Source organism: Apodemus sylvaticus, chromosome X, assembly GCF_947179515.1.
Source record: "Apodemus sylvaticus chromosome X, mApoSyl1.1, whole genome shotgun sequence".
Lineage (NCBI taxonomy): Eukaryota > Metazoa > Chordata > Mammalia > Rodentia > Muridae > Apodemus > Apodemus sylvaticus.
In genome coordinates, this window is record NC_067495.1 from 4,443,940 (window position 1) to 4,588,118 (window position 144,179).

General features: G+C 38.9%; 1 protein-coding gene across 1 annotated transcript; it reads left to right on the top strand.

Moving 5' to 3' along the window:
- The first annotated feature begins 18,101 nt into the window (after window positions 1-18,101).
- Maob (monoamine oxidase B) lies at window positions 18,102-120,929 on the top strand. Its single transcript, XM_052171269.1, has 15 exons — window positions 18,102-18,294; window positions 61,867-61,961; window positions 63,206-63,343; window positions 91,311-91,415; window positions 92,306-92,397; window positions 96,057-96,198; window positions 98,949-99,098; window positions 100,066-100,225; window positions 106,657-106,753; window positions 107,669-107,722; window positions 110,980-111,037; window positions 112,882-112,979; window positions 117,759-117,870; window positions 118,936-118,998; window positions 119,999-120,929. Exons 1-15 carry the CDS (start codon window positions 18,249-18,251, stop codon window positions 120,149-120,151), a joined length of 1,563 nt encoding a protein of 520 aa, XP_052027229.1. The 5' UTR covers window positions 18,102-18,248; the 3' UTR covers window positions 120,152-120,929.
- Window positions 120,930-144,179: the final 23,250 nt, after the last annotated feature.

A 144,179-nucleotide genomic window follows, 5' to 3' on the forward strand; every position in this document is an offset into this window, starting at 1 on the left:
ATTTCACCTCTATTTTTCTGTTAGAATACATGAATTGTGTCTTACTCAAGGCAAGATCATTAGAGTGCTAGGAAGCAGATCAGATGTCAGTGCACCTTTACTGCATAATCATATATGTAAATGAAGAGCTGCATGAATAGCCATGTACCACTTGCTTCTGTACTGCATAAGGAACATACAGGAGTAGTACCCAGAGCAGGGCTGTTTATATATGTTTTCTTAATTGCTTCTGCAAGTTGAATGTATCAGGTCAGATATTAATCACAAGGTGGACAGTTTTTTCATTTTGATTGTCCAGGATATAAATGCCATCTTCCATTGGGTGGGTCTGCCAAAGGATTTTCATGATAACACAATTTAAGGTAAGACCTGACTGTTTGGGTATATTCATGTGACCTAAAGTTCAGACAACGATTATGCATGAGTTTAAATTCATGAATTTGACTGTGTAACAAGTGAAGTTCACGCTTATTTTGGCAATGCAAGAGGTGATTGATAATGCTCAGAGGTGACACCCTAAGAGAAATTTCCTTCTGCATGATTGTAGTCATCTTGTTTTGATACAGGGTTTTATCCTGTAATCCAGGTTAGCCTCCATCTTGTGACAGTTCTACTGCTTTAGCCTCCAAATGCTGGGATTACAGGCATGAAGCATCATGCTTGGTTTTGACTGTGGTAGTCCTTAGTGCTGTGAAATTTTATTTCCTTCCTAGCAGCACTGTGGTTGTGTAGGGTCCCATGAACAGTTATGGCTAATAAGTCAAGTTGGAAGTAAGGCATCTACTTCATTCATAAGAATCAAATTGACTGGAAGATACCTTTCTGAGCTTTCTTTTTCCTCTAGCAATGTGTGAGACAGCGCGTTCACTATCAGCCAAGAGTCCTGCATTACTTCATAGGGCAGAGTCCTCTCCTCCTCCAGGGCAGACATGCAGCTTAAGCAAGACATCAGATTTTATTGATTTAAATGACTTGCAGATAGCTTGTTTAGCGCTGTGACTTTGCTTCTTGTGTGCTCACTAGCCTAGAAGACTAAAGCCTTCTCCTGACAACTCACATCTTTGACATGTGATCTTGCACCAACAGACATGATGTTATTCTTTCATCCCCTGAGTATTACATACTCCACCAGTGGCGGAAGGTGCTCACAATGCTTGGCCTAGCTTCATCTGTAGGAGAGTCATTTTGATCTCAAAGGTGTTTTCAGATATTTAATTCATGAGGAGAGATCCCAATGCCCTGTCTTGGTCACTAAGTGACCTCAGGAATCTGGCTGTCAGTTTCAGCACTGGAAGCCTGTCCCTCTAAAGTTAATGTTAGGGTTAAGTGAGAAATGTCATGTGGACATGTTCTGAAACTTTAATAAATCTGGGCAAATGAGGTGCTTCAGACCTGTCCTGGGCTGGAGCTGAGCCAATCAAGATTGTGGGGAATTGAAGGACGAACATTACAATAGCTTGTGAGACCAAACTAAGTGATTAGGCAGAGCAAGTCACGGCAGCCACTAAGTAAATGTAAGAGGCCATTAGTCAGCTTGGAAACTGAGAAGCCCTGAATTCAGCTATACAGTCAGTGACATTTAGGCCTGTAGCACATGAGAAGATTACCTGCTTATCCTAGATTTCACTGGCATATGGCCAGGATTTATAGCAATACCCGACTATACCACATAGCAATACCACAGATACCACACACATACATGGCCTCATATCTTCTTGTCCCAGCTCTCATCACTGAAGTATCAACCAATAACCTGATGGCCCTTTGTACTGCATCTGAACTTTCCACACTTTGCCCCAGAGTTCCCTGATACCTCTGCTTAGGACCCAAGGAAACTCTCTTGCCAGTCATAGATGTGTCAGCTAGACATGTAGGGCAGTGGGCAAACATGTAGCAACTGGAATTTGGAGTCAGGGGATGAGTGGCTCTCTCTCTGCACCAGGCTATGTAATGGTAAGATGTGTGCCACACAGTTTCCCCAGAAGACTCCAGTGCTATTTAGCTTTCTCCATGGTTTCCTGTTCCCTGTTTCCACTACTGTTCCCTTGAAGCATGTCCTAAAATAATGCAGTTCCATTAACAACCTCATCCAAGGCTTTGCTATTTCACAGCAACCTAAGGGTAACCACATATTGTAATATACAGAGAATCCTTTGTAATACAAAGTAACACTTTGCCTTGATGTTTCCCAGTCTCATCCTTTTCATGCTATTCCCCACTCATCTCCCTGCCTTATTCCTATAATGCTTCTTTAATACTCATACATTTTGCACTGGCCTTTCTGTTTATCTTTTTTTCCTTGTATGTTTCTGTGTTTTTCTCTTATGCACAATTTTACACACACACATATGCACACACTCACACATAAACACACACAAGGAGGCCAATGCTCTCCCATTGGGCATTGCTTTCTTTGCACCATAAACAATTGCAGACACTTCAGACTTAGCCAGTTTGTAGGCTGAGAGCATTTCCCTAGAAATAGCAACAGCAATCAATTGACTAATTTAAGGTGGTCAAAGATCATCTACTTTTGCCACTGCTTTATAAAATAAAGGACAAATTAAGCCCTCCCTCCGTCCCTAACCACCAAAATAAATAAATAAAAAAAAATAAAAAGAGGCTATAATACAATCCCAGGGAATGGTTTCCAAACTATGGCAATAGCGTTGTGATTCTTCAAAGGCATGTATTTGTCTTCATCCCAACACCTGGAGGATTGGATAACCTAGATGAACCAAGGGGCCTTTCCTGTGAGGACTGCATTCAACCCTGCTTCCTTTAGTAGCAGCAATAGGGTTTGCATCTGTCTTACCCCATTTTTTTTCCTAACAAGACATAACATTTCTGAGATTACAAAGCAGAGAAAACAAATGGCTTTTCAACTGTTTTGTTCAATATGTTCATTCAAAGGAAAGACACAAATTCCTTTTCTTGGAGCCAGAATAACGGAGGTGAAGCAATAGCTCTGTCATTTATTAGTCAAATGGAATCAGAGAAACTTCCAGCACTAAATTCCAGTATGTCTACCTGTATGTTTGCATTGGGAGAAGTGGTGAGGAGAGGCTGGCCTTCAGGTAATCTGCTAAATAAGCAAAGGGTAGGATTTTTTTCCCTCTGGAATTTGGACTGTCCTCTAGGTCCCAATAGGTGTTTATCACATTGTCTGTCACCATGAGTTAAAAATTCTCTCTCTGCTGTTAGCCTTGAGTTGCTTTTACCTGCTTTGTGTAGTTATAAATGTATCTGTTTGAAAATTATTTGTATCTTGGGAACTCTGTGTTGGTTATGTATGCTTTTAAACACCTTTCAGTTTAACTTATTTCTTCTATGAATCAGAGCCTTATATTCTATTGTATTATTACTTAAATTTTATTTTTGATTGATGTAGAGTAATTACACACATGAATGGGCTGCAATGTGATACATTTCACTTGGGAATACAATCTGCTTTGATCCAACTCAGCCTTTCTCATTTACTCGCCCCCAATTTTTCTGTTCTTCAATTCCTGCCTTTTACTTAACCACTTAAGATAAACTGTAGCTTTTAAAATCATGTATAAAGATTTTACTTCTTTTCTTTTAACTTCCAAATCAAAAACCTTTGGATCTCCATTGTTTCTTTTTTTTACTATTGATTTGATTATACTTAATAGGAAGTACAATGGGGAAATATTGATCCTTTCAACTGTTGCCATTTTTCTTCATCCCTGTCCTTCATTTCAACCTCCTCTCTCTCTCTCTCTCTCTCTCTCTCTCTCTCTCTCTCTCTCTCTCTCTCTCTCTCACACACACACACACACACACACCTATTTGCTTGATTCCTTTCAAATCCAAATCCCTGAACAACAGATGTTTCTTTGCTCATAACTTCAGGACGGTGGTCTGTGTCCAGTGATCACTTTTCTCCCTGAGCGCTTTTTTTTTTTCAAAGTTTTTATTTTGAGACAAAGTTACCCAGGCTGGTCTTGAATTCACTCTGTATTCCAGGAAGGCCTTCTGCTTGCTATTCTCTCGCTTCAGCTGCCCAAGAAGTTGGAAGACAGTTGTGTGCTATGCATGGCTATACATATATAAGTAAAGATTATGTAAAGTAGAGACATTTCACATATGATAAAATATTAACTTCTGGGGGTATGCAATTGCATGGTATTTTGTTCATTACACTAAAGGGAAACCCATATCCATTGAAAGATGAAATTTCCATCCTGCCCACTTTCTGGGCTTCTGTAAAACCCACTTTAAATTCTGGTTTCATGGATTCACCTATTTTTGGATATTATAATTATTACAGAAGCCATATGCTTTTGTATCTCTTAATAGCTAGTTGTTTTCACATAATATAATGTGATGTTTCTCACATTTTTTCTAAATTTTGATTGCAAGGGTAATATTGTATTGGGAGAAGATTCAAGACTTGCTTTGGTAGTATGTGATGCCCCTAAGAATAGAAATCTATATCTGATGATCATTTACCACTATCTTGAGAAGAAAATTATGATATTTTACTGAAAATCTCTTTTGACTGATACTCATCATTTAGACTATTGAAAATTTCAACCTTCATTTGGAGCTTTAATTTTTTAATGTAAGCATTACACAGTTTCATCTAATAGTTGTTCAGTGATTCCCATAATACATAACATTCAGAATATTTATGCTGAGAGTATAGCTCAGTGGTAGAATGCTTGCCTAGAATACATGGGGCCTTGAGTTCAGTCTCTAGTACTACAAATAAAACATCTCTCTCTCTCTCTCTCTGGCATCTATCTCTATATCAATATGACAATGAATCCTATTTATATTTTAACTCTATAGCTAATTTCACTCAACAAACTGTCATAATAGATACCTTTCTAATTTTTTAAGATCAATTAATTTCTTTTATGAGTGTGAGGGCATCAGATCCCATTCAGATGGTTGTGAGCCACCATGTAGTGGCTGGGAATTGAACACAGGACCTCTGGAACTGAACTGCTGAGACATCTCTTCAATTCCCATGGGATAAGTTTTATAAAAGTTCTTTAACTTTGCCATAGGAAAAATCAGTTGCTTGAAGAAGGAAATACACAGAATGATTGTTGCATGAAAACTATATCGCTTATCTTTATCAGGGGTATTAATTCTTCAAAACTTGTGTGTATTGGTTGGAAGTGGCAAGTGTTCTTTGGAAAGATGAGATGACGTCTTTAAGTAAAAGCCAAACAGGCAAACAATGTTTGTTAAAAATGATGTGCAAATTTTCCAGATGGCGTTTGAGCTCCTAATACATAATATTCATGTGTTGAAGAGAATCACGTCTTGCTAGGGTCCTCAGATTTCCAAATGTTTTTGTCTTTTTTTTTTTATCATGGAGTGATTTTTCTTTGGCCCAACAATGTAGATGTAGAAGTATGTATTAAAAGTAATCATATCTTCAATTATCTAGTAACTGTGTGCCTTTTATAGCTATGTGCACTTACTTCAATAAGCTTGACCCAGAACCAGCGAAGTCTGGACATTTGATGTAAATGTATTTGATCTTAATGGACCATCATTTGCTTTTTCATCATCTAGGATTCACCTCTGGCAACATTTTCATTCATCTATGAGACTTTCTTACTTTCAAATGTAGAGGCTTTATTTGCTCAAATTGCCCCTTATTTGCCTGAGCCAGATAGGGAAAAATTATAGTAGAGACTCAGACATGTAATTGAACCTTTGCAGAATGCTTTCATCTATATCAGTGATTCCAAACATGGGAAGATTTTCCTTCCAACAGACACTTCCCAATATTTAAGAGCATTTTTGCTCATTGCAAACACATGAGGGGCTTTTGCTGGCACATACTAGTGTTCATTGTACCACCAGAGCAAATTACCCCAAATGGGTTGTTTACTTATTATTTCCTTTTATTATTTATGTTGGCAGTCAGTCAGTGCTCTACCACTAAATTTTACTCCAAGTCCTAGCAAGTGGGCAATCTATAAAGAACTGAAGTCAGTTTATCTCATTCTAGAGGTTGCAAAGTCAAGAAGCAAGCAAAGCACTGGCAGTTCAATGTTTGCTAAGGACCTGTTTGCAGTATTGTTCTGTGGCAAGAGGGGGAAAAGCTGTGCTCTCACTTGGTGGAAGGCAACACACAAAAAGGATCTAAGTCTGAGAAATTTTTTTACAAGGCTTTAAGTTGATTCATATGTAGAAATTTCTTATGTCTCAATCATATTATTTTTTTAAAAAAATATTTATTTATTAGATGTAAGTACACTGTAGCTGTCTTCAGACAGCTCCAGAAGAGGGAGTCAGATCTTGTTATGGATGGTTGTGAGCCACCATGTGGTTGCTGGGATTTGAACTCAGGACCTTCAGAAGAGCAGTCAGTGCTCTTAGCCACTGAGCCATCTCTCCAGCCCTTCAATCATATTCATGATACCCTAATGTATTAGAGATTACATTGCAAGCTGAATTTAAGGAATGCAACATGCAAGGGTAGATGCCCAAGATAGTGATGAATTACCATGCCCAAATGTCAGTTGTACCTAGGTTATGAAATCCCAACTTACCCTGTAGCAATTTATAATTTATGTCTCAGTCTTTCTTAGTCCCAGATGGCATCGAATGACTTAAACACTCTTTGAAGGCTTTTCAAGTCAGTTATGCTCTTGATATTAATACTTCCATTTCAAAATGTCTAATGCCTAGCCTTTGAACTCTTTCTTTTTCTACCTCAGGAAATTAACAGCTGTATAATAGCTGAATGTTTCTCAAAATGCTACTTTGGCTCTCTGACTGTTACACCTGAGTTCTTCTTCAGAGATCTCCAATGAGGTACAGCTGAGATTCTTGACTGCAGTGTTGAAAAGAATCTCAGGATAAGTCAGAATGAAGCAGCACTGAAGTTTACCAAGAAGAGATTCCAACCGAGATTTAAGCACAAGAGGGTATGAGAGAAGTACTCCAAGTAAGGAGAGTAGACACCCACGTTTGCACTTCTTAAGAGCAGAAGTTAAGTGTCTTAACAATAATGCTATGTGCCATCTTGGTTGTCTCCGAAGCTACCTCTCAAATGAACTTTGAGGACATCAACTGAATCATGGGTCATCTCTAGGTGCACCAGATAGAATTACAACTGATAAGGTTAAAACTTCTGTGCACATAGATTGCACAAGGGATTTAAGGCTTGTTTTTGCTTTAAAGTTTAGAGTCTTGTTTGTGGAATTCCCAGAAAACTGCATATTTTCTGGAAGAAGAGCAAGGCCACTCTCAAAGGTCGTATGCATTAGGCTTAAGTATTCTCTAACATTTTAACAGCCTCTGTGAACAGGGTCAGCAGTCTCTCTCTGGGTCAGCAAACGTTGGTAATGCTGACTCAAGTGGTGAGAGACTTCGACCCGATTCTGGAGTTATAGGTTATTTTCTCTTTCATATTTCTTTAGTTATTCCCCCTTAATACCCTGCTTTGAGGCTACTAATAGTTGCAAGGACTCCCCTAAAGAGATATCAATGGACCCGAAAGTGTGAATCTTCTTATCAGTTTTCTAGGAGTGTCACATTGACTTCAATTCAATTAGTTCCTCTAGACAACTGCATCTGTACTGAAGAATATGTAGACTGGTTGATTAGAACTTCAGAATTTCTGGAGAGTTGGAATGTAGCAGACCAAGACCCAAAATTACCTTGGGCTTTTTTTTTAGTCGTCTTAATAACCATTTATCACCCACCTCTGTATCTGGCTCAACATCTTGCTATCAGGTAATATGTTAATTTAGCACAGCACTTAGTTCCACCAATCTAAAAAGGCATCTGATAGCATCTGAAACTCAGAGTAGAGCTTTCCCAGAGTTGTAATCTGCCCACCTGATGTCTCTACCAATGTATTTAATAAACACACTGAATCCTGTCTGTCTTTTATTCCATGACTATAGTATGGCACATAATCACTTTCACAGCAGATCATTTCATTCAGGGCAACCTGAGTCTCTGTTTTCAGGCCCCAGGCACTCACATTTGACTCAGAATGAAGAATCTCTTATTTCCTTTGAAATTAGGGATGTCCTTTGCACCAACACTTCTCTTTTTCTGTTGAAGTGCAAGACTAGAGTCAGTTGTTGTTGAATCTTTGGCTAGGCCCTGTCCATGTCAGTCTGAAGGAATGGTCCTTTGTAAAGATTCCTTCTGTCCAGCTTCCTGTCCAAATCAGTGCATCTGTGCTTCTGTGCTGTGCTCTCTCCCTGCAGAGCTTCATCTTCCTTCTATCCTGTGATGGTTTATGTTCATTGTCAACTTGGCAGGATCTGAGATCACCACAACACAAGCATCCATTGCCAACTTGTGTATGATTATTTAGTCCCTGAGCGTGCCTGTGAGGGACTGTATTGACTAGGTTATGAGAGGTAGAAAAACTCACCCTAAAACTGGGCAGCTCCACTGCCTGAGTTTGAGGTCTAGAGTGCCTAAAAAGGAACAAGGCAGCAGCATCTCTGACTCTGTTTTGTGCCTGTGGGTGCAATGTGACTGTTTCAAGCTTCTGCTACCAGGACTTCCCTGTCATAATGAACTGCTTCTTTCAACTAGGAGCCAAAATGTAACCCCCATTATTTAAGGTGCTGTAGTCGTGGTGTTTTATCACAGCAATAGTAAAATAAATTATGCCAAAGACCCACCACAATTTCTACTACACTGATTTATGTTATTCATTCACTTGCATTTGTTCAGAGCATTTAAAAACTACCAAACACTCCTACCCCTACAAAGAGAGAGTTCTCTGTGTGTGTGTGTGTGTGTGTATGTATGTATGTATATATATGTGTGTATATATATGTATATATATGTATATATATGTATATATATGTATATATATACATATATATATATATATATATATATATATATATATATATATATATATATATATATATATATATATCTTACATTTATATATTTATTGTAGAGGTCAGAGGAGGACAGCTTGCAGCAATTAGTTTTCTCATTCCACCCTGTGAGTTCCGGTGAATGAACTGAAGGCATCAGGCTGGGTAGCAAAACCTTTTGTGTGCTGAACCATTTTACTAACTCTAGTAAAGGGATTCTGACTTTAGCTAACACTTCTCTTTTTCTGTATCTTATGATGTAGTACCTGAACATATTCTGTTATTTATTACTGTCAGTTTGATTTCTATGTGTTGATTTCTTCCATTAAACCATGGCAAATATCTTTTCAGGCTAGAGTAACCAGATCAAACACAGAACATGAGGTTAAATTTGCATTTGAGATCAATGACAATCTGTTTTAATATAACATTGGACACATTCATACTGAGATTATCATTTCTCATTTGCAATTCAAATTTAAGTGAATAGCTTGTTTTTTAAATAAATTTTACAACCATTTCCAAGACAAACATTTTTAATATTTTTCTTGTATCTTTGGGGACACATAACACAAAGTTGGGTATGCTGCCATTATCTAAAACAGGCATCAGTTGTCTTATTCCTTTGAGATAGTTGGAAATTGAAAATATTCTCCTTCAAAGACAGGGACAGTGAGTAATTGGTTCTAGTTCATGCTGACATTATAGTTAAATCAACTTTAAGTTGAAGGAAGGAACAGGCTTTTAGGGAATATCATTTCAAACATGACTTACATAGTGTGACATTAGGAGAGAAGAGAATGCAGATTCTATGAGTTGTTTTTTTTTTTTTTAATTGTTGTTCCTAGAACATCCTTAGCTGTCAGGTAAATGTAAATCAAAACTACTTTGAGAATCTATCTTATACCTGTCAGAATAGCTAATGTCAATAACACAAGAGACAGCTCATTTGGGTGAGGATGTAGAATGGGGAGAACACTCATCCATTGCTGGTGGGAGTGCAAACTAATACAGCCACTGTAGAAATGATAGAACTGATCTATCTCAAGACCCACCTACACCACTCTTGGACATATACCCAAAGGACACTTCATTCCTCCACATGGACACTTGCTCAACCATGTTCATTGCTGCTCTATTTATGATATCCAGAAATTGGAATGTCCCTCAAAATAGTCCCTCACAAATAAACAAACAAGCAAACAAACAAGAAACTAAATGTCCTTCAAAAATGGATAAAGAAAATGTGATATTTTTTACATAATAAATTACTCAGGTGTTAAAAATGAATAGAATTAGAAAAATCCTGATGGAGGTAACCCTATCTCAGAAAAATGAATGTTATGTATTTGCTTATATGTGATATTATTCACTAAGTAAATGATAACCAAGCTACAATTACAAGATCCAGAAAGGTTAGGTATATAAGAAGGGATTAGTGGGAACACACATCTCCCAGGGAGGAGGAAATAGAATAGTCTTTAGTGATGGATTGGGAGTGGGCATAAATGGAAGGATAGGGTTGGGAAATGGAATGGAGATAGGATTAAAGTAGGGAATGAAGGAAGAGACAGCTAGAATTAAGGATGATTTGAAGTGTAGTGTGCAAACCTATTGCAGCGGAAACCTTCTAAAATATATAGAGGCAATCCTAAAGAAGTCTCAAAGTAATGGTGGAGATGGGGTCTCAATTGGCCATCTCTTGTCACCAGACACAGTTTCTGGGATTGGGATAGTTACAATGTCTGTCCAAATGAGTCATTGGACAGACAGCCATCTGATATGTTTTTTTTTGTTTGGTCTTGGTTTTGAATTTTTTAGAGACAACATCTCTCTATGCAACCAGAGCTGATTGCAAATTATTCTCCTGCTTGTTTCTCAAGTGCTGGGGTCACAGGTGTGCAGCACCATGCCCAGTTTAATGGGATGTTTGGAGGAAGTACCTTCTTTTAATTAACATGATCATTATCTCATTAACTTCTCTATTTTGTGATGAGAATGTTAAAAATACAGTATTTTAGCAATTTTCACAGTGATATGAAGCAAACTATGGGTGAATCCTATTTGACAGTATTTGATAAGGAGATAACAACCAAAATGTGTAAGGAACTCACATAGCTCAATAGAAAAACAGGCAAAAACCTGAATGTACATTTTTTTCTAAAGAGAATATACAAGAGAGCAATAAACACATAAAACTTTGCACAATATCACTAATTATCAGAGAAATGCACATCAAGCCTAAAATGATATATCATTTTATATGTCTGGCCATTAATTAAAAGTGAATGAAATGAGTATGTCAAAGTGATGTCAGCACTTGTGTATTGCTTGCAGCCTCTTTACAGTACCAGTTATGGACTATCCATCAGTTGATGAATGAAAGGAGAAAATGTGGCATTATATATATATAATGGAATACTATTCAGCCATACACACACATGTACACACACAAATCCTGTCATTTGTGAAAATGGGAATGAAACTGTTGGGCATTATGCTACATATACAGAAGAAGCTGGACAGAAAAAAACAGTGTATGATCTCATTTGTATATGGATCCTAAAAACAATGGATATCTAGAAGCAGAGAATGGAATGGCAATTGATAAGAATGAAGATTACTGGGCTGGAGAGATGGCTCAGCGGGTTAAGAGCACTGACTGCTCTTCCAAAGGTCATGAGTTCGAATCCCAGCATCCACATGGTGGCTCACAACCATCCATAAAGAGATCTGACACCTACAGTGTACTTACATATAATAAATAAATAAATATAAAAAAGAATGAAGATTACTGATGCAGGAAATGATGAGCAAATGATAGACTTTTATAAGATGAACAGTTTTAAGGTAATGTTAAAAAAATCTTTCGGGGAGTGGGGGGGCTAGAAAAGGGGAAGTCATTTGAAATGTAAATAAATTATATCGAATAAAAAAAAAAGAAAGAAAAAAATCATAGCAAGAGTAACTTCTGGGCCTCAAAGGCACAATATGGTGAACATGACTAATACTGTATTAAGCCTGAGTGTCCTTAACAGATATGGGTGTGCACGCATGTGCTCACGCACACACACATACACACACACACTCACAAATATGGTAACTTCATGATGTATAGTGTATTAATTAAATTGTGGTGATTATATCACAATATATACATCAATCCTCATCACATTTTGAATATATACAATTTAATTTGTCAATTATATTTCAATAAAGATGCATATATATGCACACACACACACACACACACACAATGTCTTAGATAGGTTTCTGTTGCTGTGATGAAGCACAATGACCAAAAAGCAAGTTGGGGAGAAATATTTGACTTACACTCCCACATCTCAATTTATCATTGAAGGAAGTTAGGATTGGAACTTAAACAGGACAGGTAGAAATCTGGAGTCAGGAGTTGATGCCAGGTATATTTTTTAGAGGTGTGTGTGTGTGTGTGTGTGTGTGTGTGTAGGTAAGGGAGGGGTTCTAGGTTGATAAACCTTTGGTTACCTGCTTCAAAATGAGCTTCAAAAGCTCATCCAATGCTGTATTCTGAACATAATGTGGCTGTTGCACTCATGAACTCTGTGCAGCTATAATTCCCCGTACAAGATCAAGCCAGTCAATATTCCAGCATGGATGGGTGAGGACATTATAAAGCCCTAATCCTAGCTAAGGTGTTATTGAAGTTGAGGTGTGGCTACTGGTAGATGTGGCAATGCTCTAGTGGATTGCCCTACACTCATGCACAAAAAGAAGGCACTATTTGGACTCAAGTGTATAAGAACAAAGATGTGAAGTTGGAAGAAGGATGTTTGGGGGGCTCTGGATGGAACTGAAGGAGGGAGTGGGAGATGAATCTGATCAAAATGCATTGTATATATGTATAGAATTCTCAAATAATAAACAATCAAGCAAAAAGAGTAAGTTAATAGGTGGATAAATAACCAAATGCCATGCTCACTCTAGATTGTTTAATGATGTGCCCTTCTTCTCTGTGCTCTATACAGTTTTTGCCATGTCATGTGTTCTGAGATTTCACATTGTTTACAGTCCTATTTTTGATCTGTATAAACATTTTCATTCACATAAAAAGGCAAACATTCACTTGGATAATGATCAGCTGGCACGTAAAAAGCACGCGAGGTCTTGGTCTTCCTTATTCTCTGTAACACATCAGAGGTCACCCTCTGTTTTGCTGAAGCCTTGCTTGCAGCTTGGTGTCTCTGTCCAACTCCATACATTCTGAGATTGGACTGTCTGTGATGTGTCCCAGAGTTCACATATCTTACCTGTGTTATAACAATGAGGTTGGAGGGGAAAGCTATCCTTGAGCTTTTCCTATAGAAAAGTCATTTCCTATCCATTCCTAACATATCTCAGTAGGCCTGCTTAATGAATCCACAAAGCTTTTGGGCAGTTACATTAAGTCACTTGTTCCCTGATGACATGACTTTCACGCAGTTCTTGACAAGTCTTCTGGCCCTGTTAGGAGTCTTGCTTTTGGTAATTTGTTGTGTGTTTGCCTTCTGTTCTCTTTGCCCCTGCCTCCCAAATGCTGGGATTGTAGGCATATTCCACTGTGCCTAAAACTTCTTTGTTAAATCAGCCTATGAGCATTTGAGTAAGGTCTAGATTCTTGAGCCCTTCCAGTTCATGGGCTGTGTGAATACATCACCCCACTCCATAAACAACCCTTGGATTCCAAGCAATACTCAGATTAGCATTCAAGATGAGGACAGATACTCCACTGCATGCACCACAGGTCTCACACTTTCATCTGAACATTATTAAAGGAAGCTCTGTCCTGGCTGCAAGGTCTGGCACCTTTCATCATTTTACCCTCCAACACAAGTTTGAAAAAAAACATTAACATAGTTGTTTGCAGGAAAAACTGCTAAGCTCTAAAGAATCTAATCTTAAAATGAAATTTCTATCCCCTGTCAAGTTTCAAGCATTGAAAAGACGAAAGGCAAAATGTACTACTTAGATAGTATCTGGTGCACTGTGTTCTACACAGCCTGCCTCTTTATTGAAACCTCCTGTGGCATAAGAGCCTCACAGAAATATCCCTTAATGAAAAGCTAGCCAGCAAGAAAAAAGTAATAACGACATTTTATCTCTTTGGCAGTCTTCTAATGAAAAAGAAATGAAAGCAAACCGTACTCATTTTAATTGATGAAAGAAACATGGATTTCATAAAGTTGAAAAGGCAAATAAATCCTGCTAGAGGCGAACAGCACCCCTCTGCATGGCTTTTGTGAGAGGTGTTGAGCATTGCTTCGATTGAACATAAATTAGCTTTCTGGTAATTATCCGATTTTATATTTAGCCTTCCTAGGATTAGCATCATTTTTAATTTATGATACCATATTCCTAATGATGGACACAATGTCTGATATCAAGTTGGTGTTCAATAAATTATTCTTTAATGGATGAATAAAAGATAACACGTCCTCTTCAGCAGTGATTTATTGTCTAGCTGGGGACAGAAGACAGGAGTACACACAGAAACAAAGGATGCTCCTATCATTTATTCACTGTTAAGTCACTCACTGCTATGTTATTAATGTTAGGCTGTTTGTGGGTAATCTTAAAGATGGTGAGGATGGGCTGTGCATCAGCCTGTGTCCATTTCTTCCAATGTGCCAGCTTTGCCTTGCCTTCTGTTTTAGGTTCAGTCTGCTGGGCATGCTCATCATTCTCACTAGTTGAATATTCATCGCAATGGAAATGTCATTTCCTCCTGGAGGGCCTCCATGATTGTCTAACTAGGTTTTCTTTCCCTGATACATGTCCTAGAGTGACATTTTTGATCTCTCTTCCTGACTGTCTTTTCATGATGTAATGGGAGCCCCATGAAGAAGGTAAGGGAAAACTATCTTCTTCTCTTCTCTAGGGCTCAGCATAGCGGGTATGCAATAAATGCTAATATAATAAGTAGATACTCTATCTGATTTACATCATTATAACAAAATAAGTGAGGATGAGACAATCAGAAAGGAAAAGATACTAATTTTGGCTTACAATTCTGGAAGGCCAAGAACATGGAATTAGTATATAGCTGGTTTCTGATGGGGGCCCTGTGCTACTCCATGTATAGCAGGAAATAGATAGAGACACATGAAGAATAGAGAAATGAAATAGATGAAGAGGAGGTGGCAGGCTCCTTTTATAACTACCTGTTTTTTTTAAATACTTTTTTCTTTATAACCATATTATTTTCTTGATAAGGGGGAGCTCCCATGGCCAGAGGTTTATATGTCAAACCGTTTCTCAGTACCATTACTTCGAAGAATTAAGCTTCAACATGTAGTCTATTATAAAGAAACCACGCTTGAACCATATCAGATATCTTCCATATGAGTATTCAAGAGGCTTCTAGAGGTTAGTAGGGGGCTCCAGAGTCTGAGCTTCGTATAAAATTCATAGGGAAGCAGAAGCCTGCATTTATGCTAAGTTAGTATAGATGAAGGACCAGCAACACTATCATCTAGAGCTTGTTAGAAATGTATTTCCTCTGATTTTCTCCACAAGCTATGATGTTGTGTATGCTTGTTCAAGTCTAGAAAGCCCTATATTCATCCTGTCAATGAAACACAGAGAGAAGACAGACTACAACTGTTATCTCACCTAGGGGATTGAGGGCTCTAAATAGGCCTGGATGACTGCCCATGTGGAGTCAAAAAGAAGCCTTAGAGACCCTTCAAGAATCTGTTATCAAGGTATGAGTTCTGATTCGATCCATTTTTATCTCATAAACTACAAGAAATGCTTTGTTCAAAGGGAACAGTGAGTTTCCTCCAGATGCCATGGGATTTCTCTGGTTTTTCTTTTGGCCTCATTGTCAGGTGGACATAGAGAAGGCAGGCTGTCTTGGACTCAAAGTCTTATTATATATTCAAGCCTTTAGCTGAAGCACTGTTGGAATGAAGCAAAGGGGATTTCAGGCATATCTTATGAAGATCCTCTCCAATTATCTCTCCCCATCTGACATGTGATTCACCTTCAAGCAGAAAAGGAGTACAGGTTGTAAAAGACCACTGATTCAGGGAGCTAAGGGCAGACATGAATCCAGAATGGAGCACTAAAGAACAGGTCAATGCAGGTTGGCTGCAGGTTGAGACAGATTGTCATTTTCTGGAGTGGGGTTGTAGGTGGAGGTTCAGGGTTCGTGTGTCTGGAAATTTTTAGAATCTATGTATATTTTTTAATTTTCTCCTTCCTGTAAAATGAAGTACCTGACGGGAAACAATGGAAGAGAGGGAGTGTTTATTTGGACTCACTGAAGGAATACAACCCATTGTGATAGAGAAGGCACAGTGGCAGGGCATGGTCATATCCTGCATCTCAACTATAGTCAGAAAGCAGAGATGAATGCTGATTCATGATCATCTGCTTTCTCTTATTTCCCTTTTTATTCAATCTGTCATAAGACAGTGCCACTCAAATTTAGGGTGGATCTTCCAGTTAAATATCTCAGGAAACACCCTCACAGATACACCTGGAGATGTGTTTCCTGTATTATTCTAAATCATGTCAAGTTGATTAAGAATGAGACTTTATCTGCCTGCAGTGACACTCAACAACAGGTGTGTTAATCTCTTTTCCTAGTCTAAGAGTCTATAAGATCACAAACTATCTTAGTGACAAGTGACTTTGGGAATGAAAGAAGAGGAGGCAGAGGTTTACCTTTGGTTCTTTTCAACTTGGAAGTTCTCTAGGGGCAGCTCCTTTGAGGGTGGCAGTTCTAATATCTTGAACAAAAGCATATCACCAAAAAAGTTACTTCTTGCTTTTATTTCTCAAAGGTGGCTTTTCTCATTTTTCTTTTTCCTTTTCCCTCTCTCCCTTCCCTTCCCTTCCCTACCCTTCCCTTCTCCTTCCTTCTTTCCTTCCTTTCTTTCTTTCTTTCTTTCTTTCTTTCTTTCTTTCTTTCTTTCTTTCTTTCTTTCTTTCTTTTGTTCTTTTCTGATTAGACAAAAAATATGTCCCTGTTTTGCCTGGGTCATCTCAGCTTAAGGATTTATGACCTTCTTGAATGAGTCCTGCATATGCAGATACTCATCTCAAGACCACAAAAAAGTAACACACCATTCCCAGTGGGGAGTCCTGGGTCCCATTCACCTATCCAAAGCCTCTTCACTGCCATTACCAACATTCTGGGTGCCAGCTTCCATGGCAAGCAAGGGCTCTACCACTGAGCTACCCTTCCCCCTGGCTCCTGAAGATGACTTTTCCTATCCTTGAAGGAGTGGGGAAAGTTGGATGTCTTTAGGCTAGGTACTTCATCACAATGCTCAAGCAACATTTTGCAGTTAACTAAACAATGGCATGGTGTGTGTGTGTGTGTGTGTGTGTGTGTGTGTGTGACAGAGAGAGAGAGAGAGAGAGAGAGAGAGAGAGAGAGTAGGAGCAGATGATTGAAATGGGGATGAGTAAGGCTGGGAATGTAAATCCTGTTTGGTCGATCAAGGCGAGCCTTGGACTCTTCCTTGTTTTATTATTAATGTAAGTAGGTATATATTGATCACACATAGCTATGCAGTATGATGAGACTTTATTTTTTTATGTATGGGTGTTTTACCTGCATGAATGAATACAATATACATGCCAGGTACCCACAGGAGGCCAGAAGAGAGTGTGGGATTCCCTGGGACTGGGATTACAGATAGATCTGTAGGGTATGATGTGGTTTTAAATGCATATATAGGTGTTTTTGCCTGCATGTGTGAATATAACTTGCATGCCTGATGCCCACAAAGGACAGAAGAGGGTGTAGAATCCCCTAGGATTGGTATTACAGATGTTTGTGAGTGTTGGGTATTGACCACAGCTCCTCTGTTCGAGCCATCTTTTGAGCCCCTGAGGTAACATTTTAATACAGATTTTTTTCTTTCTACCACATTGCTTAGTACTTTGTCTGCTTTCCTCTTGTGTGTCAACTGGGTTGTTGTGAAACTGAGCAGGAATCTTGCACAATACGTTTAACACAGTGCCTGGCACTTGAAAGGCTCTTAATCTTTGGTCTGATCTGAAGAACTTCCAGCTCCTCAGCTGCACAGAGTGATCACGAGGCAGATTGGAAAATAATTTGTAGAGGGCAACAGGGTCTTGAACCCTGGGGACGGATTTTAAGGTTCCAGGTCTCCCTTTCAGCTGAGGTGTCCGCCCTCTTCGTGCCTGGGCTGTCAGGCTGAGGGCGGGGGCGAGGGTTGAGTGCTCCTCGTGGCTTGCGCGCCTGCGGGCGGACAGGCGGGCGGGGCTCAGAGTCCAGGCGGCCCGCCAGCTTAAAGCCGCGCAAGAGTGAGGGGGCAGTGAACAGCGAGGGCGCAGGCAGAGGTCCAGAAGGTCCAGACGCAGTAGCAGCCGGCGCGAGAAGCCTGGAACCTAGCAAGCACCATGAGCAACAAATCCGATGTGATCGTGGTGGGGGGCGGCATCTCAGGTCAGTTGCCTCTGCGAGCCAGCTAGAGCTATTTCCGTTCTCAGAAAAGTGGCTGGCTCAAGAGAGGCCGGCAAGGCAAAGGGGCGGGGGCTGACCCTAGAATCTTGACTGTAGGTGTACCGGAGGCCAGCTCTTTGGGTCAGAACTGAACTACAGTCTAGCTGTGTTCTTCTTGGGAAAAGGATTTAGTGAGTCCCTGGGCCACAAGTGGGAGACTGGAAGCATATTGAGGGTTTGGAGTCAGACTTTGGACTTTTCCTCCAAGAATGCTGCTAAGCTTGCTGGAAATTTCCAGCTGAGGAGAAAGGGGACTGGAAAGGCTGGAAACAATTGCTGGGGTTGGGGGACCTGCAAAGACCAGTAATTGGTTCTAGAATGACTTAGACACTGCACTCACTCAAAACAGGCAAGCAACAGGTTATTATCTTGGCACTGAGCAAGTGACCTTGAGCAAGAAAAGGGGGGAGAGTCTGACCAATCAATCGCCCAGGATCCTTGAGACTTTGGTAATTCTCTGTGGTCCCTTGATGGTCGTGGGTCTGACGGAGCCAACATGCTGTGTCTTTTTGGTGAATGCTTCCTCTACTTCACCATGCCATTCCTCCTTGAGTATCCTAGGGTGACTGAACTGCACTAGGTTCTCAGATCCAGTCCATATAGGGACAAAGACTGCCCATCCCTAGAGAAACTGTGGACACAGCAAGGGCAAGAAGCACAGAAGCCAGAAGTGGGAAGTGGGGAATCCCTGTGAGGAATGGGACTCCAAGGAAGGCCAGGTCGACTCCATGGCATAGGGCTGGGGAGAATAAGCAATGCTTTCAGCATGGCCAGCTTAACTGAGACACCTAGACTCCAAGAGAATTCTATTATTGGAACATTAGTGAACATCAAAATCTGTAACTGTTCAAAGACTTGGCTTCACTTGATCTTAAATGGCCATATGGAGCAAGAGCCGTCCTTTCTTCCTGTCATGAGCACAGGACAGGGTGATTAAACTCTCCAGGAACAATAGAACACAAACAAGCATTGAATGGGTGCTGACCTTAGTTCAGTGTTTTCACGGTAGCTCTCCCCACCTTTGGGCCAGATCTTGGGCTAATACCTCTGTCTAGCCAGTCATGGTGAGCTTACCCACAGTAGCCAAGCAGCCTGGTATTGCAGATGCATTGATGGGTGAGGGCAGTGTCCTAAAATGGCAAGGCTGGATAGAAATTCAGCTTTCATATCAATCCTTTTGGAATCTTCTATCCAAGAGAAGCTTGGACTTAAAAGCATCCCTATCTAGGCGCCATAGAAAATATTAATGCTCCAGAAGTTGTCTTGCTCAACACTCTATCTTGCAGGAAACTGTACCTTCCCTTTCCAGGTCACTATCAAAAGTTCTTCACTTTCCCAAAATGCATTAGTGGGTTTTCTACTTCTTCCCCATTATTCTGGCTTTTCTCATTTACGCTTCAAAGCTTCAACTGTACGCTTAGATTTTTAGTGCAGGGAACAGAATCTATACCAGGCACCAGGCCACTGAGCTATATCTCTAGTCTCTGTGCTCTAAACCTTCAAACTCACTGAAATTATTCATGTGAGACACACATAGGAGAGGTGTATAAAGGTTTAACATTTTTTATAAACCACAATGAAACTCTGCATTAACTGATCAAAACAAGGGGAGGAGGCAGAGACTGCCCTTTGTCCAGAATTTTGCATGGGGTTGTCATTGTTCTAATGAAAGCAAGGGGTCCAAGGCTCAGATTTACTCAATTGCTATATCTGCTATCTGTAGAAAACACCTGCTAATTCTAGTCAGATTGCAAGATCATTGTGGAGGAGAATTGAAAAATTGTGAGCTCTGATTTTGAAAAGTCCAAAATATGGCACCCAGGGCATTGAAGGTGTCCAAATGAATGAGCATTGCATATTTCCGCACATATTCAGATTCCCAGTGTTGGGAAGGATGAAGAAGGAGGATAAGAGGACTAAAAGTTCCAGGTGAGCCTCTGGAATATGGCCCTATTTTAAACAACAAGAAAAGCTATATCACTCTAATAAGGGACTTGAGATATCTAAAAGACAATCTCAGGACATTATTTCTTGTGGTCTGTTTTTCAGTAGAGTAACTATAGTTAGCAAAAATGCACAGTATGTTAAGGCAAGAACTAGAGTATTATTAATATTTTCATCACAAGATAACACATGTTTGAGCAGTTAGAAATGCTATTCTTGCTTAAATATTATACTGTGCATACCTGTATCAAAGCATCACATACTACCCTAGAAATATATAGCTTTGCTGTGCTCAAAATGGAACACAGGCCTCAAGAATTTTAGTTAAGTGCTCTACCCATGAACTGCATCCCCAGTTCTGTATCATTTGATTTTTAGCCTATTTAAAAGACTGGGAAGATAGTTCAGTCAGTAAAACATTTGCTGCACAAGCATGGCAAGTGAGGTCAATTCCCAGAACCTGTGTAAAGATACAGCTGAAAAGGATGCAAGAGCTTGAAGATAGGAAGTAGATCTGTGGGAAGTTATCGACTGTTACAGACTCTGCAGTTGCAATCCTGAACTCACAGCAGCTGCAGATGTACATACTGGCTCTGAATGGGCCCATCAGCAGCCAGATATGGATGAAGGAGAGGCTCCAGGGGCCTACCAGCCTGGACTATTGGCTATTGATAGATTGAGGGGGCGGGGTAAAACCATTACCTTCAGCAGAGTGCTCACTGCTGATCCCACTGGGCTCCAATAGGGAGTTCAAAGCCATTGGCCATGCATATGACCCAGGTTAAAACAAATACATCACAAAAGAAAACCAAAAGTCCTGAAAGGGACTGGAGTCTATGAGGTGGGGAATGATAAAGAAAAGAGGGAGATAAGAGAGGATGGTGAGAGAATTATACATGATAGAATTTATCAATTTTAAAAAATAGTAGGTGCAGCTGGAGAGATAATCTTTGCAGAGGACCTGGGTTCTATTCCTAGTACCCATATAGCACATTAAAACAGTCTATTACTTTGGTTTTAAGGAATCTAACAACTTCGGGCATCTGTGGGCTTCAGGTATGCACACAGTGTATATACATACATGCAAGCAAGTGCCCATGAAGTAAAAATAAATCTTAAACTTATATAAAAATCTAAACAAAACAGTTGCGTATGAAGGCACAGGCCAATGAGAAACACTATCTTCAAAAAAGATACACAGCACCTAAATGTTAATCTCTAGCTTAAACATAGTAGCATGTTCAGGAAACAGTACAAATTTCAGAGGGTCAGGATTACACACACACACACATACAAGCACACGCACACACATGCACACACAGCAATACACACAGAGATATATGCACACCATACATACACAGGTACACACACACATACACATGTATACTCAGGGGAGATTGTGTGTGTGAAAGCAGAGATCTATTCTTTTATTTAATGAACATTTCCTCCTATCCCACATATTGACACAAAGGAAATTGAACATGAACACAGGGCTGTTGATCCTAGAGCCCTCTTAAGTATACACAAAAGGCAGAGTCAGGAACAATTAAAATAATGATCCGTGGCAGGTGATTTAGTAGCACAGATACAAAATTTTAACTAAGTTGTTTGTAGAAAACATCAGAATCTGAGAAAAATCTGTGAACACTTCACAAACAAGAGGAGTGGACTGGGCTTTAAAGAATGAAAGTGAATACGTCAGTAGGCTAAATGACAGAAGTGTTTTAAACTAAAGAATAACTTGTATATAATCACACACGGGAAAGGACATAGTAGCATGTTCAGGAAACAGTTCAAATTTCATAGGGTCAGGATTACAAGAGCCAAAGAACCAGGAGATCCACTGTAAGGTTATGTCTCCTGGAAAGGACAGGGAAACTTCCTCCATGATTCCTCACCAATATGGCTGCTTAAGCAAGACAACACCAATTGATATGCTAACAGAGAAGGATGATCTGACAAGTCCCTAACCCTTGAAATAAACTGCAAGCAACTAAGGACTGGTAGTGGGAGGAAATAGCCTTCCCCAGAAAGAGCCTCCAAATACCTTATCTAAGACCAGCTGGCCAGCCCTGAAATCATATACAATGCAAGAAAGACTAAACAAACTGAGAAGGCTGTGTCTATATATTTAATGCATTTGGATGTATACATATATACATATATTTGTGTGTGTATTATATATGCATATGTAAAACAATATAAAAAGAGCTCATGAATTTGAAAAGGGATCAAGAAGGGGTATGGGAGGAGTTGGAGGGAGGAAAGGGAACAGGGAAATGTTATAATTATATTTTAATTTCAAAAATTAAGATGAAAACCTCTTAAAAAGAATTTCAGTATGAAGAATGGGAGAAGGTCTGACAGAAACAAAACAAATGGTCAGGAGGGATCTTAGCCAAGTAGCTCAAGCCTATATTTCCAGCATTTGAGAAGCTGTGGCAGAAAGACTATGAGGGAAATCTAGTTACACTGCACAATTTTTTTTTTTATCTCCAAGTTTATTTTCTTTTGGGTTTTTTGAGACCTGGAACTCAACCTGTAGACTAAGGTTGGCCTTGAACTCAGAGATCAGCCATTTTTTTTTATTACCAGAGATGAATTGGGGAGAGACTTTTATGTTTTTAACATCTTCTATAGTTCAAAATATAATTTTTAATTCAGAAAAAATATGTGTGAGATGACTGGGAATATGGAGAAAGTGCTGCCATGAGAAGGAACTGAGAAGTCAGACAGCTGGAATGGGACATGCTGGGAAGACCCTCTGGAACAGAAATCCATCTTGCAGGCAACAGCTGCGAATTCGGAGAAAAAAAAATGGTGCCACAGATGTGCATGGTAGAGGACTTAAAGTCACTGTCATAGAAGAAATGGCCTGAGCCAAGCGGGGAGGATGCGAATTTAGACTCAGGAGATCATTGACAAAATGAGTTATATGTCAAAGTTTCCAAATAGCACTCTGTTTTTAAAACCTTGTCAATGATTAAACTCAGGGCAATCTGATTAATTCCTTGATAAGTCTGAAAGCTGTCAGCAAAATTTAATCACTCCCTTTAGGATAAACAGAGATACACACTGAGGGTATAGCTGGTTAATATATAACTTACTTTTTTGATGCTTAAACAAAATTTCCACGCAACTGAGTAACACCTCTTTAGAAATGTGTCTGCTTATAAGGGATTCCCTACCACAGAAGGAGTAGGTTGTTTATCCCCTGAAATTTGGCAGGGCAAACTGAATCTTCCACTTTGAACTGGCTGGCAGCATAGCCGCCCATTGCCTATGTCCCAAGTTTCAATTTTAATGTTTGAGTTGCTGCCACTGTGGGAACTGACTTGCAACTCTGGAGGAGATCTTACTCAATCACCAAAATAAAAACTAAGGAAGGCCAACTCAAAACAGAAAAGAGAAAGGCTTTGTGAGGCCTGGGAAATGAGAGGCAGGAGGTACTTGCTTAAGATCCTTACAGGAGCATGAAGCGACATTTTAAATCCAACATATGAGTGATCAGTCTGGTTAGGAAAGTGAGCTGGCCACCTGCTGATGGTCCTTGGATATGGAGTGTCCTCCACAGTCATAAGGGATCATGAGTTCAGGGGCATTGTAGGTAGAGGTGCCTTTGGGATTAATGGCCAAGCCACCTCTTCTTTTGTTGTGAAGAAAAAAATGGGGGAAATTCACTTTAAACTAAAATGTTCAAAAGTATCAGTGATTTGATAATGTGCTTGGAAGTTTGTATATCCCAGCCAAGGGGAAACAGAAAGACCATGGTAATATTCAGTAAGCACAGTAAATTGACACACAAACTATAGGTGAGACCTAGTTCCTGCACTCGCTTAAATGATTTTGTATGGCCCATTCATCTCTTCAGCATTTCTCTTTTCACTAGCAAAGAAGACTTACTGATTGATAAAAAATAAATGAGCAACAACGAAAAATTAAGTTAGAAATGATTCAAAACAAGTACTAAGAAATCAATTCTCAGTGAGTGGGGATGGAAAAGATTGTCTCCATAAAAAATAAAGCACGAGAAAGACTATTTTTGAAAAGCAGTTCAAAGTACAAAGGGGTAATTAGGGGAAAGGAAAGGAGCCAGGGGGATGTGGCAGGGAAGTAAGAAAAGGTAATGGGGGATGGGACCTAGGTGTGTTTTATGTTGTATGCAAATGCCACACTGAAGCACATTGCTTTTCCAGTCACTCCTGTGAGTCACAATGTCTCTTTTGCTAACTTTTTAGAGGTCTAGAAAAAGGACTTGTGATTTGCTTCACTTTACTTTCTGGGACATAGAGCACGGTGAGGCTTCCTTTTTCTAGTTTCATTTTCTAAAATCTACTGAACTCCATCTGAGGGAGGGCAGCTAGGAGGAGCTGCGGGGAAGAAAGGAAGGTGGACAGTGATGGAATGCTACTTCAGTTCAAACATTTTTACAGTTTGAACATGTAATTATTACAAGATAGAGCCCCTATCTTTGCACTGTAAAAATCATTAACGTTACATGTAATACAAATAGTGATGTTTCAAACTAACTTTTTTCTTTTACATATATTTTAAAATTTGAAAGTAATTATAATCTTAAAAACATATGATATACTACATAATAATCTTTTAAATTTACGTAGTCTATAAGATCAAATTAAGATAGTTAATATTTTATCACCTTATTCAAAAAGTTTCATCCACATATGATAACTGAACATATTTATAGGACACAGTATGATGTTTCAATAGAGGTAGATGACATGTTCTAAACAATTAGGGTAATTTATGTCCCAATTTTCTTGTCATTGCTTTTTTTGGAGACTTCTAGATCCTCTGTTCCAAAAACCATGTGAATGGATTATAAAATAGCTTCATTAGTGAGGCCCCCTGTACCAAAGTTATCTGACATAAACCAGATGAATCTTTGGTTAACTAACATATAGCAAGCACATGTATATAGTTAAGAAATAGAACCTGATAACTTCACACACACCTATGCACTCCAACTCAATATATAATTAAATGAGAGTGATTACCATTTCTTTCTCTTGAAAATATGGGTTGCTCTGTGTTGGAGCACTTTGTAAAATATATAAATAATTGTGGTGGATGTAGCTCAGTAATGAAATGATTTCTCAGCATGCACAAGTCTGTAGGTGCTATCCTTAGAACTGCAAAATAAAACACTTTTTACAATTACTCTCTTCTGCAAGCATCCACATCTGTATTAGTCAGGCTCTGGCAGAGCCTCTCAGGAGACAGCTATATCAGGCTCCTGTCAGCATGCACTTCTTTGCATCTGGAATAGTGTCTGGGTTTGGTGACTGTATATGGGATGGATCCCCAGGCGGGGCATTCTCTGCATGGCCTTTCCTTCAGTCTCTGCTCCACACTTTTTCTCCGTATCTCCTCCAATGGGTATTTTGACCCACATTCTAAGAAGGACAGAAGCATCCATGCTTTGGCCTTTCTTCTTCTTGAGCTTCATGTGGTTTGTGAATTATATCATGGGTATTCTAAGCTTTTGGACTTACCAGTAAGTGCATACCATGTGTGTTCTTTTCTGATTGAGTTACCTCACTTAAGATGATATTTTCTTGTTCCATCAATTTGCCTAAGAATTTCATGAATTCATCGTTTTTAATGGTGTCCCCAATGGAGGAGTTAGAGAAAGGACTGAAGGCAAGTGCTGAAGGAGTTTGCAACCCCATAGGAGGAACAACAATATGAACCAACCAGACCCCCCAGAGCTCCCAGGGACTAAACCAACAACCAAAGAGTGCACATGGAGGGACCCATGGCTCCAGCTGCATGTGTGTCAGAGGATGACCTTGTTGGGCATCAATTGGAGGAGAGGCCCTTGGTTCTGTGAAGGCTTGATGTCCCAGTGTAGGGGAATGCCAGAGCGGGTAGGCGGGAGTGGGTGGGTGGATGTGGGAGCACCCTCAGAGAAGGAGGGAGAGGGAATGAGATGGGGGTTTGCAGAGGGGAGATTGGGAAAGGGGATAACATTTGAAATGTAAATAAAGAAAATATCCAATAAAAGAAGAGAAAATTTAAAAATTACTGTCTTCTGGAGTCTACTGATAATGCTATAGAACATTCTAACTTAGGTTACATATGATTGTGTTTTGCTACCTGTTTTATGACTGTGTGAACCATAACCTCTATCCTCCCCAGGCCCTAGTGATCACCATTTTGCTCTCTTCTGTCAGATCAACAGTTTTGGCTTCCAAGTATGAATGAAGTCATATATTATATATCTTTCTGCACCTGGCTTATTTCTCTTGACATAATATCATCCAATTTAAAACATGAGAGCAGAAACAGGTATTTTTAAATGCAATAACTACTTCATCTTTAACAGCCAATAATTTTCTGGAAGTGACACATATAGGAGGTAGTGACAGAATATGGGGTGTTTTTTTATTCAAGCAGCAACAAGGACCTGCCCAATTCCAGCTTTGTCCTGCCACAGTTCATTCCTCAACCTCCCATCAAAGAGGCTGGAGGAACTCATTGGGTTCCTAATCTGGAGACATCTGTGAATCTCTAGATATGTGCTTTGGCATCACCCCAGCCAGGCTCTTGTTCTAACTCTGATGTGGTTCTCATTGTTACCCTTCCACTCCTTTCTTCCTTATACAAAGAGGCAAATGCATTAACGATACAGTATTATCTAGTCAGTGCTACTGTTTTATAACAGCATTTTGAACACTGTCTACATGCTTGACTTTTCATGGCTGCTTCAGTCGGGTTCTAATGGCAATGCCCTTACACCTAGGGTATTTTGGTAGGAGGAGCTTGTTTGTGGACTGTGTAGGCAGAATCACATCACTAGAGACACAGGTTTTAGGTCTTTGCCCATCCTCAAAAGTCATTAGTGTCAGCTTAAGGTACAACTGAGCTGTTGACAATGGCTGCCACATCCTCCCCCAATGGCTGGGCAATAAGGTTTGATCTTCCTGTTCTACAGGATCAGCAGCAGTGGCAGACTGCTAGAATTGTGTATAACCTGGCCCTGTCTAATAAGATTTTGTCCCTTTGGTAAAATAGCATTTTCCAGCATTTATTTTCTCATCTGGCTAATGAGGATAATAACATTGATATTATCTCTTACATAAAGTGGTTCAGAAGAATAAAGGGAAAATATATGTTAGGTGCTTGGAAAAGGGGCTTGGCATCTGCGAAGTGCACAGTAGATATTGGCTATTCTTGGTAATAAGGCTTGCAAAGTGACAACTTACCCAGTAGCAGACTGAGAAATTGGCTTGAGGAATTATCTTGTGCCTGCTTGTGCATGTGAGCATGTGTATACACATTCACACAGACACAAGGACTGCTGTCATAAAGGGGAACGCTGCTTGCAAACTCTGCTTATTTTGCTCACATATACAGATGATATATGAAGCCAGTGATTGACTTTAAAGAAAAAGCTTAAACTCACTTTGAAAGATATAACTAAGACGTAAATATGTCAAATACTTATGATCTCAAACATATTGCTATATGAAGACTTAAAATTGATTTGTGCCTGCAGATGTTAATGTTTAGATTGGGCCCTGCTATTCCATTTATTATCCATTTCATCTGTTATAGTTCTTCTGTTTCTTGTGTACATATCATTACCAGAGAAGCAAATTTCAGTCTTTTAACCTTTGTCCAGTAGAGCCATTTCTCTACAATAACTTTGATAAACACTGGTTCTCACTCTGATGGCCAGGCTGTTCTTAAACTCTACATACTCAGGCCTCAACTTCCTAGACTCTGAATTATAGGTGTGTGCCATTATGCCCAGCTGTGCAATGATAATAATGAACTAACTCTGCTCTGGTATCATTCATTCATTCATTCATTCATGTAGCTGCAAGGCCACAGGCTCTCAGAAGATTTGAGTAGGGTAATTGCCTTAACTGGTATATAGACAAAGTTTGTTTTAAATGCCACAGCATACAATGGAGGAACTCAATTTTTGTAGTAATGTCTATATTTTTGATAACACAAAACACACAAGTGGACTCTGCTTCTGATTTCTCTGATGAACTTGAAGAAATAACTTTAGTTTCTAGATTATTTCTCTAAGATGGAGGCCTCCAGTAGCATTGATACATTAAACTCCATAAAATGTCATTTCATTGATGGTAGTATTTTCTCCAGATGTCAATGGCCACAAATAGTGTATTATCTCCCAAATTTAGCAAATTCACATTTATTCCTTATATATTCAATTAACATTCTATGTAATATTCAAATACACATAGTGATTGATATGCCTTAAATTAGAGTGTCTTCAGCTTAAATAGTATATAAAATTAGTGATATTAAATCATTTCCAGTGACAAGAGAAAAATACAATATTTAATGTTAGTTAGGACCCAGGACAAATGGAAGGTATACAGTGCATATGACCCTGTGCAAGAACCACCCAAAACTTCACTTTCAGCTATAGGTTTTATAGATATGAAAATTATAATCTTGATAATATCCCACATACCATATCATTAATGCATCTAATCTACTATATTTTATTTATATTATCTGTTTAGGGCTGTGACTGTAGTTCAGTGGGTAGAGTGCCTACTTATCATGCACAGTGCCCCCAGTCTTGTTCCTTCTGCAGTACTGCGTAAACCAACCATGGCGATTCATGGCTTGTGTTCTCAGTGCTCAGGACATAGAAACATAAGGCTAGGAAGTTCAAAAATCACAGTGAATTTCAGGTCAGCCAGAGGTACGTGAGACCATGCCTCAAAAGGCAAATGATCTGATTAAGGAGTTGTGAATCTTTATCTGATCCCAAACTGGTCGTGTTATGATGTTCCTATCTCTAGTCTTCCATAGCCTGAGAAATAAAATTAAACCAATAGAATTTCTTGGTGAGAGATATGGATCTTCCTAGGTACTGAGTTAAGAGAAGGTAAACTCTTTAGTTTAAAACCTGTTGAAGATCGGAGGTAACCATGTACCTCCCCAAGGAAGAGGACTAATCTAGAAGTGTGCCCAAGGGTTAGAGGATCTTGGGCTTGGCTATAAACCCCAACTGTTCTAATGTGCAACTTGGATAAGCCAGTGCTTATTTCTGCATGTTTGTTTCTCTGTAAGTGGGAACAGGCCCATCAGTAAATATTGAGTTTGCTGTTTTTACAAGTCATTGAGTAATGATTCACTGAAAGGGTTTTGCAAACAAGAAAGGTTAAGTATCCTGCTAGATCCAAAGTGTGTCAAAATGAGAGTCTCTACTTAGATGTACTAGGGAAATAAAGGACTGGTGGTTTCATCACCCAGCAGAATGCTTTGGAGATTTTTCTGGTTATACATGTGCCATTCCCATTTTTAAAGTTTTGTTTAATTTTATTGTATGTGCATGTGTTTATTTACATGTATGCATGTGCCTGATCCAAGAAGAGAATGCTGCATTCACGAGAACTGGAGTTACTAATAGTTGTGAACTGCCACATGAGTGCTAGGAATTGGACCCTGGACTTGTGTAAGAGCTACAAATGCTCTTAACTGATGAGTCATCTCTCCAGCCCAGAATTTCCATTTTTCAAGAGTTCAGGCTTAGTACTAATGTATCTATATAAAACTGACATATTGTACAGGAGGGTAAAAAGTAAAGGGGCAAAATTCTTTCTTGATTTTGAGTATCCAGGTGATAAACTTCCTTTTTTAACCTTATCCTTTTCAGGGACTGGCTTTAGAAGAATCATTGATTTCTGAGTATGAAAATATCATGAGATTTTTTTTTCACCTATTAGATAAGACCACCTCTTTTACTACTTGTTGCATTTTGTGTTGTGTTAGAAATGAAACCTAACTCCTTACGCTTACTAATCAAGTGTTCCATTGCTCAGCTGTATCCCAAGCCCAAAACATCAGATTTGTTTATTCTACAAATGCATTTTTATTTAAAAAATACTCATTTTTATAATTTTTATTTTTTCACTTTTATTTGCTTACTAGAGTAGTATGTTGTGTGTGTGTGTGTGTGTGTGTGTGTGTGTTGATGTGTCTGTGATGTATGGGTGCGTATTAGTGACATGGCATAGTTGTGTAGGTCATAAGACTACTTTGTGGAGTGGTTCTTTCCATCAACTGTTACACAGGTGCCACAGTTTAATCACCCTGCCACATGCAGTGGTAAGCAGAATCTCACGTGTGTCTAATGTTTAAGCCCTTGCTTCTGTGTCAATTTTTTTCTCACATCATTATTTCCTTCTGGCTTGCTCAGCAGCGGCATTTTTCAGAATTGCATGATGCTCTTAACTGAAGGCGTCCTGACACACCTTACTTTTATTTGCTCCTAGTCCAGACCATCCCCTTTGAAATCACCTGTCTAACAGTTAACAATTCTTACATGTTGAATGTGGAAGCATGGCCTCATCGTTTGGATGTGAAGTTATGTTTCTTTCTCTCAGGCTATCAGTCCTGTTGCTATTTTAGGTTGCATTTTGTTTCTTTAATGTTATCACACGTCTATAGGTTATGCCCAGTTTTCTACACTATAGCAACAAACAGTTGAGAAGACTTGTTGTCACCTAACTGGAGGATGAAATGAAATATCAATAGCTAATTCAATTAATAACCAAAACACCCTCAGATGTTTAGGAGAAGCACTCCCGCTGAGATAAATGAGAGTTACACTTGTCCCATTTTTGTGGCGTCTACTTTGATAATCATTTTTAGAGAGCTGGGGATATTTTTAATAACAGAAACTATAGAGATAATATATTTTGTTGAAAAAAATCCATAAATTTACAGGAAATGAAAAGGAGATGAAAATCATGTATAATTGAACCTCATAAAAACTACCTCCTCTTAGCATTTCGATCTATACGTTCTTCATGGGAACTATATATTATATGCTCATTGCTATCTGTTTTAGAATTAATGGCACATTATAAATGCCTATATATCCTTTTAATTATTTATTTGTGTTTATTGAAAATTCATACCATAAAAATATTCTGAATATAGTTTTCCCTCTTTTATTCCCAGATCTTCCCCACCTCCCCCCTCACCAGACTCCATGTCTTCTTTTCCTCTCTAATCAAATCAAACAGGCAAATAAAATGAGCAAGCAAACCACTACAGCACAAATAAAACAAAACAAACACAACAAAAAAGCACAAGATACCATATATATATGCAAAAGACCAGTAGTAATTAAAAAATGCTCATATAAAACAGTAGGAACAGAAATTATCTCTAAAAAATAATACCATTTAGTTAATTTTGTGTTGGCCATCTACTACTGGGCATTATAAGTATTAGAGGTAACTTAGTTACTGAGTTAGAAATGGGAGCTCCTGTTCCCACTCTCAGTGCTGGGACCCCTCTGGCTTGAAGCCCAGCCCCAGTGCTACAGCAGACTTTTCTCCCTCTCTTTCTCTAACTCTATCACAAGGAGAGAACTGCATAGGCCATTTACACTGGCTCTTTTATATCCTGTATGTTCTTTCCCTTGTTTGATATTTTTCATCTTTGGTTTTGTTGACACAGGACCTTATGATATATCCCAGGGTTACCTGTATCCTACTTAGCCTAGACTGGACTAGAGGTAAATATGTAGTCCAAGATGATCTCAAATTTGAGGTTTCCCTGCCCTCCCACCCCTGAATTCTGGGATCCCGCATGACCTTGTTAACTTTATAAGATTAATTCATACTACAGTATTACAACTTACTTAATGTTTCATCTATTGAACATTGTCTTTTGCTCAAATTTCTACATTTTTAGTCAAAACTATTATGCGTATAAATTCTTTTGCATGATCCTATTTCTTCAGGAAATTCTTAGAAATAAAGTTTGGGAATCCCTTTAGGTCGTTTAATATTTCAAAACTGTCATCCCGAGAAAATTTCACCTATTTACTTTATGGTAGAACTTTATACATAGGTTTCTTTATTCAATTGGAGACCAACATGCTCCCCATCCTTGGTATAACACAAAGAAAAGTATGATTCTACTTCAGGTCATAGTGGTAATGCATTGAGGTTGTTGATAGTAGATGTCATAAACAGATTTGTTTTGTTATTTTTCAAATTTCAGTGAATTTTTCTATGCAGTCAACACCTTATATCTACAATGCCTAACTAGGAATCTGTATTTTCATGACTTTTAAAAATGTTGGATACTATTTATCTTGTTCTTCTAGAAGTCTGCCATTATTAATTAACTGATGTTTTGGTATAGAAAAGAAAATAGCCGTTCTTGCCCTCTTGTTCTCTCCTCTTGTTCCTGCTCCCCCTCTCCCTTTACCCTCTTCCTTCTCTCTCCATGTGCTCATGGCCAGCCTCTATTCCTCTACTCTCTCTCCCCCACCCTCTCTGCCTTTCTCTCAACTCCCCTCCCCATATCCTGAATAAATTCAATTCTCTACTAAAAGAAAAAGAGAGAAAAGAAAATAGCCTTATAAGCAACCATTTTTGTGACTAATTATTTTTACTCATCTAGATAAGATGGAAATATGGCTTCATCCACAGCATATTGTAACAGCTGATCAAACAGCTGTTTCATGGCCTACATTTTAATTTCTTCTCCAGTTTGCATTCAAATCCTATGATCGGTTTTAGTGTACTTTCGAGGGCTGGGAGATAAGCTGATTGAGAATGGCCCTTTTATGCTGTTAGTAACAATCAAACAGCCCTTGTTCAGCAACAATGAGAAGCACACACAAAGGTGTACATTAAAATGCATTGTTCCCAATTTTGTATTGGTGCTCTTTCTGTGGCAAATAAAATTAAGATGGCTCATTTCTTCATTGTTTGGTTACTTTGTTTGACAAACCTCTATTGAGTGCACTATTTAGTAAACACTAGACTAGTATAAGGAGATATGGATGGGCATATTAAACAGAAAAAGGCAAAGACACAGGTGAAGTTCCTGAAAGATCGTGTGTTCAGAGAGACATGTTTATGTAGTTTAAAAGAGACATTGGGGGTGTGGACAGCAGCTTTATTTCAAGGGCCTCAGAGACACTGGAGGAAAACTTGTCCGTATTTATTGAAGAGATCATCACCAAATCCAAATATTACCCTCTCAAATATACCTTCGCATGGCTGAAATGTAAATCTATACTTTAATATACTTGGATCATTGAAATTTTAGTTTATTCTTTGACTTTAAAATGACAATATAATGGATGTTGTAGACTGAAGATCCATTGAGTATGGGCTGAGAATTTTGTAAGCTACTAGTCCACAGTTGAAAATTTCTCTAGTAATTTGCCTGTAGGTGGAGGAAATAGACTCATGCATGAGTGTTGCCCTTCCCTGAAGCAACCCTACAACCAATGTGGTGGTATAAATGCATGGAGTCCTTGTTGATCCAGGAGACTCTAAAGGGCCATTTCAAATTGAGTTTCTCTTTGATTTCCCTGTTGTGATCATGTCTCAGTTGAATTCCTCCCTCAGCAAAAAGGCCTCCCTTCTTTGCGCATGTTGAGTCTTGACAAGGCTTTCTCTGAAGCCGTTTGCCAGGGTCACTGATCTAGACAGATAATGGTTAAGCAGCATTCTTGATCTACATGTCATGAGATATTCTTATCGGCCACATGTTTGAAGCTACAGGCCATCAAAGGATGAAGCCTTTGCTGTCATAAGTGAAAGAAGCTGATGGGGCTCAGGGTTACTGCATAGCTCTAGTCTTCAAAGGATGAGCTCTCTTTGGTCCTGTAGAATTCCCAGAGCAAGAGGAAATGTGGAGGCTGGCTCCTATACCAGCTCAAATGACTTTCAGAGAATCTGCTCCTCTCAGCATTCTTTTTCCTCTCAGCATTTTTGTGAGCTGCTTTAAAATAGAGAATTAGGGCCTTTGGCATGGAAATGGTACAAATATGAATTTCTTCACTTATTAGAGAAATCTACGGTAGTGTAGTTAAGGAAGAAATAATAAAACATGCAACTATAATTTGTGAAGACTGGTTATATGAGGAAAAGGTCTGTTCATGTGTCATGGACCATACTATTGGACCTAACTGATTCTTGCTTCCTGGAAAATAGCACTGTTGGTGCATATCTCTATTTCTTCCCCTTATCCTACCATCAGTTTCATGCAGCATCCTATAAGACTTCCAACAGGAACTGAAGATACTCACTATAAAACAGATGACAGATGAGAAGGAAGAAAATGAGGCTGTGAGAAAGATACCTGGTTGTGAGGTTCAGGTGGCAGGACTAAAAGATTGGAGGTCTTCCATTGAAGGATGTTTATCTTTGAGGAATTTGAGCAAATAAACTAGAAGGATGGAAAATCATGCCTGACACAGTAGTGTTACCGCAGATAACCTTTTGATTTTATCCTTTTGAAAATGACTGTAACATTGGCACTCAGAGGGTGGGGTGGTACTTGGGATTGAACCTAGGACCTCATATATGTTCTACCACAATGCTAATCCTGAGCCCTATATTGTAACATTTTGAGTCAACATGTGCTGTGACTGAGACGTAGCCCACTGCTTGATTCGATAATAATAATAATGATAATAATAATAATAATCTATTAGTTTTACATCTGGGCAGAGGAAACCCAGTTGTATGTTTGTATGTTCAGGGATGACTGATAGACATCTGTATTAGATGCAGAAATACAGCAATCATCATTTTTGGTTTTAGAATTTTTTTAAGTAGAGGTGTGAGTTCAAGTTGAGCACAGTCAGAAGGAAGAATAATTCCTCTGTTGGTGACAGGGTGCAAGTGATGAACCGTAAAATGGAGAGGGGACTTAGGACTCTGAAGTACAGAGCAGCTAGGCGACAAGGACTTTACCTACTAGCTCATCACCTTGAAGATGGTTAGAAAAAACAAGATTACAATTCACCATTTTTTTTAAAAGTCCATTGAAATGAACAGCACTTTGTTCAATTCCTTAACAAATTGTGTGTGCATGCATGCATGCTGCGTAGTTCTGAAAGACATATAGATGGGTGGGGAGAGAAAAAGGGGAGGGGAGAGAGGGGGGAGAGGAGAGGAGAGGAGGGAGGGGAGGGGAGGGGAGGGGAGGGGAGGGGAGGGGAGGGGAGGGGAGGGGAGGGGAGGGGAGGGGAGGGGAGGGGAGAGGAGAGGAGAGGAGAGGAGAGGAGAGGAGAGGAGAGGAGAGGAGAGAGACTTTTCCATGCCTCACTAAATACAACATCCTGGAGCTAGACAATTAACATTGTACTGTCTAGCACTTTGAAGATTCTGCTCTTAATTTGAAAAAAATTAAAACCAGACATTGTTGTTTATGGAGGTGTCTATAAAAGGAAATTTCAGAGTACTTTTTGATCTTGTGGCTCAGGCTCTTCTATTTACTCTCCACCCAATTCTTGGGTAGCAAGTAGTATGCTATCCTGTCTATTTGCCATTGTTATTTTATTTAGATTAGCTGAATGCCATCTTCATGATAGATGCTAAGAACATAAAACCAGGAAACAGTCCAGCTTAATACCTCTCTGTGTGTCTCTCTGTCTCTGTCTCTCTGTCTCTGAATCTCTCTCTCTTGCGCACACACACACAATTCTGTGAAATTCTTCTTCTTCTTCTTTCTTCTTCTTCTTCTTCTTCTTCTTCTTCTTCTTCTTCTTCTTCTTCTTCTTCTTCTTCTTCTTCTTGGTTCCACGAAAGAACATTTGGATAAAGTAAAGGCTGAAAATCACTTTGATTTGAGAATACAAGTTCTCTGTCCTTTGCTTGCTTATTATTTTTTAAACTCAACATGGTGTGGTATTGCCAGCCTTAAGCAGGGCTATAAACAAATTATCACAAAAGTGGCTTTTGTGTTATCAGAAAGTGGCTGCACACAAGAGCAGTCAGCAGCTGATGGAGATCATGTGGTCTTAATGCATGCACTGCCTGTGTTCTGTTTTTCTCTCCTCATTCTCCAATTTCATGGAGAATGTGGTCAAGGTTAAAGTGAGCTTGGTGGACCTCAGTGAACCTGCCAGCCTGCTACATTGAACTTCCATTGGAAATGTCTGAAAGAAATGAAAGCACAAAGCTGTTGTGATGCCAGGCGGGTAAACCAGGCAACAGCATTTTGTCTGCACACAAAACAATTCACTTGGAACTTGTGCTTTCCTTATTTCTTGGCCTCGGTTTCTGAGGAGCAAATAATGAAAGGCTGCTAAAACTGCTAAAGCCCTTCTTTTTTTCTCCTATTGTACTCTTGGGAGGATGTATTTCAGCCACAAATAACTTTTAAATCTGGCTTCCTTCCCTAAACATGAATTCCTTTGAAAGGGGCTTGTAGGCTTAAGATTTTTTGAGAGTACATTTAAAATGTCTTTAAAGTGAAAAGCACCGGTAAATTTTATGTTTCCAGTGAATAGATGTGTGCTTTAAGATGTTGCAGAACCTTTTTATAGAAAAATTTAAAAAGTATTGACTCTTAGACTTTAATCCAGTCTTCATAGTAATGTACTTAATACACAAACTTATAGCACTTTTCCTCAATATTTTTAAAAAACAAGGTAGATAAAGACCTTAATGGCATTGATAAATGATATTTGCTGGTAATTTTTTAAAGGGATAGTTTATTTAAATTTGCTGTTAAAAATAATCACAGCTTCATGTGCTGAATAAGCCCAATGCATATGCACAATGTAATAACAATGGTGTCTGCGTGGCATTTCTAAGAGACGTGTATGCTATTTGTGTCCATAAGAAAAACAATATTAATTGTATTCCTGAAAAACACATTTTTTTCTAGACAGTAGCATGTTTTATAAATAGTTTGTAAATGAATTGTAGAAAGTAAGAAAGACAAAGGGTGAAAACACAGATTGGAAACATCTAATTACCTCACAAAATTGTTGAGCTGTATATTGCTGTCTAAAGCCTGTGGCCTTTTGCAATATAGGATTGGGTGGAGTGGGTTGTATAAACTGCTATTTAATTAGTTATTTTGTAAACTAGTTCCACCTGCCCCTGCCCCCATGATGACAGTTTTCTGCTTCCTTTTGCAAATCCTAGATACCCCTTCAATCTGCTTTGTCTATGAGCTTTCTCCTCTTGCTATTCCTACTTGCTTTGCTGCTAGAATTTCCTGATTGGGCATCAGGAATCAATTTCAGGCAAGTTTTCAAGCCAAGAGCCTTGCTTTTTTGATAATATCCTAGGGCTGACACAGATCTCAATGGGAAAGCCCATCACCTGTTTGCATGCACTGAAGTGGAGATTCTAGCTCTGTATGTCTGGTATTTGCCTGTTGGATTTCTATGCCTTCTGCAACCTCTCATTGCCATACTCAAAGTAGGTGACAGATGGGCCTGATACCCCCATGGGCAGCTGTCAATTTATGATTGACATGACTGGATGCATAAACCACACAGTGCAGTGGACTATAGATATAGTATAGTGGTAGAGAATTTGTCATCTCTCTCTCTCTCTCTCTCTCTCTCTCTCTCTCTCTCTCTCTCTCTCTCTCTCTCCATGTGTTTTTTTGGATCTAGGGCTCCTTCTACCTATCACCATTCTCCCAAGTTTCTGCTCATTTATGGACTAAGGAAGTGGCCTCACTTTGGTATGAATCTCCTCCATCCATTTTCAGACCTCTTTCACCTTTTCAAGCAGAAAGCCTACCTTTTAAACACAAACTTCTTATTATTTCCCCCCAAACAGCCCCCTTACAACCATTGTTCTACTTTTGATCTCTATGAATCTGACTATACTAGGTCCTCATTATGAGTGGGATTATGCAGTATCTGTTTTTTAGTGTCTTTTTTTTTTTTACTTCAATGCTCATCCATCTAATCCATTCTTACACTGAATAAGAGCAATTTGTTTTTAATAGTAAAATAAACAAACAAAAACATCTTAAGTTATAGAATCTGCTTCTTTGTGCTCTCCCCCAGCCCTTGAGTGGGAAATTTAAACCTCCTTGTTTTGTCACAGTAGCCCACTTTCAGACCTAGGTGATGTCTATTGTTTTCCAAGGATATGTAATTTCCTGAGATGAGCCAGCCACTGGCTGAGCAGCCGAACTGGTTTGGCAGACAAGTTCCCAGCATTTTGTGGGAAGGGTTCCCCACACCACCCCATCCCACTCCAGACCTTTAAATTAGAAGCTACCCTTGTCCTGGCTCTTTATTTCTCCTGCCTGCCTGTCTGCCTGCTTGTCTTTTCTATTTCAGCCCCAGCTCTCCTTCCAGGGGGAACTTGGTTCTCCATGGCTGTGGGCAGCTACACCTCTCATCAGAAGAGAAACAAATGAAATCATTCAAAGATAAAGCTAATTACTTTACCTCTTGGTCCTTCCCCCTCCCAATGCAACTGAGCAGCCCAGGTTAGCAGTGTAGCATGCAGCCTCCACACCTTTTCTATTCTTTGCCTCTGTAGTTATGCTGTCCATGTCAAGTCCTTAAATAATATGGTTGCTTTCCTATGTAGAATCCTGTCCTTGCTTTTTTCTCATTGAACTCATACTCAGATACCTTTTGATCATCCTTTTGAATTTATTTTAAAGCACACTTTGGGAATCTTTTTTTTTTTTCTTTTCGAGACAGGGTTTCTCTGTATAGCCCTGTCTATCCTGGAACTCACTCTGTAGACCAGGCTGGCCTCAAACTCAGAAATCCACCTGCCTCTGCCTCCCAGAGTGCTGGGATTACAGGTGTGCGCCACCACCGCCCGGCCACTTTGGGAATCTTTTCATCTGACAGTCCTGTGAAAATTATTTTGTGTCCTCAAACTCCTAACTTCCTGTGACACCTCATTTTTTTTTTTTTTTTTTTTTTTTTTTTTTGTCTTTTCTACTGTGATTTTCAGTAGGAAGGACAGTGTGATGCTTGGTGCATAGCAGGTTCCCGGTATCAATTGTCTCTTTAAATCTTTTATTTCTTGTGTGCTGGGCATGTAACCAGAGTCTATGCATGTTAGACAAGTGTTATATCACTGAGATACATTGTGAGACTTTTTGAATGTTTTTTAGAGATAAAATTTAAAACTTCGGTCTTTGCATTATATTTGAAATTTGTATGTGCTGTCTTTCATTTCTGAACTACTTTAATATGTTATAGTTATTAAAGATTAAAGAATGTTTTTTAGGTTACAGTTGTTTTGCAACCAACCTAGGGGCTGAGAATATTATATTTATAATTAAGCAAATGTCCTCATTTCCTTGGGTCTTTTTAAAAACATGGACATTCTCAGCAGTTGATGACAGCTATGGCTCCAATTTTCTATAATACAAGAAACAACACCTTATTTGTATTTCTCAAAATGACAAGAATCAAAAAAATGAAAGTTTTCAGCAAAAACTGACCAGAATTTTTGAATCTTGTTTATAGAAGATATAAGTGTGGGGGTGATTTCATGATGGCTGTCTCAGTTCTTGCTGAGGCCATTTTATATTAGGCGTCTCTTTGCTATGTTCACTCTCAAATCTGAAATTAAGTTGTAAAATGCATATGGCCCAAATGTTGTCTACTAGGGAAGAAATATATATATATTATATTAAATCTTAGATGGATTCTGTACCCACTAAGCCCTGGCTGATCCTGGCACCTTCCATTGCCAGTTCCCTTGAAGTCATTCATGATGTTTTAGTGGGCTTTAATATATTAGATATATTAGATAGGACGAATTTCAAGATCATTTGAAAACTTTATATTTAAGCAGGACATTTTCCTAAGTTTAGAACTGTGATCTTTAATGGCTTACCAGTTACCGTAGAGTTGCAGGTGCAATAATTGAAAGTAATTTGTATTAGTTGTATTCCTGAAAGTAGGTTGAGGTGCCTGGATTACTTGTTTGTCTGCTTTTTCTATATGTCTTTTTTAGATGATTAGGGCTTAAGGAGATTCACTAGACAAAACTCTTAGGCAACTTTGCTGCCTCAGACAGGATATTGCCCTAGGCGCACTCCTTTTTAACCTTCCTTAGCTTTCTAAAACCTAAATAGACACATAGTTTCCATGTACCATACCAACCCACACCTGACTCTGGGACATCTTAAGTTTTGACCTAATCGTCAAATTTAAACCTCCTTCATAAAGTTTAAGTCCAAAGCCCAAATAAAATCACACATTGGCAAAGGGAAACCTATTCATCAAAGTGCTATTTATCCATCTATTGCTGCACCATGCCCAGGGAAATAAAATGAAGCAAGGTAACTCTCCAGAAACAAAGGGCAAACTAAATAGAAAACACATCTTAGTTTTCCATTTGTCAATGACATTCACAACACCATTGAAGGTAAAACAATAACTATTAAAAATGGTTATTTGTAACAACAGTTCTAACGTAAAGATTTTATGTCTTTTGATATAGATATGTGTGTATTCATATCTACAATGTAAATAGAAGAACTCAGCACTCACATGAAAACCAGTTTAAAATGCCCACATTAGCAAGCATATTGAAGTGTATGCCTAGAAATGCACAGAATGCATATATTTACATGAATATTATATTGTTTTTTAATATTTTATTTTATACATGGTGTGAGTGTTTTTTCAGTTCCTCAGAGACGAGAAGAGGACAATAGATCTTCCATAACTGGAATTAGAGACATGGTTGTGAGTGGTCACATGGAAGATAGGAACCAAACTCATCCTCTCTTCCAGAGAAGAACATATTTTAATTACTGCTCCTGTGTTAGATGTTGTATTTAACATACAGCAAACTATTCTTAAACACAGATTTCATGTAAATAGTGAGAAAATTTCTGTTAGACCCTGAGCCTGGGTTACAGATAATTATGCCAAGTTCAATGCCTTAACTGGTGAATAATTCATTATATTCTTCGATTTAGACAACATAATATAAATAGCACTATTAGATTCCAAAGTTTACAGTATAATCTAAAAGAGACACATGGTGGTATTAAACAAAAAGCAATTAAGGGAAATGACTTCCTGGCCTTGAAAAACTAATAATGCATCTCTTTCTCCATTTCCTCACTGAAGTACATTTCATAGACTATCAAATAGTTGAATTATTGAAATTGAATTTGATATACAGTTGACTACTGGGGAAGAATTACTTTCGGTGTACTTGCTTTCTTTTGCCTGAAAATATGAAAGGTTACTATAAAGGATGGTAGGCTGTGACTTAGAGAGAAATTTTATAATTGTGTGTCTGTAAATGAATAATTTAGGTTTCTAAAATGTATAAATTTATAAGTTAATTAGTTGTGTGCAGAATCCTGCTTAAATTCTAGTAAATAAAATTGTTCACATGGTATCATGACTAATGAGAGATAGGACTGATGGTTTGTGTGTGGAGCTCAGGATGGAACCCAGGTCCTTACTTATCCTAAGTCAATGCTCTACTGCTGAGCCCCAGCCCCAGCCCCAGCCCCAGCTCCAGCCCCAGCCCCAGCCCCAGTTTCTGGATGAATTATTTTTATGTGTTCCTGTTAAATTCATTCGAAAACAACTAAATAGACACATTTGGGTATATGTTCTTCTTGTCTTCGCAAATCTGTTTGCTTTGGCTCAGTGTATGTGTGTCACATGCTTATATTTATTTTAGACACAGATTTCTATTTTTCTAGATACTAAAAACTAAGCATATTCTACATTATGGTAATCTTTGCAAGCATAATATAAAGAACATCAAAGCTTGCCATGGCTTAATTACCTAATACTAAGCTATAGATCATTATGTATTATTTGTGTATTTCGATTATAAGTGACACTGTACTAATGATATGTAAGAATAATTACTTTTTCTATATTTGGCAGTCTTTCCTTCAATATTGAATCATAAAGTAATTATGTCTGGCTTTAAAATACAGGGAGTGTAAGGCTTTTGACACATCCTGCCACATTGCTTTCCCAGTTACTCCTTTGGCTTGTTTTGTTTCACTCTTGGGAGCTTTTAATATCATCTTTTTAAAATATCTTTCTCAAAATGAGAGTGAAAGTGATATTCACAAAGCAAGAGATGAAAATGGTTGTTTCTCATTTTTAATTACTAGAAAACTCAAACATTTTTCTTGGGTCTATAAATAATTCTGGGTGAATGAGTTTTATTCTTTTTTCCGCTCCTTCTTGACTTGCATGAAACTGGAGCATGGGGTAGAATCCATTCTTCATTTTGAATAAAGCACCCCTTACTTACCTTTCTGTACTGACAGGTAACTAATATTCAAATTGCCTTAGTCAAGCCTGGAGTGTCTCTCTCAACTTGCTAGAGCCCCTACTCCCTTTCACTGCACCTACTGGCCTCTGAGGCTTCTGACCACTGCTGGTGTATTACTTTCATACCCAGGTGTATGAACAATAGCCATAGGGTGATGCCTGATACTGCAATTAAAATGCCTAAATCTTATAAGTAGGATTCCTTGAATTGTTTTTGGGGAGTAGTGTTATATGTATAATTTATATCACAAATTCTACTACTTTCACAAAATTTTGAGGAAAACTCTGTGGTTTCAAAAGTCCCCTCCAGAGCTAGAGCTATGTATCAGTATTTGACCTTTTGCCTAGCATGTATGAAGCCCTGAGTCCTATCCCTATCGATGCAGAAAGAAAAAGAACAAAACCAAACCTGACCTTACTAAGCTGATTTTCAAATTGCTGCCTGTTTGCTGCCAAGCCAACAAATGTGAAAATTAGTAAGTATTTATTGGTTTTGTATTATGTTAAAGGCAAAGGATCTGGGGAATTATGGGATGCAATTGGATATAGTAAGACAGTGAGCCAAGAATGTACACAGGAATGAACCCCCACAAAGATACACAGAGTATCCAGAAATAAAGTCTCCTGGAGTTAAACAGAAACCCAGAGAGACAAGAGGAAAAGGAAAGAATAGCATTGCAGCATCATGTCTGAATTTAAGGTTTTTTTCTACTAAACACCTTTAAATGTTGTTGGGCTTTTTGTTTTTGTTTTATTTTGTTTCTGTTGTTTTTGCAATTCTGGGCATGAGTGGAAATGCTACCATTTTCAGTTGGCAAAAGACTTGTTTCTTTACAGAGGAAGGATTTGTCAAAGGCTGAAGGCTCCTGAGATCTCCCTTCAACAAGGTAGAATGGGGCTGGCCTTCCATTCAACAGGGATTCACTTATCAACTCACACTAGTAACTGATAAGATGGTTTACAAGTGTGCTCAGAGCTGTGGAGTGTAGAGTTGATTTACAGTACTTAAAAACACAAGTGCATGCAGACATTTGTTTCTATTCCTTGGGCATTCAAAGGCTCTTCTCATCTTAGATCTGTGTGCAATACATGTTCCAATCTGATGTAACGCACTTACTTTTGATATCATGTGTTGGCCATTAAAGACACATCTCACCTCTAAAGGAAGGTTCATCCTCTGACTGTGGTCCAAAATTCTGTTTTTATTTTCACAGATTATTTATCTCTGGTAGAAATTTGTGGGCAGGCATTTATTTAGATATTTGATTATTAACTAAGCAATTATCTAATTAATTAATGAACTTTTGTATGAATATCTGGTGTTTGTACATGTTCATGTGGGTTGTGCATGTGTGTAGTATGCATGCACATATATGTGCATGTGTTTGGCATTGAGAAGCTGATGCCCAGAGTGTTCTTTAGTTAGTCTCCATTTAATTAGTTTTAGAGTTTTTTCCTTTTTACTTATTTTTGGGTGTTGTTTTTGTAAATGTTCATGTATCTATGAAGGCATCTATGCATGGGTAGGAGTGACTCCAGTTCCAGAGGCCTCTGTGGATAATGTGCCCACATGGTACACACACACACACACACACACACACACACACATATACTCACACACACACATACATATTTTAAACTAAGTCTTTTAAATCAAAATTTTATTAATTCTTTGAAAGACTTTTGATCATATTCATCCCCACTTCTTCCCTAATTCCTCTCAGAGCTAATCCCACTTCCTACCGCCTGCAATGCGGAATCCTCTGTTTCTGAGACAGGGTCTGTGGATAATAGCTCTGGCTGTCCTGGAACTCACTCTGTAGACCAAGCTGCTCTCTAACTCATAGAGATCTGCCTGCTTCTGCCTCCAGAGTGTTTGAGTTAAAGACATGAACCCAAATGCCTATCCTCCTCTATTTAAAATTAAAAACGAACTTTAAAAAGACTTTTTTTTAAAGTATTCAGAGATGACTCAGTGATTAAAATACTTGCTGCACAAACTTGAGAAGCTGAGTTTGAATCCCCTGAGATCATGTAAATCAGAACATGACAAGTTGCATATGTAATCCTGGAACTCCTTCTACAAGATGGGAGCTAGAGAGAGGGAAATTCTCAGATTCTTGCAGGCGAGCTCACTAAATTATGCAGCATGAACAACAAAGCCATACTATCTCAAATAAGACGTAAGGCAGGCAGCAACTGCCAAGGCTGTCCACTGACCTCTGCATGTATCGCTTGGCATGTGTACACCTGCACACATATAAAACACATATACTCACAATACAAACACACATACATATATGTACATATGCATATGCACACAAGTAATTTAACAAAAAAGAAGACATTTGGAGAAGAAAATTGGGGGCTGAAAATTTTCCAAGATAGTTGTAATGTTGCACTTAATGTCATACTAATAGCAATACAAGATTGTGAGGTTTAAGATTTGGAGTAGAAATGCATTCTGAAGGGTAGAATTAGGGTTAAGTTCTTTTGTAAAGTAAACCCACTCTGTATCTTTCACAACTCAACTAATTGGCTGTCCAATCCATGATATGAGCTATCTGTCTGTTAAGAAGAGGACAGTTTGAAACTTACTGTGTTTAGTGCAAACCACTGTATTGACAAGGGTTTGGGACCACGTCCCAGAATGACATGTAAATTTTCTGTGTGTACTTAGGTTTGTTTTGAATTTGGACTAAGCAGATGTTCTAACATGAATAGCAAGCTGGACCCCAGCTCCAGATACCCCTGCAATAATTTACCCAGATGGTCCTAGATACCTTTCCCTAGAACTTCAAAGAAGTTTTCATTTTTGTTCTTCTTCTGATACTGTCCTGACAACTGAGAGTCAGAATTAACTTTATATATATATATAAAGCATACTGGTATCAACAAAAGAAAAAGTCAAACCCAATAAAAGCCTAAGTAATGTCATCTGTTTTCCATTTGAGGCCTTATCTTCAAAACATTTGCAGCTTGTTTTGGCTTTCTGTTAAGTCTTTTATCAAACCACCAGCTAGAAAGACTTCAACCTTTCTCCAGTCCAGTGGTGTGAAATAACAGGAAACGTCGTTTTCCAAAAATAATTTTAGTGAAAAGTTTAATATTACAGATCTTTCCAAAAGATTCCTGTGGATTCAGATACATACTGCTTAAGCAAGCCTTCCTTTGGCCCCAATCTTCTTCTTCTTGTGGGTAAAGTACAACCTCTGGAGAAATCTGAGTGAAAACTTAGGACTTGGAGGGGCAGATGAGCTGTGTTTGGGAGGTGAGGTGAAAACACAGAACAGTATTGGGTATGAAGAGAACCCCAGGGAGGTGGTTCAGTATCAGCAGAGTTTGGTGTATGGCTAGGAAAAGTGAGAGAAAGGGCAGGGGAGGCACAGGTCAATGACGTGGTATGCACTTGCCTTCCAACAATGAAAGCCTGGTTTTCACTCAAGCACTGCAAAGGAGCCAAGATGTGAGAGAACTTGACAGAGGCTACGTGCAATGGACTAAGACTTACCAGGGAAGGCTCAATGATGAAGCCTAATTTTTAGGTTTGACCTCCGGGGCAGATGACTGGGCCTCTGTAAGAAGTGAAGAAAATAAGAGAATAATGTATACAATTTGATTCTTCACTGCTTTCAGGGTCCTTAACTTGTAAATCTCACCTAAAGGAGACATATTTTTAATGACTCCACAGGGATCTGTGTGAGAGGACAGGAAAAATCATCATCTTAGAGACCAAGGAGGGAGCTGATTAGAATTAGGAGGAGCCAGGGGAAGTCATTTCCTCTGGTACAGCCATGTCTCCAATAATGACTTGAGGCCCAGGTGACAACATAGAGCAAAACTGCCAAATCAGCGCCCAGAAGGCCAAGCCTCTCATGTATTGGAGCTGCCTTATCCAGTTCCTTTGTACTCACTCAGCCAGCGCACTCTTGCTGAGGCCACAGCTTCGTCACCTCAGCCCATCTTCCTGGCTGTTGTTTTGCTCCTGTATCATTCACATTTTACCCACTCTGCCCTGCTCCTCTTGGAGCCTTTATGGTTTCCAAAGCCTGTTGTGGAATGCAAACTGAAGGGGCAGATCTTGCTACAACTTTCAATTCTATATCTTTGATGCAAGGCCCAACAGTTGGTGTGCTGTCGTTACTTAAAAGGTGAGAGAACTGTTGCAGAAGTAGCTTGCAAAGCAATGGGAAAGTCTTTGCCCCAGGCAAGTATGTTTCCTTTCTCTAGAAGGCTGAGGTCAGAATGAGGCAGGGAATCAGCCTTACTCAACTCTGATTTTGTAACATGATAGCTCAGAATGGAGAAAGTTGAGGGACAGGATAGGGCTTTCTAGTCAGTGCTGGCAGTTAATGGTGGCGACAAAAAAAGGCCATGTAGACCCTGATCTAAGGCACAAACTCTTGAGCATGTTTATTGCTCAGAGCTGTGGTGTGTGCATATGTAAACACTAGTGTGCTAGACACTAAGCATGAGTCTGTGCACCTCACATAATTCAAGCTCTAGACACTGGTATTTTCTTTTGTGTATCTCTGTAGCTGAGGCTGTTTGCAACTCAATATGTAGCCCAGGTCAGCCTTAAATTCAGTCTGTCTGCCTCTGCCTACCAATTGCTTCCATTACAATTATGTGTCCCCAGAACTGTTTTGACTATACTGTGTTAGCATAAGTCAATTTAGATTTTTTAAAGGAGAAGGCCAGTGAAACAGTTGAGCAGGTAAAGGCACTTCCTGCCAAATCTGAAGACAAGACTGATTTTTAGGAAACCACACAATGGAAGATGAGAACTGATTCCTGGAAGTTATACATACACCAAAAAAAATATGTAAAAAAATTCTCATTAAACAAAGAAGAACCTGAAACAGTGGGGTGTCTCACTGGATAGAGGCACTTGACACTGAGCATGACTACCTGAGTTCAGTCCCAGGGACTCACAAGGTAAAGGAGGGGAGATTGTTCTTTGACTTCCACATATGTGCTGTAGAAAGCACATGCCCATAAACTATAGTAAATAAACAGATAGAAACATTTTTTTAAAGAAAAAACTGCTTGATGTGTGACTACTAAAGCCAGTGTTATATTGTGAGAATGGATTCTTCTACTTCTTTTGACTTCTTTATGAAAGTGATTGTTCAGGCTTTTGTAAAAAAAAAAGATTTATTTATTTATTATATGTAAGTACACTGTAGCTGTCTTCAGACACCCCAGAAGAGGGCTTCAGATCTCATTACAGATGGTTGTGAGCCACCATGTGGGTGCTGGGATTTGAACTCAGGATCTTTGGGAGAGCAGTCAGTGCTCTTAACCACTGAGACATCTCACTAGCCCTGTTAAAGTCTATAAATGTCAGATTTGCCCATGACTGTTTCTTTTTTTTTTAATATTTTTTATTTTCTATATTCTTTGTTTACATTCCAAATGATTTCCCCTTTCCCGGATCCCTCCTCCCCATATGTCCCATAAACCTTCTTCTCTCCATCCAGTCTCCAATCACCTCCCTCCTTTTTCTCTGTCCTTATATTCCCCTCCAATGCTAGATCAATCCTTTCCAGGATCAGGACCCTCTCCATACTTCTTCATGGGAGTCATTTGATATGCGATTTGTGCCTTGGGTATTCAGGGCTTCTGGGCTAATTAATATCCACTTATCAGAGATTGCATTCCATGTGTATTCTTTTGTGATTGGGTTACCTCACTTAGGATATTTTCCAGATCAAACCATTTGCCTAAAAATTTTGTGAATTCATTGTTTCTAATTGCTGAGTAGTATTCCATTGTGTAAATATACCACATTTTCTGTATCCATTCCCCCTTTAAGGGGCATCTGGCCATGACTGTTTCTTAATGGCCTATTCTCAGTCAAGTTCAAACTCTGGAGAGATTTTCATTCCCCAGGGATCCAAAGTACTGGAGCTGGTATGGTGGAGCTTCTTGGGTCTAGGTTTGTCATCTTTGCTAAGGTACTGAAGGGAGATGAGGTTCTGACACCAGAGTGTGATTGGATTTTTTGTTTTTTGTTTTGTTTTGTTTTTGGGTGAGTTGAACACTTACATAAATGCTTTTGAGAATTATATAGCTAGAGAGCTGTAGATCCCAGACACTCTAAAATGCTATAGAATTTGTATCAAGTGTAGAATGTATATCTGTATAACCTTGGCCATAGCTTGTTTCAAAATGGCTACCTTAAGAAAGCTGTAGTCCTCTCCTGGGGGCGGTGAGGGGGGGGGTAGACGATACACTTAACCTCATTACTTTGTACTGGCCTGTTTTTTGATGAAAGGTAAAAACCTTTTTTTTTAAAAAAAAAAAATACCCATCCCCAGGCTTTATCACTGTGAGTCAGCTGGTATTTTATCTAGCATTGGCACAGTTTAGGCCAGTGCTCTGTTCTCCAAGCCATTCTCACCCTCTGCAATAGAATTTTTGCTAGCAACTGCCCCTGCTTATCATTCACTAAGTCCCTGATAGTCCTGGAAACATAGGAAATGCCAGCCTAGTGTGGCTAATCAATATATTCATCTTTGTGATATCCTCAAATAAGTGTTATCAGTGAAATTAACTTAATATACAAGAATAGACTGCTTCCAAATAAGAGTGCATTTTGTGTTTCTAAGGGAACTGAGAGGTGGGGGAGGTACATGGTATTCAGTGTGCAATGGTGTGCTCCCCAAATTTACGCATCTGAGGAGCTCATGGCTCCTTGGGGATGAGAATAAACTTTTCATTTTCCTTTTTCTGAAGTAGAGGGCTTTGCCCCAGGCTTTCCATAGTCCTGGGCTTTCTGTTTTCTGTGGTCTGCATTTGTTTCATTATAAGCCTGGGAAAAAAGAAAGCAGAATCCTTGTGCCTTTCATTAGAAGACACTGTATTTTCTCACTTCTTTTTTATTGTTTCTCACTTTTCTTTTTTTTAATATTTTTATTTTCTATATTCTTTGTTTACATTCCAAATGATTTCCCCTTTCCCGGATCCCCCTCCCCATATATATGTCCCATAAACCTTCTTCTCTCCATCCATTCTCCAATAACCTCCCTCCTTTTTTTCTCTGTCCTTATATTCCCCTCCAATGCTAGATCGATCCTTTCCAGGATCAGGACCCTCTCCATACTTCTTCATGGGAGTCATTTGATATGCGATTTGTGCCTTGGGTATTCAGGGCTTCTGGGCTAATTAATATCCACTTATCAGAGATTGCATTCCATGTGTATTCTTTTGTGATTGGGTTACCTCACTTAGGATGATATTGTCCAGATCAAACCATCTGCCTAAAAATTTTGTGAATTCATTGTTTCTAATTGCTGAGTACTATTCCATTGTGTAAATATACCTCATTTTCTGTATCCATTCCTCCTTTGAGGGGCATCTGTGTTCTTTCCAGCTTCTGGCTATTATAAATAAGGCTGCTATGAACATAATGGAGCATGTGTCTTTATTGCATGCCGGGGAATCCTCTAGGTATATGCCCAGGAGAGGTATAGCAGGGTCCTCCGGAAGTGGCATGTCCAGTTTTCTGAGGAACCGCCAGACTGATTTCCAGAGTGGTTGTACCATCTTACAGCCCCACCAGCAGTGGAAGAGTGTTCCTCTTTCTCCACATCCTTGCCAACACCTGCTGTCTCCTGAGTTTTTGACATTAGCCATTCTGACTGGTATAAGGTGAAATCTCAGTGTTGTTTTGATCTGCATTTCCCTAATGACTAATGATATTGAGCACTTCTTAAGGTGCCTCTTGGCCATCCGAATTTCTTCAGGTGAGAAGTTTAGCTCTGTACCCCATTTTTAATAGGGTTATTTGGTTCCCTGGGGTCTAGCTTCTTGAGTTCTTTGTATATATTAGATATTAGCCCTCTATCAGATGTAGGGTTGGTGAATATCCTTTCCCAATTTGATGGTGTTTCTCACTTTTCATTGACTCAGTTGTACTAAGTGGGTTTCCAGTTCCAAATATAAACCTTCATTATATAAGGATCAGATAACACTCTAAGATGTGTGTACTTGGGCAATTTCATCCCTGGGCTCCTAAAATAAGGTTCATAAGTCCTTTCTTCATCACCAGTGCCCAAGAGATGATTGCTGGAGAGAAAGAACATAAGCTTTATTTGATCGGGAAGAAGACTGATTCATTTCCTCATTACCATCTTCTATCTGTTTGGGGATGTGCTGTCTGTTTGTATGAGGATCAGGTTAAGGGCTATGGTACAAATAGCAGCATTTTCCCAGGAGTCTGTGCTAGACAATTTATCCTAGAGCAGAGATAGTGAACTCTTTATGACAGCATTGTTTTATCTTGAGGTTGGAACATTTCAGTTTTAGATCAATTTTATGGTCTTGGAACAGGATCATGAAAATAAACAAGATCACAGGAATGCAATGTCTAAGAAAGGGGAAAGGAAGAGGAATAAAGAAACACGGAGCCACTTATGGCAGCAGTGAGAACATTACAGTGAACTTGTTATGGTGAATCATCACTGTTATCTTTACTGCCTAGGAGACTGGGTGTGTCTATGAGACTATTTCCAAAGAAGATTCACTGAGAGGAGAACCACTCTGTATACATGTAGCATCATCCTATGTGTGATAAAGACTGACTGAAAGATTGAAGTAATGAAAGCTAATAGAGCACAGCCAGTCCCCTCCCTGTACTCCAGTCAGTCATCAAGTGAACTGCTACACGTCTCTTCTGCTACATGTTCTGCTCAAGAACACAGGCCAAACTATCAGTGACAGGCCTCTAAGAAACCAATAGCCACAGCAAATATTTCTCTTGCCTAAGTTATTTTTGTTGAGTGTTTTTGTCAATGTGACACAAAATTCTTTTCAACATGGTCTCAGGCAGTGACAGCATTATTAAGTGATGTAATTTTGGGGGCCCACCATCACATTACCTGGTCCATCATTGACAGGAGCAATATTATGTACCACATAACCATACCTTGTACTTACCCTTTCCCCTGTACTTGCACTTGTGTAGTTTTGTCATTTTCTAATGGCAAGACTTGGGTTAGACATAAACTCCTCCACAGTACATTGAGGAAGGCTGATGGTGTAAATAGTCTTTAGATTGTTGGAAGGAAAGAAGGAAGGAAGGAAGGAAGGAAGGAAGGAAGGAAGGAAGGAAGGAAGGAAGGAAGGAAGGAAGGAAGGAAGGAAGGGAGGGAGGGAGGGAGGGAGGGAGGATGGAAGGAAGGGAGGGAGGGAGGGAAAGAGGGAGGGAGGGAAGGAGGGAGGAGGAGCTATTTTGTTAGTGTAGTACTAGTCATGGGATCCAGGGTTTCCCAAATCCTCGGCAAGTACTGTCTCACTGAGATACACCACCAAGCAAGGAAGAACATATTTGTCTTAGCAGGAAGGTTTTTGACAAACCTCTTACTAATATTAGCCACAAGATCTAATTGTACCAATTACTTTAGGTATATTTTCCAGACTACATAACAAGAAATTTCTGCTCTTACAAAAATTGCTTTTAGCCTATGTTCTCCAAAATATAATAAAGTATATAAATAGCAAATATAATTCCTGGTGGCATTGTATATGATATATTAATTTAAGTCTCTGACAACTGCAGCTGAATAGAGACAATTTAACTTTCCACAGAATTTCCTTACAATAAAAATGTTTTAAAGAATTATATACCAAATGTTCATGTGCCTAATGAACTAGATTCTGCAATGAATGGTTTTTGCTGCATTTGCACTCTGTATTGTATCTATTCTATCCATTTCTCCATTTCTATGTCTATCATCCCCTCTTGTCTGTAGATGTATTTTAAAGTAAATCACGCACAGATATATTTGACCCCTAATTATTTTAACACACCTCTCAGTGAACAAAATTGTTGAAATCATCCATTTCCTGTCCTCCAGGATCACACATATTACATGTTATATTCACATCCATGAATGTCCCCAAAATGTCAAGTTTTACAGAGAAGATGCTTTGTGGTCATGGAAATACCACCTGAATAACAAGATATCTTGTGTGATCACCATGCAGCCCCATTTAATTTATTCACCGACTAGAAGAAGCCCAATCTAATCACATCACCATGTGAAAAATTGGAGAAGCTCCGGAAAGTATGCACTTGCTTATGGTTATGCAGCCAGAAAGCAGCCCTGCCAAGAGCTTGAATTACAGAAGAGTAGATTGCCTTCATTTCTAGGCAGGTCTTTTAAGCTTAATTCATATGCAAAGGAAAGCAAGTCTTTAGATCCATCAAAGTAGAGGAGAGTCCTGGGATCCAAGTGTAACATTGTTTCTTTCCTTAACTCCTATCACACCAAGATTTCCTTTCCCTGCCAATGGTTCTGTTTATTTTCTACAATTCTTTTTTTAAATTTATTTTTTTATTGTATATCGTTTTCATTTCCATTGCCAATGGTAAAACCTTTCCCCATATCCCCCCTCCCCTAAGACCCCCAATTCCTCCCTTTCCTCCTTCCCCCTGCCTCCACCTATATGCCTCTCCACCCAACACACTCCCTTCTCCCCCCCCCCCCTCGGTTTCCCTTTGTTAGGCCTCTGTTGAGCCTTTACCTGACCAAGGACCATTCCTCCCACTGATGCCCAACAAGGCCTTCCTCTGCCACATTTTTGGCTGGAACCATGTGTGCCCCTTGGTTGATGGTTCAGTCCCTGGGAGTCCTGGGGTGTCTGGGTGGCCAAAATCATTGTTCTTCCCATGGGGCTGTAAACCCCTTCAGCTCCTCTGGACCATCCTCCAGCTCCTCCATTGGGGACCCCATGCCCAGTCCAATAGTTGGTTGCTAGCATCTGCCTCTGTATTTGTAAGGCTCTGGCATTTCCTACAATTCTTAATCCATCATCTCATGTCTGGTGAAGGAGACAAGAAGACCCCTGATCTTCATGACATTTGTGACAACCATTTAGAACTTAGAACTCTCCAGCACTATATTCTTCCTTAAAAGTGTTTACGATTTTAATTTTTTTCTTTAATCCACGGTAGAACCAATACTGTGGTTCTACAAAAGCTTTTATCCTCTGGCCATCACCAAGGAAACTTCTTTTATGCTTAAAAACAGTGTGAAGGTTGGAGATGCAGCCTAGCATAAGGAAGGCTTTGGGTCCTATCCTTAACACCACTATTTTTATCACCACAATAATAAATAAAGCAAAGGGACAGTTCTCACTTTTAAAAAATCTCTTGCAAGCCTCAAACTCAAGATCCTATTGCCTCTGTATCTTGAGTGTTGTGATTCTGTGTACCACCATAGTTAGAGTAAAAAACAAAGAAACAAACAACAAAAAACCTACAGTTGTTTTCCAAAGGATATATATATTTATACCTACACATTATTTATCTAATTCTGAAAAAGATTCGAAACAGGTGAATTGAAATCTTTTGACCAGATTTAAAGATAAATAATTCACACATTCTTGAGAAAGAGAATCTATTATTCCTGAGTGTGCATCCTTTATGTTTGGGAGCTAGTGTTGAAGTAAAGCAGGAACACATTTTGCCTAGTGTGATTGTGCTGCACAAAAGATACTCAGCTGCTTTCAAACAACAAAGGGTAAACACAAATGCTTTCTCTGAAGCAAGACTCATTACGATGGCTGACATTTTCTAAAAATGCCATTATTTGCATAACAAATGTGATGAAGAAGCCATTTTTATGGGTTCAGGTATATTCTGAAAGGCCTTCAAAGACAATCACTTTCCAGTATCTCGTAGTGGCTGCATCTGGTAAAAGGTTTCTATGGCAACTTATGGAAGCTTGATGTCTCTTATCCTTTTCAAGAGTATAAATCACCCATGGCTGAAAGCTTTGATGAAAGTCTCCTTTCTCATATGAACCATTGTGTTTGTTTTTATGTTCTCTATTTTGACTGTCTTAGAGAAAAGGGGGCCAGGGTTAGTACCCTTCCAAGAAGAGTTTGGATATGTGTTTTTATTTGAGGGAGGGGGTGTGTGCTATATAGAAAAGATGTAAATAACATCTTTCTAGACTTTGTTTCTATATTGTTTCAATTTTGCCCCAAATTTTGATGGATATCTTGCCAGGGAAAAGTCATTGTGAATAAAAGATGAAGAACAGTCACAGCTCTTCTCAATGTGCTGTAGTCGAGCTGACCTTGAGTACTTCTTGCTCCAAATATATTTAGATTCTCTTTAAGGAATCTAAATGCCCAACAAAGTCTGGAGTAACAACAACAAAAATTCGTCTTTTGGGAGCCAAATTCATTAAGGCATGTTGTAGAAAGAAGTTGGATGTTAAAGGCACTATGCAGATGAAGCCATGACTTCAATATATATATTGAAGCTCATTTCCTTTAGTCACATCAAATATGGTAAGATTCCCCTGGCCTTTTCATAATAATAATCACCTCATATTTATACAGCATGCAGTTTCCAACACTCCCAGACACTTAACCTTCAAAAAGTGTTGATGTCAGTGTCGCTGTGTCCATTTCTCAGATTACAAAATAGAAACCTGATGAGAGCTACACACCTAGCAAAGGGAGAAGACAGAGCTGGGTCTGAAATATTGCTGTTTCTAGATGCTACGTGTTCTAGCCACAGTCCTTCCCATAACAAAAGGCTTTTGCTGTTGAAACATCTTCTTGAAGTAGGTAGAATTTTCTTAGACCATATTAAAATATTTACAACTATAAGCATACTATTATACCCATTTATTTCTTTTATCAAAAAGTCATTTCTATTAAGGGTTATCTTTATTTAAGGATATTAAGTACAACCATTCAACAAACGCATTGAAACACCAACTGTATCCTATCACAGCAAGAGAGAAAGCATAGATAATTAACATCTTATCATTCAGGAAATGAGCTTTCTGAGCTCCATGGGTATCCTGGTAATACCAGGAAAGGGAGATGCCACCCAACCCCCATCCTGTCAATCAAGCCATATTCATCTCTGTGGACTTCATTCACTTCATAAAAGAACACCTTTTAGAACTTTACCAGAAACATGTACTTTTTACTAATGGACACAAAGGCAAGGAGTGTGCTGCCCTGCTACATAGATGATAGGCGACGGTAAAGGAAGCGTTCCCTGAGTTTCACTGTTAAATAGTGGATCTCCTTCCGGCTTCGCTTTCTCATGCATGATTGGTACCTAGAGTCAGTATGCTGGAATTTGAATGGTGTCTCTGCTATGCTAGCTGAATGACCTCAGGCACACTGCTCCGTGGCTGTGAGCTTCAAGTTCTTTCTATATCTGCCTACCTTGAGCACAGATGCTGGCTTTCAGCTGCCTCTTCAAATGTTACCTGCTTCAGTCATGGCTTCATGTGCAGAGTGCCTTTAACATCCAACTTCTTCCTACAACATGCCTTAAAGAATTTGGCTCCCAACAGAGGAATTTTTGTTGTTCTTACTCCAGACTGTGTTGGGCGGCGGGTATGGGTGTGTTAAATAACTAAAAAAAAACAAATATTCGCGTTGGCAGCATCAAAGAAATCTAGTTCTTTGATCAGAAAGTTTGCTTGGTTGTTTCTAGAATTTTCTCACAAAACCATTGCCTTGTCAGAAATGACAGAGGTGATGAGGGGCCATTTGCATATTATTGCTTTTGTAAGTACTAAAGGGTGCCTATATCATTTTCCAGGGTTACAAGGTTAGAGGTGCTTCCAAGGTACTGTGAATTTCATTGTCAATTTCATTCAACAATTCACATATCAAATGATGCCCAAGAAGAAGGAAGGAGTGGCCCCTGGTCCTAGAAAGGCTCAGTGCAGCAGTGTAGGTGATTGCCAGGACAGGGAAGTGGGAAGGGGTTGGTTGGGGAACAGGGGGAGGGAAGAGGGCTTATGAGACTTTCGGGGAGGGGGGACCCAGGAAAGGGAAAATCTCTTTTCAATATAGTTCTTGAAGTCCTAGCTAGAGCAATTAGACAACAGAAAGAAGTCAAAGGGATACAAATTGGAAAGGAAGAAGTCAAATTATCACTATTTGCAGATGATATGATAGTATACTTAAGTGACCCTAAAAACTCTACTAGAGAACTCCTACAGCTGATAAACAACTTCAGCAAAGTGGCTGGCTACAAAATTAACGCAAGCAAATCAGTAGCCTTTATATATTCAAAGGATAAGCAGATTGAGAAAGAAATTAGGGAAATGACCCCCTTCACAATAGCTACAAACAACATAAAGTAACTTGGGGTGACTCTAAACAAACAAGTGAAAGACCTATATGACAAGAACTTCAGATCTCTGAAGAAGGAAATCGAAGAAGATCTCAGGAAATGGAAAAACCTTCCATGCTCGTGGATTGGCAGGATTAATATAGTTAAAATGGCCATCTTGCCAAAGGCAATCTACAGATTCAATGCTATTCCCATAAAAATCCCAACCCAGTTCTTCATTAGAGCTAGAAAGAACAATTCTCAAATTCATCTGGAATAACAAAAAACCCAGGATAGCTAAAACTATTCTCAGCAGTAAAAGAACTTCAGGGGGATTCAGTATCCCAGACTTTAAACTCTACTACAGAGCAATAGTGATAAAAACTGTATGGAAAATCATTTGAAATGTAAATAAAGAATATATTGAATAAAAAAGGAATGCCAGAAACTCTGCATAAAAAATAAAAAGAAAAGAAAAGAAGGACCTTTTATGAAAGAAATCGTCTTAGAATACAGAATTATAGCTAGACCGAGATGAAGAGCTATGGTCCTATATTTCTATGTAACAGTTTGCTAAGTCTCTCAGATTTGTTATTCCTTCCCAAAGCCCATAGGTTCATAAGCTAGAAAACATGGCAGGCAACTGCAATACACAACTAGTTGGTGATTCTGAACATGAAAATGTGAAAAATGTTAGAAAAAAAAAAAGCTTCACCCTCTCTCCCCTGGGAAATTTAGACTGAAAAAAAAAAGCCTTTATGTAGTGAGGATGCTTTATGTTGCTTCCGAGACAATTACTTATCTATTTTAAAGTGAAAAGGTTTGTTAAATATCACTGTTAAATCTGAAGGGCATGAAACACGTTAGGAGAACAAAGAACAAAGTAGATGAGGCTTCTGATTTTGAGAGTCCCACACTGTTTTGAAGTCTCCCTCAGAATCTAACTCAGGTCATTTTCTAAAGCCTCAAACTGGAGGCACAACATGCTAAGGATGCTGCATGCTACTGATTTGTATGTAGGTCTTTACGATAATTTCAGTTTCCAATATTATCTATGATCATTGGTATGTGGAAAGCTTTCCCATGTAAGTTCTTTGCTCATGGAAATGCAGTAATTTTGTTTGTTTGCTTTTCATTTTTGGAGACCTAGTCCCCCTCTGTAGCACAGGCTGTTTTGAATTCGGGAACCTTTTGCTTCCACCTTTAAAATGTGAGATTAAAAAGCCTGCTCCACCAGCACTGCCAAATCTCATTTTTTCTGTAATTTCATAGAATTGGGTATAGATTTCTATTATTTGTACCTTAAGGGCCTTTGTGGACCATTTCTGAAAGAACCAAATAACTAATTTTTTTGAAATATTCATTGAACTTGTATATTAAAGTCAAGTTCCATTAACTTTGTAAGAGTACACAGTAATGATGAAATTGTTTTTGAATCCTTTTCAAAAGTCAAATATCTGTTAAAAGTAAAATGATTTTTTGATGATTCTTAATTTTTAGATGTAGAGCAGAATGTTTTAAGAAACCTTGCAAGAATTTGGTATGTCAATATTTAAAGAATTTTTTTGTTGTTGTTGTTTTCTTTTTTGGACCAAGAATGTTGGCTAAGAGGTGAGGTTTTGGGTTGACCTCTGGTTCTACCATTTACTAATTGTGTAACTTATCTGACTGTTGAAAATTAGGATAAAAATATTTCTCAGCCTTGTTGTGATAACCAAGGGGATTTGTGGGGTGCACTGTACATGAAACTAAGTACTCCATGGTGTATGGTAGTAACTGGTAATATAGATCCCTTAAACATATTGTCACATTGTGTTTACAAGCTGCTTCAAGTTTTGTCAGAGCCTATTATATTGTCTAGTGCTTTTAGGGCCAATACTGTTCATGCAATCATCTACAGTACGATTTATTGAACATAAACATCACCGGCCTTCTTAGAGAATGTATATTTTTTTTACAGCAAAATATGTTAAAGGTTCCAAACCCAACAAGGAAAGACCCACATGAGAAACAGTGTGCTTTGGATCTAGGACGCTCTAGAGAATGAGCTTTTTCTGACTCGTTGAGTGCTCAACCCCCCTGGGCCTTTATCATAGCATCGCTGTGGGTTCCCTGAAAAGTTCCCTCTTCTTCACTATCTTAATCACATCCTGACTGGACTCCAACTGCTAAATTTTCTAATTCTCTCCTCCAAAACTTCAGTGATGCCCTAAGCTATCCACATTTTGTTCTAATTAAATCCATTTTTGTACGTTTAATCTTCTTTTTTTGTCAGTTGTCTTACACACATTTTGACTGTCTTCCCCCGCCCCTCCAAAGCACACTGAACATAAGTTAAAAAAATTGCAAGGGATTTCCCAAAACATGCTTATATGTTGCTTAAGAATATTTTTGGAGTAGTTTTTCTATTTATAATTATAATGCAATACAGGCAGAAAGGACTATTTAGGCTTCTTGTCAGATACTATTGGATAGCTGACATTAAAAGACAGCACACTTTGTGGAATCTCATGTGTGAGTGTCAGTGAGTAATGCTGTATTTCCTTCCTAATTCTTTTGTTTAAGCCTGGCGTGCTCCTGAGGTTTATGTGGATTTACTGATAACAGCTGTTACTATGGTTGCATGTTGTTTCATTTATTGGACTGATGCTTGATAAGAAAAAGGTCATTGAATTGTCTGCAATCCTAAATTTAAGTAGAAAATAGGTTTTTATTCCTGTTGTGGGGGTGAAACTGGGAAACTAGAGTGAAACTGCAAGGAAACCTTGTGTTTCTAAACTGGTAAATGGGATGCTTCTATGCTATAGGTGTGGCCACTTGCAGTGAGGACTTCGGGGACCTTATACTGCCACCAACTAGAAGCCTTGATTCTGCCTCTAGGAACAGGGATAAAGAGATATATTGAGCCAAACAATGTCATGTTAAGTCAGCTTCTCTTGGAAAGGGGTTTTCTTTTTGAAAATTGTTACCAAATGGGAACTAAAGCCTCGGGTCATTATACTTCCACATTCATATTCATGGTCTAGGTTCAATGAGTTCTTACTAGCCCATAAGTTTCATGTATGTCTTCAAAACATGTCCATAGAAATATATCAAAATATATCCTTTATCACACAATAAGAGATGTCACCAGAGATGAGGCTGGCTATGAGTCAAGCACTGATGCTGGAGTGGAGTTGGCTTTTTCATTTTCTCTCAGTGTGGTCTTTTTGTGCTTTAGTTTGCTCAGGCATAAAATAAGGCTATCAAAGAACCTTTGCTCACTAGGTTGTTGGAATGAGCTTAGTGAATCAATGTACTATAAATTCTTCCTTTCCCCCCCTTTTAATGCTGTTCAGATGGAACTTAGAGTATCACATGATCCAGGAAAGTACTCTACCACTAAACCACATCATTAGCATAAATTAATACAAGGAAACACAACTGTAGTTTAAATGGAGTAGCCATTATCTGTGTTGCAGTAGTGGGGCCTAACATCACATAGTCGTTTTTGGAAAACAATAAAGGAGCTGTTTTATGTACCAATGGGGCACAGTAGCATTTTGACATTTCTTTGATTTTATTTGGTCCCATGTAGCAAGCAAGTAAATTCAATTTACCATAAGAGTAAATATCCTCTTCAATTCAAAATACCAATTTGCCATCTGTTCTTGGAGGCAGTTCTTCCTAAATTCTGTGAGTGGTTTTATTTCCTATTTTTATATTTGGCAATGCTATGGATAGAAACCCTGGGTATTCCACATACTAAGCAAACGGCATCCCTTTGAATCACAGCCATAGCCAAGAGTAGTTTGAAAATGCAGGGTCTTGTCTATTTTCTAATGACTGACAGAACAGTCCAGATGGGAGGATAGGTGGGGAAGAACTGGTTGGAGGAAAGTACAAACCATGATCAAGTTATATTATATAAGAAAAATATTTTTAATAGAAGGAAAAAAGCTTCTCTTTCAAAAGTGACCTCAGAAAAAGAGTTCCTGGCTTTAAGAGCTTAAGTACTAGAGCATGTCTAGGGTGTGTTTGTACAAATGACTATACACAGGTAGTCAATAAAAATTTGGACTAGATGAATAATGAAAGTACATGGATGGAAGCATTTCGTTCTTCAGTGGTCAGGCATATCTGAAATGAAAATGTACAAATGGTCAGTTTTAATGACCTTAGCTTTGAATTTTTTTTGCCAACTTTCAAAAGTCCAGTATTCTCAGTAATACCAGGTACTCTTCTCATAGTTAGACAGAAAATGGAATGTGGAGCTAGCATGGGGCACTTTTGGTTCCAGCAAATGGGTGTTCTTGTCTTGTATTTACATTAGGTTGTCTGGCCTATAATTTAGTTGTTAAAATATGGAACAAACACAGTACTCACTGATAAGTGGATATTAACCCAAAAGTTCAGAATACCCAAGATTCAAAGACCATATGAAGCCTAAGAAGAAGGAAGATCAAAATGTGGATGCTTCAGTGCTTCTTAGAAGGGGAAACAAAATACTCACAGGAGGAAATATGGAGACAAAGTGTGGGGCAGAAACTGAAGGAAAGGCCATCCAGAGACTGCCACACCTGGGGATCCATCCCATATACAGTCACCAAACCCAGATGTTATTGTAGATGCCAGGCAGTGTTTGGTGATGGAAGTCTGATATGACTGTCTCCTGAGAGTCTCTGCCAGAGCCTAACAAAGACTGATGCAGAAGCTTGCAGAGAACCATTGGTCCCCTGATGGAGGAGTTGGAGAAGGGTCTGAAGGAGCTAAGAGGATTTGCAGCTCCATGGAGGTGAAGAACAATGTTAACATGTCAGGCCTCGCGGAGCTCCCCGGGGACTGGACCAACAACCAAAGACTACACATGGAGCAACCCATGGTGCTGGCCATATATGTGGCAGAAGAGGGCCTTGTTGGGCATCATTTGGAGGAGAGGCCCTTGGGCCTGAGGAGGTTTGATGCCCCAGTGTAGGGGAATGCCAGGACAGGAGGACTGGTGGGGGTGGGTGAATGGGAGAGCACCCTTATAGAGGCAGGGGGAGGGGAATGGGATAGGGGGTTTCTGAAGGGGAGACCTGGAAAGGGGAAAATATTTGAAATGTAAAATATCCAATCAAAATATCATAAATAAAAAAGAAAAGAAAAATGCAAATAAAAATAAGAAAAATATGAATATTATTGATACAGTGACATGGAATGTTTGTTTAGATGAGATCTTCAGTGATAGTCAAATTTACTTTATTCTTTTTAGAATCCCTTGGTTTCCTAGATGGAGACTCTAGGCCTTTACAGAGAAGTCTTATGTACTCCTTAGTTGTATTGTAAGAGACTTCATGTGAATATGACGTTTCTTATTGACTGGTGGCATAAGGAGCATTCTGCTATCCTGTAACAGATTTGATCACAATATCTTCTTGTATTTCCTTCCCCCCAGGTATGGCAGCAGCCAAACTTCTGCATGACTGTGGCCTCAGTGTGATAGTTCTGGAAGCACGGGACCGTGTGGGAGGCAGGACTTATACAATTAGGGTAAGATACTGAGGATGAGGATAAGAAACATGGGTCAGAAGCTGTGCTTTTAGACTTTTGTAGTTCCTGAAAATCTTCATTATTGATCTTCTAAGACAGGGAACATAACTCTAGAATTTCCCTTATAGATCCTCTCCTTTTTCTCTTTTCTTCTTATTCTCTACCTAATCTTTGCCCCTCTTCTTCATAATCACTGTCACGATCATCATCACCATAACCATCATCATTATTGTTTATGCGTGCGGGGTTGTTCCATCCAGGGACTTGCATACATTAAGCACACAACACTTCTACTCCAAGCTTCTTTTTATCTCTGTTTCAACTCTTTCATCATTCACTCTGTTTCAGTCTTCTTACTTCATAGTTAGCACTATAGACCAAGAAATGGGAAGGTGGAAAAAGAAGTAAATTGTGTTGTAGTAGTAGCAAGAAAATGAATGGCTGTTTGGACTTTTCAACTCACTGTTTGAGTCTTCTCTAGCACAAACATAATTATTTCACCCATACAAACTAAATCTTGGGGGTAGAGGAGTAATCTCTTTTTGAATTTATTATTTTTTATTTTATTTTGAAACATCAAACCATAATTGTATTATGCTTTTGGAGTACAGTGTGATACTTACACAATGTGGATGATTAAATCAAGTTAATTGTTATCTCAGTCACTTGACAGTTTTGTGTCAACAGACTTGAAGTCTACTCTTTATTTGTTTTTTTTTAATATACATTGCATTGTTATCAAGCAGGAAGATCACAGTATGTATCAGAACTCAATACCTCCTCCCATCTTGCTGATTTGTATGCTTTGACCCATTTCCCCATTTCCTCTGCCCTAACATCCATACCCATAAGACCTCTAATACCACTGTTATATCCTTTACTTTTACAAGTTTGACTCATTTTAGATTCCACATACAAGTGATATGGTGTAAGACTTGCCTTTCTATGTTTGATTTATTTCACTTAGGTACATCTACATTGTGCTAAATGATAGTATTCCATTATGTGTATTGACAATAATTTTATTTGTCCATACAAAATAATGTCAGTGGGAATGTGTCCTATTGGGGAGGGCTAGACTGTAGGCAAGTATATCAACACAGACAAGTAGGGCTATTTCTGGTATAATTGACTAACAAGTACCTAGATTTGCTGGGGTGTAGTCAGAGATGTGTTCTTTTGTAAGAAATGGTCTCTGAAGTGTCTTTTACAGTCATCTTTATTTCCCCCCCATGGAAAAACAGAATAAAAATGTTAAATATGTGGACCTTGGAGGATCTTATGTTGGGCCGACCCAGAATCGAATCTTGCGATTGGCAAAAGAGCTAGGATTGGAGACCTATAAAGTTAATGAAGTTGAACGGCTGATCCACTTTGTAAAGGTAAGATGAATATGACTCCTGCAGTATTTTGATATTTTTACCATTGTTTAAATGTCAGTTAACATTATTATTCTTCTCTGGAAGTTGGTATAAAAGTGGCTCAATAACCAAATTCATCTCTTTCATGGTAATTTCATTGGCCCGCCTTCCTCCATGATTTATCTGCGTGTATCCTGTCTCTGTTTCCTAGGATCCTTTGTGACCAGTGGTTTCCTCCTCCACACATACCATATTCACAGGCCATGACCTATGAGCCGTTTCTTCTTTTTCTCTGTACCAACCAGGGATAACTCTTTTTCTTTTTTTCTTTTTTTTAAAATAAGGTAAATTTATTTTTTCTTTTTTTTTTTAGTCTTTTTTTTCTTTTTTATTTTCTATATTCTTTGTTTGCATTCCAAATGATTTCCCCTTTCCCAGTTCCCCCCTCCCCATAAGTCCCATAAGCCCTCTTCCCTCTCCCCCTTCCCTCCCCCCCTTCCCCAATCAACCCCCTCCCACTTCTCTGTCCTGGTAATCCCCTACAATGCTGCATCAAGCCTTTCCAGGACCAGGGCCCTCTTCTTCCTTCTTCTTGGTCCATCTTAACATCTGTATGTAGCTCTAATTTATGAGGGTTTAAGGAATGGATGGATGGAAAGCAGAAATTCTAGCAGCTTTAAAACAAATAGCCAACACCCTATTAATCCACAGAGAAAAGCGCCCCTGAGGACGGTTCACACTGACCACACCCCTCTGTGTGGCTTCCACTTCTCCCACTGTGACTCTTTCTGTCTCATAGCTCCCTATTCCTAGGCTTTCCCAGCATCCTCACTATGATCCCAAAGCCACTGATAACCTGTGATAAGCAAAGAATCCTCTCTTCTAGACCTCACTGTGAAGTCCCACAGAACTAATAGGAGGTGTTATCTGTGGACTTTGTGTGTGTGTTGGGGGTGGGTGGTTTGTTTGAGACAGGATCTAATTACGTAACCCAGCCTTGCCCTGGACTCTGGATCCTTCTCTTTCTACCTCCAGAGTGTACTGAGATTACAATTGTGAGCCACTCCACCTGCTCTGGTAGAGGTTTAATTATATCCTTCCTCTTTTCCTCAGTTGCTCCCACAGATAGGAGGAAGCAATAGAAACTTATTGTTCCAGGGTAAAAAAGAAAATCATTCCCTAAGAAAATGGAAGAAAGAGGAGTTGAGAGAATGGCTTGGGAGTATAGCACTTGCTAAGTATGTTTGAGTCCCTAGGTATATAAGCACATCCTAAACATGTATGACACTCTGTTTGCAAGCACATGCTAAGCATGTATGAGGCCCCAGGTTGGCTCCCCAGCACCACCCAACACTAAACCAAAACAACAAAATGAGGAAACTACTAACAGTTTTGATTTGTATAACAATGTAATGTCCTTATTTTTGTGTGATTTTATTAAGCACACATAACAGACCATGCATTGTGAATCATTAAGTAATAAAGAAATGAAGCAGATACTTGATTTGACATAATGCAGTACGAAATGATTGATCTTCCAATTATGTTTTATAAGCCTTGCCTTTTGTTTCTGTTGAAAAAGATTCACTTGAATTAGAAATGAAAATTCGACATGGTGATGGTGTGATTTGCTTAACAAAGGTAGACCCCAGTAAACTTCTTTATTGGGTTCTTTGCTTTTTAAAGGTGTTGTCAAACTGATCGGTTTTTAAAAATGTCTTCGTTATTCTGCCTGTGTGACTTGCAGAAATTGAATAATTGTGGCACCAAGATATATTAGATTTCTGCAGAGGACAAAAGAGATGCTCAGCGCTTACACTTGCCTTTCTCTCTCTGCGCATTGCAGGAGCTCAGTCGCTTCAGAGCTATGTTGAAGTAGGCTTTGTTTCATTCTGGTGATCTTAGAACTGTATTAAGCCCCTTGCTTGTGAAAGAATTCTTCCATTTATCAACTGTGGACATGCTATTACCCTTAAATCATTTTTCACAGTGGAAATATGCTTCTTTCTTAGACTATCCTACTAACCTGTGTTCAACCAAGAAAATATATATATAAACAATGATGCAGTGTCCTGGACTTAATACGGGGCAAAAAAAAAATTCATATTCCAATAGTACTCTTCATGAAATTTAAAGTAAGTGTTAATGTTTTGTAATTATTACAAAAGTAAAGCATGCGAGCTGTGAAATTGTAATTAGAAAGTATAAGTACAGAGAAAGCAGTATTAAAAAAGAAATGCTCCATTATCTTTTGTTAAAAATAAAATCACACTTTCAAATAGTCTATTGCTTCCTAGACTTTTGTAGTTCAGGACTGCTGTTGTCTGACCTCTGCTGGAGGAAACAGGAAATATCTCTGAATTTTAAAATGTCACATGGATATGCATAAGGATATGAGTGTGGTATACTAACCTAATCACAAATTAGTTCTCACTAGTGAGAGAAACTGAATCATTAATGACACTGAGGTTCTGCAGTGTGGACAAGCTGCCACACTGAGGACCTACATGAGAAAACAACTAGTTCCCTATTTTGCATCTTCCATGCCCTTGGCCACGGGACACCTTTTTTTTTTTTTTTTTTAACTTGCAAAAAAAAAAAAAAATCTCAGATTGCGATGTTTGCTTCTGAGATTATTAGCAGCAATCATTCTTCTCCTGTATGCCCAAGATGAGGTGTTTTTCCTCAAAAGAGGATGGCTCCCACAATCAGGAATGCTCTAGTACTTATAGGATACATTATCAGCTGGTAGATGGGTTTCTTCCTTTTTAATTTAATAGATTTTTATTCTTCTCTCACACATTACATCCTGACCTCAGTTTTCCCTTCCTCCTCTCTCCCCAGTCTGTTCTCCCATCTCCAATCTCCCCCATATCCAATCCTCCATTTCCCTTCAGAAAAGAGAAGATTTTTTTCAGGGATGTCGGACAAATATGACATATCAAGTTACAATAAGACACATCCCCTCATAATAAGGCTAGGCAGGGGAGCCCAGTAGGAAGGAAAGGACCTCAAAAGCAGTCTAAAGAGTCAAAGACAGCCTGTGGTTCTCTTCCTGCTTTCTCCCTCATCCCTGGTGTGATGAGCAGGCCTATGTACTGTCTAGGTATATTCTCTCCAAACTATGTGTACCTAAATTGTTCCATTCTTTTAGAGTTACTATAGATTTGGTTTTTTTTTTTTTCTTCCCCGAGACAGGGTTTCTCTGTGTAGCCCTGGCTGTCCTGGAACTCACTCTGTAGACCAGGCTAGCCTTGAACTCAGAAATCCACCTGCCTCTGCCTCCCAAGTGCTGGAATCACATGTGTGCACCACCACAACCTGGCTGTAGATTTGTTTTATGTGGTTAAAATGTGATTTTTCCAAAAATGGCTTTTCATTAAAAAAAAGTAATACCAACGTTACTGAGATTATCAGCAGAAAAAAAAAAGGTCATTTCAGGTCAAATTGATATAATTTACAAGGTGTTTTTAAGTACAGTATGTCATAATGAAACCCATTATTTGTATAATTACTAAATGCTACAAAACTAACAAAGTTATTGATATAGTCATTAGTTCTTAGAAATTATTGTTAATAATCTACTGATATCCTGATAATTTCTTATGATGTCATTTAGAAGACAGATGTCTAGAGGGCTTGGAAATGACTATTTCCCTTTAAAAATATCACAGTTTGAAAGAAAAAGTTATAATAGAACCCTTTTTAGGGAGACTTGCTGTATTTTGTGCTTCTGCCTCATTCTCTATCACTGAGTACATGTCTTTATATGTACAGATAAGTGATTGCTTTGTTGTTTGGTTGTTGTTCTTTTGAATTCCTACCTTGAAGATTTTGGAGAGGATTTTGAGGCTATCAGTAAATGAAATTTCTCTGTTTCAGAAGTTTTCAGGTGGATGAGAATTAAAACTAAATTTAAGCACCCATGAAACCACTTTAGGACTGAAAGCTGATATAATAAGTGATTGGCTAATGTAAAGATGTAATGTGACTTAATATTAAAAGTAAAATTTCATACTGGTACTTGTTTCTATTAAGGCTTCCATTAAGGAAAGAAACTGAACAAAAAGGCACACTGGGCTTGACTTGCGTGTCTATGGACAGAAGCAAATTCACTGTTAAAGTCCTTTTTTTGGTGTTGTTCTTCAGTGCTACTGAACCACATGATGAGGAGACCTCTCACTATTGGATTCTGTGTTTGTTTCTGTAATAACTGCAGTTGCCTAAACAATCCTGAGGTAGAAGGGAGAACTTGGCTCAGCTCCTCAGTCTTGTTGACAACTCCAAAATCCACTTGAAAACTTGGTACATGAAAATTATGTAAAGACAGAGAGGACACAGCATAGATCTCCCTCCTTAATTCACTGTCAGTGAAAGTCCTCAGCTGTCTCTTGGTATTGAAGAATGGCAACAGAATTAGAGTAGGAATACTGAGAGATAAAGTATTCAAATGACAGTTGCATTTAACAAATGGAAATTGTCCTGCTGTATATAGGACCTGTTGCATTCACCCTGGCTGGAAGTGTCTTATTGTATCCAGGTCCTTGATTTTCCATTCTCCATGATTGTATACACAGTAATGTGAAGCCAAGGATGCCTGGATCAAGTTCCAAAATGCACATGCTTTCCTCTTCATGATAGAAGGCTCCTGAGGCAAGTGAGAGGGACTCTTGATTTTACCAAGGAACTGCTGATCTTTTTTGTATGACCAAGTCAAGTCTGTTGGCCCTAATACTCTGTGAAGTTTGAGGTGGGATTAATGAATAATTCTCTTTCAATTCCAACCCGACTCCATTTCACAGCTTAATCATGGGAAAGAAGTATGGGTTACCATCATTGAAGAATTTTTTTCGTAAGGAAAATGTGGGGAATAGTAATTTCCTCTGTAGCAAGTGTAACCTATTTGTCTAGTGATCATTATGAAGCTTTTGCTGTTATTATGGAAACTGAAATGCTTGCTATGTTCAGTAGAGAATACACGTTGCTCTTCAGCATGTAACGATTTGCTGATAATTATGCCTTAGGTGGTGGAATTACAGTACCATTGCGTGATATGTGATAAATTCCTTCTAGTATTTCAAGGTTTCTGTAAAGATATTAGGTTTCGATAAACATATTCTTTATGCACACACATACATGCATAAGCTTAACAGTGACTAGAGCTGTGGAAAACACAGAATCATTTGATTGAGGTGTAAAGTAGGTAATTCGAAGAAATTGGTGATGGTAGTGATGTTTCCTAAGAGAAATGGAAGTGGGACTTAGATTTTGGGTAGAGGTTTATGCATTTGTACCGGGTAATTACGGAATATGAACTAATGAATCCAAGCATGGCTCTCCCAGAGACCATAGATAAGGGGCTTTGGCAGCTTGTGGTACAAAGAAGTGACAGGAAGGGCAAAATGGCCTCAGTCTGTTACTATTATTTGTCAAACACTTTGCCCTGGCAGCCTGTAGGAAGGTTTAGAAATGGGTTTCCAGGCTGTTTGCTGTATGAACTGTGTCTTCCATCTAACTTCTGATGCTATCTTATAAGGACATAAACTTTAAAGAAACTGGGTGGAACATGTCAAAAGTTTATTATTTCATTTTATTTTGCAGGATAGGGGGAAGGGCTTTTTGCTAATTCTTTCTGATCTCTGGCACTCACTTACCTTCCTACCAAACCTGTCTTCTCACCTATTGGAAAAATCATACTTCATATCCTCCTTTTTGGGTATGTGGGATGCGAAAGGAGAAAAACAATCAGTAGTCTTATCTAACTGTAATGCCTATGAACTACAACTAGGACCAGAATGTCAAGCTATCCCCCAAAGGTACTGTACTGACTGGTTTTGTGTGTCAACTTGACACAGGCTGGAGTTATCACAGAGAAAGGAGCTTCAGTTGGGGAAGTGCCTCCATGAGATCCAGCTGTGGGGCATTTTCTCAATTAGTGATCAAGGGGGAGGGCCCCTTGTGGATGGTGCCATCCCTGGGCTGGTATTCTTGGGTCCTATAAGAGAGCAGGCTGAGCAAGCCAGGGGAAGCAAGCCAGTAAGGAACATCCCTCCATGGCCTCTGCATCAGCTCCTGCTTCCTGACCTGCTTGAGTTCCAGCCCTGAATTCCTTTAGTGATGAACAGCAATGTGGAAGTGTAAGCTCAATAAACCCTTTCCTCCCCAACTTGCTTCTTGGTCATGACATTTGTGCAGGAATAGAAACCCTGACTAAGACAGGTACAATAGTGGCATTTGCATCCTAAAGATAACAAGCAGGTGTCTAATTGGCTTTAAGGCCTGCTCAGTAGGGAACTAATGACTGATACTGTAAACCTAGCCAAGTACTCATGACTGCTGACCCTGTGGCCCTTAGAGGAGAACTTACTATCACCATTTTCATAAACCATAAAATTCAAAATTCCGAATTATAATTTTCAGAAATTATAATTTCTAAGTGCATTCTAGATACTTATCATTATATCAAAAGTAAATGTAGCTCTCATCTCTCATGAAAGAAGCATTTTCTTGCAGTATGTGGAAACCGTTACAGGAAACCACAGCTTTCTGTACTCAAAATGCAAAGATCAAATGGCTTGGGGCAGCCAGCTCCAATTGATATAGCTACAACACAATCCTTATACTTGCAGCTCAGGGAACATTATCGAAGAGGGGATGGAAAGATTTTAAGATTCAGGGGACCAGAATGGCTCCTTTGAGATAGTAGTTTCTAAATAGGATAGAGAAGCTGTATCAGGAAATTTCAATAGCATGGTTGCCTAAACAAGACCTGAAAAATGACAGTACCAATTGACATGCTAATGTGAGTGCAGTAAATCTCACAGCTAGATGGAAGAGCTACAGGCAAACAATGGTTTCTGAGAAGGGGAGAAACAGTCTTCTTCAGGGACAACCCCTTGATAATTTATCCAATTCCAAGCAGTCAGCCTTAACCTGTTCCCATACTAAATGTACTCAACAGGTATTTATAAATGTATTTCTAGCAATAGTAATTAAAGAATAAAAGGGGATGAAGTTGAGGACTTGGAAGGAGGAAAGTGATGGAAATAATATACAGAAAGTACTTGCATATTAAATTCTTAAATAAGTTTTTAAAAAGCTCTTCTTTCCTTAAAACTTCCCTCAAGAACATTAACTCATAATCTTTTAAACTTGGTGATGAGGGAATTTTAAGGTTCCTAAAAATGGCTACGTGATCTCTAAAGCTATACAATTGCTATGAACAAATGCACTGTCATTTAAGATGATAATCTCTAACAATCCTTTCAGTAGTTTCTTGACAACTCAAACATTGCAAGTACTTGGTCTGTTTCCAAGTTAGACTTGCAACACATTTCTTCTTTATCCTCTTTTTGTTTGTTTGTTTTGCTCTGTTCTGTTTTGTTTTGCTTTGTTTGGAGAGAACAACGTATTATGAATCCTAGACTAACCACAAAGTCACCATTTTCCTGCCTAATCATGAGAGGTGCTGGGATTACAGGCATGGGCCACCTTCCAGCCAACAGCTCTCCCAGTGCTCTGCCTCTTTCTCTACCCTTCAACGCAGTGGTCCCTGTTTCTAGCTGCTTGAATCTTTTGCCCTAGTAATGTCCCATTTCTAACATCATCAATTTATGATTCAAAGTTGGCTCTAGGAATGGCTCAGCTTTGGTGAGATTAGGGTTAAACCCATTAAATTAGCTTAGATATGAAGAAAGAAAGGAACTGACTAGTGTAACCCAGAATATAACTGATATAAAAAGCCTTTCTATTGCTAACAATTATGCAGTTAACAAAATCAGAATGCAAGAAGTTGTGAAGGACATTTCCTTTTAGCTTTTGTAGGATGATATCCAGGCACAGCAATGCTAAACATGTACTTCATAAAAACGGACACGAAAGTCTCTTAGTGAATTTCATGATCTTTTGACTTAATACTACAGAGTCTTTCTGGAGAGTACAAAATGTGTATTGAAGTCCATCACTTCCTTTTGTTCTGTTCAGTTTGTGTCTCTTCCATTAAATTCGACGGCATGGATGTTACATCCTTGTTACAAAAGGGACTCAGTTCTCAGATTATTTCTCTGTGCTTTCTTGCCTTCTCTCTTTCTTCAATTCTTTGCCTCATTTTCCTCTGTAATCTCCCATTTGTGTATCTATCTGTAAAAAAAATCATCTACTCATTTCCCTACCCATCTTCCTATCATGTAGAGACTCCTGCAGAGGCCTGCAATGCTATACACTGAAATGTATGGTGGTTTTTTCAGTTTTTGTCGTGTGAGGGGATATGTTGCTTTCTTTTGGTATCGCTCCTTTTTTCCCATCAAGACCTCCTGTCATGTTAGTTTTAAAAATGTAATTAAACACAGGCTTTAGTGAGCTCATGATTTGTGAAAAGAAGTTGGGTCACTGTTTGCAGCAGAGCTCTGTGCCCCTCCCATGTCTAGGCATCAGTCTCCTCAGTTCCATGGCCATTAACGATAACCAGGCTACTTCTATGTGTTTACACTCTCCAGATGCCAAAACAGCTGCTCTAAAGCAAAATATCAAAGGCTCCTATCTTGGTATTACTAGGTGACAGAATTTCCTAGTCTCCTGTCTCTGTCTCTGTCCCTATGTCTGTCTGTCTGTCTGTCTATACTTATTTTCTCTGTCTCTCTGTCTCTGTCTCTGTCTCTCTGTCTCTCTCTCCCCACCCCCGTGTGTTCTCTAGCCCCCTTGACATTGTCAGCATCATTAATTATCACCAATGAACTTCTGAGTCATCTTTCCATCTTGCACTTTTCTCTTTAAAGTGTTTATTTGTGTGTGTGTGAGTGTGTGTGTGTGTGTGTGTGTGTGTGTTCGCATGCACGTGTGTGCATATGTGAGTGCAGGTGCCCACAGAATACAGAAGAGGACATCTGATCCACTGGAATTACCGGTGTGGTTGTCAGCTGCCTATTGAAGGTGTTGGGAGCTAAACTCCTCTGCAATAGCAATGTGTGATGTTAACCCTCGAGCCTGAAAAACATACTTTTCTCATTTTTGGCCTCTAGTATGAGACATCAGGTAGGATCAAGATTTTCAAATCCTTTTTACAAGTAAACCAAGCCAGTAAATTCCTCCTAAAAATATTTTCACAAGCTCCTTGGACACTGCCTGGGAGTTGATGCTTTAAATCCAGTCTTCCTTCCTCTGTTTCCTGAGTTATGAATAAGCTAGGAGATTAGCATTTGGCCGCAGCTAAACTCACATGCCCAGCCTAAACTGATCATAGAAAAGAAACAAATGTCCTTTTCTGGTTGTGTTAACTTCTAAATTTCCTTCCATTTTGCTTTGATTTCTTTAGACTAGAGTAGAATATGGTTATGATTAGTTCAATTGAGAATTTTTCCTTAGGTTACCAAGGGAAGTCATTGCTGATATTCTTATGGAGCTAAGCTCAGAGCAGTGAAATACATTCATTTTAATTTCTTTATAGATGTATATACATAAATATATACATCTATATATAATGAGTTATAGATATGTATGTATATGATGCATATATAATGAGTTCTGTGTGTATATATATAAAACATTATAATAGGTTAAATCTGTCTTGTCTATTAAAAATAAAATCTATTCATATAAATAATTTAAAGTTCCATAGAAGTCTTAATAGTAGGTCAAAAGAAAAGCACTGGCTGCTCTTCAAGAGGAAATGGAGTTAAATCTAGCACCCACATGGTGGCTCATGACAGTCTGAATTGTTTCTTGGGGATCTGAATCTCTTCTGCCTTCTGCAGACACAAGGCAAGCATGTGGTATAAAGAGATAAATGAAAGCAAAACACCAGTACACATGCAATTTTTAAATTTTTTTGTGATACAATATTTCCTTTCCTTCCCTTTCCTCTCTCTAAATTCTCCCACATGCCCACCCTGACTCTCCTTCAAGTTCATGACGAATTCTTATTGTAGAAAATACTAAATAGGATCAAAGTGCTGTTTGTGATGATTGTCTTCAATATGATCTTAGGAGAGGCCAATAAGGAAAGAGTACAGAAGGTGAAGGCCCTTGTCACCCTTTTTTTTTCTTCAGAATGTGTGGTGTGTGAACAATCATGTGTGAAAATGCTGCAGAGGGACTTAGATCTCTGCACTGCTGATCTTTACCATTTCCTCCTTTTCAAGTTGGTAAATGTTAAGGTCAGATACTCAAGACACCTTCTTACCATGTGCAAATTAGAAAAAAAAAACACCACAATGCCTAAGCACCTATAACACAGGCTACTGCATAAAAGTAAGTGTGTGCCTAACAGTTGAGGCTTCTGTTCAAAATTGAACACAATAAATGAAATAACTGACATAGTTTGCGATTTTGCTATTTGCAAAATCTAAGTATTGCATATGCCTTAAATATTTAAAGGTCCCGTGGTTAGTATCAACTATCCTTATAAATGAGGGTGTTGAAGCACAAAGCACTTATGTGACCTAGTACAGATCTCTAAGCTCAGGTAAGTGATAGAAAGGGATTCAACAGGATATTATAGAGCTAAAGGCCTCTATCCACTAAGGCTTCATGAGGTCAAGAGATGGTGGGACCCTTATGGGATTATGTCTAATCAATGTATCACTGAGTTATAGGAAAGCTACTCTTTGAAGAATTTAAAGTAGTTCTCACAGAAACTTGTGTTGTTCCTTTGAGTACTGGCTGCTCTAAGAGAGCAAGACTGGCACCAGAGAAATTCCTCAACATGTAATGTTAAGTCTGACTACCAGATTTCCTTTCCCAAGGCAAATGGTGGAGGGAGGGAACCCACTCCTGCAAATTGACCTCCACACACTTGACACTTTGGCATGAGTGTGCACGTGCGTGCACACACAGACACAGACACAGACACAGACACACACACACACACACACACAGAGACACACAGACACACAGACACACACACAGACACACACAGAGACACAGACACACACAGAGACACAGACACAGACACACACAAGACACACACACACACACACACACACACACACACACGCAGTGTAATAACGAACCCAAACTGAGAGCTGGGAAAATGCCCGTGCAATATTCCTGACTATTCAAAGCTATAATAAATTAACCTTTTCTTCTTCATAAAATACCTCTGAGGTGTTTTGTTTGTAGCAACAGAAAACACACATACACAATATTAAGCCATAACATTCCATACACAGCCTGGGAGCTTAAAAAGTATTAAAGCTATTAATTCCAAGGAGCGTTCTGGCTCTCTGTGTCACATGAGACAAACATAGAATATACATGTATCTTAGGTGGGATATACATGGGTCTTAGCTAGTTTGTACATACCTTATGTTCACGTGCTATTACAACGTATAAACATACAGTTGGAAGTTGGAGGAGACACTATTTTACTTATATCATTTTTCAACAGCAGGGAGATGACAAACTATATATTTAAGAGAGACCTATGTGCAGTAGCTTTTGTAGTAGGCTTTGAAGAGTGCCTCTATGATACTGAGTGACATTGATCCTTTGGATTAGAAAGGATGCGAGTCCATCTAAAAACAACAGCTTGCTTTTAAGCTGCCTCTTCCTTCTGAGGTCAGAATAGCTATGCTGCTTCTATTTTGAGGATCTCATCTTTTTCCCTGATTAGTTCCAGGCCTTTCTTGCAGAGTCCTGTTGACATCTTGTTTATGTATTCAGATCAGAGCTAAAGTTTCTTGACTATATAATTCTGGGAGCAAAACCAGTAAAAAAAATTAAAGTTATTAGTAGAGTGAATAAAATTTGATCCTTATCATAGCCTAGAAGTGCCTAAAAGTTATTCCCCTATCAACTTCCTAACTAGGCTCTATTCCTGCCATTCTTGCTATTATGTTTTAAACAGGATTTTGCAGTGTTGTGAAGGCTGATTACAAACTCATAATTTTTTTGCATTCATCTGGAGAGTAGGATTACAGGCATGGACTAAAAATTGTGTTTAAGTCACAGCATTAATTTTTACTCTGCTGTTCTTTCACTTTTAACATATTAATATTTATTTATTTGTTTATTTATTTATTTGTTTGTTTATTTATGTTTTTTGAGACTTTGTTTCTCTACATAGTCCTGGAACTCACCATACAAACCTCAAACTCATAGGCATGCACCTGCTTCTGCTTCCTGAATGTTTGTATTAAAGATATGCAACACCACACCCAGCTCAAGATTAATATGATTTAATTATGTACATGCATATGTGTGCATGTGTATTTGTATGTGCATATGAGTACAGGTGCTTGTGGGAGCCAGAAAAGACTGTTGGATCCTGTCTTAGGGTTTCATTACTGTGAAGCAACACCATGATCGTGGCAACTGTTATTTATTTTGGGCTAGGTTATATTTTCAGAGCAGTATAGCAGCATCCAGACAGATGTGCTGGAGAAGAAGCTGAGAGTTCTATACATTGATCTGACTGCAGCCAGGAGAGACTACTATGCAGGTGCTGAAAACCAAACCTTGTTTCTGTAGGAGATCAGTATGTGCTCTTAATTGCTGATCCAAATTCCTGGCCCCTATTTACTCATCTTTAACGCAGAGTTTTACTAAATAGCCCAGAAATTTGATACGTAATCTGTGGTGGTCCAAGATTTATAGTCTCTTGCCTCATCTTACCAAGTGTTGAGATTAAAGGTGTGCACCACCACACCCAGCTTCACTATGATCTTTTGTGTGCCAAATTTATTCCTATCTCCTGGGCTTTGCACTTTGAAAATGAATAAATGTGGCTAGCCAGTCTTGTTCCAGTGGAGAAGATGGGGGTCCCATGTTCCATTACCTTTGAGTCTGGGAGGATTCTGTTACTGTTTTGACTAGAAGGACTTGACAAATGTGATACTGTTCCAATTTGGGCACAATTTTAGGAAAATGGCATGTTTCACTTCTCTGTAGAATACTCAAAACTCAGAACCCTGAGATACGTATATCATAGGAAATGTCCAAATAGTCTGAAAGTACCAAGCTAGAGAGGCTACACATGGACACCCCAATTACCTAATGAATAAAGCCTTTCAGCATTTTGTATCATAATATGAGCATCAGGACTGAAGCTATCCTGTATGTCCAAGCTGAACCCAGATCCCAAAAGTCTAGCCATACCGCTATCTGACAAGGCTTCTCAAGCAACAACCACCAAGCTGTGCCCATTGAACTCCCATGGAAACTGTGAGCCATAATTAAACGAGCTTTTAAAGCCAGGTCATTGTGGGGCTATTTCTCTATGCAGCAGTGGATTACCTAAACATTCTTGTTACTCCCTCCACTTGGAAAGGCATTTCCTAGTCATCTTAAGGAATACCCTGCTCTACCCTAGCTGGTATTTTGTATCCTCAAGTTACCATGTGTGTGTGCATGAATGTGTGTGTGTGTGTGTGTATAAGCATATATATCATATTATGTACCTATATACACAATACAAAGTTTATCCTACTCACACTGTGCGCACCTTTCTGCCTCCTGGACAACATGGAATGAACAGCTTTTGTTTGCTATTATGCTCCCCCTTACCACAGGCCCAGAAGCAAGGGAGCCAGCAAACCATGAACTAAAAACTCTGAAACTGAGCCAAACCATCTTTCCACCTTAAAACAGTTTCTTGTATTTTTCACAATGGCAAACATATTGTCTCTGCTTTATTGTTTTGTCATTAGATGACGTCTTTTAAAACAGGAACCTATAGAATTGGCTCAGCTATTGACAAAAAGCATTTGTGGCTCTTACAGAGGACTTAGATTCTCTCAGTTCAAAACTACCAGTTTTTTTGGTTCTGCGGGATATATTGCCCTCTTCTGGCTTTTATGGGTACTGCATATATGTGGTGCACATACACATAAATGAAAGTAGATAAAATTTTTAAAAAAGCTTGAAGTTATATGATATACATATTTGTGTCTCACCTTCTCTTTCCTGGCACTAGTTCCAGTATGTAAGAATCAAATAAATATATATAATATATCTTACATTATATAATAGTATATTTTGTAAGATCTATAATTATTAATATAAACACAATGTTATATATCACATATATAACATCGTATTAAATAATAACATATAATATCAAATATTAATTTAATATTAATTTAACAATATTAAATATTAATATAATTAATATTTAATATAATATACAAATATATTGTTTATTATAAATATATGATATATTTTTATTTTCATACATGTGTATATGTATATATCCACTTATGTTTTTCTCTTTTCTTTGTAGAAAAATATTAGTTTATGTGTGTAGATGTGTGAACTTGTGGGTGCACATACATCAATATGCAGGTGGAGATAAGAGGGAGTTTCTAAAGTCAGTTCTTTTTTTCTGTCAAAGTTCTTTAGCAATCAAACAGATTTAGTAAGCAAGTGCCCTTACCCACTGAGCAATCTAATCACGCTTTTCATTTTGTTTGTTTTATCATTTATTTCATTATTTTTGAGAATATAATATAGTATTGTATTCATATAATTTCTACCCACACTCTTGCCGTCCAACTCTCCCCATACCCACTTCCCCTGACTCCCTGCCAAATTCATACCCTCTTCTTTAGTTATTGTTGTTATATGTGTTACTGGTGTATGTATACGCATGTGTATCCACAAATAGAACCTGATGATTCCATTTAGTGTTCTTCCCATGTACCTGTGTTTAGTGTTGATGACTTGGAATTGGATAAGTTATCAGAGGTCTCATCCCTGGAAAGTGATTTTCCCTCTTTTAGCAGCCATTAACTGTAGCTGTTCATCTACGAGTTAAGCTTTCTGAAGTTTTGAGATGTCAACCGATATTGCCATTATGTTTCTTATATTCAGGTGGCATCAGAACAAAATTCTTAGTAGGCTTTAAGTAATTGCTTCTTACACAAATAGCAGAAAAAATGTCTCTCTGTCTCCCTTTCTGTGAATCTGTTCCTTTCAGAGCACGATTAGACAGATCTCTTTGGTGACAACTACAATATTCAAGTCACAGTCCATCTATTATGATGTGAAAAAAGTAGGAAGGTTCTTCAGCTTGACATTTGTAGTACAGTTCCTATCCAAATCTCACAAGTGAATGCTATCTTGTATATTTTAATTACAAACACATCGCAAATACACAGGTAAACAAAACACATCAAACTGCCTCATGGAACTTTCATGTTAGCTGAGAAAGGCATGCAATTAATTAACTAATAAAAAGTATAAAATTTGGCATGAAAAATTATGATGTGATTGGTGATATGCCTAGCATGTATAAGACTCTGGATTCTAATTTTTAGCACTTCAGAAAGAAAAAAGTTGTTTAAAAATAAATTTAAAACAAGAGAAAAAAGAGAAAAATATTATATATAATAAAAATGATATACATTTCATTCTTATTGTACATGCACCAAAAACTCACATGCTTGCCCGCAGGGGTTTTTTTAAATTGCCTTTTAGTTTGATAACTCTTAACTTTAATGAGTTAATACTTTGAATTGATTTTCAAGTGTATTTTTGAGTTAAAATTCAGTTATACATCAAGTTATTGAATTATTCAAAAGACTTTGGCCTTTATAATTATTTTCCCATGGCAAGACTTAATAATTTCTAATGAGGATTTGAATTTTTCAACCAGGTCTTAAAAATGCCCATAAACATAAAATAATACTGTATCAAAATAACTATAATGAACAAATATGGGTGTGTGTGTGTGTGTGTATGTATGTGTGCATGCACGTGCACATGTGAATTATATATGAATTATAAGGCAACAGAGACTGGAGAGTGTGGGGGAGTTTGAGAGGAATGTGCCACTAAGGAGGGAAGTCAGAGTGGACCTCACCAAGTTGTTAACATTTCAAAGAAACTTTAAGAAGGTGGCAAGAGAACAAAAAGTGCTTGTTAGGACAAAAATGTTCCAGCCAGAGGGGAAGAATACAAAATTGAAGCCTGGAATCTGACATGTGAAAATCTTTGTGAGCAATAAGAATCCTGTGTCCTCCAAGAAGAGAAGTCAAGAATGAGTAGGGAGAGAAACGATTGTTTGCTTCTAAGACTACTCCCAAGCACAACAAAACAGAGTAAATAAAAAACCAGCTGTCATCTGTACAGTTTTCATGGTATAAATACTTCATTGCCAATGTCAAACTTCTCATCTTTGACAGAACATAATTGTTTCTTATGAGCATGCACAGGTTTTCACACTTTGATATGAGATCAGAGTCATGAGAGCTGGATAATGCGAAAGCCCAGTCAGTTGGTGTGAAAACATTAATCGTTTGAAATAAGGGATTTGAACATGTAAGGATACCAGCACCCACAGAGAGTTCTAGTACTAATCCCCCCATAGTTACTCATGATAAATGTAAATACAAACTGACTTGATAGTGACTGTTCCTTCGAAACAGTGGTGTTTTAAAAAGCATGAATGCCAATCAAAAGTTCTCCTTCAGTGAGAAATTTTTAATATTCTTGAAAATATTTTTTTCATATAAGCAGATATCTCCAAGACACCCTTTTTATCTTGGTCCAGAGTTTCCTTCCATTCATCACAGCATCATTTCTAATTTTTTTCCAGCATAATTTCTCTAATAATACTTAGAATGACCTCTGCTGTGCATTTCTTACTGTCTCAACAAGTGAATGTCTCGTAAATCAACACAATTTCCAGACTAACAATTTATGGCCATAGAAGCAATGCTCCTGTGAGAGCCAAGCAGACATATTTCTTTCTTTGACAAATTCATCCTTTGACATATGGGTATTATTTTCAGGTATTAAGCTACCTAGGGGGAAATCTTCTGACTCATCAAGGTGAATTTTGGGTTGTGCATCTAATGGAAGTCCACATTTCTCCTTAACATTTCTCTCTGTGTGTTCGTCTGTTTCTCTCTGTCTGTCTCTCTCTCTTTCTTTCTTTTCCCCCCCTTTCTGTATGTGTGTGTATTCTCTAAACGCTTGACATTGTCAGCATCATTAATTTTCACCAATGAACTTCTGAGTCATCTTGCCATTATTTCTACTTTTGTGCCTTTATGTCTCCATCTAAAACGATGGAATACTATCGCATTTTTAAAAGAATACAATTTAAGAGAAAATACTGAATAACATTGGCACCAGCAAAGCTACTGAGGTACCATAAATATTTTATAATTATCTTAATAGGAAGGATAGGTCTTTTGGTTTTCTGTGAAGTGTACTTTTTTCATTAAAGCATTTATTTTTACGTGTGTGTGTGTGTGTGTGTGTGTGTGTGTGTGTGTGTGTCTGTGTATGGTTTTGAAAGACAGGGTTTTTGATATTGTGATTGTGAAGCATTTTATTTGAGCCAAGATTTTACTTATAGAGATCAACACTACTAATTATTTGTCTGTATTTTTTGAAAAGCACATTATCCTGGGCCAGAACACTAGTGTTGCTTAATATATTGGGAATATTTTAAAAATTACATGGTCTAAACAAAGGAATGGTATTTATTGAAATATTTCAGAAACCTATGCCATTTGATCAAATAAAGACTTAAGTGTCTGCAAATGGTAAGAGTGGAAAGTCGGCACAGAAAAGTGGTTTGTAGCTGTGAACATTATTCTGCTTTGGAAACAGCCTCTTGGCGTTAGCAGTCTGTCCTGGTGGTTTGCTACATGATAGGACTGAAAGTGGCTGATCCAAGTATCAAAAGGATTCAGGGTATCCTTGGGAACACAATTGTATGCTTTGAAGTCAACAATCTAATTTGGGAGACTTCTTCCTGCGGAATTCAGACTTGCCTTCATCAGCAGGTGCATTCAAAACAGATATGGAAGGAAAAGAAGACAAATGATAAATTCTTTTGAGTTACAGTTCTCAGCCTTCTACTTTAAACATTTACTCTTTCTGGAGAAATTAAATTTGGGAGTTGGTGGTGAAGGTCAAATCCAAGAACTCCCACATGCTAGGCAAGTGCTTTCCTTTTGAGGCACACTCCCATCCCTGAAAAATTAACTGCATTCACAAAGCAATCATGCTGCTACCTTAGATGCTAAAGAATTCCTCTTCTTCAGAATTACTACTCAACCAATCATTCCTCTTCCACCCACCCATCCCTTTGCCTGATGCCTATCAATCATCAGTTGCACCTATTGTACTCTTGTGGGAGCACTGTGCGAGGATACAGATTATTGGTTCCTTTCCTTAAGTGACTGGAGATAGAAAAGAGATAATACAATATCCATACAATAGTATCAAAATTGTATGGACAAATATGATAGGACTCCAAATGGGTATTCTGCACAAACAAGAGTTTTAGACGCCTCTTCATGAAACTGAATAGTATGATCCAGGCCTAGCAAGCTTCTGCACATACCACTGGAGATTAGAAGAGAGTATGGCCGAAAGGTGCCCTGACGCCCCACTAAGATTAGGCAAGATGTCTGACCAAGCACAAAGGCAGCCAGTTCTTTCGACAGCCACCTTCTTCTGGCTACCTTGAAAATCAAGTTCAGGAGTTTGGATTTGTTCCAGAGAGGAAGGGAACCTTTCTGTTGGAGAAGAAAGAAGAGAGTAGGGCTGACTCCTTTTCATGCTTTGAATATTATTCTATCAATTTTTTGATCTCAGAACACCTGCTATGAGGCTCTGCCTGACTGGAGCACCCTTCCTCGCTATAGTCATATAATTCATGTGTTACCCCCTCAGTAACATCCTCTATGACCACCTTATTTAAAGTTGCAACCAACACCCAGCTGCCAGTGCTTCCTGTTTATTCCCCTTACTCTCTTTGTCTGCTTATTATTGTTCCCTCTCCAATCTACTACATGCTTTTCTTATTATTGTTTTGCTTTATTTCTTTTACCCCTACTAAAATATATACTTGCTAAAGAGAGATCTTCTGTATATACACTTGCTTAAAATCCTGCCAGGTTCATAGGAAGTGCCTGTTGAATGAATAAAGAAGTTGGTGTGACAACCATTTGAGGATGAGCTGGACTGGACTTAGGCTGGAAAAGGAAAAAAATGCAAAAATGATCTGGCCTGTCTTTCAACTGGTTATTAGCTTCTGCTTTGCTTGTAAGACTATGAAGTGCTTACTGGAATCAATGCTTACTTTATTCAATGCCTCCAGAGATCTTCTGTAAATCAGCTGAGATGTTGCTCTTAGAGACAACACCTGAAGTCTTTTACTATTATAGGGAGTTTATTGTTTATTGCCACACATTCTGACACAGCTAAAGAAGAACTCAGAAATCATAGGTTAAATTATGATCGTAACACATGGAAATCATACAATTGTGGCCAAGTTACCAAGTCCATCTAGGAACTGATCTCCAAATGGAACATTCTATTCACAGCCTTCTTGTGAAGATTAAACTATATAATTTAATCAAAACTATTAGCTCATAACTGGCATGTTGTGCTAAATAATTAATAGGTTGGTAAATTCCTGATCAGGGGCATTGGCCTTTGAATATGTGTATTAAAATCTTGTTGCCACTTAATTATGAGAAGTTCAACCAATAATTTTTCATCTGTGTGACTCAGTTTCTCTATCTCAAAAGGGCAGTCTTGTGCCTATGTCCTGGGGTCATTATGAAGTACACAAAATGTGCGTAAAATACAACCAAGAGGCTGGTGTAGAGGAAGCTCTGTGGTAGCTCTTGTCATGGATATTACTGTTATTTCTACAATACCTGACCTTCTTTTTACAACTCTATCTTCTCCATGTATCCCTAAATGAACATGGCCAGGTATTTCATAAGCTGGGATGATGTTGGCAGGTTTCAAAACCACATCTGCCCCACTATATTGATGCTCTCCAAGGAGACTCTCAATGCCAGGTTGAATGCATATAAATATGAATGAGGACCACAGAGCGAGCATGCCAACAGAGGAAGAAAAATATTTGTCTAAGTACAGCTTGCAGGTCTTCATCTCTTTTACCCTGTGAGAAAGATTAAATTTCTTTTCTCTCAACTTAAAACTATAGATCAAAAGTAAAGAAAGCTTGGGTCTGCAAATGCATATATGATCTAAGTATAACCTAATTCATATGTATAAAAGTGGCCATACTATACAAAGACAAATAAACTACCTAGGCTCCCATGGCCAGGAAGTCAAGGTTCCTATGTACATTTGAGGTGACATACTAAGAGAAAAAAGGTCATCCTTCAGGATCTTGATATAAGGAGAATGGGGCCACCTATTCCTGCTGGCAGTGACTCTCACCAGCATCAAGAACAAGAAGGCCATAGAAAGCCGATAGAACAAAGGAAAAAGGGAAATAAGGACTTGTAGGGCTTTGACACTCGCTAGTGTTAGTGTGTCACCAAGCACGCCTGCTTTGCTTAAAAGTAAAGGCTCCAGAAGACTGGGTTCAAATAGTTCTTTCAGCCTGGCAAATCTTTACAGGCTCCACAGTAAGGCCACATGAAGATCTAATTATTTCCTTACTTCCATCAAGTTTGCCATAAAAAGTGAATCTAAATCTTCTTGCTAGAAATTCAGACTTTCAGAATTTACCCAAAGAAGCATACTTTAAAAAAAAAATGTACATGGCTTCGTGAGTACGATGAGGTTGCTTAGATGACAGTTTATCATGCTCATAAACCCTCAGCCACAGCCACTGAGTTTGTGCATACGCTTTGTGCTGTGTATAACCTTTAGTCCTTGCCACACACTTCTGAGATAGTGTGACTGATTCTAAAGGAAAAGGAACAATAGTTTGCTGTGGCTCCATGGTACTATTACTTGCCTAGTGTGCTTGAAGATGGCAGTTCCAACCTCCACTGCACTACACACACACACACACACACACACACACACACACACACACACATCCATACAGTAAAATAAATGGAGAGACTGGAAAGATTCCTCAGCAATTAGAGCACTTGCTTTTCGTGCAGAGGGCACCCACATGGTGGTTCACAATTGTCCATAAATCCACTTGCATGGGATCTGATATATTGTTCTGGCTTTTGTTAACAGCAGGCAGGCACCTGGTATACATACATATATGCAGGAAAAACATTTATGTGCATAAAACAACTAAATCTTTTTAAAGGAAAGAGAACTGAAGTTGACCCATATTGACCCATTTGTTTTTAATTATAGAACTATCACCTTTCAGAGCCACTTTGAATGTGCTCTGTTAACCTCTTAAAAGCCATCATGTATCTCTTCTCCTTAGCTTCTATCCAACTTCTCTCACACTGTCATGTTTTAAAAACTATTTAGAACCTCAGATGACATTTTTGTGACTCTATAATGGCTATAATAGAAATCAAAACTGAGAATTTTCTATTTACTTATTAATCCACTTAAAGTCACTACAATACTATTTCAAACATGGAGAAATTGAGCTGGTGCCCAACTAGAAGCTTCTTCTCTACCGACTAGCAGTTATAGTGCTGGAATGTACTGTGTGTAGAAAAGTAATCGTTAATGTCACCCAGCTACAAACCCTGAGACTTATAACAACAACCTGCATGCAAGTTATACTCATGCAATAGTGAGACAAACATGAGAGTAGCACACTACTTTCTAAAAGTATAGAAAAGGCCCACTCCATGAGAGGCAACCCGTATGTGATGCTACTAAAGTGGTCAATAACATGAGACTACATAGGTCATGGGCCTTAGGGGAAAGTCTACTGCTAATTATTCTGCTAGAGGAAAGTAGCAAAAAATATTTTATTTATTTATTTATTATTACTCATTCCATTCATTTACATCTCAAATAATATCCCACTTCCCAGTTACCCGTTCACAAGCTCCAATTCCCACAGCCTCCCTTTCCTCCTTCCTCTTTGCCTCTATGAATGTGCTCCCCCACCCACTCACCTTCTCCTTTAATGGCATATATATGTGTGTGTATATATATACACACACATGCCTCACTCAACCCTCAGAAGCTCTTTTAAGACGACTGTAATTAGCACAGTTCCACAGCCAGACAGTGTGATGAGAGTGAGAGACTTCATAGCACTCAAGCCCTAAATGGGATTTTTTAAACAGATTTTTATACTTTTTTGAAAGAAGATACCTGTACACTCTTCCATCATCACCATAAAGACTAATAAATGACTGTATTCACAGACTGATTGGAACTTCTTCTGTTAAAGATTACACACAATAAGAGCCCCTGGATAGCATTCTTCATACACATTCAACTCTATACCACTCCTGGGCAGAAGATTCTCCAACATGTAATAAGGACACATGCTCCACTGTGTTCATAGCAGCCTTATTTATAGCCAGAAGCTGGAAAGAACCCACATGTCCCTCAGGGGAGGAATGGATACAGAAAATGTGGTATATATACACAATGGAATAGTACTCAGTTATTAAAAACAATGACTTCATGAAATTCTCGGGGATGTTTTTAAACAAACTCCTCCCTACAAGGCTCAGGGATCTATGAAGAAGAGTATGAAGAGAGAATGTAACATCTAAGGGTGGTGGGTGACTCAAAGGAAACAGGCTTTTCTAGATATAACAGGCTGATGCATATGCATGTATGAATCCACAGAGACTGCAGTAACACGCATAAGACCTGCAAAGATTCAAGCTGGATGGATTCCAGCACTGAGCAAAGAGAGTGGGCCCAGGGCCCTACCTGTAACTAAGAAGCTATCTCCAATTAGCATCTGTTTGCAAAGGAAAAAAATCTGTTTTCTACAATGGAGTGTTAGTGTCAATATCAAACATACTCCAAAGCCAGCCTCAAAAACCTATGTATTTTTGAATGGGTTTAATTAGGTATTTTTCTGTTTTTTGTCTTTTTTGTTGTTGGTTAGTTGATTGGTTTTTTTTTTCAGTTCTTGGTTTTAGGGGTTTATTGAGAGAGAGAGAGAGAGAGAGAGAGAGAGAGAGAGAGAGAGAGAGAGAGAATGAAGTTGGGTAGTTATGGAAGTTGAAAGTATATAGGAGTTGGGAGAGGGGATATAATATTCTCAAACTACATTGTATGAAAAAAATTAATGAAATGTTTATAAATGAAAAATATGGGCAAATGGCATTTATATACACTTTTTGCATAGCTTGTTCAGATCCAGCTCCACAGACAATAACTGGATGTTCATATCTGCAAACCTGCATTAATATTTAATTCACCGACACATGTTGTTTGGAATGAAATATATAAAGAAAAAATTCCCTCATGTGGATGTATGGTTGGGAAATGGAGATCCCCAATTCTACTGCATCCATTTTAGGAATCTGGAGGGATCCTTCAACCCCAGTGGACAATGGTCGGTCTCCATACATCAGGAGATGTCATCTAATTATCAAGAAAAGTATGACTGACAAGGTTTAATGATGCGGAACATATTTAGAATATAAAATTGGCTAAAAACAAGCCAAAGGTTAATTGGTAAAATGCCTGTACTTCAACCACCAATGGATAAAAAAACATTTTGAGGTATTGATAACCAGGATGGATTTTTGCTTGACAAAATCTATGTTTACCTTGTTTTAGCTTTACATTCTGTAGTTCTAGGAATTAAACCTAGTATATGGCAAGAAACTGTTCTACCACAGTGCTATACTCTGTGCCATAAATATTTTGTCTTCATAATTTTCTTTGTCATCTAGAATTTTTAAAATGGCATATTGTGGTGTGTGTGTGTGTGTGTGTGTGTGTGAGAGAGAGAGAGAGAGAGAGAGAGAGAGAGAGAGAGAGAGAGAGTTAAGTGTGTGGTATTTAAATCAAAGATAGCTAATAATGTTTTCTATTCAGCCCTGCCTACCTTCTCACAATTCCCCACCTTCCCCGAAGTATCCTTGAAAGATCTTGGAGATTTTTAATGGACTCCTACTATCGATTTCCCCCTAAGTCCACTTCCCTAGTCTCTCTGGGGAACCAGGAGGACAATGTAACTTTCTCTCAAACACCCTAATACTTCTGGTGTCGTAGTGCCCTATGTCATAGTGCTTACTTTGGGACACTTATTTAACTTTGATCATGGTGCTTTTGATACACACATACACACTTTTGACCTACATACCTACTATAAATTGAAAGTTTTTATGTGTGATTTGTAATATTCCAAAGCAGTCATTTAAACTTATATGCGCTCTATTTTCTTAACCTTTGAGAGAAAAATTACTGTGCTGCATCACAGGACTATTTTGAGGACAAAACAAAAATGCTATATTGAATTAGACTTTGTTACTTGGCACTTCATGAGCTGGGGGCTTATTCTGATGTCTTTGCGTGATTTCTTCAGAAGGATTGGCTGCCTTGGACAGAGTTCAAAAGAGTAACAGTTGCAGGACTGTTTATATCATGGCCAAATCTGAAGTCCAAACCTCTTGCAGGGCCTTTGGTTGTGTGATTTTATAAACTTCCATTTCCTCTCTCTCCTACTTATTCCCCGAAGCTTAAAGCTTGAGATTTTTTTTTTTTAATGAGCCCAACAATAGCTCTTTCCTGTGTTTATCAGAAACTTTCCCTCATCTATTAAAAGCATACTTGCTTTTATGAATCTAGTTAAGCTAAATCGTTATTTGTTTAGGTGTAAGACACTGAGGACTATGGTGTTCAACATGGTATTCTTGGTATATTGTTTGTTTACCAATTTGCTCACACAAACTGATATTTCTCTTTAGAATTTTGAATACAACCTCTTTATAAGAATATGGCTAGCTCTGTGAAGAATACTACAGAGCAATAGTGTTAAAAACTGCATGGTATTGGTACAGTGACAGGCAGGAGGATCAATGGAACAGGATTGAAGATCCAGAAATGAACCCACACACCTATGGCCACTTGATCCTCGACAAAGAGGCTGAAAACATCCAATGGAAAAAAGATAGCCTTTTCAACAAATGGTGCTGGTTCAACTGGAGGTCAGCATGCAGAAGAATGCGAATTGATCCATCCTTGTCTCCTTGTACTAAGCTCAGATCCAAATGGATCAAGGACCTCCACATAAAGCCAGACACTCTGAAGCTAATAGAAAAGAAACTGGGGAAGACCCTTGAAGACATCGGTACAGGGAGAAAGTTTCTGAACAGAACACCAATAGCGTATGCTCTAAGAGCAAGAATTGACAAATGGGACCTCATAAGGTTACAGAGTTTCTGTAAGGCAAAGGACACCATCAAGAGGACAAATCGGCAACCAACAAATTGGGAAAAGATCTTCACCAATCCTACATCAGATAGAGGTCTAATATCCAATATATATAAAGAACTCAAGAAGTTAGACTCCAGAAAACCGAACAACCCTATTAAAAAATGGGGTACAGAGTTAAACAAAGAATTCTCACCTGAAGAACTTCGGATGGCAGAGAAGCATCTTAAAAAATGCTCAACTTCATTAGTCATTAGGGAAATGCAAATCAAAACAACCCTAAGATTTCATCTTACACCAGTCAGAATGGCTAAGATTAAAAATTCAGGAGACAGCAGGTGTTGGAGAGGGTGTGGAGAAAGAGGAACACTCCTCCATTGCTGGTGGGGTTGCAAATTGGTACAACCACTCTGGAAATCAATCTGGCAGTTCCTCCGAAAACTGGGCACCTCACTTCCAGAAGATCCTGCTATACCACTCCTGGGCATATATCCAGAGGATTCCCCACCATGTAATAAGGATACATGCTCTACTATGTTCATAGCAGCCCTATTTATAATTGCCAGATGCTGGAAAGAACCCAGGTATCCCTCAACAGAAGAGTGGATGCAAAAAATATGGTATATCTACACAATGGAGTACTATTCAGCCATTAGAAACAATGAATTCATGAAATTCTTAGGCAAATGGATGGAGCTAGAGAACACCATACTAAGTGAGGTAACCCAGACTCAAAAGGTGAATCATGGTATGCACTCACTAATAAGTGGATATTAACCTAGAAAACTGGAATACCCAAAACATAATCCACACATCAAATGGGATACAAGAAGAAAGGAGGAGTGGCCTCTGGTTCTGGAAAGACTCAGTGAAACAGAATTCGGCAAAACCAGAACGGGGAAGTGGGAAGGGGTGGGAGGGAGGACAGGGGAAGAGAAGGGGGCTTACGGGACTATTGGGGAGTGGGGGGGGGGCTAGAAAAGGGGAAATCATTTGAAATGTAAATAAATTATATCGAATAAAAAAAACATAAAAAAAATATGGCTAGATTAGGATCACGTGACACTTGGCCTTTGCCACCATCACCTTGTAGAAATCTTGTGGTTTAGGGAGCCGTGTACCTTCTCTTGTATTGTATTTCACCTGAACCTCTGAGCTGCAGAGTGGTGAGCAGAGTCATGGACCTGCCAGCACCCCTCTGTTCACTTCCATATGGCACATGCTGTGCAAAAGTGTTGTTCTTGGACAAAGGAGGAAAGTGTTGCAGAGAAGCAAGCATCTCACAGGCTTCCTGCTTAGAAGAATGTAGGAGGAGCAGGCTGCCATCCTTGTGTGAAGTCTGAACTGCATTGCACTTCATGATTTGTCAGTTAACTCTGCTCTGGCCTAAAACCTGTCTTTCCTCTTTGCAGGACAAGCTAAAGAGTGTCCTTTTCTTTCTTTTTTCTTTTTTTCTTTTTTTCTTATTTTCTATATTCTTTATTTACATTCCAAATGATTTTCCCTTTCCCAGTTCCCCCCTCCCCATAAGTCCCATAAGCCCTCTTCCCTCTGCCCATTCCCAATCCACCCCTTCCCACTTCCCTGTCCTGGTATTCCCCTACACTGCTGCACTGAGCCTTTCCAGGACCAGGCCCTCTCCTTCCTTTTTCTTGGGCATCATTTGATATGTGCATTGTGTCTTGGGTATTCCGAGCAAGCTTGTGGGCTAATATCCACTTATCAGTGAGTGCATACCTTGTGTGTTCTTTTGTGACTGCCTCATCCCTGCTGGCTGCTGGGTGGATCGAGTGTCCTTTGAATTAATTATCTTGTGCTCCAGTAAGTTAAGAAAAAAGATAATTAGAACTTGGAAAGGACAGAATTCTACTAACCGGACTGCTCTGAATTTGAATCATGTTTCTTTTCCAAGTGTCTGGCCTACCCTGTAGGCTTTGACCATGTCAAGACCCCCCTTACATTGAGCTACCCTCTCTTTCTTTATCTGACACTTTTTCTTTAAGAACTCATTCCTCCTCCTGACTCTTATGACCTGTGGAGAAAAAAAATAGATCAACATGGTCAAAGTATTAGCATAAAAACTCTTCTCAGTTTGTTTCACAATTGCCCTGACTATAAAATTCAATACAAGATGAATCATTGCTGAATGACTCATAGTTACTGGGAAGCCTATTCTGATTCAGTTGAAAGACATTGTCATATTGCACAGCCTAACATCTGACTGAGGTTTTAAAATAGACCTAAAAAAAAAGATTTGAGATGTATCTTTTAGCTGCATCATCAAGTTAGGCCTCCCAGATGTGAGCTGTATGTTGCCTTATTGTCATTATTTTATGGGGCTGTGTTCCTATTTCTCTATGTCAATAAGTTGCTCTTTCTAGTGGAGAGACGTAGCTAGTATCAGAATGCTTTCGAGAGAGACCTGGGGTTCTTCATTTATCCTCTTTAATTTCCATTACTTCTGGAAACTCCTGTGTGTATCTAGACTTCTGAATCCCTGGAAAAGCTTGACGGTCCTGTTTTGTGGCTTTTGTATCACATAACCACACATGTGGTTTCTGGCTCCTAACTTGCATTGTGTTCATAATTGTAATTTTCCAATTCTCTGTGTATACAATGGCATCTGATTCTAAGATGTTTACAAGTATTATTGACAACAGAGATACCTTCTGGTTACTCTGTTCTGTACTGGCATTTAGATTTTATATGGTAAGGGTCCCAATTTCAGAGACAAACCACTTTACTCTGTTTAACTTGTCACCAAACTTATTTGCATGAAAGAGTATTCTACTGGAGATGTCTATGCCAAAAAGTTGAAAAGGATTCTAAGGAGACAGGTGCCAGAAGATTTTAGTGTGTCTTAGATATCAGTCAGTCACACAGAAGGTAATAGGATTTTGTTCTTTAAGAATTGTCAACTTCGCAGATCTAACAAGATTTAGACTGTTGTAAATGTTTCCTTTTAAATATATTTATCTCACAGGGAAAATCATACCCCTTCAGGGGCCCATTCCCACCAGTATGGAATCCAATCACCTACCTAGATTATAACAACCTCTGGAGGACAATGGATGAGATGGGTCAAGAGGTAACATTTCTTAAGCTGTTTTGACTATATATGTAATTTTCATTAATTTGCAGAAGAAAAAAAAAAGGTGCAATGCATCAGTAATCCCATGTGCATAGTATAGTGTCCAGCACATATTAACAATCAATGAACATCAGTGAAATGAATGAAAGAATTTGTGTCTAACTTCTAAAAGAAGTTCACACAGGCTGTTATTTATATACACTTGATGGGCAAGTAGAAAAGTATGAAACCGTTAGCCTTCCTGGAATGATATTTCTAATTTAAAAAACTCCCAGGGACACAGAAGTTTCTTTGATTCTCTAGCACACCTAAACATGCATCCCACGAGTATATAAATACATGAAACTTTAATTGAAAACTCTTCTGATTTTGAGAGGATTGGCAGCAGTTCTTTGATCCTAATCAAAGAGTTAAATTTATGAGTGACCTTTGTAAGTTATTAACTTAATTCCCCTTACCTGTAGCTTTACTTTCCATGGTTGCTTTTATCTATGACTAACTGCAGTTGGAAAATATTAAACAGAATATTACAGAAACAGAGACCATATTCACAGAACTTATTAAAATACATTGTTATACATTCTGTTTTTTATTAATATTTTGCTGTATACAATGTAGCAATTAAATTTTATTGTAATATATTGTAATATATTCACATAAGAAAAATATATTTATTCTGAAAGAACATTATTATAAACTGAGTGCTATAGATCTGTGACAGAAGGAGCACACAGGCATAGAGATTTATGCCATTTGAGGAATATTAAGGGTACTTAGAAAAATTAAATTTTAAGCTTTTTCTTCTTTGAGTCAGAGCTTTACTGTTGGTCAAATAATTCACTGAATGGAAAACTGTCTTCTTTCTTCTTTAATGCACTTGAACATAGATTCCCAGTGATGCTCCTTGGAAAGCACCCCTTGCTGAAGAATGGGACTACATGACGATGAAAGAATTGCTAGATAAGATCTGCTGGACCAAGTAAGCTCTTTCATCGGGCAAAAGCATTTATAGTAACAATGCTTGGGGTTTCCTTAGGTATGCCACTTAACAGGCATGAGGCGAGGAAGTATCTGCTTTATGTCTCAACCCAAACCACTGGCTACATGAAGAGTTGAAAGACACTGAAATTAAGTATTCCCTTAAAGATAGAACTATTTTATTATTTTTGCTGTCATTTTGCAGCACCACAGTGCTATTTTCCCCCATAAAGTCCTCAGAATGATCTAGAATAAGCCGTCTTTTTTTACTTTGAATGTTTTAAAGACCAGTGGTTTAGTAGTCTAACTTACCAGGTTGTTGATGTAAGACTAGTTTATGCACTCACTAATAAGTGGTTATTAACCTAGAAAACTGGAATACCCAAAACATAATCCACACATCAAATGAGGTACAAGAAGAAAGCAGGAGTGGTCCCTGGTTCTGGAAAGACTCAGTGAAACAGTATTTGGCAAAACCAGAACGGGGAACTGGGAAGGGGTGGGAGGGAGGACAGGGGAAGAGAAGGGGGCTTACGGGAGGGGGGGGCTAGAAAAGGGGAAATCATTTGAAATGTAAATAAATTATATCGAATAAAAAAATATTTTAAACATTAAAAAAAAAATTCTGTATCTTTCTGCCCCCCAAATAAAAAAAAAAAAAAAGACTAGTTTTGTATTCCTTACTGGTGGTGCAGATAGCATAGGCATTTGAAACATCATTTGTGACATACTGCAAATCTTCACTGTTTAAAACAGTAACTTCTAGGTAATTCACACCCATAGAAGAAACAAGTGAGTAGGCCTACTTGTCCCAATTAGTGAAAAAGCTGTAGTGTTGAAAGAAAGCAAGGCAGAAGTTCTGATTTGCAGCAGGAAAAATGGAAAGGATTGCAGGGCTTCAAGTTCAAGCCAACTTCAGGCCCGTGAAGAATAGAACTGGGTGCCAAGTTCAAGAGTACTGTCCTGTAATCCTAAATCACATTTCTTAAAATTCTATTTGGCTCTGAAGTTGGTACTTTCACATTTTGGGTGTTAAGGAAGGAAGTGATAGCACTGGCCACAAAGTAAAAGCAAGGTTTTAGACATATCTGAATCAACAGACATGTCTGAATAACAAGACAAACTTGTTAATTCAGGTTATAATTCATCACAAAGACAGTGGAAACAAGGGCAGGAGAGAGGGAAGGCAGGAGGACAGAGAGAGAGAGAGAGACAGAGACAGAGACAGACAGAGAGACAGAGACAGACAGAGAGACAGAGAGAGAGAGAGAGAGAGAGAGAGAGAGAGAGAGAGAGAGAGAGAGATGGGCACCCAAAAGATGGGATAGACTAGAGGTTTTTTTGTTTTTTTGTTTTTTTGTGTTTTTGTTTTTTTCGTGACAGGGTTTCTCTGTATAGCCCTGGCTGTCCTGGAACTCACTCTGTAGACCAGGCTGGCCTCGAACTCAGAGATCCGCCTGCCTCTGCCTCCCAAGTGCTGGGATTACAGGCATGCGCCACCACGCCCGGCTCGACTAGAGGTTTTAAAATCATGTTATGGAGGAATACATAGTAGTTTAAAAAATAATGTTAAACACATAGAAAAGCAGGCTTCTAAAGAGTAGAAATGGTGATATATACAATCCTCTGTCTGAAAATCATATTAATATATTATTTATAATTTGATTTATAATGGATATCTGCTGCCAAATATTTCCTGAAAAATGAATGGTACTGCATATTATATAACATGCCTTTGGAAGCACTCCATTCTGAAATGATGGTTTGAGCCATGAATTGATGCTTTTTATGCATCGATTAAGAACACTTAATAACACTATCTATGCTATTAAATACTTGATATGAGAACATGGTTTATAATAGAATTAATTTTGATTGTAATACAATTCTGTTCATTTATAAATTTTCTAGATTTTCAATTTTCATTTGTTCTAGATCTTCCGTGAATGAAAGCTTTTAATAAATTCAGTTGGCTCTTTTGTCCCCAAAGAGCTTTTAGGCACCTTCAAAATGGGACCAGTTATATTTTTTTGAGATCATGGAGACCTGTAATTTACTGCCACAGCCTTGACCTTGGCCTCCAGTTAGTGAATACCCTTGGTTGTCAACTCACAAAAAGAATGTTGAGATATTTATGTAAACAAGAATCAGACCATTTTCTAATTGTTCCTAAGCAAGATATGCATGAGATCATTTGTTGACTTTAAAGAAAACAACACCCAGAATAACTAACCTATTCTGATTCAGAGTAAATAACAAATATATTCAAAGACCAATGCTGATCATTTCTCTAGTTGTGATTTATAAAATGTTGTTTGGAAGCACAAAATGTATTTTCGAAGTAATCATAGATATGCAGTTGCCTTTTAGAAAAACTATATCTTTAAAAAGACACATCAAATGAGACTTATATTGCCTTTTGGGTGATAGAAGTATGGAAAATACTCATTGCCTCTTTTTATATGTTAAGAATTTCTAAAGCGCATCTAATGTCTATGTATTTTTATAGAGAAATTTACTCTATCATACATATTTTTAAAAATCAACAAGGCAAAAATTACAGAATCTGATTATATTAAACTCCTTAACTTTTCCTCCCTTAAATGGTGTAAAGCTCATTTCTTTTCTTACTGAAACTCGCAGAGTAAATCAATTTGAAATGTGCCTGCCTGACACAGAGAAACACAGTTGCCTTCCTTTATTTTCAGCTTCAATTAATCGTCTTTAGTCTTTCTCCAGAAAGAACATTTTTCATATTGGGAGACATAAACTCAAATATATTTTATTATTTTATAACTTGTGATTTCTCATCTTATTATTAGCTATTGCTAATTTCTCACTGTGCCTTAATTATGAAATTAAAGAATTCTATGGTGCTCAGAAGTAAACCCAAATCTTCAGATATATGGTCAAGCTGCATCTCTAAATCATAAATTAAATGTTATCATAGGTTTTAAAATGCAATACATAGGTGATTGGAGAGATGGCTGACCAGTTAAGAGTGGTTACTGCTTTTGTAGATGATGTGGGTTCAGTTCACAGCACCTACATCAGGTTGCACATGACCAAAGAGGTCCAACAGCCTTTTCTGGCAGCTGTGAGAGCCTGGGCATATGTGGTGCACATAAAAACACTCAAGACTTCTGGCAGGAAAAAAAATATAGAAATTTAAGTTGATTTCAAAAGTCTTGACTTTAACTACTTAGTGCATGCTGATGCCTTTTACCAAGATAAATATTGTGGGAAGACAAGCATGTGTGTAGGAACAACTGATAACACAGAATATGGACAAAGTCAAGTCTGAATAAAGTGTTTTTTTTTGGGGGGGGAGGGGGTTCGAGACAGGGTTTCTCTGTGTAGCCCTGGCTGTCCTGGAACCCACTCTGTAGACCAGGCTTGCCTTGAACTCAGAAATCCGCCTGCCTCTGCCTCCCAAGTGCTGGGATTAAAGGCGTGTACCACCATGCCTGGCTAGGTGTTTTGTTTAAGGAGGCATAAACACCATATTTCCCAAATCCATGCCCTCATGTTTTATGATATTGAGTTCCAGAAGTTTGCTAACTTGTGCTAAATGCAGTCAAGGAAACATTATTCGTCTACTCTAGAATCTTAAGAAGACTGTTCTACATTTGCTAATCATTCTTGTTTCTTCCTGAGCAGATCTACAAAGCAGATTGCCACGCTTTTTGTGAACCTGTGTGTAACTGCAGAGACTCATGAGGTCTCTGCACTGTGGTTCCTGTGGTATGTGAAGCAGTGTGGAGGTACAACAAGAATCATCTCGACAACCAATGGAGGACAGGTACCCACTCTCCCAACACAAACCACTACTACAGAAATGACTGTCATTCTGCAATCATGATATTGCAATGTGGCGCATGAGGAAAACTTGCAGTTTGTCATACTTAACTGCAGTAGCTTCAAGTAGCTTTCAAAAGGGCCCATCTGTTGTCATCCGACAATCAGTGGCCAGCATAATTTTAAGACGAGGCTCCTCAGAAAGTTCAAACAAGAAAGATAGAAATGCACTTGAATTTTAAAGAATATCCCATGCTTTGGGCTGTAGCTCAGAGATAGAACACTCCCTAGTATGAACCAGGTTCTGGATCCATCCTCAGCATTGAGAAACAAAGAGAAATAAAGAAAAAAAAACTTCATTTGATATGTGAATTGTATCTACGGTATTCTGAGCTTCTGGGCTAATATCCACTTATTAGTAAGTATATACCATGTGTGTTCTTTTGTAATTGGGTTACTTCACTCAGGATGATATTTTCAAGTTCCATTCATTTGCCTAAGAATTTCATGAATTCATTGTTTTTAGTAGCTGAGTAGTGCTCCATTGTGTAAATGTACCACATTTTCTGTATCCATTCATCTGTTGAGGGACATCTGGATTCTTTCCAGCTTCTGGCTATTATAAATAAGGCTGCTATGAACATAGTGGAGCATGTGTCCTTATTACATGTTATAGAGTCTTCTGGGTATGTACCCAGGAGTGGAATAGCTGGGTCCTCAGGTAGTACTATGTCCAGTTTCCTGAGGAACCACTAGACTGTTTTCCAGAGTGGTTGTACCAGCTAGACCAAATGAAGCTCAAGAAGAAGGAAGGCCAAAGTATGGATGCTTTTGTCCTTCTTAGAAGGAGGAACAAAATACCCATAGGAGGAGATACAGAGACAAAGAATGGAGCAGAGACTGAAGGAAAGACCATCTAGAGACTGCCCCACCTGGGGATCCATCCCATATAGTTACCAAACCCAGACACTATCGTGGATGCCAACAAGTACATGCTGACAGGAGCCTGATAGAGCTGTCTCCTGAGAAGGATCTGCCAGAGCCTGACAAATACAGAGGTGGATGCTTTCAGTCAACCATTGGACTGAGCACAAGGTCCCCAATGGAGGAGCTAGAAAAAGGACCCAAGGACCTGAAGGAACTTGTAGCCCCATAGAAGGAATAACAATATGAACCACCCAGTACCCCCAGAGCTCCCAGGGGCTAAACCACCAACCAAAGAGTACACATGGAGGGACCCATGGCTCCAGCTGCATATGTAGCAGAGGATGGTGTTGTTGACATCAATGGGAAGAGAGGCCCTTGGTCCTGAGAAGGCTGGATGCCCCAGTATAGGGAAATACCAGGACAGGAAAGAGGGAGTCGGTGGGTTGGAGAGCGGGGGGAGGGGAATGGGATGGGGGTTTTAGATGGGAAACCAGGAAAGTGGACAACATTTGAAATGTAAATAAAGAAAATATCTAATAAAATAAAAAATAAAGAAAGAAAAAATAAAGGAAGAATGTTAAAGAATGGTAAAAAAAAAAAAACCCACTGCACATATGAGAATTTATTCTTTATTTATTCAATGCTTGTTTGCTGAGCATTTTTAAGTCATGCCATTAGACTATAAAGTAGACTGAAGTTCTTAATCTCTTTGGTAGTCATATTCCTTTCTGTCCCATCCTTTTACCTCTCATCCTCGTTTCTTCCTTCTCTGCTTTTCCCCCTTTCTTTGTTGGCCGATTTGAAATAATCTTTTTTTTAATTTATTGATACATTTATTTACATTTCAAATGATTTCCCCTTTTCTGGACCCCCACTCCCCAAAAGTCCCATCAGTCCCCTTCCCTCCCCCTGTTTTCCCACCCAACCCTTCCCACTTCCCTGTTCTGGTTTTGCCCTATACTGCTTCACTGAGTCTTTCCAGAACAAGGGGTCACTCCTCTGTTCTTCTTGTACCTCATTTGATGTGTGGATTATGTTTTGGGTATTCCAGTTTTCCAGGCTAATATCCACTTATTAGTGAGTGTATACCATGATTCATCTTTTGAGACTGGGTTACCTCACTTAGTATGATGTTCTCTAGCTCCATCCATTTGCCTAAGAATTTCATGAATTCATTGTTTCTAATGGCTGAATAGTACTCCATTGTGTAGATATACCACATTTTTTGCATCCACTCTTCTGTTGAGGGATACCTGGGTTCTTTCCAACTTCTGGCAATTATAAATAGGGCTGCTATGAACATAGTGGAACATGTATCCTTATTACATGCTGGGGAATCTTTTGGGTATATGCAAAAGAACAGGAATTCAAGGCCCATACCTAAACATCGCTAAAGCAATATACAGCAAACTGGTAGCCAGCATCAAACTAAATGAAATAGTCTTTAAAATGTTAATCTGGGAACAATGAGATATTCAACAGATAAAGGATGGCGATAGTGCCCAGAACCAGGCAAAAGGGAGCTAGGGATTATTCTGAAAATATCCAGCTCAGTCTGGAGCCCTGGAATCTGCAGTAGTATAACTTTAAGGTCAGTTAGTAAGCCAAGAATTTTGTCAAAAAGACAGTAGCCTGTAAATAGAGAAAAATTCAAATAGTGATAATAATGTAAGTAAAAAAATACCCAATAGAAAATTATAGAACTATTCCCAATAATAAATTGAAATTTTACATAGAGAAGGGATAGCAAGAAAAAATATTCACTTAGCTGTTTATCTCAATTCCTATATTATCCATCCATCTTGAGTCCCATTTTCTTCTTCCCAGGAGAGGAAATTCATTGGTGGGTCCGGTCAAGTGAGTGAGCGGATAAAGGATATCCTTGGGGACCGAGTGAAGCTGGAGAGGCCCGTGATCCACATTGACCAGACAGGGGAAAATGTTGTTGTGAAAACCCTAAACCATGAAATATATGAGGTAAGCAAGACTTTCAAAGTCAGGAACAGAGATTAGAGGCCCATGTGTAAGGGAGATTATATGAGGCCAAGGACAACCCAGACTTCATAGAGTTTGTTTGCCAGAGTTAACTACATTTATCTGAAAGAAGAAGAAGAAAAAAAAGAAGTGAAACTATTTGAGAGGAGAGAGGATTGAAATTGTTCTCTCACTTGATGTGACAGGATAGGGGGATAACTAGGGGAGCCCTGCCCTCCAGATAAGAAGGGGACGGAATGGAGGAGGGACTGTGTAATGGGAGGAGGACAGGGCAGCAATCAGGATATAAAGTGAATGAATAAATAAATTAATTGAAAAACAAAAAAGAAAATGTACTCTCTTTAATAGATCCTTGGGTAATTATAAAACCAAAATAAATACTTAATAAACATTAATCATGGCTTACGGCCCTGGCATTATTCTCAGAGCTGGGAATTTCCTGACTTTACATTTTTGATTTAGTAAAAGATTACAACTGTAATCAGTTGTAGAGTTAGAATGTAAAGTGGGTCCAATAGTGAGAAGCAGTGAGAAGAAATTAAGCAGAGAAGGAGAAGGCATCCCATAAGATATACTTGACTGATGGACCACAATCCTTTAAATAAACTTGTTAGCAAAGACCTTATTGAGACAGGTGAACCCAGAGGCGAAAGAGATGAATAACTCTGTCACCTAAACTGGGAGCATGTCAGGACTGACCAAGGAATGCAAGGCAGCCAAAAATGGCAAACAAAAGAAATGCTGAGATAAAGGATTAGAAGTTGGATGGAGAGGTAACAGGGAAGGCTTAGGAGGTTTCAAACTAGGTAGCAGTAATGTATGCTTTAGTTTTTAATTGGGTCCTTCTGGCTTCATTGTTAAGCTATGGAAGGGGAGCAAGAGTAGAAAGGATTAAGAAAAACTTTTACTGCAGGCCAATGGTGGCTAATGACATTTGCTTTTCTTTCAGGCTAAATATGTGATTAGTGCCATTCCACCTGTTTTGGGCACAAAGATTCACTATAGTCCTCCTCTGCCCATGCTAAGAAACCAGCTGATCACTCGAGTGCCTTTGGGTTCAGTTATTAAATGCATGGTTTATTACAAAGAGCCCTTCTGGAGAAAAAAGGGTAAGTTCATTATTGACATAAAGTCTTACTAGAGAATGTCCAAGAACCTTTGTATTAAGATATGTATTTACATACAATTGTTTGTATTTGGACAGAAAATTTATGATCCTCTGGTCTCTTTCTTCTGACTGCTAACATGATAGGTGTATGATACTACCTCTGACTATTACAGGTTCTACCTATAACTCTTGCAAATAAAATGTATTGGCACAAACACATGAATTATTTTTCCCTGAAAAATAATTCTTCAAATATTTTGAAGAATTATTCTTCAAATATTCTGATATAAAATTTATTGAATTTTTTTGAAAAATTGAATTTTTCAAAAAAATTGAAAAATTTTGAATATTTGAATATTTTTCTTCAAAAAATATTGAATATTTTTCTTCAAAAAATATTGAATATTTTTAAACAAAAAATATTTTGAAGAATTATTCTTCAAATATTTTGATATAAAATTTATTTGGTCCTTTCCTAAGCCCCATGAGAACATGTGATTTCATTTTGTAATATATTTTTCAAACATATTGATGTAGAAAGACATGGATTCATGAACGGGGATGGAGATCGATGGTTGAATGCTTGCACAACACATACAAGACTCTGTGTTTCATTTCCAGCTACACACACACACACACACACACACACACACACAAAATGGTAATTATGAAAATTTCAAGTCACCTTTTATTAATGTCAAGATCCTACTAAAGTAAATAAAATTCATTTCTTCATCCATGTACATGTATGCTACTTCACCAGTGCATGGAGATGTTTCCAAAAGCTCTGTATACAACATTGTTTGAAATACTCCTGCTGTGTTCTGTCCAATACTCTTGCCACTAGCCACATGTGAGTACCAAACACCTGAGATGTAGCTGATGGCAATGAATTAACAATTGTTTTTCATTTTAGTAGCTTTACATGAATATACACATATATGTATATGTAAACATATAGATATACATACATACACTCACACAGCTAGTATCTGCTGCCTTGGCCAACATATAAATATATATGTAAATATATACAATCATTTCTGTTTTTTCCCCTGATCATGTCTATTTAATTACCAAGTTAAGCTCAGGAAAGAACAGCAATCCTTGGGGTAGAGTAGAATGTAGAGAAAGACTGTAGATGTAGAATTTAAGACTGCTATAGACAATTGGGCTAGCTAACATCACAGTTTAGTGTGAGTACAGTGTTTTCTGTACTCAGTCAGCTGTCTGTATCCATGGGTTCTGCATCTGCACACCCAGCCAGGTAAAGAAGAAGAATATTCAGAAGAGAATTGTACCTGTCCTGAACATGTGTATGCTTTTCCTCTCTCTCTCTCTCTCTCTCTCTCTCTCTCTCTCTCTCTCTCTCTCTCTCTCTCTCTCTCTCTCTCTCTCTCTCTCTCTCTCGTTATTTGAGACAGGGTTTCTCTGTGTAGTCCTGGCTGTCCTGGAACTCACTCTGTAGACCAGGCTGGCCTCGAACTCAGAAATCCACCTGCCTCTGCCTCCCAGAGTGCTGGGATTACAGGCGTGCACCACCACAGCCCTGCTGTTTTTCTGTCTTATTTCCTAAACCATTAAGTATAACAGCAGTTTATGCAACATCTACATCCTATTAGGTACTTTTAGTAATCTCAAAATGATTTATCATATATAAGAGAATATGTTTACCATATGTTAGGGACTTGTATACCCAAAGATTTTGGTTCCCCTAGGGGTTTGGGGAGCAAATCTTTCTAGATGCTGAAGAAAAAACAGCTGTTAACCTTCCTCAACCATACTTCAGACTCTAAACTCCCCAGCTTCCAAGGCATCTTGCTTCATGTTCTTATTAGAGTGGCACATCCACTTAGCAAGTACTCTACCCTTTGAAAATGACTCACATTGAAAAGTTCTATTCTTTTGCTCTTTGTATTCAATGGCAACAACATAATAGAGCCAACTTCTTCCTCCTGAGACTCAGGGCATGAATTTTAGGCTGCCTAGGGGAAGGTAGATATATCATTTAAGACAAAGAATATAAACTTCTTTTGGTTTCATTTGGTTTTTTTGTTCTTTTATGTAATTATTAGCTTTTATTTCATTTTTTCATGCACTGTATTTTCATTACGTTCTTTCACCTCATCTAACTCCTTCCAAATCCTCCCTACCTCCATACCAATTTTTTGTTGTTAAACATCAAGAACTTCTTGAGATAGTTTCTCAGTTTCAAATGGGAACATGTAATTTCTGATAAATGTATAAGTCAAATTCTGGTATCAACTGATGGAAAAATCTTTGTCAGCATTCTTGCATGCCTGCTAGCTAATCCTGTTTTAAGAGTTGCTTTCAACTCAGGAGACAGCGGGTGTTGGCGAGGATGTGGAGAAAGAGGAACACTCCTCCACTGCTGGTGGGGCTGTAAGATGGTTCAACCACTGTGGAAATCAGTCTGGAGGTTCCTCCGAAAACTGGGCATGAGACTTCCAGAGGACCCTGCTATACCTCTCCTGGGCATATACCCAAAGGATTCCCCAGCATGCAATAAAGACACATGCTCCATTATGTTCATAGCAGCCTTATTTATAATAGCCAGAAGCTGGAAAGAACCCAGATGCCCCTCAAAGGAGGAATGGATACAGAAAATGTGGTATATTTACACAATGGAATACTACTCAGCAATTAGAAACAATGAATTCACAAAATTTTTAGGCAAATGGTTTGATCTGGAAAATATCATCCTAAGTGAGGTAATCCAATCACAAAAGAATACACATGGAATGCAATCTCTGATAAGTGGATATTAATTAGCCCAGAAGCTCTGAATACCCAAGGCACAAATTGCATAACAAATGACTCCCATGAAGAAGTATGGAGAGGGTCCTGATCCTGGAAAGGATTGATCTAGCATGGGAAGGGAATATAAGGACACAGAAAAAGGAGGGAGGTGATTGGAGAAGGGATGGAGAGAAGAAGGTTTATGGGACATATGGGGAGGGGGGATCCGGGAAAGGGGGAATCATTTGGAATGTAAACAAAGAATATAGAAAATAAAATATTAAAAAAAAAAAAAGAGTTGCTTTCAGGGCTGGAAAGATGACTCAGAGGTTAAGAGCATTGGCTGCTCTCCCAGAGAACCTAAGCTCAATTCCCAGCAACTACATGGTGGCTCACAACCATCTATCATGAGATCTGGTGTCCTCTTCTGGCATGGAGGTGTACTGCAATAGGACACCATTTGAAAAAAGAAAAAGCCACAAAAGTTAATTTCTAGGCCAGTGAGATGGTTCGGTGGGCAAATATACTTCCCATAAAACCTGAATAACCTGAGTCGGTGGGACGAGATCCAACTTCCAAAAGCTATTTCCCAGCTATTCTCTAACGCACACATCAAGCCATGGCACATGCGTGCATGCACACGTGTGCATACACACACACAAGAATAAATAAAACAGTCTCAACAGTTAAAAAGTTATTTTTGTTTTATTTATTTATTTATTTCCCTGGCTGCCCTGGAACTCCCTCTGTAGACCAGGCTGGCCTCGAACTCAGAAATCTGCCTGCCTCTGCCTCCCAAGTGCTGGGATTAAAGGCGTGTGCTACCACTGCCCGGCTAAAAAGCTATTTTTAAATCAGGGACAATTATCCCATTAATCTATGGTACAAAATTTTATTAATCAAGATCAAGGTCTATGTTAAACTATGTTTTTAATTTTCTATTTATCATTTCCTCAAATTTTTTCTATATGTGATGGAAATATTTTTCTTCTGCAACTAAATTCTCAAATATATACATAGGGCTATTTGATGGTATTGGGAATTGAACCCAGAGCTTCACAGAACTCCATGCCAGGTCCCATATGTGGCCTTTTTAGTCTCATCATCTTTGTCACTGGACTCCATTTTTGCATATACAAATAAACAATTAAATATAAGCTATAAGAACATTCTTATTCATTTGGAAATCCTCCTGTTACCTTTTCTGTTTTTATTGGATATTTTATGTAGTTACATTTCAAATGTTATCCCCCTTTCAAGTTCCCCTCTGGAACACCCCCTCCCCTCCCCCTCCCCCTGCCTGCTTCTATGAGGGTGCGCCCCTTTCCACCCACCCACTCCTACCTCACTGCCCTGGCATTCCCCTACACTGGGAAATCAAGCCTTCACAGGACCAAGAGCATCTCCTCCTATTGATGCCAGACAATACTTCATATGCAGCTGGAGCAATGGACCCTGTTTAGTCCCTGGGAGCTCTGGGGGGGGGGGCGGTCTGGTTGGTTCATATTGTTGTTCTTCCTATGAGGTTACAAACCCTTTCAGCTCCTTCAGTCCTTTCTCTAACTCCTCCATTAGAAACCTTATGCTAAGTCCAATGATTGGCTGGGAGCACCCACCTCTGTATTTATCAGGCTCTGGCAGAGCCTCTCAGGAGACAGATGTATCAGGCTCCTGTCAGCCAGTGCTTGTTGGCATCCACAACAGTGTCTGAGTTTGGTGTCTTCATGTGGGATGGATCCCCAGGTGGGGCAGTCTCTGGATGGTCTTTCCTTCAGTCTCTGCTCCAAACTTTGTCCCTGTATTTCCTTTAGACAGGAGCCATTTTGGGTTGAAAAGTTGGACTTGAGTGGGTGTCCCCAACTCCCAATAGGGGTCCTTGCCTAACCTCTGGATATGGTCTCAACAGGCTCTCCCTCCCCTTTGTTGGACATTTCAGCTAATCTCATCCCTACTGGGTCCTGGAAGCCTCTTGCTTTCCTGGCATCTGGGACTTGCTGGTAGCTACACTCATTTCCCCATTCCCCATGAATTGTACCTTGGGTATTCTGTTCCTGTTGGCTTTTCTACACAGGGTTTGCTTCAGAGTTTTACCAAAAAAATTTGTTTGAGCAACCTCAAATTTGCAAGTAGATAATGGAGCAAGAGGAGTAGAGAATTTGGGCAAGATACTGTTTTATTATCCCAGACTCTGACCTGACATGGTCCCTGTTCTATTAGTATTTTGTTAAAAGTGCATAACAGTTATCCCTATTATATATATGACATTGTTTTCAGGGCTCCCCATAGTTGACATAATCCTTTTAATACTTGCATCCCAGATATGAAATAGCAAAACATTTGCATAGACCCTACATATATTCTTTAATATACTCTAAATCATCTATATTTAAAATGTTTAATACAATGTGTTGCCACACAAATGATATGTATAAGCTATTATGTGGTATGTGTGTGTGTGCGTATGCATATGTATAAACAAAATAAATACTATACATTGTTTATGAAATCATAACAAGAAGAAAGGTTATAAATATTCAGTTAGTATAGATGTAATTTTAAAAATATGTTTTTGGTTCTTTGAGACAGGGTCTCTTTATGTAACCTTGGCTGTCCTAGTACTTGCTATGTAGAAGAGGCTAGCCTCAAAGCCACAGAGATTCTCCTGTCTCTGTTCTAAAGTGCTTGGATTAAATATGTGTGCCACCATGCTTGTCCTGAAAAAAATGTTTTGACAGTAACTGTGAATTGGTATGGAACCCACGAATACAGAGGGCCAACTGTATTTTGTTCCAGGGGATAATGATGAAGTACTTTTTATTCAGAGCAAATTGATTTTTTTTAATTTTTTTATAGAATATATTCTTTACTTACACTTCAAATGTTATACCCTTTCCTGGTTCCCACCCCCCCCACACACACAAATTGAAATTTTTACTCAAGTTATTGTTCTTGAAAGGAAAAGGGGTCTTCAGAGGTCAGGTTTGGAAAAGGAGTCTGTTAAAATTTTAGTTTCCCATGTTCTCTCTGCCTGTGTCCTAAATGTCAAGGACTGCTCCAACTGGCATTAGGGACCAGATGCAGAAATATACACATGTAGTTCCAGATACTCAAGAGGCTGAGGTAGGAAAGCCACATGAAACCAGGAGTTAATGGCTGCCTTGGACAATATACTGAGACCTTGCCTCTAAGAAAAATGTTGAAAGAGGAATGACTCATAAAATAGGAACATGCAGCCTCTTGTATTTCACAGTTTTCACTGACCGTTTTGATTTTGTTCTTTTTTTTTTTATTATTCAAGAGGGTGTCTTACATAGCTGGTCTCAAAATCACTATGTAGATGAAGTTCCTGCCTCTACCTCCCGGGTGTGGGGATTATAGATAGGCACCATTACATCCAGTTTGTACAGTGCTGGGGAACAAACACAGGGCTTTGTGCATGCTATGCAGGCACTGTACCAACTCTGCTATAACCTCTGAGCCCACTCTGATTTTTTTCATAGAACCAAGGTTACCTGTCCTTGAGAACAGTTCAGTTTGCTTTCATACACTCAAAGTAGAATGGTATATGTTTGGCCTCCAAATTTCTCAAATTGCAAAGTGGTGTTCATTGCAATTGCTGCAGGCAAAATGATACAGTAATGAACGTGTTCAAGTACTTCTCTGTTTTCTAAGATTTCTGTGGAACCATGGTTATTGAAGGAGAGGAAGCTCCAATTGCATACACATTGGATGATACCAAACCAGATGGCACCTATGCTGCTATAATGGGGTAAGGCACAATTATAATATTATAGCTGTATTTGCTATTGGCAAGGTAATACAATACTATTTATTAAGGCATAAAAAGCTTTGTTAACACATTTTTTCCTGATAGTACTATTCTGCAAATACAGTGATAGGAGTATTCTTATTGCTTCTTTTTTAAACAATAAATATGTATATGTCAAATACCAATAACATTTAAATTTTTATGTTAATTTTCTACTTCATCTTCGTATATCAGTATATGTTTTACAGCCATCTTTACATGATCGACTGATACTAAACGGAATATTTTCCATGTTGGTTTCTATGTTTTCTGTTGCTATAGCAGAGTTCTTAAGGCTGAGGACCTTATGAGAAGATGCTCATTGTACCTCACAGTTCTAATCTAAGAGCATGAAATTAATATTTACTGGGATTCTGATGAGGGCCTTGTGCTGCTTCAAAAACAGCCAAGAGGAAGCAAGGACATAGGCACAGAAGCCAAACTTGTTATTTAAAATAACCCACTCTCCCAAAGAGCAATGCATTGTCACTGAAACCATATTAATCCTTTGAATTCCCCCATGATTCAAAATATTCTGAAAGGCTCTACCGCTTCTCATGCCTACTATTGCTCAGACACAGCCTTAAGTGAGCTTTTGGGACTCTAGTCTCTTGGTCACTATGCCTGGAGGAGGGCAATAGATCTTTTGTCATACTAACCTAGGAGAAGTCATGACCAGTCATTTACTTTGACTCCCTTGATCTCCCAAAGCCAGAAAGTGCTCCTCAGTGACAAGAATGGGACATTGAAACAGGGACACTATGAACATTAAGTCAGTATAGAGGTGGTTTCCTTGCATAGTAAACAGGGCATGTATAGCATAGAAATAAAGTGAAAGTATTAAACTACTGTCTTTTTCTTGTTTGTATATTTTAGATTTATCCTTGCTCACAAAGCTAGAAAACTGGTACGCCTTACCAAAGAAGAAAGGTAACAAAATATTCTTTCCTTCTTCCTTCTTTCCCTCTCCTCTTCCTTCCTTCCCCCATCTCTCCCTTCCCATCCCCCCTTTCTTCCTTTTATTACTCCCTCCATTGTTTAGTTGATAGGAAGATTTTTTTTTTTAGAGCAAAACACACATAATAGGGAAAGTAGAGTTCTCAAGTAAGTAACCTCTTTCTTTCCACTCTTTCCTCTTCCTCCTCCTCTTCCTCCTCCTCCTCCTCCTCCTCCTCCTCCTCCTCCTCCTCCTCCTCTTCTTCTTCTTCTTCTTCTTCTTCTTCTTCTTCTTCTTCTTCTTCTTCTTCTTCTTCTTCTTCTTCTTCTTCTTCACTGTTTGCTTGCTGTTTGATGTTTATTAACATTTTAGCATACAGAATACCTCGTAATATGTGTATTGCTAATGTGATGTATCTGTTAGGTTAATGATAAAGTTCTCTTATATGTCACAATGCTTATTACATAAGAACCAAATATTCAAATTAATACTTACTGAATTATTATGCACAACACATTATGCTAAGAACTATGAACATTATGAAAATGGATATAAGGCAAGAGCTGAACATTTACTTATGAAGGAGAGTATTAAGTAGACAAATTGCTAGGTTAGGCAGTATTACATAAATGATGCATAGCAATTACAGGTTATAGGTGCAGAGACTAATTTTTCTGGATGCTATCTCTCCTAGCAATTTGTATCCACCACTGCCAAATACGTATACTTGCACAACTGATAACACATTTAATGACTCAAAGCCCAAATGACTTTACAGTGCATTATTTTAGTCTGCATAACATGTTCCTCCATAACCCATTCCACCTTGGAGCATGGCCTGAGATGTGGAAGTCTGACTGGGCCATAGATTTCAAATGTCCCCAATGGAATATAATCCATGAAGGTTAGGAAGTGTTATCTGACTGACTCACTGCTGACTCTTCAATGCCTTGAACAAATCTTTTCTCAAGTTGTATTTTTGATCATATTCATAGATTAGAACATCATATACTGTAACAACACCTTTCATGTAGTCAGGATTATTCATTCTAATAGTTTAATAAATGATCTTTCATACATAGAAAAAATCCTATTTCACTATATTGTTTTTGCTTCATCTTTTATTTAGATTTTATTTTTAGGTGTATGTGGCATGTGTGTGTATATGTATGTATTGCATGAGTATGTGCATATGTGTGTGTGTGTGTGTGAGAGAGAGAGAGAGAGAGAGAGAGAGAGAGAGACAGACAGACAGACAGACAGACAGAGACAGAGATGACAGAGACAGAGACAAATAGAGAGAGTGCAGGTGCCCTTGAAAGCCAGAAATGTTGAATATCCCTAGAGCTGAATTTATAGGCAGCTATGAACTATCCAATGTTGATGCTAGGAACTGAAAATGGGTCCTCCAAAGAGCTAATACACTCTTAACTGCCAATCTATTTCTCCAGTCCTCTAAGATATGTATTTTTAATTATCTGTTCTTCCACTGCTTTTGGGTGATAGTAATGAGAGTGGATGAGTTGCTGCCTATTCAAGCTGTCCACTGACTTACTATGTAGCCCAGACTTGCCTCTAACTCACAATCTTCCTGCCTCCATCTCCCAAGTGCTGAAATTACAGGCATGCATCGCCTTGTCCATCTCTGGATTCATCTACTATCTGAAAATCTTTTCTTTTCCTAATGTATATTTTGATGTAAGAGGTAATGCCACAGAGAGTAGAGGTACTCATGAGGACTTCCTTCTAACCAAAGACTTATTGATGGATCTAAGGGAGGGTTCATCAGTTTTCTTTAATGATGTAGACTCTTGTAAACTGAGTATGGTGTGGTGGATGACCCCCACACCCATGAATATATAGGTAGCAAAAATTGGACTTGGTGGGTTCTGTTTGAAAAAGAGGGGATAGGGAGTGTCTATGGAAAGAGTTAATGGGAGAATCTGGGGAATGGAAATGATCAAAATGTATTGTATGCATGTATGAAATTATCAAATAATTAATGGAAATATATTTTTCACAAAGAAGTGAATGGTCAGCGTTTCTCTTTCCTGGGCAGCTATATTTTTGAATTATCAGTTTCTTCTCCAAGAGCTTAAAATGCCCACCTTCCTGAATTCTCATCCTCCGTACATACTTCATTCTATTTCTGGAGCTAACTGCATATCTTCACTCTGCTACCATTCATCTGTCTGTGCCATGCTATTCCAGAGAAAAAGAGGAGCAGAAGACATTGAGCACCTTTATCCTCTTGCTTGTAGAAAGAGTCCCTAGGTGTAAAACAGTATTTTATTTTAGAAAGATATTTATTTTTATGCATATGGGTATTTTGTCTGCATGCATGTCTGTGCACAATATGCATGCCATGCTTAGTGCCTGCTGATGCCAGAAGAGTGTATTAGATGCCTTGGGACAGGAACAACAACCTGCTGTGAGCTGCCACATGGATGCTGAGGACTGAACTCGGGTCCTCTGTAAGAGCAGCCATTTCTCTTAACCCCTGGACCAACACTCCAGTCTACAGTAACACTACTTTTAAAATGAATTGGTCAAGCTATACATTATGTTTAAGATCCCCTTGTGCATTCCTAACCTATACGGGCCAATATTGAAACAGCTATGCTTATTTATAGGAATATAAATATATCAGTGGCTAGATTCATCTTAAGTGACTAATTATAACAGTTGACTTACTTCCAATTCTTCCACTAGACTTAAGAGCAGAACTCTTATTGGGCTATGAACTTTATATTGGCAGTTTTTAAATTTAAGAAACCCTTGGAAGGCTTGGGAAACACAGATTACTATCATCTTCCTTTCTGAGTCAAGAGTCAGGAGTGGAAACTGAGACTGTCTTTTCAAAGTTGATACTTTCTTTCCTAAAGGTTTAGTGACAGTCTTGCTACATTCCTATTTGTGAGCTCATGGTTTTAAGGCATTAGAAATAGATCAAATTCTTGTCTTTTCAAAAATTAAAATGAAGCTGGATATGGGCACTCTTGCTTGTAATCATGTCACATGAAAGGCTGAGGCAGGAAGATTGAGAATGCCAAGCAAGCCTGGGCTACATTAGAAGCAAAGCATCTCAAGAAAAGCAAAACCATAATTAGTTATCCTGAAAGGTCAAAGTGGAAGCAATGGTATCCAGAGACCTTTCTTTCAAAGAATAGGTGCTTCCCTCTTTCCCTTCCCCTTACTTCCTTTAAGCTTCATTTTTATCATTACAACATTTTATTTTTCTGTTGTACAGACTGAGGAAGCTTTGTGAGCTATATGCGAAAGTTCTGAACTCCCCAGAAGCTCTTCAGGTAAGAATGTTTCTCGGTCTTTGCCCAGTGAGAAGAGGCCTCCTTTGCCCTGAAAGGGATCTCAGGGATGGGCTCAGTTCATGTTGAAAAGACCCTACATCTTATCTTTCCCCATTATATTCTCAGAAAGGTCTGTACATGTAGAGTTGGTGCATAAATGGTTCTAGAAAGTGTTTCACTCTGCTGCAGATAGTGCTTCTTTTGTCCGTGAATTCCGAACTGTCCCTAGATCAAGCTCATGGGTGACAGCAGTCGGTAATTAATGTTCTCAAGCACTGTATGAAGAGGTTGAATGGAAAATGTCACATACAGAATTTCCCCAAAAGGGATAAGTTTTCATTTGTGAAAGTCTCTTCGAAGGATATTGATGAGACATTTCTGATGATGGAACAGTGAGTGTTGTTTCTGTCCTTGTGTGCTTTTTGTACAAAGAAAGTCACTTACTTCATTGGGGCTTTGGTGTTTGCTGTGTGAGTGGAATAAATTCCTTGGAGGAGGGAGAAATGAAAGAGAAAGGCCACAGAGCCAATGAAGGATAATCAGGAAGCATTATCAGCCCTTAGATGACAGAATACAGTGTGATAATAATGATAATACCAGAAAGGACCCAGGGTCCTTCACCATCTAGGCAGGACCTCACACTTCGTAAATAGGATGCAAAATCAGCTATATGATCATAATTTTTTTAACAAAACATATTTCAAAGCCTAGTTTTAAATTTTTGCTATATCAATTTTCTCTTCTCAAAATGATGATTAGTGATAAACTTCCTGTTTAGGATATTCCTTTTTGGTTCCTCCCACCCCTGTGTAGAACTGAGCATAGGGTGCTGACATGCTAGGCATGTTTTCTATCACTGAGCTTTAACTCTGGCCGTTGTTTTTATAAGGAGATCAAATTTTGTAAATCTCTCAGCTAAAATACAGCCTGTTGATCGCTAAAATGTATTTTCTAGACCAATGGTTGTTTTACAAGTCCTACCATCCCTCCAAAGTGAGTACATACTATGAAAACCATTCCACCTTCAGCAAAGCTCACCCCTATCAAAACATGAAACTCACCATCATTTTTTTCACAGATACACACTTCTGCTTTTGTTTCTTAGACAACCATTCTTGTAAATTATATATCATTTAAAAACTTTTTCTCAAAAACCATTAGACACTAAAATTTTCTGATAGATAAAAAACAAAGTGAGCATGGAAATCGATAATTACTGTCTATGTCCAGAAATAGTGGTGTATTTTCATAATCTCAGTACTTGCAGGATGGAAGCATCAGAGGAGGATCAAGAATCGCAGGCCATTATGCTACATAACAAGACTTTGTCTCAAAAAAATTGATACATGCATGTGCTGAATGAAAAAAAAAAACTTTCTAAGGTCTGAATTTATCCAAGTTTATATTGAAAGCATTTTCCTGCCCAAAGACCTGTCTTCAGAAACATCAGGCTATTATGGCCCTATTTCAGAAGTATAATCAACCCTCTGTAAGTAGAGGTTCAACAAAATTTTTGGAAGAAAAAAATCACACATGCACCAAAGAATCAGTGTAATCAGTTTTTGCATGGCATTTATATTGCATTATGAAACATAAATGATCCAGAGGTAATTTAAAGCCTACAGGAGGATATGCAGAGGTTATAGACAAATACTATACCATTTTCTACAAGGGGTTTCAGTTATAGGAAGCAGGGAAACTTGGAAGCACTGCCCTGTAAATTCTGACAGACAGCTACAACTGGTTCTCTGTAATGAAATCTACTAGTTATGTGCCCTATATGCAATAGACAAAATAACCTCTTCTGCCTCTTTCTCAAGTTTTTTTTCCCTCTGCCTTAACAGCCAGTCCATTATGAAGAGAAGAATTGGTGTGAGGAGCAGTATTCCGGGGGCTGCTACACAACCTACTTCCCTCCAGGCATCTTGACCCAGTATGGAAGGTACTACCTAATCACTGCACCAACACATCCAGGGCTGGCACACATTCAAACAAGACATGTTTGATAACTAAAAGTGTGCTGAGCTGTGACCAAAAGCCCCTGCAATTGAAGCCAAGTTCCACATAGGTTACTGCATTTCTCCCTGGTTTTTGCTTTCTTGTCAATACCAGAAAGCATCTTCAGAATTTCCTTTGAAGCTAATAAGTTACAAAGGAAGCTAATAAGTCACAAAGGAAGTGACAGTGCTGCACCATTGTGATATTTCCGTTCTTCATTTCTCTAGAGAATCAAACTCAGTCAACATAACTGAAGAAAGTTGACACATAAGGAACACTTTAGATAGCCAGAGGATTTATTCAGACTGCCAGTAGACTATACTAAAACTGAGTCTAGAACTCAGGAAACTTCCTCAAGAACACCTCTGTATCAGTGTGGGCATGGCTCTGTAAAATCAAAGTCAATTCTAAACCAGGCAAGAAAGGGATTGAGTTCCTTGTTTTATCCTACCAATCACCTATTTAGTCATTTGTTGTTGTATTTTACTTTCCTTAGCACATGGATGCGAAACACAAGAGAATGTGATCCTAGCCTGAGTTATTCTTTAGCAACTTTATTCTGTTTCTAACACATGATATGACTCACCCCTTCAGAGTTCACAGGCTTTTTAGCACTCACAGCATTGTGTATCCAAGTGTGAGTCACTGGTGCTAAGTTCAATGTATCTGATGACAATAGCAAGGCACAACTGAATGACCATTATCAGGGCACTTCTAGCAACACTAAACTAAAATGGGAGAGGTAAGGAAAGGGTGTTGAGAGTGCAACATTGGGTGTTACTGGGATGAAGACCACTGATCAGCTCTCCATGAAAACCTGTGGAAGAAGGGTCCAAACCAGCTTATCAAATGATGATTGAAGACTCTGGGTGACACAGTCCCTATCTACCTACAAATACCCTATATGCTTCTGGGTCAACAGGTTACTTTTCAGATAGAGACCTAATGAGCTGAGTGTAGATGAAATCACTAGTAATGGTTTCATTGATTATATTTTGGATAAGTGTCAACTTGCTGACCACTCCTAAAAATGTCAATGTCAAGGTTATGACTCCTTGCCAAGGAGTTGATAGTGTTGGATGCAATGGTGGGAAGCAAAGGAAGGATAGAACATAAAAAATTAAGTATTAAAATGTGAGGGCTAGTGCTTTAGTTAAGGGGCATAACGATATTCTGGGGACCAATGGAAATACAGGCTCCCCTTAGTGAACTGTGCATTGGCTTCATATCAGGCAGTAGGGGACAGAGAAGCTTCACTGGGAATGCAGTCTAGGTAGAATGTTATGGAAAAAGCCATAGTTTAGAATTTGCAAGTTCTTATATGGTGTTGGGCAAAGCTAAGTGTGACAGGGATATAGGTGATATTGATGACAGAATGAGAAGAATCAGGCATGGAGAGGTGACTCAAGAGTTATGAGCACTTAGTACTTTTGCAGAGGATCTGAGTTCAGTTGCCAACACCTGCATCAGGCATCTCACAACACCGTGTAACTCCAGCTCCTAGGGATCTCCCGACTTCTGTGGGCATCTGCACTCACATTCACATAATAAAAACTTTTAATTGAATAAAATGGCAAGGATTGAACTAGGAAGATCTGAAAGACCCTTTGTGCCATACCACATATTAAAGGTTATAAAACTTTATCTTTTAGCCACTATATCAGTCTAGGCTTGAGTTTTGTTTTAAATTCCGAATATAGTGTCACTTGATATCTGACAGTTGAGTGCTAAGCTCTATGCTCAGTTCATAGAAAATCAGGCAAATGACTGTGGGGTGAGGAGCACAAAGAACCCTTAATTTATCAGTTTCGTGGACTAAATGTGAGATGTAAGAACAATCCCACCACACAAGGTGACAAGACAATGCCTTTCACTTTTGTCCCCTATCATGGACAAGTTTCATACTAGGTTTCATGTCATAATGTAAGAAATTAAGACACAGAATGACCTAATGGCAGAACCCCCCAGGCAAAGTAGAGACTGTATCATAGATTTCCCTGGCTCTGCAAGGCCAGGACACCTGGGATACTGCAGTGAGTTTTGTTGTGAGGGCCCTTCATGTATTCACATGTGTACTGCTTCCAGCTAGAAGACTGAGGACAAAAACAAATAGACCAACTTTAGTAAAGAACTGAATACATGTTTCTTAAGAGATTTCTGTTGTAGTTAGCATAAATTGTATTTCCCACAATTAGGCAGTAAACCACATAATTCATGAGGGTGCATGATGAGGTCTCCTGTATAATAGTCTCTCCCTCCATCTTTATTGCATACACTAACTGCTCATTCACATTCTCATCTCCACTGGACAGTCTCTCAGTTTAATTCTTACCTGATACATTTTTATATACAATTGTTAGCATGGTTAGTTCCCTATGTCTTAGTCTTCCAATCTTTACAAGGTTTTGGCCACTGTACCCCTCTACCAGGTCTCCAAATGGCAGTTCCATCTGTTGTAAAAAGTGAGCATATGCTAAAATGCTTTGTGGTTTAACAAGTATGGAGCGGGTAAACCCACCTTCTGACTCTGGAAACACTCTTGAATGCCCTTTGACTCCCAATAATTACAGATGATTCCATGTATTATAATAATTTCACCAATACTCTATATTTTCTTATATTCCTCTGCTTTTTGTATGGCTATGATAAATTTGGGTTAAATAAAACATATCGATTCAAGTAAAATTGTTAAGTTTTCCTGTAAGAGGCCCAAAAATATACCAAATTGTAAGAATTAGCTTTTTTCCAGAAGGACCAAATACTTGACAAAAATAATTTGTTTTCCTCTCCCCCTTAGGATTTAGAGATTATCTATCTATAATAGTGTGGATAGTGCATTAGAACACATCACATCATAAAAGGCAGGATGCAGAGCAGAGCAGCAATAAGAAGGGGTCAGGGTGATATATAGCCCCCATAGACACACTCCCAGTGACATATTTTATCTAATAGACCCACCTTGCAATAGTCTGTTCTCATTGTCAATCCATTAATAGAGCCTACATGATCAACCATTCCTTGGAAACTTTTGCAGACATGCCCAGAAGGGAGAAGTGTTAATTAACATAAGCATTGTTCTGAATGCTGGATATCCCTTTTCTGATCATGGTAGGCTAAAATAGGCTGAAAATGGCTCTGGATAGTACTTCCTTTATGGTGTCTTTGCAAGCATGATAGTGGACTGCCTTTATAGGCTAAGTGCCTAGGAACCTTCTATCCCTTTGCTTAGTATGGGAGCATTCTGGAAACTGGTGATGGTAATATATCAGGCAACACAGAGAAGATAAAAATAGAGATGTTGACATCTGCTAGAAATATTTCAAATGCTAGCTCTCCTGTTTTCTAGCACTATGGCTCTTGCTGAGTCACTGCACATTTCTCTGAGTCTGTCTGTTTATATGTAATATGAGATGTTAACTAGTAGCACTGTTGTGGAGTTCTTGAAAAATAGAATGTAGCACAGAAATGACATGTAGTAAGGTGACCAAGACTAAATTAGTTCTTTGATCACCTGGCTTCAAATACTAACTCTGTCACTTGCTGAATGTAGACTAGAGAAAAATCACTTCAGCTTTGTTGTTGGTTAGGTCCTAGGGGTGCAGACACTGAAGCAATCAGTAGACAATCCATCAGACTACATCCTTAGTATTAGCATCATGGAAGAGAGAAGAAAGAAGCAAGAATGGGAAAACCAGGTAGTAATACAGTTCCAATAAAAGTACTAACTGACCTCATGACAAACTCTGAAAGTAGAATGGTCCTTCTAAATGGTCTCATGTTGGAATTTGGGGCTTACATCTTTAAAAGCTTATTTATACTAGACAGTCACTAAATGTAGATGGTGTTAGAAGCAGGCATGAGGTAATTTCGCCAGTTGTAATACTTACCTCCAAAGAGCACCAGCATCAGAATATCACCTTTTGGAAGGACTACTACCAACAAAAAAGTCCTCCATTCTAGGTGGTTCATTTCAGTGTCCACCACAATTAAGCTCTATATTCACCTCTGGGAAGTACAAATAATAGTATTGTGGTTACAGTAAGGAGTAATGAACTTTGAAGAGCTGGCACCCAACAAATTTTTAATTTAGCAATAGTTCTGAACCCCAGTGGATGGTAGGCAATGAAACCATAAGACTCACTTATTTCTTCAGTACCATTAATGGAATCTTAAAATCATTAGACCATCCATTTAAGAGATAGTTAAGGGTTAAAGATGTGGTCCAGTAGTGGAGCACATGCATAGCATACATAAAGCCTTAGGCTCCATCTTGTATCATACAAAACCAAAAGAAATAACTACAAAAACATATGAGGCGGGCAAAGCATGGCAAGAAGAAACTGTCAAGTTCAATGGTAGAATAACTAGGAAATCAGAAGCATGTATCACCTTCCTTGTATAAAGGGATCCATACATGACTGGGCTTATTCAGTCCCTCACTTTATAGAGATGAGTCAAATATGTATTTTACCCCCATTGATTTTAGCTCCTTTTCCTGTTAGCTCTTGGTAGAGGAGTGTGCACATGAACTTCAGCTTTTGTTCCATTATGCCCATGACAGAGATGACACAAGAGCCAGAGAAACCTGAGGAGCATTATCCTACATTGTCCGTGTCCTCCTAGATGTTTTGAACCTGAAAAAGACAACTGGCCTTGGTCCTCATATAAGAACTCATTTCTGGTCTTGTGCAGTGTCACTTACTGCTCTGTTTTTTGTTCCCAGGGTTCTACGCCAGCCAGTGGGCAAGATTTTTTTTGCAGGCACCGAGACAGCGTCACACTGGAGTGGCTACATGGAGGGGGCTGTGGAAGCTGGGGAGAGAGCTGCCAGAGAGGTAGGGCCCAGGGTTATGGGCAGTGGTGAAGTAGGGCACACAAAGCTTGATAAACAGCTCAAAGATGAGATCTTGGTATCACACACAAACACACAAACACACACACACCATATTCCCCTCTAAAGACCCAGGAAACATTATAATAGCAGTTTTGGGTATAGTTTAAGGTTTACACCTTAACAGAATAATGAAAATATCTAATATTTTACCTGAAGTGTGTGGGACTTGAGGAGGTCAGAACTTAACTGTACTTAAGAGATGATGGGACTGGAACAAGGGTTCAGCAGTTAAAAGCACTTCTCACTCGTTCAAAAGACCTGAGTTTGGTTCCCAGGATCCTATAGGAAGCTCAAAACTGCCTGTCCCTTCACTTCCAGGGAATGCAATACCATCTTCTGAACTCAGAGGACATCTATACATATCACACACACACACACACACAAACACACACACACACACACACACACACACATACACGCATGCAAACACACATGCACATATGCACATAATTACAAATATAACTGATCTTTAAAAATAGAAGATCTGGAAAGTGGCTCAGCAGTTAAGAGACTTGCTGCTCCTGCGAGTCTTTGTTTCCAGCACTCAGTTTTTGGGTATCTGGTGCCCTCTTTTGGTCTCCAAAGCTTCATTCAAGTACCTTGTGCACTTACATAAAAACTCAGGCAAGCACACATATGCATACATACTTTAATTTTTTTTTAAAAAAAGATGACCTATGTTTGATATTATAGAGTCAAAAATAGTTCTACTACATTCAAAATTCACTTTTATTCTTTTTTGTTATTGTTGGCATGTCTCCTATTCTCACTACTATTAAGTTACGCTCACAAGTACTAACATTTATGATGAAACTAATAGTTGAGATCTTTTATAGAATAAATAAAAGATCTTAGAGGAGGGGCTTTTAAAAGTCAAAGTTCTCTGCCCTTTACCTGACATTGTTGATGGATGTCCCACGAGGCATTCTTTTTTTTTTTTTTAAGAATTAAAGAAAGGTAATATTTGTTTTGCTGTTTGTAATAGCAAAGTAATCTTTCATTTCAGATTCTTCATGCCATTGGCAAGATTCCAGAAGATGAAATTTGGCAGCCAGAACCAGAATCTGTGGTAAGCTATATTTCACAGATTTTACATGTCCTTACTCTAAGAATGATTGCTCCCAAGAACACACTTGTATATATCCACATACCTTTTCCTCATGATTCCGTGCATAGAGGTCTAAGTAAATTACATGACTTAGGACTCACAGATTCAGGTGAACTTTGATACATTTGTATTGCTACATTATTGCTACATCTCTTGCAAATTAATAAGAAGAATAGGATGTTTGGTGGTAAGGAAATATTTCCCAGAGAGCTCTAGATATATTTTAAAAAATCAGTGGGAGACGAGACATAGCTCAATGGCAGAATCCTTGCTTTGATGTCTAACACCACAAGAAGCAACGAAAAGAAAGAGAGGAGAATAAAAGAAAAAAGTCCACCCTTAAAAGTAAGAACTCAAACAATATCTATTGAATGATCTTCCTTAATGATTCTCAACAAGAGGAAGGAAAAGCGAGTTTATTATCTTCTATCCAGAAGAAAGGGGTGCAACAAAATGGACCACATTTAAAATCATTTCCATTACATTTTTGCAATAAAACTAGGCAATTTATCTGACTTGTAGGAAGGATGTATAGAAGATGGAATAATAGAGACTGGGAAACTAAAAGGTCAGTTACTCCACTATCCTTTTAAGCCTGAAGCCAAACAGGCTAGTGACAGTCCAAAATGACTGCTCTAGTGCATCTGCTAGAAATGGGATGGTGGGCTGTGTGTGTGTTGGGGAGGGTGTTAATCCCCTTGAAGAAATCTTTATGATGCACCTGGGCCACTGTGGTCTAAGAATGGCAGTTTTTAAGATGAGAAGACAGATAACCCCTAAATACAATTCTGACAGAGGATATGCTGAGAGAAAATATGGAAGGTGGAACTGTCTTAGCCTAGAAGCTGCAGAAAGGCTAGCAACTTGACATAATGGGCCAGGAGAGGGGGTGATACTACAGAGGTCATTTCTGGAATAACATGCACAACCTTCTTCTGACACAAATGTTCTCTGAACCCAGGATGTCCCTGCACAGCCCATTACCAGCACCTTCCTGGAGCGACACCTGCCTTCTGTACCAGGCCTGCTAAAACTGATTGGATTGACCACCATCTTGTCAGCAACAGCTCTTGGTTTCCTGGCACACAAAAGGGGCCTGCTTGTACGTTTCTAAAGATGGGCTTTAGAACCAAATCCACAGGCTTCTCATTAAGTGTGTCACAAAGGCTTCACGAAGGAGTTGAGATAAGCTTGCAAAGACAAAGAGAATATGGAGTGAGAAAGCACAATAACTTGTTCTCCATTTTGGCTGTCTGTTAGCATCCCTTACAGTGGTCCACTCATTTCCAACTTTCCTGCCCTCTGAATGTTTAGAACAGTAACACAGGCTTGTCTCTTGCTCTCTCACAACCTACGTGCCCCATGCACACAGTTTTTTCCAAAACCCTATGGCTTTGTGCTTATCTTTCAGCTGGTGTTTTATGTCCTCACTTATATCAAGTTCTTTGCCATTATACCTAGAATCCTGTCTTGTTAGAACTGGAAGCCATTAGATACTATAGCTCATTGTCTACTTTAGAGTTAAATAAACCAAATGCAACAAAGGTAAACCCTAATCACACCAGACCACACTAAGCTACTGGTATTTGAGTGACTGTAACACAAGATGATGCTTTTCTCACCTCCCAAGGTTCATTCCCTTATGATCCTCCTCCACTTTATGCCATAGTTACTGATGGTTGTTCTTGTGGATTTACTCTATATTAACTGGTATTGTGTTACTCAGTATATATCCTCTAGTCTTGCTGTTTTGTACAGCATTGCTAGCTGATTCTAATTTTTCTTGAGAGTGGGGGTCTTGTCTTTGTTATTTCTTTTTGTATCATCTAGTTTGCTTCCATTCAAAGATTAAGACATGCTTAAGTAATTAACAATAAAGCTGTTTGACCATATGTTTGCTGTCTCTTCTTTTTGGGTGATGACTTTCAAGGTTTTGACAGGCCAAATCAAGAGTCAGTATTAGGTATATGACTGTGAGGTGAAAGCATTTAGTGAGCACTTTCTCAGAGCCTAGATATTATGTGCATTTTGATGATGTGATCCATCATGGGATCACATGTATAAACACTTGGTAAGTGACTTAAAAGTATTAAGTAAGGATTATGTAGGATATCCTTGCTTTTATCTCCAGCAAAAATCTGTAAAAAAAAAAATAGACACTAACATGCAAGAACTGTAACCTTTTAAAGCAAATATAATACTTAAATTGGCCTTTGATATTTCTTATCAGTATGGTGCTCTTTACTAGGTAAACCCACTAATTGCAAAATATAAGGTCACAGTTCATTAAGTCCTATCTGAACTACTTTTAAAATGAGGTCATTATTTTAAATAATTCATCCTTCTTGACTCACAGGATTAATAAATAATAGTGTTTCTGCTCTTACAATGGTATTCACATGCATGGTTTTATGGGAACTTTAGCAACGAAATGAGGAAAATAAAGTACCTGTTAAGAATTGCTATTTCTTTGGGGTTTTCTGAATCTGTTTTTAACTGTGCTGCTGGGGATAAAGTAGTAGCTCAGTGGTGGAACACTTAAGCTTCAGACCACAGATCTGGGCTTCATCCTAAACAAAGACTAAATAAAACTAGTAGAGGGATGACAGCAATTTCAATATCAGTAAAAACCAGAGATTTTATTATTCCTCATTGCTTATTAACCATTTAAATTACTGCATTGTGACTGTGCTTTGTGTCTTAAACTATAGGACCATTGTTTGTTTAAGAAGAATGGGTAGTGGGCCTTGGTGGCTCACATCTAAGAGCTAAGCACTTGGAAAGATCTAAGGTTTAAGGCTTACTTAGGTATAGAGAAAGCCTGACTTAAAACAAATAGAGGCCTAGGGGTATATCTCAGTTGGTATGATGCTTGCTTATCATACACAAAGCCCATAGTTATATGTTTAATATTTCATAAAACCAGGCATGATGGTAGATGACTGTAATCCCATCACTTGGGAAATGGAGACAGGAAGATTGAGAACTGAGGATCATCATCAGATGTGTAGCAAATTCAAGGCAAGCCTGGCATGTGTGAGACACAAACTGAAGCAAACATAATACAAACTAGTATGGAAAACTCTCAAAAAAAATCTAAATTTAGATCTACCATATGACTCAACTATAACATTACTTACCATATTGCAAAAGACTCAGCATCCTATTCCACAGATACTTGCTCAGCCATGTTCATGGACACTCTAGTCACTATGGCTAGTAAATGTCCTTCAAACAGGGAATGGATAATGAAATTGTAATATTATATATGTATATATATTATATATTATATATATACATACATATATATGTGTGTGTGTCACTATTAAACTATAAAACTATAAAAATATTAACTTTGTAAATGGATGGAATTAGAATATATTATACTGAATGAGATAACCCAGATGCAGAATGATGAACGTCAAAAGTTCTATGTTGTTTGTGGATCCTAGCTCTTAATGTTTAGATGATAATATATAACTTCAAGTAACTAAAGAAACCACAGAAGGCAGAGGAGACCATGTAGTGAGGAGATCCAAAAAGAGGAATAGCAGGTCACGGGAGGAAATATGAAAAACAAGGGTGCTTTAACTGAATGATGGAGGGAGGGCACTCTAGAGGGAGAGCAAGGGATGAGATATTCATAACACAAGACCATTTGAAACATCCATGAAAACATTTTTGTATTTATCTAAAATTATATTGAAGGTATGTGTGTATGTGTGTCAATATATGTAAATAATTTAAATGAGCTTATACCACATAGGGTGATAGTGCTCTGCACAAGAGCCACAAACTATCTAACAGAACCCCAATGCCAGGCCTAAGGAACTTCCTTTTGAATTGTTGATTATGAGAATACAAGAGACCCCCCCCCAAATATAACTATTGCTGTTTCCCTTTGTTCCCTTTCAAAACTTGAAGGTAAAATTCTACTGCTAATAAAACCACATACTTTGAACATAAGACTCAGAGGAATTAAGCTGGAAATGTTGTACCATAAATAAAAATATAGTAAACAAAAAGTTTATGTCTTAGAAATAAATACATTTTTAAACACACACACACACACACACACACAAATCCAAAGGACAAAAGTCACTCAGGTATATAAAACAAGTCTGATAGCATTTTTTATTTTCTTGTTTATGCTTATTTAGAATTTTCTAAAATCTTTATCTCAACTACTTCAAGCAACGAAGACATTAAATTAAAATAAATGAAGGCTATAGAGTCCCAGATTTGCCAGAATTTCCAAACAGGATGCAAGGGAAACTTTTCTCATCAACAGATTGAAGTGAACAATAGAAAATAAAACATGGTGTCTTTGCTGCTTTATTTCTCATTCAAAGCACTGGTGTTACTTCCATTTGTTATTGAAAATAGAAACACCTTTCTAGTCAGTTTTCATCTTCTGTTCCCCTTGGATTATTAAAGGCCTCAAATCAATAAAGGAAGAGATTGCTATCGTTTTCACTTTGATTCTGTATTAGCAATCCTGCTGTACTCATGCAGTCTCTAAAATGTCTCTCCCTACTGGCAGAGAGCCAAATGCCATTTCCCTTCATCCTCATTTTGAGATTATCAGTTGTCTTTTAAATTGTATTTTAGATGAGGTAGCATTAATAGCTGCTTTCTTGGATATACTGATGGGTCTCTGTTGTGCTTCTTAACTAGCGGTGTGCATTAGAGTGATTGGGGAGATTTAGATAGGCCAACTGCCTGAGCACATGGGGAGTTTCCCATAACAGGGTGGTAGGGAGTCGCCATCTCCCCAACCCTTCTCTGAGAAGTTGTAGCCAAAGGCTGAGAATATCCAGGGAGCACGAGTAGTGCACCCCCCCCCCCCAAAAAAAAGGTAAAGGACAGTTCCAAGGCTATGATGCTCAAATGACTGCTGCTCTGAAATATTGGGTTGGGGACCCTTGAACAGCTATGCAGAAGGAATTTCTGAATATATCACCCAATGGAGCAAAGAATGGAGTACTAATGGCCCACAGATCAACCTCTTCCCAGGAATAATTACTTTGAAATTCTAGGTTTTCTAATACACCAACCAACATGTCCACTAAAGTTGCTCTTGATAACTTGTTCATTTTGGTTGCTACAGAAGCTGCTGGAATGAAAAGATTCGATGGTACTCAAGAGTTGTCACATGTATGGTCCACTGAGAGAAGGATAGAATGCCATTTTTCTTTTCTTTCTTTGGTCAAGCAAGAAAGATATTGAATTTTAGAAAAAGAAGTCTGTTTATGTAACACTGTCATGAATATTTTAGATAGACACCATTCCAAATTTATATTATCAAGACTACTGAAAGAGTCAGCTCAGGAACTTTGGAAAGCTCACTGAACACTTGCCCCTCCCAGAAGGGAGGGGCTAAATTACATTCCTGAGACCACAGGGAGGTCCCTGTGGCTAAGGGAGGCCTAGAGTTATTCTGAGACCATTGGCCACCTACAGACTTTAAAGGTAACACTGTTCTGCCAATCACATTGTGTTTAATGGCGGCTGACCTGAGGACTGCAGGCTGTGCGGGCTGTGCAGGCTGCATGTGGTCTGCACGTGGTCGTTCTCAACCCATGTGCAGGGCGATACCAGCATGCTGGATTAAATAAAATTCCTCTTGCTTTTAGCATTGATTTCCGTCTCCATGTTGTTCACTCAGGGGTCTCTGATAAATTAAGGCTCCTCAGAGTCCTACAGTACAACTGTGGTATATTCTAAATATGATCTGTTAGCAAGGTCTCACAGCAACAAAGCATCCTGAACAACATTTGCAGGAACCTGAGCGACTTCATTTTTTTCATCTTGTTAGCACAGCCACTGCTACCCACTGGACGTCAGTGGGTAGCCTTGCATAGTGGCTCCTACCCCTTCAACAGATGTTATATGGCTGCTTCTTCTGGGATGAACTACTCCCTAGAGGGGAGAGAGAGAGAGAGAGACAGAGAGAGAGACAGACAGAGACAGGACACAGAGAGAGACAGAGACAGAGACAGAGAGAGACAGAGAGACAGAGAGAGACAGAGACAGAGACAGACAGAGAGAAGTTCATAAAATTCATAAGAAATTTATGAATTTTACAAAGATCATGAAGTTTTCAAAACTCAGTAGGCCCCTCTCTGATATTTTATGTAAGCAGTAAACAATTTCTGGGAGTGAGGAGACTCCAGTAGTACAGCTGCCTGCAACTTGGGTAGGGAATTCCAGTGGTACAGCTTTCAAGAGTCATCCGTGCAGGGGTGGGACACTTTGGTAATGCAGCTGCCTAAATCATCCATATTCTGTGGTCCCAATAAACTCATTGGCTCCCCAAGCTTGGACTTGAGATGGAATTGTTTCTTTGGTCTGTCACAGACATCTCTATCTGGAGTGAAAACAAATAGTCTACTCAAGAAAATGATGCTACACTAGCCAAAGGACCATAAGTTGGTCTGTGTCAAACACTGTCTGTTACATACTAAATGACAGTGGGAAACAGGAGAGCTGGCCAGGTACAGGAACTGAAGCTTGATCATTAAATCTGAAGAGGTGACAATGAAGTAGCTTCTGTTACTTTTGACCTACAGAGACTTCTCAACACCAAAGGCCAGCGCTCCAGGAGTTACTGAGATTTGACTGTATTGCATTAAAGATGCTCTGCCCTAGACTGAAGGAAAGGCCATCCAGAGACTGCCCCACCTGGGTATCCATCCCATATGCAGACACCAAACCCAGACACTGTTGTGGATGCCAAGAAATGCTTGCTGACAGGAGCCTGATATAGCTGTCTCCCAAGAGGCTCTGCCAGTGCATGACAAATACAGAGGGGGACGCGCTCACAGCCAACCATTAGACTGAGCACAAGGTTCCCAGTGGAGGAGCTAGAGAAAGGACCCAAGGAGCTAAAGGGGTTTGCAACCCAACAGGAAGAAGAACAATATCAACCAACCAGAACTCCCCACCTTAAAATCACCAACCAAAGAGTACACATGGTGGGACCCAAGCCTTCAGCCACATATGCAACTGAGAATAGCCTTGTTAGACATCAGTGGGAGGAGAGGTCCTTGGTCCTGGGAAGGCTCGATGCCCCAGTATGGGGGAATGCCAGGGCGGAAAGGCAGGAGTGGGTGGGTGGGTAGGTGAGTGAGCACCCTTATAGAAGCAGGGGTAGGGAGGATGAGATAAGGGGTTTTTGGAGGGGAAACTGAGAAAGGGAATAACATTTGTAATGCAAATAAATATAACATCCAATTTTTAAAAAAAGATGCTCTACCCTATTCCTTGATGTCAGTATTTTTCCAATGCAAGTCATAAGCCTACCTCATATGTTGCCCTTACTAGTAACTATTCTACATGTCTTTTTCATATTTCAAACCTGCTTGCTCCCAGTTACCCAAATCGTTTGTCACTGCACATACTTTTGGATTTTCTCTATTAGCACCCTAATCCTACATATCTACTAAGATCCTTGTACTTTCCCACTCCTCATTTAAATAAAGAAGTAAATCATATTACCTAATCAAATAATAAAGACACCTTTGCACTTCAGGGAAATGGTAGATAGCTTACTGAAGTATGTTCTCCATGAGCCTTTGTATGTTTCCTAGTCCTGGAGACAAGGAGGTCTTATTTGAGTTGCAAATTCTCCTGGTGAGTCATCTTAGGAACATTTATCCTAGGGATATCAGAAACTAGGTTCCTGTACTCAATTAAAACAAAACAAAACAAAACAAAACAAAAAAGCAGTGTCTCACTATATAGGCCATAATGACCTTGAACCATTATTTTACCTTAGCCTCTGTAATAAAGGGATTCAGCGCGCACTACTCCCAGGAGAACTGTTGCCTTATACTGCAATTGCTTTCACCATCTCCCCAGAGCTCATCTGATGAGTTACTGACAAGCCACATACCACTCAAACAGAGTGACAGTTCTCTAATTCCTTGCCATCTCTTTCTGATTCAGTTCATTCTCACTCCATTTTACCACAAGGCAAAATGCTGAGTAACATTCAGTCATTAGCCTTGAGTTGCACACCTTTCCCTATCTTAGCTCTAAGCCATCTCCTGGCATATTTTCTTCCCCATAACCTGCTGTCAAAGCCAATTCAAATGCCAGGAAGGTTCTAGGGCTGCTGGAAATCTAGCCTAAAGTTTTGGAGTCCTGTGTGGACAATGGGGAAAATAGGAGCATGTATTTCAGATGAAAGGGTTGCTGGAAATAAAGGCACTTTACCTCAGCACTGGAAAGGCTGAGTTCAGGGCAAGCCTGTTCTACATAGTGAGATCCTGTCTCAAAACTAGTAAATAAAAAAAATAGGGGCTATAATGATGTCTCAGCAGTTTAAGGGAGCATACTGCTCTTGTAGATGTCTAGAGTTTGGTTTCTGGCACACAAATCAGGTGCTTCACAAGCACTTGCAATTCCAGGCTATTTGGTATCTTCTTGTCTCTGTGGGCACACACACACACACACACACACACACACACACACTTTAAAATAATACAATATTCAGTTTCTACAGCTTGCCCTCTATATCCACAGGTTCTATATTCCATAAGTTAAAACAACCTCAGATCAAAAATGTTTAGAAAAAATTGTCTCCTGGGGAACTAATAGTAAGGAGAGAAAGGGGTATATAAAGTGCATGGACAGGATACTCTTTACTATGATGAATACTTGCTGTACTGCTTTGTTCATTGCCTTCTACTTCTCAGAGGAGCTGAACAACATTCAGTCATATGTGTGAATATTAAATTATGGAAAGCAAACCAAAAGAAATAGATGAGCAGCAACTGGGTTAGGAAAAGCTGGGCAAGAAGGTTGGTACAGAAAAAGACAATTACAGTCTGGGTTGGGTACTTGAACTCCAGCAAGAACTCCTTGAGCAAGGCCCAGCAAGAATTTCCTCTTCTGTTTTACCACTTTCTCTGAAGCATGACATCAGAAAGTCTCTTGCATTGGAGTCTCTCCAAACATATATTCCTAAATCTCTCATATTAGTGTGAGTGAACTCTGTCAAATAAGGTTGAGGGCCCCTAAGGGCTGTTTCCAGCCCCACACCCTCCTTACAGCTTCCCCCTCCTGACTGGGGTCAAGGCTAGGCCAAGTTCCATTCTCTACCCACAGGAACATTCTTGAGTAAAAAATTCTGAGAATGTACTGACTAATAGTCACCTGACCCTCTGGTCCCAGGTAGAGCTCAAATGCATGTAATGCTTGGTAGCTAATAGATTTAAAGGTCAATATCCTTAGCCAATAAGTCTGAACTGTAACCTTGCTGATGTAAGTTATGACCCTAAAAAAGCATAAAAAGTGCTTGTAATAGTTGTTCAGGGTCACCTTCTCGTTACTTACCTAGAGAGACTGATTGAGGGTTGACTCTGATTTGCCTGAAAACAAACCTCTTGCTTTTGCATTAATCTGCATCTAGGTGTCTCACTGGCATGGTGTTTTACTCTGGTGCTTCTTGAAGTAAGTACCACCAACGGAGGGTCAAGGTCTTACATTTTCAGTCTACAGAGAACTAGTACTCTGAAGATGGGATCCTGGGTGACAACAATGCACGGTGACTGTAGTTCAATTGGTAGGTAACAATGATTTGTAGTTTTATACTACTGCTGGTCTTTCCTTTCTACCTATGTTCTCAACAATGGCTTTTTGTCAGGTCTCCACTTGTCCTTTATCCTAGAGCAGTGACCTCTCCCATTCTCTGGATCCTGCTCAAAGAAGCAAGGCTGTTTCATTATGTCCAGTGCTCCTCAGGCTCATCATGGAGCATGCTAACAAAACATGTTTCATAAGTTTGACCTAAAACTAATGGTGGGTACCCTGCTTGAAAGGTGGATGAGAAAGTAAATTAGACCAGATATAGGGGAGTCAGTCTTATGATTCGAATATGAAATGTCCACCCAAAGACTCATTTTTCAAATGCTTGTTCCTTACTTGGTAGAGCTATTTTGAGACTTTGCAAAACATGTAGGAGTTGGAGCTTAGTTGATAAATGTAAACTGCTAGTGGTCAGCCTTGGTGTAAGACTCAGGGGAGTCTTAACTTACTAGAGAGACCCCCTGAGTGGACCACACGGAGACAGGAATCAATGCAAAAAGTAAGAGGATTTTATTTAATATCCAGCATACTGGGTCTGCCCTGCACATGGAGACAGAATGACCATGTAATTTATCTTCTCTCTTCTGGGACGGGGAACACTTGCCTTTCTGGGAGGGGTGAGTGTGAGTGTTCCATGACCTTTTCAAAGTTCTTGGGTTAATCCTTTCATTGGTAGTCATAGTTCATTGTCTAGTTCTGACACTTTCTCTGATTCCCATCACCAGAAACTCAGCCATGCCTTCTCTACCATGATGCCCTGAAATCTACTAAAATCCTGAGCCAAAAATAGATCTTTACATTCTTAAATTATTTCTGTTATTTTGTAACAGCTATGATAATAGAAATTGATATGGGATTAAGTCTTCCATGAACTGTTATCTTTTCAACCATGCTGTCCATTATGGCCCAGACCCTTCTCCTGAGACATGTATAGACAAGTTATGCTACTCCTTCTACCTTGGGTGTTTACCCCTGTTGTTAACCTAGATAATGATTACATTTTGTATTTATAACTCAGTTCTAGAACACTCCTTTAAAAAAACCTCATGGGATTTATCTATATCCAGTGGGACTCCTTGCCTGCTCTTCTGTGGCTGTAGTGCAAATTACAGTAGACGTTCTGCTTAGGATGGGACCCTGATGGATTGACAGAGCACAAACTAACTTGCAGAGATTTGTGGATGGACAAATACACAGACATATACAAAGTAATATCCAACCAGTGGGAATAGAGATTAGTAGCAAAGGGAGCTGTAAAGAGAACAAAGGAGTTAAAGTAGGTACCTGGTAGCCATTTTCCCTCTAAAAGCACATCTGTCTTAGGGATCAGACTTCATGCCTAGTAGCATCAACAACCCACTAGCCTATACTTTGTGGGGTAGGATTTCCTGCTGGAACCTGAAATTGTATCTCATCATTAATTAGTTTCCTCTTGTCATCCCTCTATCAAGCCCTGGAAAGTCCCTGTATCCATTTGCCTTAACGGATGTGCCCTAGTCTGGCAAACCCACCTCCCCTTATAACAATTCCTGAGTAGAGGCTTTTGTTTACCCAGGGAACCCCATCATGTTGCTTCCTAGCTAAAAGAATACCCTGTGCCAGCCATGGGTCCCCTCTTTCTGTAGCAGGCTGTGCAGAATCATAATTCCCCTGGACACTGATCTATAGAGATAGTGCTATGTGCCATGTGCTGGAAAGAATCCATATGCTAAACAATGCTTATGTTTTTTCAAGCTCAATTTTTCTTACTCTAAGCACAAATTTTGGTCATGGATTTATATGTGATGGTAGGGATGGGAATGCAAGGAGTATAGGAGAAGGCCACTCTAATTCTGAGAAGCCAGGGATCACCATAATTTCTGGGTTTGCCCAGTATCCATGCTATCCCATTGGAGTAAGCTAGGAAAGTATTGGGCTTAGCTTTTCTTCACTATATTTATTAATTTTAATTTGTTAATTTTGTATTTCAGCCAGATTCTCAGCTTCCTCTAGAGACTGGGCATGTCATGAATGATTGAATGCAATAAATAATGAATAAATGCTTCTCTCTTGGATTCCAATTTAAGTTCTAGGAGCCTGCTGAGATCTGAGGTCTGGACTTGTCAATTATTTCTTCAGGCTGACCTCCAATTACTAATTGGCTCATTCAAATTCCTTCCTTAGCGGGCATGTTACAATAGAAATAAAATTACTAAAGAGCAAAAAACTTGAGTTTGTAGTTGGATTTGAAATTATGTCATTGCCATTATGATATAGGGCACCATAAGAAACTGTGATCCTGGAAAAAGATAGTAGCTTTTAATTTTTTGCATGTGAGTAATATTTCATAGTAAATCCTGAATATTAATTCTGATTCTTGACTCCTGCTTGCTTATATTTTTGTCTGTACTAAAAATATCAGCTTTAGGCTGAACTTTCCAACATCCTAACCTATAGAAAAATAAAGGAATGTATTGGTATAGCACACTGAGTAGATGGATAAGGTTGTTTCATGTCTGGAAGTAAGCAACTCAGGACTGAGGACAGTAGAGACCATATCTCTATGTCTAAAGGGCTGAAAATCTTTGAATAGCCATACACATACAACCTATTATGATAAGGCCTATCAGTTCAACTGAAACAAATATGTTCTCCTTTTTGATGATGGCTAGTCTAACTAGAGTGAAATGATACTTTATTGTGGTTTTGATTTTCACTTCCTCCAAAACAACCATCCTCTTGCCTTGACTTTCAGAAGGCTGGTATCCCATATGGAAACTATTAAACCTAATTTTAAAACTGCAGATGATGATGAATCAGAAGTAACAATAACTATTCCCTAATATCTCTTAACATCAATGGATTCAATTCCCCAATAAAAAAGACATAGACTAACAGATTGGGTACGTAAACAGGACCCAGCATTTTGCTCCATACAAGAAACACACCTCAGTGACAAAGACAAACATTACCTCAGAGTAAAGTGCTGGAAAACAATTTTCCAAGCAAATGGTCCCAAGAAACAAGTTGAAGTAGCCATTCTAATATCAAATAAAATGTTATCAGAAAAGATTAAAAGGAACACGTCATACTCATCAAAGGAAAAATCTACCAAGATGAACTCTCAATTCTGAACATGCATGCTCCAAATGCAAAGGCAGTCACATTTATAAAAGAAACTTTACTAAAGCTCAAAGCACACATTGCACCCCACACAATAATAATGGGAGAATTCAACACCCAACTTTTATCAATGGACAGCTCATGGAGACAGACATCCTTCATCCTCAGGTAAATGCAAATCAAAAGGACCCTGAGATTGCATCTCACACCAGTCAGAATGTCTAAAATCAAAAATTCAGGTGACAGCAGATGCTGGTGAGGATGTGGAGAAATAGGAACATTCCTCCATTGCTGCTAGGATTGCAAGCTGGTAGAACCCAAAAATGTGGCACATTTACAAAATGGGGTGCTACTCAGCTATTAAAAATAATGAATTCACAAAATTCACAGGCAAATGGATGGATCTTGAAAATATACTGAGTGAAGTAACTCAGTTACAAAAGAACACACATGGTATGCACTCACTGATAAGTGGATATTAGGCAAAGAATACCCATGATACAACTCATGGAGCCATATGAAGCTCAAGAGGAAGGAAGACCAAAGAGTAGATTCTTCAGTCCTACTTAGAAGGGGGGGAAATATAATCATGGGAAATAGAGGGTGGGAGGGACTTGGGAGGAAGAGAGGAGGGGTAGGAAGAAGGCCAGAATCAGGTATTGAAGGAGATGAAGGAGATGTACAAAGATGGTCAGGAACTTGAATAGAGGTATGTAGCTGGGGAATGGAGAACACAGGGTAGCAACCAGAAAGTCCCAGATGCCAGGAAAGCAAGAGCCTCCCAGGACCCCACAGGGATGACATTAGCTGAAATACCCTACAAAAGGGAAGGAGAATCTGTTTAGACTATATCCAGAGGTTAGGCATGGCCCCTTGGTTGAGGACTGTGGTCACCCACCCATTTCCAACATTTTAACCCAGGATTGCTCCTATCTAGAGGAAGTATAGGGACAAAGTGTGGAACAGATACTAAAGGAAAGGCCATCCAGAGATTGCCCCATCTTGGGATCCATCCTACATGCAGACACCAAACCCAGACACTATTGTTGATGCAAAGAAGTTCTTGACATCTGGCTTTCATGGGGACCAGGTGCTCATAAATACACTTCCACTCTCATATACATAAGAAAAATATTTTTTAAAACGAATGAAAGAACCTTTTTGGAACTAGTAAATTCAAATGTGCATCTAAGAATAATAAGTAGCTTCAGTTTGGTGTTACATGTATGAAACAAAACAGCATACTCTCCTTTTAAAAATTATTTTGTGTACAAGTGTTTTCCCTGCATGTATATCTATGCGCCAAATTCATGCAGTGCTTATGGAGGCTAGAAGGAGAAGATGTCAGCTGCAGAGCTGCCACTTGTAGATCCTTTTTTGAGAAAATTCTGTTTAGGAATACTGTCCACTTTCCATCCAATTACGGCTTTTGTTTTCTTCTCTTTTTCCTGTTAGCCTGAGTTCTTTATGTATTTTGGATGCTAACCCTTTGTCAGAGTGTGCTAAAAGTTTCTTTCATCCTTCATTCTGTTTGTTTTCCCTTGTTGCTGTGTAACCATTAATGTGCTATAACCAATTTGTTTCAGTGCTTTTGAGCTCCTATCAAAACAATTCTTGCTCATCCCAATGCCCCTGTATATTCTTCTCACATGTAGAACTCATACTTGTCTTTAATCCATCTTGAGTTTTATATATGGTGAGAGATATGTATCTGAAGGAAATGATATTATGTCAAAGCTAAATGCATACTCCTATGTTTATTACATCACTGTTCACAATAACCAAGAAATAAAAAGAAACTATGTGTCTCTTGACTGATGAATAATGAATATGTATTATATATCACACCATGGCCTACTTATTCAGCCATAAAAGGGGATGAAACTGTCACTTGTGACAGCATTCATAGAGCTAGAGATGATTAAGTTAAGCAAGACAGGAAGATGGGAACATTATCAGGTATTGGGTGGGGGTAACAAGACTTATGCCCTGAAGGCCACCAGAAAAAATGGAAACGGGCAGTCTTGGGAGGTAGGAGGTGGGGGAACCTTCCAGAATGTACCAGAGGTCTGGGTGGTTAAAGATTCTCAGGACTCAAAGGAGGGACCTTAGATGAAATGCCCTACAGTGGAGAGAAGGAACTTGTAGAGTCCACCTCCAGTATAAAGACAGGACATCAAATGACTATCTATCCCATAGTCAAAAACTACGACCCAGAATTATTCCTGTCTGAAATAACTGCAGGGAAGGGAGTGGAGAAGAGCCTGAGGGAAAGGAGGTTCAGTGACAGGCCCAAATTGGGATCCATCTCAAGGGGAGGCTCCAAGGCCTGACATTGTTACTGATGCTATAGTGTGTTTATAGACAGGAGCCTAGAATTGCTGCCCTTGGAGAGGCCCAACAAGCAGCTGACCTAGACAGATGCAGATTCTTATACCCAACTGGAGTTGGGGACCCCTGTGGCTGAATTAGGGAAAGGCTGAAAGAAGCTGATGAGGAGGGTATGACCCCATAGGAAGACCAGCAGTGTCAACTAACCTGAAACCCCCGGGATCTCTCAGACACTGAGCCATCAACCAGGCAGCCTACACTACTTGGTCCAACCCCTCCCCCCCACACACACACATATACAACAGAGAATTGCCTGGTCTGGCCTCAGTGAGAGAAGAAGCACCAAAAACCTCAAGAGACGTAAGTCCCTAGGGAGTGGGAAGGCCTGGTGGGGTGGGGTGGGGTGGGGTAGAGTATGGGGGCATCTTCTTGGAGATGCAGAGGAGGGATGAGATGAGGAATTGTCAGAGGGCAGACTGGGAGAGGGATAACGACTAGAATGCAAAAGAAGATAAAAGATACGTTGAGAGAGAAAGAGAGAGAGAGAGAGAACAACAGAGAGACAGAGCGAGAGAAAGAAAGTACTAGAAAAGATCATATTGAATGATATACCGAAACTCAGAAAACCAAATGTCTTATGTTCTCTTTCACTGGAGGCTCCTAGCACCAAATCTTCTGGTGTGAGCATAGTCTCTGGAGTAACTCACAAACCAGGCAAATAAAATGGGACCATTAATAGAGCTGGAGTATGGGAAGCAATGAATAGAAGAATGGAGAGCTGCAAGTGCTCTGATGGGGAAAACAGGCTCTATTAAGGAAGAAGAGAAAGATAAATACAGAAGGAGGAGTCTAAAATAACAGGAAAGATGTCCACAAAAGTCCTAAAGTATACTATTAATGACTTACTGAAAATAACTATAAAACTCGGAAGTTAGGGTATAAATAGAGTTTATTTCCCATTGGAGACAAAAATGCTCCCTCCAAGAGCCAAAGACCATCAGACCCCAACACCACTTCTGAGAAGCCCTCTTTTGAGTTGCTAGTCTAGGTTGTCCAAAAGGATCCCAAAATATTACGGGCTATTGCTATTGCTTTTGGTTTTTCCCCAGAGGTGGAAGATAAGTCCCTACTTCCGAAGATGCCATGGACTTCGGACACAGGGCTCAGAGTCCCCTGAGCTAGAACTCATCTGAAAGCCTTGTCCATGAGGACTAGTTTTCATGGTCCAAGGTGTCGTGCAAGCTTCTACAGGAGGGAAGTAACCAAGAGTCCTACTAAGCTATGATGTTTAGGAACTATATCAAGGACCATCATGGCAGGATAATTCTAAGAGTGACAATAGTGGCACACATAATTTAGTGGTAACCAACAACTCTCTAATCCACTCAATAAGATGCAATTCATGCCTGGTACTAGTAGCAGGAGAATCTGCATTCACTAATTTACTAAATAGGCATAGTCACTAACATTCATCTATAAACACTTGTCCTTATACTTCGAGATAAGGATAATGATTATTCCTCACCAAGGAAAACTCTCTTTGTAAGAGACAGAAACTACTACCAAAACCAAAACCAAACCAAAAACAAAAACAAAAAAATCCCCCACAAAACCCCCACAAAAAAAACAAAAGCAAACAAAAAAATGACAACCAATCAAATTTCAAAGTTGTGGAGCCCATTCCAAATAGATACATCTACAAAATACTCCTGCATCTAAGGCTCAAGGATCATTACACAAGAGGGGGCAGAAAGATGGTGAGAGCAAGAGCAGGGCATTTGTTGTGAGATTGCCTCCTAGTAACATCAGAAGCTACACCCATAAAGTCTTACCAACATGACTGCCCAAACATGAGCTGAATAAGGATGACATCAATAGACATGCTAAAGCAGATGGGAGGCTTTAACCATACACAGTGAACTACGGGCAATTAAGGAATGCTGGAAGTGGGAGAAGCAGACTTCATTAGGTTGGAGCACACCAATTGTTTATCCAATACCAAATAGTCAAGCCCTGAAAACATACATACAAGTAACGTTATATAGACTAAGCAGGCTATATTTAGAAATGTATGTGCATATACATATATCCATGAAACAATGATTAATGAAAAAAAGTAAAAGAATTAATTAAATTTAAACAGTTGATGTGTGGATTATGTTTTGGGTATTCCAGTTTTCTAGGTTAATATCCACTTATTAGTGAGTGCATACCATGATTCATCTTTTGAGTCTGGGTTACCTCACTTAGTATGATGTTCTCTAGCTCCATCCATTTGCCTAAGAATTTCATGAATTCATTGTTTCTAATGGCTGAATACTACTCCATTGTGTAGATATACCACATTTTTTGCATCCACTCTTCTGTTGAGGGATACCTGTGTTCTTTCCAGCATCTGGCAATTATAAATAGGGCTGCTATGAACATAGTAGAGCATGTATCCTTATTACATGGTGGGGAATCCTCTGGGTATATGCCCAGGAGTGGTATAGCAGGATCTTCTGGAAGTGAGGTGCCCAGTTTTCTGAGGAACTGCCAGATTGATTTCCAGAGTGGTTGTACCAATTTGCAACCCCACCAGCAGTGGAGAAGTGTTCCTCTTTCTCCACACCCTCTCCAACACCTGCTGTCTCCTGAATTTTTAATCTTAGCCATTCTGACTGGTGTAAGGTGAAATCTTAGGGTTCTTTTGATTTGCATTTCCCTAATGACTAATGAAGTTGAGCATTTTTTAAGATGCTTCTCCACCATCCGAAGTTCTTCAGGTGAGAATTCTTTGTTTAACTCTGTACCCCATTTTTTAATAGGGTTGTTTGGTTTTCTGGAGTCTAACTTCTTGAGTTCTTTATATATATTGGATATTAGCCCTCTATTTGATGTAGGATTGGTGAAGATCTTTTCCCAATTTGTTGGTTGCCGATTTGTCCTCTTGATGGTGTCCTTTGCCTTACAGAAACTTTGTAATTTTATGAGGTCCCAAATGGCTTGCTCACTGGGGCTTGTTTCAAAACCTCAACTTCATTCTGCCTACAGCTATGTCATAAACTCTTCAAATTAAAACCAGGTTTTTTTTTTTTTTTTTGCCTAGCTAAAATAGACTTAATAAAATAACCTAGCCCCAGTTTAACATCTCTTAGGTCCTTCCCTTAGGCATAGCAGTGCACATCTGTAATCCTAGAGCATGGGAAGTAGAGACAGGAGAATGCAAAATTCATGGTCACTGGTAGCTAGCCTCATAGCATTTTGAATGCTTGACTGGGCTACACCAGACCCTATGCCCCTTCTCGACTCCACCCCAAAAAAGAAAAAGAAAAGAAAAAGATTTCAAGAGAATGTGGAGTAGGAGCAGGAAGTGGAAGAGAAAAAAACCCACACACATTAACCTATGTCATTGTAAAGCCCCACCCCAGCCCCTGCCCAGCTGCTGCTGCTGTGTGTGTGTGTGTGTGTGTGTGTGTGTGTGTGTGTGTGTGTGTCTGATAAACTTCAGTTTGATTGGTTGGTCCCTTTTCTAACATTTTTTTGGGCAGTGTACATGGACATGCTCTTGTTTGGGGCTCTGCAGTCATGTGCAGTCTGAAAGCAACTCATTTACTGTTATTGGTGTGTATTGCCTCTAGTTTATTAAAGGTCCAAAATTAGAGGGCAGTTCTGTACTTAGGAAGGAGATCTTGGGGTGCAAGATCTCGGCCATTTTTTATGTAAAAGACAAAACTGGAAAATTGTTAAAAATCAGAGGTGTGGAAGACAGTAGAGCTAGATGTTCATTAGAGCAGGACAGATTCCATAATGTTTAAAAGCATCCAAAGTGTTATGTGCTCCTCCATGTTAGTATGCATGAAATATCAAGAATTCGAGGAGAGACCAATGTTGACATTTAGCTTTTTGTTTTCACTACTAAGGTCCACATGGTAAGTTGAATAATGGCCCTACTGAAGATTCTCAGATCCTAATCCTTGTGCCAACGAATCTCTTCTCTTATATCACAAAGAAAATTTGCAGATGTGATTAAGGATCTCAAAATAAAGAGACTATCCTGATAGGACCAGCATAATCACTAGGATGCTTCTAAGACCCAAGTGGAGCAAAATGAAAAGAGGGCCCTGCCTTGGAATAATAGAACCACAAGCCTGGGCAAGAAGCAGATTCTGGCCTGGAGCCGCCAGAGGAACTATTACTTCCAGCATCTCAATTTAACTCTGTAAGACTCATTGTGGACTTGTGAAATGCAGAACCATGAGATAATAAACCTGTGTTATATTAAGCTACCAAGTTTAAGATCATTTGTTACAGTGACAATCGAATACTTGATCCCATAAAGGGGCTGTCACAGCAAAGGTAGTCAGGCTGCATGTGAGAACAGCTGATTTGCTCTCAATAACACCCCTTGGCCTGTGGATTTGCCCAAGTTCTGGATAAACCTACCTAGCATACTCAGGTTTTCTCAACAGTTTAGATTCTGGGCCCATTCACCACTAGCTGCATCCTGGAGCATACTGAGAAATTTTACATCTGCCTACCCTATTGTTTGTTATTTTGTGTGGTTATAAGTGTATATGATAGAAGGTGAACATACAGTGGGCAAACTGATCACCTCTATTCATTTTAAAATGCAAACTAAGATCACTGATATACATCTTTAGTGAGGGTTTGGCCAATGATACAGTTTACTAGTCTGGATGTTGAACTTAAAATTGAGGGTTTTTGACCCTTAAGTGAAACCCAGGGGGACGTGGGTCTTCCTTGAGATGTCAAATACTATTAACTGTGTTTCCTGAATTTTCACAGTCCAGAATAATCTAAGGTACTTCAAATATACCTAAATTGGTCCCAGGATAAAAGAATGTCTAAAATAAACATAATTCTGGTTTCCAAACTACAAAAGTCATATAGATCTCAGTCTCTACCACAAAACTCTCGCCAAACTTCCTTCCCTCCCCAATTTTCCATAGCTCTATGCTAAGGAAGCTTTTAAAGATTCTTTTCTCCCTTGCCCTTTCTATCTTACTACTCTTATTGCCCATGAATTTTGTTTCTTGCCTATTATTCAGACAAATACAACAGAATCAGAAGACCAAGTAGTTCTAACAGAAAAAAAAATATCTACATCAAAGAATAGGGAATAGAAAGGGCTATGGCTACCAGATAGAAACATGCCACTACTAAAAGAAAAGAAGCCACCACAGGTAGGTACACGTAAAACCTGTTTTTTGTTTGGTTTGGTTTGTTTTTCCAAGCACAATGGTCCTGAATGCTTCAAAATTTCCATCAGAAACGAACAGGATTTGGCCAGTAGAAGGCGCACTCCCTCCCTCCTTTTCTCCCTCCCTCCCTCCTTCTCTCTCTCTCTCTCTCTCTCTCTCTCTCTCTTTCTCTCTCTCTGTTTTTGTTTTCTTCTTTAGGGCGTTATTTAAAATATATTTCTTCTTCTTTTTTTATTTTCTAAATACTTTGTATACATTCCAAATGATTTCACCTTTCCCAGTTCCCTACTCCCCATAAGTCCCATAAGCCCTCTTGCCTCCACCCATTCTCCAATCAACCCCTCCCACTTCTCTGTCCTGGTAATCCCCTACAATGCAGCATCAAGCCTTTCCAGGATCAGGGCGACCTCTCCTTCCTTCTTCTTGGGAATGATGTGATATGTTAATTGTGTCTTGGATATTCCGAGCTTCTGGGCTAATATCCACTTATCAGTGACTGCATTCCATGTGTGTTCTTTTGTGATTGTGTTACCTCACTTAGGATGATATTTTCCAGATCCAACCATTTGCCTAAGAATTTCATGAATTTATTGTTTTTAATAGTGGAGTAGTGCTCCACTGTGTAAATGTACCACATTTTCTGTATCCATTCTTCTACTGAGGGACATCTGGGTTCTTTTCAGCATCTAGCTATTATAAATAAGGCTGCTATGAACATAGTGGTGCATATGTCCTTATAACATGTTGGAGCACCAGTAGCTTGTGCTCTAAGATCAAGAATTGACAAATGGGACCTCATAAAATTGCAAAGCTTCTGTAAGGCAAAGGACACTGTCAATAGGACAAAATGGCAACCAACAGATTGGGAAAAAATCTTTACCAATCCTACATCCTATAGACAGCTAATATCCAATGTATACAAAAAACTCAAGAAGTTAGACTCTAGAGAACCAAATAACCCTATTAAAAATGGGGTACAGAGCTAAACAAAGAATTCTCAACTGAGGAATACTGAATGGCTGAGAATCACCTAAAGAAATGGTCAACATCCTTAGTCATCAGGGAAATGCAAATCAAAATAACCCTGAGATTTCACCTTACACCAGTCAGAACTGCTAGGATCAAAAACTCAGGGGACAGCAGGTGCTGGTGAGGATTTGGGGAAAGAGGAACACTCCTCCACTGCTGGTGGGGTTGCAAGCTGGTAAAACCACTCTGGAAATCAGTCTGGTGGTTCCTCAGAAAATTAGACATAGCAGTACCTGAGGACCCAGCTATACCACTCCTGGGCATTTGATACTTCTCGATGATGCTTCTTGTGATGAGCTGCATCACCTCTTTTTTATGAACTCCGCCTTCTGCATGCATATGGTGATGATTTTGAGCTTTGAGACTACATCCTAATAATCTCTGTTACCCTCCAGTAGTAGTACCCTGTGCCTTTGTGGGGCACTGAACAGAGCCCCAGTTAATGGATTACTTGGCATCTCTAATTACATGTGTGCTCCATGAGGCAGGCCATGCTTGCCTGGTTCACTACTTAATCCCATAGTGGCTAACCTAGTACACAGGTGTTGAATATTATGTTGAGTGATTTTAAGAAATCTAAGGTCATTGCTTCTATTCTAAAAGGTTGATGGTGAGTGCCTATGCTAAAGTCTTGCCTGCATTATTTCACCATTACAGTGAACCCTGCAAAGTAAGTGTTGTGAGTGGCTAAGAGTATTTGTAATAACAAATGATTCCGAATTGTTTCTATAGACTTGTTAGGGTCTTTATTAGTGTGCTGTTCTGTGGATCTTTAAGTATCTCTCCCATTCTCCTGTCACCCTCAGTCAGCACTCCTCCCTTCCCCCAGTATACACCCATGACATACCACTCCATTCATGAATTTCAGTGGTTCATGGGAAATATCTGAGGCTCATTAATAGGAAAGGCTGGTTCACACAGAGGTGTGACTGTAAAACAGTTTAAGTTACTGGACAAAATGCTTACACATGACTTAAGGGAGGTCTAGAAGTATCCTTTAGACAAAGTTTTTACATGAGGCCTCCAAAGCTACCGTCAGAAACTTGACTTCAGTTTAATCAATCACTCTAATTCAAACACAGACACACAGACAGACACACACACACACACACACACACACACAGAGAGAGAGAGAGAGAGAGAGAGAGAGAGAGAGAGAGAGAGAGAGAGAGTTATCATTTGAGTTCTGCCTTACCTTTAGACTAGAAAAAAATGGCCTTGCTAAAGGGAACAAAAGCCCCATATGAGAGGGGGAAAAAACTGTTGCTGTTACACAGTGTCTTCCTTTGTTCTTATCTTCCCTTCAAGGAATCTAGGGACTGTTTATGGATTCTTCCATGTACTGTGAACAGCATTAGTTTTAGATTTAACCTATTTCACATTGTTGTCCTGTTTACTAGAATTGTATCAGTCAGCACAGATCAAAGACTGCCAGAAGGGTAGTGGTTTCTATAGAATGGTGAGAATTCTCTCTATCCTGTCCCCACATGGTGTCTGGCACTGCTATTGCCAGTCATGACATGGCTGTGGGTATGCATGTATGGGCAGGACATACGAACAGGAAATGTTGCTAGGGCTGACACTAAAGAGGGCTTTTGCTATAATTTCTGGTTTGTTGTTTGATTTTCTTTTACCCACTCCTGGTAATTTTACTCAATGGTTGCTGGTATTGTGATTCCTTCCTCAAAGGATAAGAGGAATCCAAAACCAATTTGGCATTCAGTTGGTATAAAATGGATGTTTTTAAAAGAAAATTGTCAGGAACCTGAAGACAATTTAGTCATGTCGAGCAAACCTCTAGCAGCCCCTTTAATTGGCCTGCAGCTATCAAAAGCAATTTGTACCTTTCAGAACAACACAAAACTCCTAGGTCATCTAGTCTTTACTTCTCTATAAGGTCTCATGCTTGCTATTCACTTTTAGCTGATTATTAAAGACAACTATTTGGGTTTTAATATATTTTTAAATTTAATTTTATACTTGTTCACTTTATATCCTGCTCACTGCCCGCCTCCTGGTCACCCCTCCCACAATCTTTTCCCTATCCCTCCCTTCTCCTCTGAGCTGGTGAGAGCTCCTCTGGGTATCCCGCACAGTGACACTTCAAGTCTCTGCAAGGCTGGGTGGGCATTTCCTCTACCACTGAGGCCAGTTGTAAGCATATATTTTTTCCCTTTGATTTTTGTTAGTTATGTATAGGTTGGGTTCTCCTTTAAGTCATTTTCAGGGTTCCTTTCAAACTTGTTTTTTCCCTTTATAAACAGTAATGCAGAAATAAAACCTTCTCTAGGGACATGTTCATAGAAATAGTGCCACTTTATTCAAAGTTCAAGCCAACAATGGTTTATATTTTCTGTGTTCTGCAGAACTAGATTGTCCTGCAGAATTAAATACTGTCCTGCGTCCTGGATCCCCAGTTGCCAGGAAGACAGGCTGATACCAATTTCTCATTAGGACTTGAGAATCACAGTTGTAGTTTCTTATTACAAATTGTTTCTGGACCTGTCTTGTCTGTAATCACACTTCCTTCCAGAGAGTATCTGATAGAAGAACTAAAACCTAGATTTTGCCTTAATGAGGGGGTTTGTGTGGGGGGGGAGTCTTAACAACCTTTCCACCTTCCCATTCAAATGTGCTGAGTTTTTAGTTGCAACTGCATTGCACACTGACCGTCCTCTGCACAAACCTGCCTTCCTCATCCTCTTTAAGATGCTGTCTCTAGCAAACTTTATGCTCTGACCCAGCCTCTTGGTCTATTCCTAGGAAATCCAAAAAGTGATGAGAAATAGTGCTAGCAACAGAATGCATTATTTGTATAATGTTGTAATGAAGAAAATCCCCAGAAGATATCAACCACAGGATTGTCCTTCCACAGATGGGTAAATTGAGGCAGAGAAACCAAATGATCTGTTCAAGGCATTGTGAAGTAGTTAGGTGAGAAAACTTGTCAGAATCCACGCCTGTGGCACAGTCAGACCTACTATAGTATTATAGCATTTGATCTACTCCCAGTCAACCTTCATAACATGAAGATCAAACCCAGTGTTAAGAATTTGGAGTCTCATTGTCAGGTGCTTTTTAAAAGTTCATCCTCTGTAGACTTCTGGTTATGAGAAGCCATTTGAACCTTCTGATAAACTATTAGCCAAATCAGAGAAGCCTATCTGCATGAAGGGTAGCATCACATTTTCTTAAGAATGACAACAAAACTCAGTACCACACAGACAATATCTTACTGCAGTGGCAAATCAAATATATATGCATATGCCCATACGTAGCTCTAGAGTCAACTTTATTTAGACATGGAACATTAGGTACCAAGTTCACAACCATCAAACAAAATAGTTCACAGTCCTTCAGTAAAGTTTAATTTTCTTCAGTGTAATATGAAACCATATTTAATAGCTATGACAAAAAGGTGTACTTTTTAAAAACCAATTCTCATCCTAACTATGGAGAAAGGCCAACTGTCCTTCAGATCTGTGAAGGCAATTATCAATCTCTTGAAATGACTTTTGTTTCTCTGTTTCAAAGTAAAAAGCAATGTTAACTTTGTGGTAGACAGCCTCACATATAGTGTTTCTCAGCTTCTATTACATGTCTAAGCACATCTGTACTGGAAATCATTTTAGTATTCAAACTATAGCTTAATAGGGTTGATATCATTAGGATAGATTAATTGGCTTTCTAAGAAGTCGAGGGGGTTAAACCGAAAACTCAGGAGATTTTCAATATTCGACAGTTCAATGTTAACAATATGAATACTTTTCGATCTTTTGCCAATTCAAGCATTTAAGTCATTTCAAAATGAGTCAGGACTAAGTTAATACACACAACTGGAGCAGCTTAGTGCTGAGAGTTCTCATTACAGTTTGATATGAA

Bases quoted from the DNA above. Each gene is read 5' to 3' on its own strand.
- Maob (XM_052171269.1), top strand. From the start codon at position 18,249: ATGAGCAACAAATCCGATGTGATCGTGGTGGGGGGCGGCATCTCAG. The intron at 107,723-110,979 runs GTAACAAAATAT...TCTGTTGTACAG, and splicing joins CGCCTTACCAAAGAAGAAAG to ACTGAGGAAGCTTTGTGAGC. The intron at 117,871-118,935 runs GTAGGGCCCAGG...CTTTCATTTCAG, and splicing joins GGGAGAGAGCTGCCAGAGAG to ATTCTTCATGCCATTGGCAA.